The sequence below is a fragment of the Amblyomma maculatum genome, chromosome 3 (assembly GCF_055883805.1).
Source record: "Amblyomma maculatum isolate TAMU_Amacu chromosome 3, ASM5588380v1, whole genome shotgun sequence".
In the NCBI taxonomy this organism is placed as follows: domain Eukaryota; kingdom Metazoa; phylum Arthropoda; class Arachnida; order Ixodida; family Ixodidae; genus Amblyomma; species Amblyomma maculatum.
In genome coordinates this window covers 221220512-221342407 of record NC_139346.1, presented here as the reverse complement: position 1 = coordinate 221342407, position 121896 = coordinate 221220512, and the positions used below count along the sequence as shown (strand labels likewise).

Genomic DNA, 121896 nt, shown 5'->3' with positions numbered 1-121896 from the left:
CCAGGAGGTGTGGAAAGGCGCCAGCAAGTGTCGGACAGTAAAAAGGAGCTGGGAGGCTGCGGACAAGGGAAAGCCTAGGTGACGGAAGTTGACCTCGAGGGCCAGGCGTGTTTGGGCCAAGGATGGGCAGGAGCAGATATGATGATCAATGCTCTTATCTGCGCCGCAGGAGGAGCACGCCGGGAACGAGCACGTCCGTGGCGGTGGAGACGGAAGGCCCCCGTCCAAGAGCAACCGGTCAGCGGAGAAGGAGACGTTGGTCAGCACGAGCCAGCTTCTGTGAGACGGTGGACCCTGGCGCCCGTAGTGATCCTGGGGTCCAGGTGAAGGGCAGCAAGGCCGTTCCGAATAGTGTGGTCAGCGAAATCTGTGGCAGTGTCGGTCTCTGATGTGGGGAGGCTGGGGTCCTAATGGGCAGCCTTGGACAGTCTGTGAGCCTTCTTGTTCGCCGGAATGTTTAGGGGTCCAAATATTCACTGTAGATGTTAGACAGCACGTTTGCCCGAATGTATAGACCCTATTCACTATCAGGTTTAGAAGGCGGCAGTTGTGGCAACCTTGTATTGTGCAGACGCCATAACGTTGGGCTGTTCGAAACTAAAAGCGCATAAAAAATGTTTCCGACGCGTCGGCGCTGGTCTACCGGCTTCCTCTTTGCTGCGCACCGTTCAGTTGTAGGACACTTCAGACGCCGTTTGCAACGCCATCTAACCAAAGCTCGGATGACACCGACGCCATGTCATGATTCGCTGTAGGCCCTCTCTTTCCCCCTCTCCGATGTTGCGTTGTGCGTGCCATGGTTGCCAGTAATGCTGCAATGACGTCACGTGAATAAGAGGAGACGGGCCCACAGGAGCGAGGTGGACAGTCTGTTGTCGTCTAGGCATTGGAGGAGTTGGAGGGCAGCCTTCGAGTCCGTGAGGATGAGAGCTGCCTGGTTGGCTGGGATGAGGGACAGACAGGAGGTCGGCGGCCAAGTGTAGTCCTGTCAGCTCAACAGAAGATGGCTGGGAAACACGGTCGGCAGGTCCTTGTTAGCCCCAAGGCAGGGATGGTGCATGCTGCTGTCGCTTGTCCTGTGTGGTAGGACAGAACCATCAGTGAAGATCTGGACCGTGTCTTCCAGGTATTCTACGATGATGGATGAGACTGCCTGGTAGAGGGCTGCCATAGGGGTGCGAAACGTGCTGCAACCTGTGATGATAGCATTCACATATAGGGGAGGGAGGATGGGTGATGGTGGGACGATGGCATACGGTGGGCAGTCGCCAACAAGTACAGAATGGCGGCAGTGGACGTGGCCCATCCTGGAAGCAGGTACTCGCTGGGGATGGGATAGAAGGTCAGCCTCATCAGGGGCATTGTGTAGCCGGTCAATGTGGTGAAGGCCAGAGTGGAGTAGGAGCAAAGACAAGGGGCCATGTGCCGGACTCTGCATGAGTGGCCGCAATGGATAACATCCGAGGAAGACCTAGGCAATTCCTGAAGAAGATGCGGTAGGCGATGTGCAGAAGCTTTAGCCGTGCCGTGCGCGGGTTGACCAGCGTAAGGGCATACAAGAGAAGGGATGTGACCATCGCTTGTTATCCGCAGGGTCAAAGTGCTGCAGCCATTTCCTCCTGCGAGGGGATGCAGAATAGAGTGGCTGGTGGGCTTGAGCCTGGCCAAGAGGGTTTTCACGGTGGGAGCCCACGTGAGATTGCGGACGATGATGAGACCAAGGTGTTAAACCTAGTTCATCCATGGTAATCGGTAGCCACATATAGACCGTTTTCGCGGCGAGGAGGAAAATAGCCTCAAACTGGAACGCGCTGCGCGGCTCCTCCTGTCTGGTCTGTGGGGACGCGGGGATAGCAGCGGGGGCGGGAGGGCATTCTACAGAGAAAGGGCACACGTTGCAGTCTTTTGCACACAGAGTGTCTTGAATAGCCGCAAAGTATCTAAGCCGATTAGCTGATGTGAGCGATGTGCTTTCTTTCCCTGTTCTTTATTCTTTCGCCTCTTTCTTTCCTTCATTTCCCTGATCGTTTCATTTCCGCCGGCCGCAGTTTAGCTGCTAAGAGCTGCCGCGGTTAACGCAATCTTTTTTTTTTACTCAGTTGTTTGCGTTAACAAAAAAAAAATAACAACCAAAAGGAGATGAAAAACAGAAGATAAAAGATTAACAGCGGTGTTATGCGCGTGTGTTGCTCTACACTAATCCACTTGCAACTCACTCAATTGGGCGAAGACGAGCAGCTTCTGAATTTCAAGCCCGCTTTGGCAGCCTTTCGTGCGAGTTCCAAACACTGTGTTTGTAGAGTAGGGACCGGAAAAACTGAATACCCGTGCAACAGCGGCATACTTTGGGCAACAAGCGGATGATATTCCTTGCGGCAAGTATTTACGAGATGCCGCCAGGTAAAGAACTATTTCGATTCAGTCACCTGAGGTTAATGCAAGTATGAAAGAACCTGTCCCACTTGAAGATAACGATATACTAATAAATTGGTTGTCACTTATTTAGTGAAACAGCGCTAAACGATTTTTATATTTTTGAACACGCATCTCGTAAGATTTTGCTACCGATAATAAATGGGAATATGATCATAGGAATAGTAGCGATTGCTTGCAGTAAGCAAACCTTGCGACGAAAGATGGACTATATAATTGTTGACAAAAGCAACTTTCGATGAGGTCATTATGGGACATAATTTAATATCCCTATTCCATGAGTATCATTTGTTCATTTCATCTTGTATTTTAATGTAAGCATGACGGCAGCGTCAGACAAACGCAACTAACGCCCAGTCAGAGATATTGCAGGATAGCAGCTTCCGCTGTTGACAAGCCATCGCCACTCCCCGCACATACCGGCAAACATGTGGTCGAGTCATGTAGGCAATGCTGAAATCCGATTGCCTAGTAGTGGACACTTGAACGAGTGAAGCCTGATTGTCACCCACAAAAGTAGCCAGGGTAGAGTAAATGGATCCGAAATGGATAATGGATACTTAAGAATAGAACCCCAGGAGAGGTGTGGGAACTTCCGCAGTAGCGCTCAAGCAGTAAAGAGTATATGAAGGATCGGTTGACCCAACAAATCTAGCGCGATTAGCATTGCTCCTAAACTTGTCATGAAACGGCTACATTCGCTTTCTTTCTTTCCTCAAATTGTTACGGTAAGCCGTCTCTAGAAATCATTTAAGAATAAAAAGTAGATCGAAAGCTGCCAGCACTGCCAGTGGTACGCCACCGCCTCTCTGTGCAACATAAAAGTACACACTAATTGTAATCAGGCTTGTAGCCTTCAGCCGACCTGATCAGGAGCATAATTTTTTTGTCATTTCTGACCGAATAGCTTCGCTGCTACTGAAAACGTTTTTTTCTTTCAGCTAGGTACTTTCAGAAAGCAAAAATTCGCACGTGAAAGCTCCAAAATGCCGATTTCCGCTACTTGTCGCCTGTTCCGCGGATGGGACCCCACATACCAGCATGGCGGTTGTTCACAACTCGGCCGCTAGATGGCGCCACATACACAAAATGGCAGCGCCCATGATAAAACGGTCTATAGTTAGGGGGAAGATTGTGTGTGGATTCGCTTTAGATGAGAGATGGCATTCGTTATAGATGGGGAAATCACGAGTTCGATGGATGTCAGGTACGCCTGAATGGCCTGGAGGGCTTGGAGAGTGTGTACCCTTGCGCGAAATTAGCTTCACCCTCTCCTCATTGCTCGGAGATGGCAGTTCCAGACGTTTCCGTCACACCTGATCAATGACAGACGCGGCGTGCCCTATAAATTGAGATCACATCGCCTCGGGAAGCTAGCTAGTGTGCAGTGAGCCATCAAGCGCTGCGACTACATTCGAGTACGCCTTAATGAGGGGGGGGGGGGGAGCGAATAAAAAAAAGAGAGGTGGCTAACTGGCTTTTCATCAGGATCGACGACGGGACATTTTTTGTGGGGCGCGCGGTATGCTCGCAATAACGGCGAGTTTCAGGAAACAGAAGTGCGCGCATGCTGTAACTTTTGGCAAGCGGGAAACAAATTTTAGACCCTGCCATTTACCCTCGAATGTCCTGGCCCGATTTCTACCTCAGTGTTTAAAGAGTCATTCATTGCATGCGATTACAAACTCCACTACGTATGCACACAGTGACAAACGCGCTACGAGTGACCGAGAACCCTAGGGTACCTTGGTGCTAGCGGAGCGGCGGCCAGGAATCTAGGCACCCTAAAGAACCTTGCTGCCACGCTCCATGCGACGGCGCCTTGTACTATCGCTAACGGTGGCGTTTTAATTTTGTTCTTTTGCTGGGCACTGAAAGAATATAGGACGTATCGGCCCTATACACGTTTCATCGACGGCCAATCCATGTGTTATAAATGCAAACACAACGCTATCGCATTGCCGCCTTAAGGTACGTTAAGCGGCTTTGAAATTATATAATGCGCTACTGCTAAGGTGCCCAGTCACCGATTTTGCTGATCTTTGTCTGAAGCCTTATCTTCAAACCTATCTTCAAACCGAAAGCGAAATTAAACGTTATGTGCTTTCTCGCGTGCTTCTCATTTGCCTGACGTGGTTAAATCTAGGTCAGCCCCGGGATTGCGTGAGCTAAGTACTAGTTTTCCAGTGTTGCAATGTCTTTTGGGTTTTATTATAGCGAAGGTCACTCTGGGCTAGCAAATTCAGATATAGCACCGGATATATGCGTTATCATTTTATTTGAAATAATAAACCTTTTGCATTTTTCTTGCAGTTTTTTACGCAGTCGCAATTTGTATAGTTCTAAGAGAAATTCAAAAAAAAATCTTTATTTATTGTATTGAAAAATTATTATTTAATAAAAAATTTAAGACAGCTGCGTGGTATGCCTTGGTTCAGTTTACTTTGCTCATATCAGTATACGTTTAGTTTGTCTCACACAACTTAAGCACAACACTGCATTTCTTTAAGCGACTGCCCACACGTGAACTAAAGAAATGTCGAAAGCAACCTTTCTGATATTTTTCTTTGACGTTTCTGTCGCGTTGTTTTACAGGCGCCAGAGCAATATTACCGGTTTCCTTCATGCGAGAAACATTTGTCATACTGCTAGTTATACATATTATATATACGTCCGCAGTTTTCGCTATCTGAGACGAGGTGCTGTTGCTCCAGACACCTGCCTAGTGCAGGGCTTGCTGTACAGCGCCCAGCAGGTATGGCCAGTTGTCCTCGGTGCAGTCGCTGCGGTCGTCCTGCTCAATGTTGAGCACGGCGATTCCCAGCAGCTTCTTCTTCTTAACTAGCTCGGTCTGCACGAGAATAAGGAGGATGAAATGAATGACACAACTTGAGCCAGTCGATATTGGTTGCTCATCGAGGATCGAAAATAGCTGACAAAAATCGCACAAAGGACACAGGCAGGGGAGACCAGACACTAGAGTTGGGCTGAATATACGGGGACTGTTAACAAGAATCACTGGTAAGGACTGGCAGATATCGATAACAGCGAGAATCACCCAGATCGCATCAGTTAATAATTAGTTACAAGCAATTATTAATAATAATTCATAATATTTACAAGCAATAATGTCGCGCCCTCGGCTGTCATTTGAGCGGAAGAAATATGCTGCAGCAGGACTTTTTGACGGGTTAGTTTTGTCGGGAGTGCTCTTTTTGTTTTAATACTGATGACCTTTCTTTTGTTCCAACTTGGCCATAATGTAGTATAGGCGGGATGATCCCTCTCGCTGTTCACGCAGTGTGTATGGCGCTGGGACATCGTCACTTTCAGATTGGCGGTCTCTGGAAGCACATTTTGCACATGTTTTGTGGTCTTGGTAACTTTGGGATCTGCGGCCGTATCGTAGGCAGTTAAAACACCTTCAGTGGTTCGGTGTATAACACCGGACTTCAACGTTCATGTTTTCAACGTCTATCTTTTTTGTAGTATGCTTGAGATCAATGTGAAAATGAGGCGTTTAGTGGGTATCTCTTTGACGTCTCTTCGGAATGTTAATTTATGGACATTTAAAACGTTTTGCTCAGCAAGGCCTTCTAGAATTTCTTTCTCTTTTATGTGAATAAACCACTGTCGGAGAATATACCACGTGCGGTATTCAAATATCCATGGGCGGTGATGGTCATAGCACAGTCCCCAATAGAGTGGAGGTTTGTAAGCTTTGTGTACTGTGTTTCGTTGTTTAGTTCAAGCATTAGGTCTCCATTTAGCTTTTTGTGCTTAAGCACCTTGGACTAAGGACGTCTGGGAAGCATTTAGATAATAGGAATGGGGGCAATGTTCGAGTCGGTGTTTATTCTACTTCGGAGCGCACGACGTTGTATTTGTGGAAGCTTTACTTGGTTTTTGCAGGAGTTTTGTCATGTTCATGTCTTCGGTGCACCGCTTTTGTTTAGGCGATCAGTTTTGTTTTCGGAAAAGGAAGCCATGTATTGCGTATGCTATTCGGCCAAGGTACCAGTCACCCCACCGTGCAGCCAAACGAGGGGACAGGACAGGAACTTGAGAACAAGTCCTGCCCACGCCGGTCGTACACCCCAGCTATAACCAAATATGGCAGAACTAAGGGCGGTTCGCCACAAAAGGTTAACTATAGGCGCCTGAAAGAAGGCCGATTTCCCCTGATTGGGTCAGGCCGGAGATGCCGGGAAGCATGAGCCAAAGTGGTGTGCTGCCTCCGCCGAGTGGTCCTAAAGGTTCAAACACTCGGCATCGGCTCAACCACCAGGATCCCCTTTTTCTCAGACACGCCGATACCCCGCACGGCTACGCGTGAATACTCTGGGTCCGTGGCGCTGCACAGGACACGCAAACATCTGCTTCAACAGATGCCCCGTGCGGGAACAATTAAGAATGAAATGATGAATTTTGGGCAGGTATACAGAAGGCGTATCACATGGCGGCCTGTTAGGTTGACGGCTTTCACTGCTTCAGTTATCTTATGAGTGATGTATCCGCTGCTGCTTAGCACGCTTGTGTTTCGTAACTCAGGTTCATTTCCCCAGTCGCGGCTATAAAACATGGATTCCCTGAAATCTACCTTGCCGCATTGTAATTGAGCTCTTCTAATTGTATTTATAAAATACGTGCTGTATGCATGATCGCATGCAATTAAAATGAATTGAATAAACGTCACTATCACGGGTATACGAAGACCTGTCAAAGGAGCCACCGCGGTTTCACGTACTACCTTACTTTATTCATGCTCTTGCACTGACGTGAAAATCGATACAGGTAACCTGCACACCATGGTGTTGCAATTGTCCTTCTGGGCTTCAGAACTGCTGCTATAAGCCGCATGAGCCATTAAGACACGAAACTGCGATTAAACCATTGGAGATTCTCTTTTGGCTGATAACATAGGCCTTGTTGTTGACATGCGTGCGCGCGCGCGTGCACGCACGCACGCACGCACGCACACACACACACACACACACCAGTTGGTTGAGTCGCAGACGGACGCCACACGTGGCTTCTACAGAGCTGGGATACTCATCGCGCCGATAGCACAGGCAGGTGGCGCGGAAAAGCAGCGAAGGTTGTATTACTTTATACCGGAACACTAGTGCAGGTGCCCCCATAACTGCATGCTTGCTCTTCTGGTTATAGGCTTTGGGCTACGACGCTGTGAGCGATAGGCCATGCTTCAGTCAAGGCCTTATTTCCGACCCTTCTTTCTTCTTTTTTAAGTTATGCGAAATCCTGTGTGCGCATCAGGAATGGCTGCAATCTTTTTATCCTGCCTATTTACACTATCAGATGGCACATGTCATGTCTCTCTTTGGATGAGCTTTGGTACTCACATGTAGAAAAAGGAAGAGTAGGGGGTGCACTCCAGCTCCTCCTCGAACGGTATGACACGAAGGAGACAGCGGCCCCCTTGAGCATGCACTTCGCGTGAATACACTTTGCAACTCGATTAATCACAAATTCATCAACTATTGCCTCTGCTGGCTCACCGTATACCCTTTGCCATACAGTCGTGAGCGGTCACGAAGACCCACTTAACCAAGCCGATATATTCCTGCGTAAATAGCATGTCTATACTCCGATTGCAAGGGTCCTGGAAGGTTCGATTCCTACCACCCACCCTTATGAAACAACAAGCCCCAGTTTGCCAAGGTATTTATTAGCCGTGTTGTGTGCACTCTCTGTGAATTGTTTGTCTACGTTTTCAGTTATATGGCCAGTTTCGCCTAATCCTTTCCGTTTGACCCTGTTGCGCAGTAATGCATTAATACTGATATCGCTGTTTTATTGTTGCATTTTTATTTTTTTTTTGTCACAGAGCTGTTCTGCCACTGTTGCGTGAGGCCACTATGGGAGCGCGGGGCTTCGTCAAGGTGTCCTTGAGACATCTTTTTCCCAGCGCTTCCAGTGTCACGTGCACATTGTATGTTATATGATGCAAATAAACTTCAATTCAATTCAATTCAATTGCCACGTAGCATGTGCCTTCCAGAGCCACGCCTGCAAGTTTCGCTCAACATCGACGTCGAGAGCGGTGAAGCTGGATTTTCTGCAGAACGGCCCTTGTTCTTTAAGATGGTCCATCGGCGTCGAATGCTCCAAGCCTCGGAGCCGCGAGCAGATCGCAGGCGGTATTGCGAGGTACGGGCTGCGGATTCCGTGAAAGTTCTAAACATTTAGATAAAAGCGACCCAAAGAAAGGAAGAGGGCCCCAGGCCCTTAAAGCGTAGCGGGCTCCCCGAGCAGCCGTTCTCGTCTGCTGCTGGAGGAAGACTCTTCTTCACCGCTGCTGGCCGCACTCCAAACATCGTGGTCACGTGACCCAGCCGCGGTTCCAAAAAGCGATGGTCCGTGGGTGGCCGAGCCGGGGCCACCCCAGAGTTCCAATTCGGGGAGAAGGGAAGGTCACGGTTGCTCCTCGTGACCCTCATAAACATGTCAAGTCCGAGCAGGACGCTTTCCTTCCTAATGAGAGCACCGCGCCCTCGCTGGCACCCCGTGGCGCGGAGGGTCTGCTGACGCGCTCGCAGCACATTGTTCAAGAATTAGAGTGTTCACAGCCACCAGCTACTCGGAACGTAACAGACTCCTCCCCCGGATGAAGTCCTTCGCCGAGGCTGCGTCCCCAGATACAGGGTCGGGAGAAGGCGAACACAGCACAACACTCGTGCTCGCTTTGCACGCACACATTCGCGGAAACCTCTGGTCGCTGGTGCCCAAGCGACGAACGACCGCCAGACGTTGTTTACTGAAATTTTGCACCATGCTGGTCCTCACCGACCAAGTATTGGGCCCTCGGCATCAGATGAAAAAATACAACACAAAACTGAACGAGAGTTCTGAGAGGCTTTTTTAACGTCTCGCAGCTTAGAACCTCTGCGCAAACCATCTGCATTTCCGTTCTCGCTTTCCTTTTGTATTTTATGTCGAAGTTATGCTCCTGCAGTATGAAGCTCCATCTCAGGAATCGGCCATTCTTGCCCGACATCTGCTTCATCCAAAACAAAGGGCAACGATCGGTCTCAACTGTGAATTTTGTACCTTGGATATAGCAAGAGAGCTTCTGAATGGCCCACTTTAGTGTCTCTTTAACGGGCAGTACAGGAATTTCCTGATATAGCCCACAATCTTGTATCCTGAGTTCTGTACATTAAACCTGTATACGATTTCCTGTATGAATATTAAACACAATATTTCACTAGGGTGGTCACGACTGTGTTGTCATGTACGTTAACAAAACTGCCATAAAAGTTAATGCTTGATTCCGAATCATCTATTCCCAGGTGGCATGTCACCAGCCAGCAATTTTCGGGGTAGTGAGCCTTCAAACGAGGCATTCAATTTGCATCCCGTTGCTCGATTTGTATCCCCCCTTTCCACATAAATTGATTCAGCCAATGTGCCAGCTCCAACTTATTTGACCGTGCCACCTTGTCTGGTCACCTCTGAAAACCTGGCCACCAGTCAGTGCGTGGTCATGTCACCTGCAACTGCCACCTGCCAGAGGCATCTATGTTTCAGGCAGCGAGGCATGCAACTGTCAACCTGAACGCCGATGACGCCGAAGGTTTTTATTTTCTTCATGGGCTTGCTGACTGTCACGCGGGAAAAATATGACAACTAGAAATGATCTTCGCATTTTTATTGCACTCTAACCTTCCTTTCCCATCTGCATGTTGAGTTCCATTTTATTTGTTTGTCACTTCAGACCATGTTATGTATCTACGGATTTGCTCAGCTTTGTGCCCGTGTGCTGTGCGATTTCAGTGCACGTTAAAGAACCCCAGGTGGTAGAAATTTCCGGAGTCCTCCAATACGGCGTCTCTCATAGCCTGAGTCGCTTTAGGACGTTAAACCCCACAAGCCAAACCAAACCAATCAGCTTTGTGCCCGGAGGTTTTATGCGGAATACCAAAGTTAAGCATAGAACAGTTCCACGTTCACAGTGACATAACATGTACTAATCAAGCTATATTTCAAAGTCATACCGATCATCGAAAATAGATAACAGTATACCATGCATAGACATTCCTTTTCAGAGGTGCTGTACCCTTCCTCTCGCGGTGTCAATTTCCGACTGAGGTACAGCACGGGATGCTCCTTGTTGTTTTTGTCAGTCTGGGAAAATACACCTTGGCCGCGGTTGCTGGCATCGCACTGGAGAATAAAGGGTCGAGAAAATTCTGTCGAGACCAACACTGGCCGCGAAGTCAAAGCTTCCTTCAACTTTTGAAATGATTCCTCTCTGGCTCGCGTCCAGTTGACAACGTCAGCCTCCTGCTTCCGCAGACTATCTGTAAGTGGACTGGCCACTTCTGAATAATTATAGATGTAACGCTGGTAGTAACCTGTCATACCGAGGAAAGATCTCAAGCCCTTATTGGTTGTCAACATGGGAACGTCACTGATAGCCGCCACTTTAGTTTTCAGGGGCTCACGCTTTCCTCGTCCTATTTCGTGTCCCAAGTAAGTGAAAACCGCTCGGCCTAACTGGCACTTTTCTGCTTTAAGCGTCAATCCTGCGGCCCTAAATCTCTCAAACACTTGTCTGACGTGTTCCAAGTGTGACTCCCAGTCTCTCAAAAATACCGCCACATCATCTAGATAAGGCAACGCGAAGTCACTGAGACCTTCGAGTAACAGATCCATCAGTCTAGAAAAAGATGGGGCATTTAAACCAAAACACATTGTAACGGGCTGAAAAATCCCGAAAAGTCTGATGAATGCTGCATAGTGGTTGGCTCTTTCAGTTAAAAGCACCTGCCAATAGCATCTCACCAATTCAAACATGGAGATGTACATAGCCCCGCTTAGAAGCTCCACACCTTCCTCGATTTTGAGCAACGGGTAGATTTTGTCCCTTCGATAATCCACGCAAGGTCGTGGCTCCTTCCCGATAAGTTCAACGAGCAGACATGGAGAGCAGCAATCGCTGCTTCCCTCAATCACCCCGAGTTACAGCATTCTGTCGACCTCTTTCGTCACAACTTCTAGTTTCCTAGGAGACGACAGGTATGGCTTAAACGTGAAAGGAATTTCGGATATCAATTCGATATCAAGGGGTATACCAAGTTGGCTCTTCTTGGTTTTGTTCTCGGGAACGGTCCAACAACACCCACAACAACTCTGTGGAAAGGCTCGGAACTAAACGATACGCTCATCATTGGAGCCTTCCACTTAACTGTGGATTTTCCCACTTTCTGACAAGTCTCGCCCGTTCGGACCAAACCCTTAACTTCTCTGAAACATCCCGGCCAGTAGAACTCCTGAAGCAACCTTGCCTTTGTTTTGTTGATGCCAAGGTGTCCAGCCCAAGAATTGTAGTGGCAAAGATGCAGCAATTCCCTGCATAACAACTGACCAAATTTCCTTCCTCGTTTGTCTTCATAATGCCTGTACAAAAGACCGTTCTTCTCTCGGAAAGAAATGTTCTGTGACGAGACTCTTTCAGTCAAATCGCCACTAAATACCTTTAGAGTCGGGTTGCTCTGACCTCAGCTTTTCTTTGTTTGCCTCAAGTAGCTGATCAGGGCAGTAGGAGCGACAAAAGAAGTGTGTAACTCACTTTCCATCTCATTAGAACGCTGACTGCGCAGTAACGTGTGCGCTTGGTCAGCCTCACTTTGTTCCGACCTCTCAGGTCCCTTTTTATCCTGTTCCACTACTACCTCACGATTAACTGATTTGCTGGCATCAGTTGAACTCTCCCGATCTTGGTAGATCAACTTCTGAGAAAGTTGTCGTGCTTTAGCCAGAGTTAAAGCCATCATTTGGGCTTCGGTGTCAGCGAAGCCACAACCCTTTACATTTAACAATGATTCCGAGCTGTTTGAAAAAAGGTAAGGGTAGCCTTCGGGCAGACCCTTCGACACAGCCGCTACTGTGCTTAGTATGCCAAATGGCCCCTCAATTTTAACATTAGCCATTGGCAGACAAACGGAATCTTCACTTACTGCCTGACGTATCCACGCACACCTCCGACACATAGTCTTCTTTTGCAACAAATTTAGGGTGGACTACGTCCATGGTTGCGGCCGAATCCCTGACAGCTCTGCACAGCTGACCATTTACTGTGCACTCCTTAGTGTACGCTTTCAGGAGTTCGTTGTTACTCAGGTGGTTTCTCACTGAGGCGAACACCTGCCTCTCCTTCGTGCAGATTCGCGCGAAAAGCCCTGGCTCTTTACAGTTGTAGCATGCCAAGGGCCTTCTTTTTTCAAATTCTGTCGAATGATCACTACTCTCCTTACTATCTGTGTAGTAATCCCGATCGCCATCAGCTCGCGCGCCAACCCGAAGAGGTAGACGAAGTGGAGCCGGAGCCTTGTTGGCACTGCACTGTTGGCAAGCTGTTGGTTCGAACGCTACCCCCGTCGCTTTGGTTTGCGGACGTTGCATACGGTCTTGGTGCCCCGCACCTCCACCAAGTGTAAGGTGTTTATTGGGGCACCAAGACCGTATGCAACGTCTGCAAACCAAAGCGACGGGGGTAGCGTTCGAACCAACAGCTTGCCAACAGTGCAGTGCCAACAAGGCTCCGGCTCCACTTCGTCTACCTCTTCGGGTTGGCGCGCGAGCTGATGGCGATCGGGATTACTACATCTGATTCACCGGCTCTGCGTAAAGTATCGTGGTGCAGTGAACCACGTTCTCTGACGCGGGGTTCTACACGAGGCGTCTGCTGCTCTCGATGGTAGAGTTTGTGCCCCTGATTCTCATTTTTCAACTCTTGCCCAGCCTTTGCCGGCCTAAAGCTGCGGCTTGCCAAGTATTCATTTGCAAGCTGCGCCGCTTTCTCTACGGACAGTCCCTCTTGCCTGTCCCTGACCCACAAACGAATGTTTTCAGGTAAGGTCTCATAAAATTGTTCAAGGCAGAACAAATCTTTCAGCTTTTTGAATTCATCTGCCTTTGAACCTTTCCCCCACTGCGTTAAATTGTCATTTATTGTACAGGCGAAATCCAAGAAGCTTTCATGTTGTTTTTATCGAGACGTGCGAAGTCTCCTCCGGAACTCTTCCGTTGAAATCCTGTACTTCGCGAGCAGGCTCGACCTCACCAGATCATAGTCGCCGGCTTCGCTAGCACTCAAGCGTGCTACGACCTGCGAAGGTTCTCCGGGAAGCAATGCCATTAACTTTTCCGGCCACATGTCACGGCTTATGTGGTGTCTCTCGCACATCCTCTTAAAATTGATGAGATAGAGAGCGTTGTCATCGCCAACTTTGAACGGCTGATGCAAGTTCGTCATCTTTACGTTACCTCCCTGAGGTGTGACGAGACTTCCCCCGCGTTCTATCCTTGCCCACTCGAGTCTTGTCTTTTCAATCTCGAGTTCCATCCTTTTACTCTCTCTCTCTCTCTCTCAGCTTCCAACTCAGCCTCCCTATTTTCTTTCTGTTTCTGCTTCTCTCGTTCATCAGCTTTCTCTTTTTCAATTCGGCATATCTTTTCTCAAGCGTCAGTTAGCTCGTCTTCTTCAAAGCCCACCTCCTCAATAGCAAGGTGAATTTCTGGCTTTCTCCTCCTTTGGCTTATCTCTAAACCAAGTACAGCTGCCAACAGCTGATGTTCATCCTTACTTAACTTCTTAATGTCCATGGTTGATGAGAGCCGACTGCACAGTCTTCAACTAATCGCACACCCAGTGGTGATTAATAAAATTTTGCCCGAACAGAACCCAGTTCTAGCTCGTCTGGCAATACGTAGTCCCTCTAGCACTCACCCAACCAAGAGTCTGCGATGGCCGCTGTGCCTCCCGGAGTCACGAGCCGGAAGCAAGTCCGGCGATCCCAGATCGTCGAGGTTGCTCCTTGAGCGGTTGTTTCCACGCCTGGCCTTCAAGTTGCGCTGTGACGAAGGTGACTCCCTGAGCCACGTAACGGAGCTCCGTCAATCCCGGATCATCGAAGCCTCTCTCCCGTCAGCAGTTGTCCCACAGCCTTTGTCTTGATACCGCCGCTGCCAAACCGATTATTGCGAGGTACGGGCTGCGGATTCCGTGAAGGTTTTAAACGTGTCTTTATTTAGATAAAAGCGACTCAAAGAAAAGAAGAGGGCCCCAGGCCCTTAAAGCGTAGCGGGCTCCCCGAGCAGCCGTTCTCGTCTGCTGCTGGAGGAAGACTCTTCTTCACCGCTGCTGGCCGCACTCCGCACATCGTGGTCACGTGACCCAGCCGCGGTTCCAAAAAGCGATGGTCCGTGGGTGGCCGAGCCGGGGCCACGCCAGAGTTCCAATGCGGGGAGAGGGGAAGGTAACGGTTGCTCTTCGTGACCCTCTTAAACATGTCAAGTCCGAGCAGGACGCTTTCCTTCCTAATGAGAGCACCGCGCCCTCACTGGCACCCCGTGGCGCGAAGGATCTGCTGACGCGCTCGCAGCACATTGTTCAAGAATTCGAGTGTTCACAGTCACCAGCTACTCGGAACGTAACAGTGGCATGAGCGGACATTGATTTGTCGACAGGTTTTGTGATGTCCAGAGACCGCATGGTGTAGTCGGGTTGGCAAGAGATCCCAACTCGAGTAGATGGGAAGAGAACCCTTCTGGATTGCACGGACTCGGAAACGGGCAGTAATGTCGCAGTCATTTCTGTGCACAGGCCATATCATAACCATTAAGCTCTAGAAAAGTAGCGCGGACTCTTATATGCCTTGTCAACCTTACTGATCGTGTGATGCTTTCTTTGACGGTTTTGGTGACAAAAACATTTATTTATTGTTGCTCCGCCATCAATGTTAAAAGTTGTCGACAGGAATGTAAGTCTTACTAATGGGTTGGTTAATAAGCCCGCGTCGAGCATTTGGTTGTACGGTTTACTGTTACCTAATTGTTAAAGCATGAACAAATGCTGGATTGGTCAATTTGGAGTAAGCTGAACAAAAAAGGAAGAAGAGGCTTGTTGGCCAGAGAATCAAAGGCCTATAGTAAGCGTGATAGGAATTAAAATATAGTCCCAATTTAGAAACTGAAAGAAACCATTAGTTGTCAGTGCTAGCGTTTGGTCCTCTTTTCCTCGGTCCTCTATGTGATTTTTGCGATTGCTTTCGATTTTTGAAGCAGAGGAGAATAATTTTATTAACGTCTGTGAACAGGTAATCACGGCCAAAATAAATATATCGTAGGACACCCTAAGAAGTGCAACAAACGACTACATACATTTCGCACCGTCGCAGCTTTCTTGCAATCGTCGAGAAGTTTTAACGCGACAGTGTAAGGCCCCGTTCTGCACAAAATGTGGCGTCCAAGTTGCCGGCGTTGTGAGTGAAACATCATGTCTGGCATTTTGACACGGCCGGACACTAATAGGTCAGCGGGTTGTGTAGTGTCACTAGATTACGGTCAAGTTTCTAGGAGTTGCCAACACGAGCAGGTTCGTTGAGACAGGAGGGTGTAATGGGAACGGACCCTTGCATCCGTAGTGGCTATACATCCAGGCACGTTTCATAAAGCGTGGATTTATGTCGCATTATAATATAATATTGTTACGCCGCGTAGCGGCTTACTTAGAAGCAACAGAAGCAGAGGAAGCGAGGTGCGTGCAGACTGATCCGGGTTTCTGAGCCGCGTGCGTTCGTCCTTCATTCGACGTTCACCTGTATTAAAACCATTTCATCCATTACATTTGGTGGAGGTGATGGGTAAAAACGTTCTGGATCCGCCAGTACCTCGTCGCAGCCGTCGTGTAGTAGTTTTGCCACCTTTATCTCCTCAACAGTACCTTTTAATGGCTACTACCCGCACGACGCAGACTCATGAACAGCGACCTGAAGAGAGACTGTATCTTGAGACTGTAGAGATGAGCTTGTGCGGCTTGAAACGAGGGTACGCGAATGAGGATCCACAAGAGTAGCCAGCAAACGGGAGTCATGACTGCTGTCGCGTCATAGGCGGCGCCCAAGTTGCCCTCAATTTTTTTCTTCACTTAAAATGTATTGTAACAGGCATGCGTATCTCCCTCTTAGCCGAATGTCTGTTCCCAAGTAAACGCTAATGATTGACTATTTTCTTAACTACTACTATCACCACTGTGTATCGACTCTGTCATTTCGAGTACGACGTCGCCAATAGAGCACTCCAATGCCATGTGCCTTGTGTACTGATGAGCCTATGGGCACGTGCCATCGGTGCGCTGCTAGGAGGCTATTCTATTTATATACGTGCAGCTCTGCGGTAGCTGAACACGGCCAAGTACTCACCTGTCCGCCAATGACACATACGAAATTCCGAACTAAGACATGCTCTCGGTATAAAAATTTAGAGAGCACTGTGGACTCTACACTGCAGAAATGTGAAAGTGTGAGGGGGGGGGGGGGGCGTTACTGCACGTGGTGCATCACGTTTACCCTCGTTAGTCTTATCAACTAAATGCACTGTAATTATCATCGCTACTGTCATCATTGTCATTATCACTAATTGCAGCGTCATTGCCATCGTTACTATCATCTTCACGGTAGACAAGGAGAATTATAATGAGTGCTTCCCAATCCCGGGCGTGACGCAGTTTGTAAAAGCGCTCAGCCTGGGATCCGAGGGATGGGGGTTCGGTTGCCGGTGGAGACCAGATTTTAATTTTTCTGGTGACGTCATTAAGACAATTGACAAGTAACCGGCCGACGAGGTACTTTTTCGCAATGAATGGCGCCTCGTGTCCCTCTCTTGCAGCGCTATCTGTTACCCTTCCGCTGACGTGTACGCCTTGGGCGTATATTTCCGGTTGGAATGGACTTCCATTGGGCGCATAGAAATTGGTTTGCTGCTACGTTACACAGCTTAAGAGCCATAATACTTATATAAAACGACACATGCACAACATGACAAATATTTCTGACATTTTCTGTCATTTGAATAATCGTCTTCAAACTTTATGTGCGTGAAAAAAAAAAGAAAAAGGAGAACCGTTCCGAAGGGATTCAATGATAGTTTACCTTGAGCACGACTGATGTCGGGCTCTCGAAACCAATCCATTCTTTCTTGTTGTTGAAGGCCGAGTCACACTTGGTCTTATTTTCCAACTGAAAGGTCCACGTCGCCTTGTTTTCACAGATCTATGCGTTTGAAAAAAAAACAGAGAGAAAAAGGTCACGCGCAGTTAAACGGGAGAACGCACTCCGTAAGCTGCTGAAGGTGTCTCGGTCTTATACAATATTTTTGCAAGGCGCCAACTGTCGTTGATAAGAATGGTATCGGCTCTACTAAGCCGTCTCTGATAATGGGTGGATCGGTGCTTATATGTAGTAATGCGTAGAATTCAGGCAATGACTGTACCAAGACGCGTCCGTTACCATATTGTTTAAATTCACATACTTTACCCTCCGAAGCTGGCGTGGCATTTCGGCAGCAGGGGGCCAATTCTTCGAATAGCGCACAAAAGAAACTCCGGAAGAGGATGAGGCGGGGAGGAGCCGGTGATCGTCTCAGCATTCCATTGGTGCGAACAGCCCCTTCCTTCCCCATGCACTCCAATTCGCACTTCAATTCTAAGACGTAAGCACAGCGGCGCAGAGCTAGTTAGATTTGTAGACAGTTTAGAGCATTTTGTGGAGTAACTCGAATCATGCTTCAGCAGAAGCCGCTGAATGACTCACCTCTATTCATGAGCGTGATTAACAGAATATGCAAAAGCTTTTAGGGCATTTCCTTCCAAATTTTAATACCTCTATAAACATGGCCATATAAACCATGTTTTATATGCATGAAAAAGAACCTATGATAAAAACGTTAAAACAATAAGCAAGTTAAAATCTATGCTTATAATAGTACTTTGTATTAAGGGAACAATTACTAATTGACATCCACCCAAGTGCAGCCGCACGACTACAATAGCGTTCTCAGGAACTACGTAGTTAATGAAAAACTCGTCCTGGTCCGCGAATCGAACCCGGGATCACCGCCTTTACGGGGCAGTCACTCTACCAATTGAGCTAACCAGCATGGTCAGCAGAACAGATGGTAGGGCGAGAGCGAATTTTTCAATAACCCGAAGGGGAAGTAGTGTTGGTCGAATGTTTATGGGAATCCACTAAGGTGGAGTAGATTTGAAATAAGGGAGTAATCACTCATTCACATCCACACAAGCGCAGCCGTACGGCTACAAAGGAAAGTTATACATCTTTCTCAGAAACATTGCAGGGAAAGAAAAATTCGTACTGGTCCGGGCAGCGAACTCGGGACCACCGCCTTTGCGAGGCCAACACCATTCGCACCAACATCATTTCCACTTTGAGTTACTGATAAATTCACCCTCCCTCTACCACCTGTTTTACTGACCATCCTGGCTAGCTCAGTTGGTAGAGCAATCGTCCCGGAAAGGCGGTAGTCTTTTCTTTAACTACGAAGTTTCTGAGAAAGCTGTATCCTTTTCCATTGTAGGCGTACGGCTCCGCTTGGGTGGATGTCAATGTGCAATAACACCCTTTTTACAAATCTACTTCACCTTAGGGGATTTATACTTTATAAGCATATAATATGATTATGCAATGAGCATATAAACATTTTATATGCTCATAATGTCAAAATGCAGTCCTGTCATAATTTCAACCTGCCAGCTAGAGATGCAAGAACATACCATGGCTGCGCTGAATTAGGTTTAATTCAACCTCAACTGCCTGATTTATTATTATTGTGTTAGTCTGAGAATGAGTGTGAGGCACTGAAGAGTGTTGCGCGTTCGAGAGTATAGGTTTCACGCAAACTCTCGATGTTTTCCTCCCTGATGTATTCCTCTTGTTCGGACCTGGCAAACGCTTTAACAGTATGTGAGACAGGTGCTCTCTGGTGCGACTCTCACCTTGGCCGCATGCTAAAAGTACTTCATATCAGCTGGTCATGTTAAGAAAATGTAGCGACACTTAAAACAGTCTCATAAATTGTACGCTACGATGCTACAGACCGTTTTAACCAAACACAACGAAAGTGTCTGCGTGAACAGAGGCTCTTACTCGAGGTCCAAGCGCCCTCGAGGCTGAATTTAGATGTCACCCTCTCATTTCAATAGGTAAAAACCTTCCATAGCGGGTCGGGCCCGGCCCGTGCAGACCTCTATCACCGAGTGTGAAGTGATGTTTTGTAGCTTTCCTCTAATCTAAACCCTGCTTTGTGTTAATAATTCCAGTTCAACGGTTGCGCAATTTCGGCAGCAATGAATCACCATCATTTATTCGTTTTATATCGTGACGCACAACGGACAGGAAACCATGCTTTCGATAAGGAGCCGTTGAAGGCTGACATACGTGGTCCACCTCTACAAGCGAAGCTGAGTTTGGCAAAGTAATGGCAAAGTAAGAACACTGGCGCGTTGGCCTATCTGGGAAAGCTTTCTATCAAGATAGTTAGACTCTTTACGTTGTCGGATAGATGGGAACCGAGGTTTCACTTAGTAACACAAGAGGCAAACTCCATCTTAAAGCAATATGCTTCGTGTACTTTTCTGCTGAGTTTGGACGCGAACCTCTTACAGATTGTCGTTTCACGTAACCGACGCGCACGCCTCGGTTCTTTCAATCAGAACCATGGCAGTGGAAACAATAGACGGCTAGTTGCCCCGCCAGTGATTCTACTCCTGCGTGGGGCTTCTGAAATTTGACGTTTCTGAAATATCCAATCTTTCATATGTAGCTTTTGACACGGGACAGCGGTATATGGTAAACGATGGTACTCTCCCACGGGGCCAACCTATCTACCTGCTTGATGCTGCATTCCTGCTTGTGCTTTCCCTGCCCCACCCATACTGCAGACGCCAGCCAGTTTCTTTTTTTTTTTTTATCTGTACAGTAAAGACTACTAGGACGTCACCTTTCTGAGCCGCGTTTTTTAAACGGTGGGAGACTGGATGGTAATATGGAATGGCAACGGGTCTTGTACCTTGCGCTCCTTCACTCCGGCAGTGCTTTTCTGCACCCCTAGCATCTCGGGCAAGGGCCTCTTAAACAGACGTTACCACCTCACAGGAAAATCTTGCGTTGATCAGTGTTTGCCGCCAGATACCGACGCTGTGTGTCATTTCATGTAGGCAAGATTTGTCAAGACGGGCATGCAGGTAGTTTTTAGCAATACCCTTCTTAGGAACCTTGGAATAAGCTGACTGGTGGGTTAAAATATCTGCTTTCTTAGCGAGGCAGATACCTCCAGCAAGCTTCGATTTTGCGGACAGCAATATATATATATATATATATATATATATATATATATATATATATATATATATATATATATATATATATATATATATATATATATATATATATATATATATATATATATATATATAAGCAGATCAATGAAGGGGAAATGAGGGTGCTCGTTATAATGCATGAAGGAAAGAAGCCAACAGTCGGCGAGGCCAAGGAAAGCGTTGGGGATGGTACTTTTATGTCCTTTTTTTTTTTTAATGTTTGCTTAGATAATCACAGAAATTGGTAGTGTAATCTATATAGGGGAAAGATAATTAAACACAAAGTAGAAGAAAAAACAACGTGCCACGTTCTACGTGACGCTGGCGGTAACAAAGGGCGTTCTACGTCCGCCGCTATGGCTGAGGGTGGCGCTGGTGAACACTCTCAAGGTTCGTATACAGACAACATAAATGCCCAAGCAAGTAGCAGGGGGGACAGCGGCCGATGTAGCTCAGTTGGAAGAGCACCGGACGCGATATTCGGAGGTCGTGGGTTCGGTTCCCACCATCGGCACGTTGTTTTTTCTTCTACTTTGTGTTTAATTATCTTTCCCCTATATAGATTACATTACTAATTTCTGTGATTATCTAAGCAAACATTAAAAAAAAAAAGGACATAAAAGTACCATCCCCAACGCTTTCCTTGGCCTCGCCGACTGTTGGCTTCTTTCCTTCATGCATTATAACGAGCACCCTCATTTCCCCTTCATTGATCTGCTTGTAGCTTACGGGGGTCTCGGTTCTGGCAGTCTTGAAGCCATAGGTAGCGTAAGAGGGTTCTAGCACAGCGTTCGCCCTCGCTCTTGATCACGTTCTACGTGACGCTGGCGGTAACAAAGGGCGTTCTACGTCCGCCGCTATGGCTGAGGGTGGCGCTGGTGAACACTCTCAAGGTTCGTATACAGACAACATAAATGCCCAAGCAAGTAGCAGGGGGGACAGCGGCCGATGTAGCTCAGTTGGAAGAGCACCGGACGCGATATTCGGAGGTCGTGGGTTCGGTTCCCACCATCGGCACGTTGTTTTTTCTTCTACTTTGTGTTTAATTATCTTTCCCCTATATAGATTACATTACTAATTTCTGTGATTATCTAAGCAAACATTAAAAAAAAAAAAAAAAAAGGACATAAAAGTACCATCCCCAACGCTTTCCTTGGCCTCGCCGACTGTTGGCTTCTTTCCTTCATGCATTATAACGAGCACCCTCATTTCCCCTTCATTGATCTGCTTGTAGCTTACGGGGGTCTCGGTTCTGGCAGTCTTGAAGCCATAGGTAGCGTAAGAGGGTTCTAGCACAGCGTTCGCCCTCGCTCGTGATCACGTTCTACGTGACGCTGGCGGTAACAAAGGGCGTTCTACGTCCGCCGCTATGGCTGAGGGTGGCGCTGGTGAACACTCTCAAGGTCCGTATACAGACAACATAAATGCCCAAGCAAGTAGCAGGGGGGACAGCGGCCGATGTAGCTCAGTTGGAAGAGCACCGGACGCGATATTCGGAGGTCGTGGGTTCGGTTCCCACCATCGGCACGTTGTTTTTTCTTCTACTTTGTGTTTAATTATCTTTCCCCTATATAGATTACATTACTAATTTCTGTGATTATCTAAGCAAACATTAAAAAAAAAAAAAGGACACAAAAGTACCATCCCCAACGCTTTCCTTGGCCTCGCCGACTGTTGGCTTCTTTCCTTCATGCATTATAACGAGCACCCTCATTTCCCCTTCATTGATCTGCTTGTAGCTTACGGGGGTCTCGGTTCTGGCAGTCTTGAAGCCATAGGTAGCGTAAGAGGGTTCTAGCACAGCGTTCGCCCTCGCTCTTGATCACGTTCTACGTGACGCTGGCGGTAACAAAGGGCGTTCTACGTCCGCCGCTATGGCTGAGGGTGGCGCTGGTGAACACTCTCAAGGTTCGTATACAGACAACATAAATGCCCAAGCAAGTAGCAGGGGGGACAGCGGCCGATGTAGCTCAGTTGGAAGAGCACCGGACGTGATATTCGGAGGTCGTGGGTTCGGTTCCCACCATCGGCACGTTGTTTTTTCTTCTACTTTGTGTTTAATTACCTTTCCCCTATATAGATTACATTACTAATTTCTGTGATTATCTAAGCAAACATTAAAAAAAAAAAAAAAGGACATAAAAGTACCATCCCCAACGCTTTCCTTGGCCTCGCCGACTGTTGGCTTCTTTCCTTCATGCATTATAACGAGCACCCTCATTTCCCCTTCATTGATCTGCTTGTAGCTTACGGGGGTCTCGGTTCTGGCAGTCTTGAAGCCATAGGTAGCGTAAGAGGGTTCTAGCACAGCGTTCGCCCTCGCTCTTGATCACGTTCTACGTGACGCTGGCGGTAACAAAGGGCGTTCTACGTCCGCCGCTATGGCTGAGGGTGGCGCTGGTGAACACTCTCAAGGTTCGTATACAGACAACATAAATGCCCAAGCAAGTAGCAGGGGGGACAGCGGCCGATGTAGCTCAGTTGGAAGAGCACCGGACGCGATATTCGGAGGTCGTGGGTTCGGTTCCCACCATCGGCACGTTGTTTTTTCTTCTACTTTGTGTTTAATTATCTTTCCCCTATATAGATTACATTACTAATTTCTGTGATTATCTAAGCAAACATTAAAAAAAAAAAGGACATAAAAGTACCATTCCCAACGCTTTCCTTGGCCTCGCCGACTGTTGGCTTCTTTCCTTCATGCATTATAACGAGCACCCTCATTTCCCCTTCATTGATCTGCTTGTAGCTTACGGGGGTCTCGGTTCTGGCAGTCTTGAAGCCATAGGTAGCGTAAGAGGGTTCTAGCACAGCGTTCGCCCTCGCTCTTGATCACGTTCTACGTGACGCTGGCGGTAACAAAGGGCGTTCTACGTCCGCCGCTATGGCTGAGGGTGGCGCTGGTGAACACTCTCAAGGTTCGTATACAGACAACATAAATGCCCAAGCAAGTAGCAGGGGGGACAGCGGCCGATGTAGCTCAGTTGGAAGAGCACCGGACGCGATATTCGGAGGTCGTGGGTTCGGTTCCCACCATCGGCACGTTGTTTTTTCTTCTACTTTGTGTTTAATTATCTTTCCCCTATATAGATTACATTACTAATTTCTGTGATTATCTAAGCAAACATTAAAAAAAAAAGGACATAAAAGTACCATCCCCAACGCTTTCCTTGGCCTCGCCGACTGTTGGCTTCTTTCCTTCATGCATTATAACGAGCACCCTCATTTCCCCTTCATTGATCTGCTTGTAGCTTACGGGGGTCTCGGTTCTGGCAGTCTTGAAGCCATAGGTAGCGTAAGAGGGTTCTAGCACAGCGTTCGCCCTCGCTCTTGATCACGTTCTACGTGACGCTGGCGGTAACAAAGGGCGTTCTACGTCCGCCGCTATGGCTGAGGGTGGCGCTGGTGAACACTCTCAAGGTTCGTATACAGACAACATAAATGCCCAAGCAAGTAGCAGGGGGGACAGCGGCCGATGAGCTCAGTTGGAAGAGCACCGGACGCGATATTCGGAGGTCGTGGGTTCGGTTCCCACCATCGGCACGTTGTTTTTTCTTCTACTTTGTGTTTAATTATCTTTCCCCTATATAGATTACATTACTAATTTCTGTGATTATCTAAGCAAACATTAAAAAAAAAAAAAAGGACATAAAAGTACCATCCCCAACGCTTTCCTTGGCCTCGCCGACTGTTGGCTTCTTTCCTTCATGCATTATAACGAGCACCCTCATTTCCCCTTCATTGATCTGCTTGTAGCTTACGGGGGTCTCGGTTCTGGCAGTCTTGAAGCCATAGGTAGCGTAAGAGGGTTCTAGCACAGCGTTCGCCCTCGCTCTTGATCACGTTCTACGTGACGCTGGCGGTAACAAAGGGCGTTCTACGTCCGCCGCTATGGCTGAGGGTGGCGCTGGTGAACACTCTCAAGGTTCGTATACAGACAACATAAATGCCCAAGCAAGTAGCAGGGGGGACAGCGGCCGATGTAGCTCAGTTGGAAGAGCACCGGACGCGATATTCGGAGGTCGTGGGTTCGGTTCCCACCATCGGCACGTTGTTTTTTCTTCTACTTTGTGTTTAATTATCTTTCCCCTATATAGATTACATTACTAATTTCTGTGATTATCTAAGCAAACATTAAAAAAAAAAAAAAAGGACATAAAAGTACCATCCCCAACGCTTTCCTTGGCCTCGCCGACTGTTGGCTTCTTTCCTTCATGCATTATAACGAGCACCCTCATTTCCCCTTCATTGATCTGCTTGTAGCTTACGGGGGTCTCGGTTCTGGCAGCCTTGAAGCCATAGGTAGCGTAAGAGGGTTCTAGCACAGCGTTCGCCCTCGCTCTTGATCACGTTCTACGTGACGCTGGCGGTAACAAAGGGCGTTCTACGTCCGCCGCTATGGCTGAGGGTGGCGCTGGTGAACACTCTCAAGGTTCGTATACAGACAACATAAATGCCCAAGCAAGTAGCAGGGGGGACAGCGGCCGATGTAGCTCAGTTGGAAGAGCACCGGACGCGATATTCGGAGGTCGTGGGTTCGGTTCCCACCATCGGCACGTTGTTTTTTCTTCTACTTTGTGTTTAATTATCTTTCCCCTATATAGATTACATTACTAATTTCTGTGATTATCTAAGCAAACATTAAAAAAAAAAAAGGACATAAAAGTACCATCCCCAACGCTTTCCTTGGCCTCGCCGACTGTTGGCTTCTTTCCTTCATGCATTATAACGAGCACCCTCATTTCCCCTTCATTGATCTGCTTGTAGCTTACGGGGGTCTCGGTTCTGGCAGTCTTGAAGCCATAGGTAGCGTAAGAGGGTTCTAGCACAGCGTTCGCCCTCGCTCTTGATCACGTTCTACGTGACGCTGGCGGTAACAAAGGGCGTTCTACGTCCGCCGCTATGGCTGAGGGTGGCGCTGGTGAACACTCTCAAGGTTCGTATACAGACAACATAAATGCCCAAGCAAGTAGCAGGGGGGACAGCGGCCGATGTAGCTCAGTTGGAAGAGCACCGGACGCGATATTCGGAGGTCGTGGGTTCGGTTCCCACCATCGGCACGTTGTTTTTTCTTCTACTTTGTGTTTAATTATCTTTCCCCTATATAGATTACATTACTAATTTCTGTGATTATCTAAGCAAACATTAAAAAAAAAAAAAAAGGACATAAAAGTACCATCCCCAACGCTTTCCTTGGCCTCGCCGACTGTTGGCTTCTTTCCTTCATGCATTATAACGAGCACCCTCATTTCCCCTTCATTGATCTGCTTGTACCTTACGGGGGTCTCGGTTCTGGCAGTCTTGAAGCCATAGGTAGCGTAAGAGGGTTCTAGCACAGCGTTCGCCCTCGCTCTTGATCACGTTCTACGTGACGCTGGCGGTAACAAAGGGCGTTCTACGTCCGCCGCTATGGCTGAGGGTGGCGCTGGTGAACACTCTCAAGGTTCGTATACAGACAACATAAATGCCCAAGCAAGTAGCAGGGGGGACAGCGGCCGATGTAGCTCAGTTGGAAGAGCACCGGACGCGATATTCGGAGGTCGTGGGTTCGGTTCCCACCATCGGCACGTTGTTTTTTCTTCTACTTTGTGTTTAATTATCTTTCCCCTATATAGATTACATTACTAATTTCTGTGATTATCTAAGCAAACATTAAAAAAAAAAAAGGACATAAAAGTACCATCCCCAACGCTTTCCTTGGCCTCGCCGACTGTTGGCTTCTTTCCTTCATGCATTATAACGAGCACCCTCATTTCCCCTTCATTGATCTGCTTGTAGCTTACGGGGGTCTCGGTTCTGGCAGTCTTGAAGCCATAGGTAGCGTAAGAGGGTTCTAGCACAGCGTTCGCCCTCGCTCTTGATCACGTTCTACGTGACGCTGGCGGTAACAAAGGGCGTTCTACGTCCGCCGCTATGGCTGAGGGTGGCGCTGGTGAACACTCTCAAGGTTCGTATACAGACAACATAAATGCCCAAGCAAGTAGCAGGGGGGACAGCGGCCGATGTAGCTCAGTTGGAAGAGCACCGGACGCGATATTCGGAGGTCGTGGGTTCGGTTCCCACCATCGGCACGTTGTTTTTTCTTCTACTTTGTGTTTAATTATCTTTCCCCTATATAGATTACATTACTAATTTCTGTGATTATCTAAGCAAACATTAAAAAAAAAAAAGGACATAAAAGTACCATCCCCAACGCTTTCCTTGGCCTCGCCGACTGTTGGCTTCTTTCCTTCATGCATTATAACGAGCACCCTCATTTCCCCTTCATTGATCTGCTTGTAGCTTACGGGGGTCTCGGTTCTGGCAGTCTTGAAGCCATAGGTAGCGTAAGAGGGTTCTAGCACAGCGTTCGCCCTCGCTCTTGATCACGTTCTACGTGACGCTGGCGGTAACAAAGGGCGTTCTACGTCCGCCGCTATGGCTGAGGGTGGCGCTGGTGAACACTCTCAAGGTTCGTATACAGACAACATAAATGCCCAAGCAAGTAGCAGGGGGGACAGCGGCCGATGTAGCTCAGTTGGAAGAGCACCGGACGCGATATTCGGAGGTCGTGGGTTCGGTTCCCACCATCGGCACGTTGTTTTTTCTTCTACTTTGTGTTTAATTATCTTTCCCCTATATAGATTACATTACTAATTTCTGTGATTATCTAAGCAAACATTAAAAAAAAAAAAAGGACATAAAAGTACCATCCCCAACGCTTTCCTTGGCCTCGCCGACTGTTGGCTTCTTTCCTTCATGCATTATAACGAGCACCCTCATTTCCCCTTCATTGATCTGCTTGTAGCTTACGGGGGTCTCGGTTCTGGCAGTCTTGAAGCCATAGGTAGCGTAAGAGGGTTCTAGCACAGCGTTCGCCCTCGCTCTTGATCACGTTCTACGTGACGCTGGCGGTAACAAAGGGCGTTCTACGTCCGCCGCTATGGCTGAGGGTGGCGCTGGTGAACACTCTCAAGGTTCGTATACAGACAACATAAATGCCCAAGCAAGTAGCAGGGGGGACAGCGGCCGATGTAGCTCAGTTGGAAGAGCACCGGACGCGATATTCGGAGGTCGTGGGTTCGGTTCCCACCATCGGCACGTTGTTTTTTCTTCTACTTTGTGTTTAATTATCTTTCCCCTATATAGATTACATTACTAATTTCTGTGATTATCTAAGCAAACATTAAAAAAAAAAAAGGACATAAAAGTACCATCCCCAACGCTTTCCTTGGCCTCGCCGACTGTTGGCTTCTTTCCTTCATGCATTATAACGAGCACCCTCATTTCCCCTTCATTGATCTGCTTGTAGCTTACGGGGGTCTCGGTTCTGGCAGTCTTGAAGCCATAGGTAGCGTAAGAGGGTTCTAGCACAGCGTTCGCCCTCGCTCTTGATCACGTTCTACGTGACGCTGGCGGTAACAAAGGGCGTTCTACGTCCGCCGCTATGGCTGAGGGTGGCGCTGGTGAACACTCTCAAGGTTCGTATACAGACAACATAAATGCCCAAGCAAGTAGCAGGGGGGACAGCGGCCGATGTAGCTCAGTTGGAAGAGCACCGGACGCGATATTCGGAGGTCGTGGGTTCGGTTCCCACCATCGGCACGTTGTTTTTTCTTCTACTTTGTGTTTAATTATCTTTCCCCTATATAGATTACATTACTAATTTCTGTGATTATCTAAGCAAACATTAAAAAAAAAAAAAGGACATAAAAGTACCATCCCCAACGCTTTCCTTGGCCTCGCCGACTGTTGGCTTCTTTCCTTCATGCATTATAACGAGCACCCTCATTTCCCCTTCATTGATCTGCTTGTAGCTTACGGGGGTCTCGGTTCTGGCAGTCTTGAAGCCATAGGTAGCGTAAGAGGGTTCTAGCACAGCGTTCGCCCTCGCTCTTGATCACGTTCTACGTGACGCTGGCGGTAACAAAGGGCGTTCTACGTCCGCCGCTATGGCTGAGGGTGGCGCTGGTGAACACTCTCAAGGTTCGTATACAGACAACATAAATGCCCAAGCAAGTAGCAGGGGGGACAGCGGCCGATGTAGCTCAGTTGGAAGAGCACCGGACGCGATATTCGGAGGTCGTGGGTTCGGTTCCCACCATCGGCACGTTGTTTTTTCTTCTACTTTGTGTTTAATTATCTTTCCCCTATATAGATTACATTACTAATTTCTGTGATTATCTAAGCAAACATTAAAAAAAAAAAAAGGACATAAAAGTACCATCCCCAACGCTTTCCTTGGCCTCGCCGACTGTTGGCTTCTTTCCTTCATATATATATATATATATATATATATATATATATATATATATATATATATATATATATATATATATATATATATATATATATATTAGAACTGCAAGCATCTTTGCACTGGTATCTCATAGGTGTGAAGCCAAACCCGAAAGCGCATTCGGCAAAGATTTATAGAACCTGATTGAGTACTGTCATACCTCATCATGCATGATGCTATCATATCCTACGGCATTACGATCGTCGGTCATTACGATACATGAAACTTATTCGGACTACTGAACGGATGATATAAATCGAATAAAGAAAATTAAAGAACCTTACTCCGGTGCAGGACTTCAACAGGTTAACACGAAATGCGAACACTCTTGACTTTGGATACTGGAAATTTAACAGCTCTTTCGCGACATTGTGCTTAATGCTTACACGCTATTACTTCCCAAAGATATTAAAACGCCTCTGAAGAAGACTGTCTTAATAAGACCGAACAAGTAAAACTTAATACTATAGAAATTACGAAAAAAGGAGAATGTGTTGTAATTGCTGCCGCATATATTTAATCACGATGTGACGTTTTTTCCTAATCAACAACTAAAACAAAAAATGGTAAACGAAATAAGAAAATTCTGCTTGTTTTGCAAACACATGACAAAGATTACGTCAGATGTTGAACTGCGGTTCATTTTATTGAGGCTTTTATCAGCACAAATTCACTAGCTGTTTGTTTATTTTCCGTTGGTTTTATTGCGAACTGGGATTTACACCAGCTTACGAATGCTCTAAGTAAAGCCTTGTTACCCAGACAGTCAAGAAACACCTGATGCATCGACCTCATGCAAGCTACTTCAGCCGGGGGAAAAAAAATACGCGTAGCAGGGTCGCAGCAGATAGGATCAACCTACCTCGATCTTTTGTGTTTAACGTTTCTTCTGCGCGTCCCCTGTCTTTTGGACGCGCTTTTTTTTCTGGAGCTGCGTTGCCCTGAATGGCAAAGAAACGTTAGCAGTTACACACGGCGGTATTGAGTACTTCACCGGTCCCATCGTGTTCCGTGAGGCTGGAAACAGCGAGATCGCTCTCGATGACTACCACCAGCTGGGGTCGGTTTTAGATTTATGTTCACCATGAGCACCGCGGCAACTTTGTGGCCTTCGTTCCTGCTTCTTGACCGTTTCTGGTGTTTTTCCTTTCCCTTCGAAGCCTAGCTGTAGCGCCTGTGCCCTGTTCCATTAGACCTGTTTTTGTAGAAAACGGGCCCAGTGGAGCAGAAAGTGTGTGGCCATCCGTGCCTTTAGTAATAAGACTTGCCGGGCTAGTTGGTTCATAGTGAAATTGGGTTAACTGTGCGAAAAAGTAGGACAACAGGAAGAAAGTGCCGTATGTGTTTCTTTCTGTTGTCCTACTCTTTCGCACAGTTAACCCAATTTCAATTTGCCTTAGTGTTGTCGCGTACATTTTTTTATACAGAAACTACGCTTTTTATTGCGAAAGCAATACTACTCGCAATTTCAAGCTTGCGCGTGACCCGGCCGCCGTTACGTCTTACCCACGTGATGCTGTGACGTCACACCCCACGTGACACACTGGCTGGCAGGAGCTGCCAACTTCGGTCTCTCTTTTCACATGGGACGGTTATGTCAGAATCGGCCTGCTAGGACCCTGGCATTCACATTACCCCTATAGGCCACTAAGGCACGTCCATATGGGTTGGTTAAAGCGGGGTTTTATATGTAGGCTGAGGAAGAAGAAAAAGAGAAGAAGAGCGCTCGGTCACCCGCGGCTAATGCTTTCGTTCAATATTTGGTTCAGCAGCGTTGAACCCTTGTAATTTTTTGTGGAACATTTGCCCTCGCCCTTCTAACTCTGTACGTTTCCCTCGCTCATCCTCACCTCACCGCCTCTGCCCTCCCTCACCCTCGTCCTCGCGAATTTCGCAGCGGTGATCCTCGCTCACCATCCCTTCATCGCGTCAAATCATCACGAGGGTAAGGAGGCCCTAATAAGGGTTCACCCACGTGAAGATGCCCATGTCTGGTCATCACTTTCACCTTCGGGGATTTATATCGATGTCGGGTGGTGTCATATTGTCACGTAGCAAAAAGGCGTGTGAAGGCCGCAGAGCCGATAACTCAGAGAGCCGGTGTTGGCGCAGTCCAGGGACGAACGGTGCGAGCGCGAAACGGGAACTTCGTCGTCTTCCGCCTTTCTTCCTTCTCTTCATCACACTGGCAGCATTAGCTCCTCGGTGAGGAAGCATCGACCCGATGCTCGAGGTAAGTCACAGACTCACAGGGAGGGCGTCCTTGCGTGATAAGGTTTGAGGCGAACGACGTGGACCATCTCTGGGCGTGCGGAACGACTTGATCGTGGGGCCTCGCGAGGAGCAACTTAGTAGTTGAGAGCTCCAACGCGGCGCAGGATTCGGTAAGGACCGAAGTAGCGACGCAAGAGCTTTTCGCTAAGTCCGCGTCGTTGAATTGGAGACCAAACCCAGACAAGATCACCCGCCTGATATTCAACCTCGCGCTGCCGCAGGTTGTAGCGTCGCGCATCCTGCACCTGCTGCTCACGGAAGCGCAGCTTAGCGAGCTGACGGGCTTCTTCGGCACGTTGCAAAAAGTACGCAACGTCATCATCGGGGTGGTCGTCGACAAGGGGCAGCATGGCGACAAGTGTTGTGGTGACTTGGCGGCCATAAACAAGGCTAAACAGCGTCATATTGGTCGTTTCTTGGATGGCTGTATTGTACGCGAACGTTACGTAAGGTAGGACTGCATCCCATGTTTTGTGCTGAACGTCACATACATTGAAAGCATGTCGGCAAGCGTTATGTATAAACGTTCGGTTAATCCGTTGGTTTGGGATGGTAGGAGGTAGTCCTGCGGTGACTTGTGTTACTTAAGCCAAGAATATGCTGCATAAGCTCAGCAGAAAAAACAGCACCTCAGTCGTGATCACAGCTCGGGAAGCACCGTGGCGCAGGACGATTTGCAGTACAAAGAATTTTGCAACTTCTATAGCGGTTCCACTCGGAAGAGCCGCTGTCTCCGCGTAACGTGTCAGGTAGTTGGTGGCGACTATTATCCACTTTTGTCCGGATCTTGAGGTGGGGAATGGTCCTATCAAATCCATCCCGATTTGTTGGAACGGCTGTGAAGGAGGCTCTATGGGGTTTAGGAAGCCGGCTGGCTTGACAGGAGGAATCTTTCGGCGCTGACAGTCAGGGCAAATGCGAACATAATTCGTAACGTCATGTCACAAACGCGGCCAGTAGTATTTTTCTGTTATTCTGGCTTGCGTTCTAGTGATTCCAAGGTGGCCGGAAGCTGGTTCGTCGTGACAGGCGTGCAAAATTTCGTTGCGTAGATTCGCAGGAACGACAAGCAAGTAATGTCGACTATTGGGGGCAAAATTCTTTTTGAACAGCACGTCGTCGCGTAGGCAGAGAGACGGTAAAGCACGCCGGTAAGCTACAGGAACTCTGCCGCTAGCACTTTGCAGATAATCAATTATTGCCTGAAGATCAGGATCGGTGCGTTGTTGCACGCCGAAGTCTGCAGAGCTTACTGCGTTGACGAAGGGGTCGTCTTCGCCGGTGTCAGTTGGGGCAGGCTCGGCGGGAGCCCGGGAAAGACAATCTGCGTCCAAATATTTACGGCCAGATGTGTAGGTCACTGTGATGTCATATTCTTGTAGGCGGAGACTCCATCGTGCAAGGCGCCCTGACGGATCCTTGATACTTGCTAACTAGCAAAGTGCTTGATGATCCGTCACTACTTTGAAAGGTGTCCCGTACAGGTATGGTCTGAACTTCATAATTGCCCACACAATGGCGAGGTACTCTTTTTCAGTGGAAGAATAATTGCCCTCAGTCTTCGACGACGAACGACTTGCGTACGCCAGTACACGTTGTTGATTCTTTTGGGCCTGAACAAAAATAGCGCCCAAACCAAAATTACTCGCATCGGTGTGTACCTCCGTATCAGCGTGTTCATCAAAGTGCGCCAGAACGGGTGGTGACTGAAGGCGGTGTTGAAGGTCCTGAAATGCCTGCTGCTGCGGTGTTTCCCAATGGAACTGTACATCTGCCTTTGTGAGATACGTAAGGGGCGCGGCGATTTTGGAGAAATTTGGCACAAAGCGACGGTAGTACGCACATAACCCCCCAAGTAGCACACATTACGTGGCCCACCTGGGGCCCGTATGGGCAAGTTGGGCTTGGGCAACCACGATAACACCCATGAGGGCCCCCTTTAGGGATCAAGTGGGCAAGCCCAATTTGGGTTTGCCCCTGCTTTTTCCATCTGGGCATGATATAGGCGTGGAAAGGGCTAACTGAGTACATATTCCCACATCTGGCCCTCAAGGGTCCCGCTCAGGGAATTTTAGGGCCGATGCAAAGAAAATTTTGGTTTTGTGCAGAAAAAGCCTGGGCTAAACTAATTGGGCCTGCCCACTCAAAAGAGCAATAGGTCCCGCATGGGCCGCGGCGGGTATAAATACGGATATGCCCGCGCATTTCCTACATGGGTACCCTTGAGGGGTTCTCGAGGGAAGGTCAAACGGAAATGTAGGCTTCATGCAGAAACTTCCTGGGCTGCCCCAATTGGGGCTGCCCACAAAAAACCTAGGTAATTTCCGCATGGCCTATAGCTGGGCAGGAAAGTGCTCCTTCCCGCTTCTGCTTGCAACGGTCTCTTGCGGGGCACTTTAGCGCACATCCGATGCAAATGTGGGCCAAAAGCCAATAGTAGACGGGCTAGCCCAAATGGGGCTACCCTCTCAAAAACTGAATAGGTCCCATGTTGTTTGCATTAGGGCTGAAAAGCGGGCATGCATCCGCGCCGCCCACATGGGTATTTCTTGGGTTAACTGCGGGCCAATGCAACATATATTCGTACTCTATGCGGTAAAAATAAGATCCCAATTGAGGCTGCCCATGAAAGACCGCAGTGGGCCCCGAATTGGCCGTAGGCGGGCTTACCGCTCTGAAACGTCTTCACCCTATATTTCAGGCACCATCTGTTTTGTGTAATTCATCTTACACCGGCCGCTAATTGCACCTTCTGGATTTTTCACATAACCATTTTATGCATATCCATGCCATGAATAAAGACTAATTTTAATCTAACAACTACGTTAATTATGCAATATTGGCAGAAAATATGCAGCAGTAACTATTCCGCTTTACGAGTATGTACTGAACTACCTCAAAATGTTTCTTGCGCCATTATTATTCTACATACATCACCGAAATAAATATTCAGACAAACATTTGGGGGGTGATGTGGGCCAGCGCACATAATTGTAGAAAATTGGGGATAAATTTCTATTATGTTACTGAGTGTCGAATACAAGATAAATAAATAGTGCTCGATGTTTCACACTTGATGAATAATGGAACTTGGGCAGCTCCGAAAATACCAGATTCAACCCATGAGGGCAGCACGTGGGCGAGCCCGAAACGGAATGGCCTCCGCAAAGCCCGCGCCGGAACAATTCAGGTATTAGAGGGATTACTCGACATAAAAATTAAAACCTTGATCTATGGGGCGGCGCTACCTTCATAAACGTAGGACCCATTATTGATTCTGGTATGCTGTCCATATTCAGCTATCTGGGCTGAATGCGGGCAGCCCTATTTGGGCTGCCCACACGGATACAGATTGGGACCAATCGCGGCAAAATTGGGCAGCCCAAGCGGGCCCCCTCTGGGTACGTATTGAAAATCCCGCATGGGGCCCGTATGGGCTACCCCCACGGGCCCAACGCGGGCTCCGATGTCATAGCCCATTTTGTGCTACCTGGCCGAGGAAGCGCCGAAGTTCCTTCTGGTCTCGTGGCAGTGGGAAATTTGCGATGGCAGCAGTTTTCTCGGGGTCAGGACGGACCCCTTCCTTGTTGACAACGTGGCCTAAAAATTTAAATTCTTCGTAGGCAAAGTGACATTTTTCTGCCTTTAATGTAAGGTCGGAGGACTTTATAGATTGCAGTACCGCCTCGAGGCGACGAATGTGCTCTGAAAAACTTGGGGCGAAAACGACCACATCGTCCAGGTATACGAGACAAGTCTGCCATTTCAGGTCCGCGAGGACGGTGTCCATAAGCCTTACGTCGCTGGCGCGGAGCAAAGGCCGAACGGCATAACCTGAAACTCGTACAGCCCATCTGGAGTAATAAATGCAGTCTTCTCGCGGTCCCTCTCGTCTACCTCGATTTGCCAGTACCCGGATTTGAGGTCCATGGAAGAGAAATACTTGGTGTTGCATAGGCGATCTAAAGCGTCATCGATTCTGGGCAGGGGGTAAACATCCTTTTTAGTTACCTTGTTCAATCTTCGATAGTCAACACAGATCCGTAATGTGCCGTCTTTCTTCTTGACAAGGTCGACAGGTGCCGCCCAGGGGCTCTGAGATGGTTGAATGACGTCGTGGTCAAGCATTTCCTTAACTTGAGTGGTAATTGCGGCACGTTCTTTAAACGAGACACGATAGGGTGACTGTCGGAGTGGCTGTACTGTATCGTCCGTAATAATACGATGTTTTACAAGGTGTGCTCGACCGACGCGCGGCAGCGACGCGAACACAGTTCTGTAGCAATTGGGAAGGTTCCGCAGGATATTATGTTTTGTCTGCAGTAGTGCCGGGTTGATGTCGTACTTTAGGTCGGCGACTTCCTCTTGTTCCGGTCGAGAATCACAAGTTAAACTGTGCACGCACCTAGTTTCAGCGATGGCATCAATATAAGCGACTGTTGTTCCCTTATTGAGATACAAGTGTTCGTTAGTGAAATTGGTGAGAAGTCGACTTTGCCATCTTAGAGGATGACAACAGCCCGAGCAACAGCAACGCCGCGGTCGAGAAGCAAAGGCGGTTTACTCTCGACGACACCTTCCACTCCCCGGAGGGTGTGCGCACCGACGGTCACCATTACACTGGAGCGGGGAGGAACAGCCACGTGCTCGTCGAGAATGTGGAGCGACGCCGGCAGAACACAGTTAACTTCGAGGGAATTCTCTGTCGAAAACTGAAGCGACTGAGATTGCAGGTCGATGATGGCGCCGTTTTCCGTCAGGAAGTCCATACCGAGTATAACGTCTCTGGAGCAATCCGCTAGCACAACAAACGTTGCCGGTAACGTTCGCCCTTAAACTGTGACTTGTGCTGTGCACGTTCCTCTAGGTGTAATCAAATGTCCTCCAGCGGTACGTATCTGAGGGCCGTCCTGTCGTAACCTTCTTGAGTGCGCGGCTAATGATCCACTGAGTATGGAATAATCGGCCCCAGTATCCACCAAAGCGGTTACGGTGCTGCCGACAACTGAAAGGTCTAAATCGGCTGGCGGTGACGTCTCGCTGCGGTAACGTCGAGGTGTCCGGTCTCGGCTCCGGTGCGTCGAAGAGGTGCGGTGTCGTAGAGGAGCCGGGCTATGCAGTTGGTCGGGTTGTCGGCTTGCCGTTAACTTGGGCGGCTCGGTAATCATCGTCGTCGTCTCTGAGTTGTTCGGCGTCGGCGAAGCGGTTTGAGTCGTTGGAGGGTCTTGTACATTTTATTTATTTATTTTGAAAGGGGGTTTTTACTGTGCTTTAACAGAGATAATAGCCCTGTCGAAGTTTCACGGCGAACCACACAAGAACACAGCCAGTCTCAGTCTCCACAAGCGAGCACGAGCAGCGCAGCGGCACTTCGTCGTCCTTATCTTCGTCTTCGTGATGTTCCCGCCTACTTAATCCTCGTCTTCGTATATCCTCGTGTAGTTCACTACAATTTATTTAAAATACCCTCAGGGTACAGATGTACGTTACAGAGGGGAGGGGGGCGCATACAGGATATATATATAAAAGAGAAGGTTAATACAATAAGCTTAAAAATATCTGAAAAACAAAGCACATAAAAAAGAACAACGAGGTACATGGGTAATTTATGAAGACGGCATAGGTGCAAAAAAATAACAATATAAAAATAAAATAAACAAAGCAGTATACAATGAAGATAAGCAAATAACCATACAATTAGTTTTAATAAGTTTTAATACTACGCAAGAAAGAAAGTTTGTAGCGCGGATTTAAATTTTTCTTCTGTATTTATACTTGTTAGGGATGCAGACAGGTTATTCCAATCATTACAGGTGGGGGGAAGAAACGAGCTAGAATAGGCAACTGTGTTTGAGTGTGGAATGTTTACCTTTTGACTGTGGTTACGGCGAAATGAAATGTAGGATGGTGGTTGAACCCATAAGGGGTGCAATGTTGAGTAATGGTAGTAAATTGTATGAAAAAGTGAGAGGCGGGATAGTGTTCTTCGAGTCGATAACAGCGGGAGATGTACGTATGCTTTGATATTAGTAACGCTGGCTGTGCTTTGATAGTTATTTAAGATGAACCGGCTGAGTGATTTTGTACTGCCCCAACGGAGTGTATGAGTGTTGCTTGGCCGGGGTCCCAAACAGATGAGGCGTATTCGAGTTGTGGGCGAATATATGTTGTATACATTATTAATTTTAATGATGACGGTGCAAGGGATGCAAGGGAGAAATTACGGCAAATGTATCCGAGAGTACGATTGGCTTTAGCGATGATTGAGTTGGCATGCGATTTCCAGGTTAGATCACTAGTAACGATTACACCAAGGTAACGGTATGACTTTACAGATTCTAATAGGACGTTATTATGCATATACATAGGACTTGTTACATTAGTTCGAGATAGCCTCATTGATTTGCATTTGATTGCATGCACCATTTACGGCACCATTCGCTAATATTGTCACGGACAACAGGGCTAGACTTGACTAAAACGACGGGACGAAGCAGTACCAGCAGGCAAAGTTCGGCGCACAGCACGCGAGTCAACTTCAGTGTCCTCTTCTTCCAGGCGCAGTAAGAACATGGGGACACCAGGTGGCATTACTCCCCCTCTTAAAAAAAGAAATAAGGGACGGAGTGCGAGCGATGGCCAATGTAAGCGAAAAGAAAGATCAGCACATGGAGAGCATAGATAACGGAGGCGGGGTAAGGTGTCCTACGCGACAACGAAACAAGCGCATAGCGCACTACCGCGTGAAATAGGGCTCCATGCGGACAACGTGCACGACCTCGGAGCGTGGTTGCCGACGCGAGGGCTGCACAGTACCCACTGGAAGAACTTCGTAAGTCACTTTCGTGACTCGGCGCAGAACTTCGTAAGGTCCGAAGTAACGGGAAATCAGTTTATCACACAAGCCGGGCCGACGCACCGAGGTCCACACCCAAACTTTCTCTCCAGGATGGTATGCGACGTGTCGATGACGGAGCGGCATGCATCCGTGCCCTGCTGTTGTTGAATGTGAATGCGGGCAAGTTGACGTGCTTCCTCAGCGCGCTGAGCAAACTGCTCGCATTCACATATTATTAAGGTAATTCTGGATTAATAGGACATCAGAACTATCAGCAAGTTTACGGTACAAGACACAGTCATCAGCAAAAAGGCAAATTTTCGAAGAAACACAGGAAGGCAAGTCATTTATGTAAATCAAAAATAAGAGCGGTCCCAGAACCGACCCTTGCGGACCGCCGGACCGGACTGGGACAGAAGGTGAGTTGATTTTATTAGCATTTACAAATTGTACACGGGACGTGAGAAAAGCGCGGATCCAGTTAATTACAGCAAGGTCGATGTTTAGAAAGCTTAGTTTGTGAAGGAGTAGTGCGTGGCTTACCTTGTCAAAAGCTTTAGAGAAATCAAGAAATAAACAGTCAGTTGAAAAGCCAGAATCTAAATAGGCATGCAAATCATTAGTGAAGGAGACAAGCTGAGTTTCACAAGAGAATAGTTTGCGGAATCCATGCTGTGCACTTGAAAAAAAGTTATTTTCGAGAAAGTTAACAAGATGTGTGTATATAATGTGCTGCATAATTTTACATGGTACGGATGTTAGGGAAATAGGCCTTTAATTGAGGGGATCATGTGCTGGACCTCACTTGTGGATGGGGATTACTTTAGCACATTTCCAGTCATAAGGTAAAATGCCAAGATTATATGATTGCGAAAAAATGCACTCTATTATTATTGAACAGTATTCTACCATGTTTTGCAAACATTTAATATTTATCTCATCAGTTCCACAAGATAATTTGGGTTTTAATTTATTTATTAAAGCTTTGATACCTATTGATTAAAACATTATGGGGTCCATGAGCTGATAATTGGTAACATTCACAACTGGAATCTGACTGGTGGGTACAGGGGATGAAAATGACTGAATGAATGTGTCGTTAAGTACGTTTGAACAGAGGTGAGACGGCACTGAGTCCCCTGAATTAGTGAGTAATGATAAGGTGTTGTTATTAGTGTTCCCTCGTATGACATCCCAAAATCATTTTGGATTAACCTTTAGTAACTGTGGAAGAGTAGTGTTTAAAAAAGAAACCTTAGCTGACCTGAAAGCCGTGACGTAACATTTTGCCGCCTTTTTGTACGATTGCCAATGAGTTAGTTTTAAAGAGTGTCTGGCTGCTCGGAACAAACGCTTTTTTTTTGTTTGATAATCTGTTCAGATGTGTATTATACCAAGGCGCTTTGCTGTTGGCGTAGGCGGTTCTAAGGGGGACGTATCGGATGGTTAATTCAGAAATTTTATTTTTGAACATGTCCCAGTTAGTTTCTATGGACCGGTTGCAAAGTGATGACAAAAACAGATCTAGAAATAAGCAGGGTTCGCTGTTGATGGCGATGTAGTTAGCTTTGTTAAAATCACGAAATTTTCTTTTTTGTCTGCTTTTTTTTCTTTGAGTCACCGTTAGCATAAATTGTAAGATATCATGATCGTTCAGACCGGGCCGGTGTGAAACCATCGATAAGTTGTCTGTTGATGTTGAAAGAATAAGGTCGAGAACTGATGATGTACTTGGTGCTACACGTGTAGGACGACTAACAATCTGTGATAAGTGGAAGTCTGAGCAAACGGAAAGAAATAGATTAGCTTCGGCGGACGGGGGATTTGACAATGAGTTATCAAAGGACCAGACGATATTTGGAAAATTGAAGTCACCTAGAAGTAAAAGATCAGCACCAGGGAAAAGAGTTACAATATGATTTAGAGAATCGTGTAGGTTATCGCAGAATGATAAGTCAGCCCAGGGGGATCGATAACATACGCCTAATATTACCTTTTTAAAGTTCAGATTCAGACAGCACCATATTAGTTCTAAATTAGTAATAATAGGCACAACAAACCAATCTATGCATTCACTAATAGCAATTAGGACCCCACCACCAACTCTGCCCGTTCGGTCACTCCGGAAGACAACATATTTCTTTTCACAATTAAGCAGTTCACAATTCCTTATTTTGTTATTTAGCCACGTTTCTGTTAACACGATAATATCAGCATTACAGTCTTCTATCATCGCGCATAATTCATCTTTTTTTGGGTAAAGGCTACGGATGTTTGCATATAACACTGAATATTCGAGGCTATTCGAAGCGCCTCCCCTCATATGATCCTAGCTAGTAGATATCATGCGACCAGACCGGAAAATTCTGCTGTGAGTTTCACTCGCGTTTTCTGCTGAATTTTATAGGAATTGCTGATTTCATAAATGGCGTCTTCACTTTCGTTGTAGCCGTAGCACTTTCCTCCAATGAAAATTTTCTTGTAACCAAGTTTGAAGGATGCGCCACCTTTGGATTTGCCAAATTCGAATAATTTTTTTCTGATATTGCACGTTGCTGGGCAGAAGTCTCCAGTAACTCTTTTACCGCTACTTTTCAAAGACTCCCGTCTAGAGAAGACTAGTTCCTTTGTTTTATAGTCTTCGAATCTAGCTATAAGTGGTCTTGTTTTTCTATTGACAAAACGCCCAAGTCTGTGTGCCCGGGAGATCACATATATCAATTTTCATAGGGGTCTTTATTATTTCGAGAATTTTTTGCTCTGATTCGGATGATGTTTCATCTGCATTGTCAGTTATGCCATAAAAGCCAAATTGTTCCGTCTAGACCGATCCTCCGTGTCATCAAGACGGGATAAAAGCGCAACATTGTCTTTTTCGAGGCGCTCTACTGTAGCATGCAGCTCTTTCATGTCCTGCTGCCAGTGCTCGAATACCGAAGTATGGTTCTCTAGTTTTTGCAATCTTTCATTTCTTTCTATCATTGCCTGTGAAACCGACTGCGGCTATTGTTTCAGTTCTGACATGCATTCCAGCATAGTGTTTTGTGCTAATTCCATTCTTTTGGAGCGTTCATTCATATCTTTCATGGTTTGCAGTAACTGTGCAAGATCTGGGCCCGGATTGCTTTCGACGTCACCGCATCTGATCAGTAACAATGAACAGAAAGGCGCAATCACTGCTTCTAGGCACGGAAGCACGATGATGAAGCGATCATCTGATTTCAAGCAGGAAGACGGTAATTTGGAGAAGTAAATAACCTGCAGAACGAAGAAACGAGGGCGGAAGTCTTTCATCGTGCCTCCGTGCCCACTGACAGGTGAAAGCTCGATGCCTAGCTTTATCCATTCCAGATGTGATGACGTTGATGTTGCGGCTGCGCAGAGGTGGACCTCCAGTGGGCGTGTGGCCACGAAGCCAGTCGGCAGGAATGGTGGTTCCTGGGCAGACGAAACCGCGCAGAATTCAGCCACAGCTGAAGCATCCTCCTGCCGGTGGCCATCTGCCGCCATCCCAGCCGCAAGAACAGAGATTAACTGCAGAACGAAGAAACGAGTGCGTAAGTATTTCATGCTTTCCTTCATCGTGCCTCCGTGCCCGCTTCGTCGAGCAGCCACACCTCCAGAAGCTGCTGCGTCTAGTTTCCCCTACGGGGATTTCTAGACTGTTCCCGCGGCTCGGAGAAATTGTAGCGGCGGGGCGAAGGTGATCGATGGCGCTGAACTGAGTCTGGGTTAGAAAGGTACTCGGCAATCTTCCGTGGGCGCTTTCCCGACTGCGGACAGCGAGTACCGAAGGCGAACCCGCGAAGAACCATCTCTTAGTACGGGCAGCGACGCCAGACATGCCCAACTTCGCCACAATGGTAGCACAGCAGCCGGTAGTCCGCGGTTCGCCAGATGTCAGTTCGGCGGCGCCTGGGTCGCTGAAGGAAAGTCGGCTGGGAAGGTGGCAGTGTCATTTGGGGAGCGACCGGCGCAGGCGCTTCGTAATGGGGTGTCGCAGGCGACAGCAAACAGCTTGCGACGGCGGAACTCATCGTAGGTGGTTGTGGAGGGCTTGAAAGAAGCGGCGCAGCACCCAAAGCTTGTTGCACTTATTCGCGAACAACATCGGTGACCGATGCAACTTCGCCAATTCTTCGCGCACAATGGCTCGAATGGTCTCACGCAGTGAGTCACCTGATGACACGGTGGACCTCTCAGTACATGTGGACAGCATCGATACGGTCGTGCGCTCGTACTGCCGTGCCCGCATGTCAAGCGCTCTCTCGATGGAAGTAGCTTCCGTAACAAAAGCATCTACGGTCACTGGCGGACTGCGAACGAGGCCGGCGAAGAGCTGCTCTTTCATATCTCTCAGTAATAATCGCAATTTCGCTCTTCCGACATGTTGGAATCTGCGCGGCGGAACAAGAGCTTCATCTCCTCCTCGTACGCCATCACGCTTTCGTTCGGATGCTGGATGCGACTCTGAAGTAGAATCTCGTCCTTTTCTTTACGGAATGTGCTAATAAATGCCTGACGAAATTCTGCTCTGAATGTATCCCACGTTTGCAGGCGAGATTCATGGTTGACGTACCAGGTCCTCGCCGAGTCCTCCAGGGCAAAGTAGACATGTCGCATCTTTGCGTTCGCGTCCCAGGCATTAAAGGTGGCCACCCGGTCGAACTGGTCCAGCCAGTCCTCGGCGTCTTCATGGGGGAGACCATGCGAGGGGCTCTCGTTGGTGAATCAGGACATTGACAGGAATCTCTTGTGTGCTCATAGTCTGTGTACTTGTGGACCATTGGTCAGGAAGCGGACCGAATTCGGGAGGTAGGCAACGGAGTCTCTGGCTACCCTGGTGAACAGGCGTTTCTACCCTGGGAATGCGTCCTTGGCTGCAGTCGCTGCTTGAAAGGGGCGTCGGGTACATGAAAGATCCGCCTCGCACCTCCACCAGATGTCACGTAGCAAAAAGGCGTGTGAAGGCCGCAGTGCCGGTAACACAGAGAGCCCGGTGTTGGCGAAGTCCAGGGACGAACGATGCGAGCGCGAAAGAGGAACTTCGTCGTCTTCTGCCTTCCTTCTCTTCTTCACACTGGCAGCAATATAACACGGTATTTTAAGACTATGATAATAAGCTACATGTGGTAACATAGTAAGATTACTGATTAAGCGAGAAGTAATGTATGCGATCGAGGAGCCATTAACGCTGTTGCATCCTCCATATTTTTTTGTCATGCGTGGCGGAGAACTGTGACAACAACGAAACATATGAATGCAGAATGGCCGCCGCTTACAACCTGGGTTCACATGCACTGAAAAGCTGCGAATCTCATAACTGAGCTGCGGTTGATTTTGTCGGCCGTCAAGGTAGCTGTGGCACGGCCGCTGCTGTGGTATTGCGCGCAGCGTCAGGTTGCTCGCAACTTTGGTACGAGCTTCGCGTGTGTTTCTTGCTTACGGGCTCTGAGAAAGAGCTCCCGCGGTGCGAGAAGAACAAATAAGTTGGCTTACGGTGGCGAGTGGGATGTTCTGGGGAGGAATCGACAGATCAACGAGGTCTCCGACCTGCACCTTGGTGGCATCGGCGAAAACGTACTTCTTTCCCACCGTGGACACTGTCGGTACCAGCTTACTGTGAAGGTGTGGCATGGGATCCAGGATTTCGTTAAGGACGTCAACCTGCCGATTAACAAATTCGACTCCAATTAACGGGCATGTTGCGACTGTGCACGGGCTAACCGCATAGAAAACTCGTTTCCCCTTCCGCCTAGGTCCCACATAGCATAAAAATGTGGTGACTACAAATGTGATCCTTTTCAACCATGTCAAAAAAAAAAAAAGGATCAGTACCTGGCTCTCCTATCTCATCACCCACCTTGCACGTCTGCCACTACGTCCATCTAAAAATATGCCCGTTGTGAAATAAATCTACCCACTTCTAAAGCACCATTAAGAACGCCACTGAAAAGCAAGTCGCCGCAGCATGCATGAACTGTTGCATGTGTGGCATCAATGCGAAATAGGTTCTTATTTGGCTTGGAAGAAATAGAATGACCGTCTTTTGCTTTTTCGCTTGAGGGCTTATTACGTCATATCTTATCGGCGAGCTTGCAGATTTCATGTTTGTCGATCAAGATTCGCTGCACAGTAAGAGAAATCGAATCCATGGCCTCATTCCTGACGAGCGGCGCGTTTGAAAACCTTTACAGTGAGACGTCAACTCGGTCTGCATATCAGCAATAATTCACTGGATCAGTCAAGGTGAAAATGCGGTACGCACCAAGTTCTTGCCCGAAACGTCCACGAAACCACCCGCCTCGTACATGCACGGTGGGTAGGCCCTGCCGTGGACGGCGAAATTGTGCGTCTCAACCACGATGACGTCCACGTATCTGAATGATAGGGACGCAAGTGAGATCACAGAACGGAAGGGCCGCAATGAGACGAGGAAAAAAAATGCCTAAGGCGTTGTACCTATTATCCGGCGCAGCGTTAGCGTTAGCGGAACCATTAAAGTTTTTATCGCTTTCAACAATTATTTCTATTACGCAGTTTATCTAGTTGTGTGTAAAATTTATATAATCATATGTCTTGTTTCACTCATACAACCGTTTTCCTTTGCACTAACCCAGCAGGCTTAGTGCAAAGGAAAACGGTTAAGGTCTAGCGACGGTTAAGTCACAGTAGTCAGCGTAGGCGGAGGGTGATTTCCATGAGAATCACCTGGAATGTGGCTATTGGGTTAAGATGAGGGGCGTTACCTTCTACGGAGGAACATACGGGAAAACTGTGCGGAGGTGCAGTCGGAGGGCAGGAGTAGAAATCTGCCTCATTTTACAGCGACAGTTTTTAATTACCCATTCCAGAGTTTCGTGTCCTTTTTTGTGGAAAACAAAATGAGTGGACTATACTGTATATATATTGTTACGAAGACGACGAAGCGAGCAGTGGCGCGGCGCGGAGCGCACGCGCTAGGCCTGCTGGTCATTAAAGTATATTTTATTGTCATGTCATCACGTCGTTCTGTTTCTGTTGTGTCGCCGTGTTCAATCGCTTGCCATATGCCACCACGCAACATTTGGTTGGAGGTGCGGTTCATCCCCACCCTCGCCTTGCCCCGTCGACGCCAACCGTACGCCGGGTCCATCAGCCGAAACCCAGTGGAGATCGCCGCCCAGCTCTACCCAGCCCTTTCTGCTCAGACCCGACCACACGCTCTCCCCAGCCCCGCCCCCAGCCCTGACAACAACACACGGCGCCCAGGAAGAGCCCAAAGCCGACCCAACCGACCCCACGATGAAGCAACCTCACGACTACTCGAGCGCAGACAGCACCCCCGCCCAAGCCGTTCGGCGTGTCCATGGGAATTGGCCTTCGGCAAACGGTGAATATTGAACCTGATGATCCGGGGCAATCAATCATCCCATTTTGGCGTTCAGTGTGGTACCAAGCATTTCATCTCAGAGTCCTCCACCTGTGTTCATTTGTCGCATCATGCAATGGATTACAAATAATCGAGACGATTACTCGGTGGCCCCGGGTCATGTTACGAAGACGACGAAGCGTGTAGTGGCGCGTGGCGGAGCGCTCGCGATAGGCCCGCTGGCCATTAAAGCCTATTTCATCGTCATGTCATCACGTCGTTCTGTTTCTATTGTGTCGCCGTGTTCTATCGCTTGTCATATGCCACTACGCAACAATATGCATGTCGCTGTTTTAGATTTTTACCTCATCATCATCATCATCATCAGCCTGACTATACCCACTGCAGGGCAAAGGCCTCTCCCATATTTCTCCACTTAACCCGGTTCTGTGCTAGCTGCCTCCACTTGACCCCTGCGAACTTCTTAATCTCATCCGCCCACCTAATTTTCTGCCACCCCCTGCTACGCTTTCCTTCCCTTGGAATCCAGTTTGTTACCCTAAGCGACCATCGGTTATCCTCTCTTCGCACTACATGTCCTGCCCATGTCCATTTCTTCTTCTTAATTTCCACTAGGATGTCGGTAACTTGAGTTATTTCTCTGACCCACTCTGCACGCTTCCTATCTCTTAATGTTACCACTACCATTATTCGTTCCATAGCCCTCTGGCTGGCCCTCAGCTTAAGCAGAACTCTCTTGGTTAGCCTCCACGTTTCAGCCCCATAGGTGAGTACAGGTAAGATGCAACTGTTGTATACTTTCCTCTTGAGCGATACCGGTAAGCTGCTAGTCATAATCTGCGAGTGCTTGCCAAATGCGCTCCATCCCAATCTTGTTCTTCTTGTTATTTACTTTTCATGGTCCGGATCTGCGGTTACTACCTGTCCTAAGTAGACATATTCGCCTACTACTTCCAGTACTTCGCTACCTAATGTAAACTGCTGTTCCTTCCCGAGGCTGTCGAACATTACCTTAGTCTTCTGCATATTGATTTTCAAGCCTACCTTTCTACATTTCCTGTCTAGGTCATCAATCATTATTTGGTCATCAATCATTATTTGCAGTTCATCCCCGGAGTTGCTTAGCAAGGCAATGTCATCAGCAAATCGCAGATTACCGAGGTATTCTCAATCTACCCTTATCCCTAACTGCTCCCATTCCAAGTCTCTGAATACTTCCTCTAAGCAAGCTGTGAATAGTACTGGGGAGATTGTGTCTCCTTGCCTAACACCTTTCTTTATGGGAATTTATTACTTTATGCAGAACTATGGTTGCTGTGCAGCCACTATATATATCTTCCAGCACTTTCACGCACGGCTCATCTACCCCCTGATTTCGCAATGCCTGCATCACCGCCGAGGCTTCAACTGAGTCAAATGCTTTTTCGTAATCAATGACTGCTATGTATAAGGGCTGGTTATATTCCGATCATTTTTCTATCCCCTGAATGATGGTATGAATATGATTGATAGTAGAGTACCGTTTCCGAAACCCTGCTTGATCCTTTGCTTGATTGCAGTCTAAGGTTGTCCCGATTCAATTAGCGATTACCTTAGTAAATACCTTATACGTAGCAGACAGTAAGCTGATTGGTCTGTAATTTTAAGGTCCTTAGAGTCCCCTTTCTTATGAATGAGGATAATGTTTGCATTCTTTTATGGTTCCGGTACCGTCGACGACACCAGGCACTGCGTATACAGGGTGGCCAGTTTTTCTAGCACGATATCGCACCCGTCCTTCAGCGAATCTGTAGTTATCTGATCCTGTCCAGCTGATTTTCCCCTTTTCATAGTTTCTTGTGCTTTCCTGACCTCGTCCTTCGTCACTGGTGGAACGTCTGACTGTTTTTCCCTACCGCCGATCTCATTACGGTCCTGACTACTTTGGCTACTGTAGAGATCTGTATAGAACTCCTCGGCTACTTTGACTATCTTGTCGATATTCGTGATGGCGTTGCCCGCCTTGTCCCTTATCGCATACATCTCGTTTTTGCCTATGCCCAATTTCTTCTTTACCGCTTTAAGGCTTCCCCCGTTCTTTACAGCATGCTCGATTTTCTCCATGTTATACTTCCTTATATCGGCCACCTTGCGCTTATTGATTAGCTTTGATATCTCGGCCAAATCGATCTGGTTTGTTGAATTGGAAGCTTTCATACACTGGCGTTTCTTAATCAAATCTTTCGTCTCCTCAGACAGCTTACCGGTATCCTATCTAACTATCCTACCGCCTACTTCTACCGCGCACTCAGTAATGATATCTGAAATTATTGTTCCTTGCTTCTTGCGTAATGTCGCCATCCTCGGTTAGAGCTGAATACCTATTCTGTAGCGAGATCCTGAACTCTTCTGTCCTCCCCCTCACCGCTAATTCGTTGATGGGTTTCTTTCTTACTAATATGTTGCGTTCCTTCTTCAGATTTAGGCTAATTCGGAAGCTCAACATCCTGTGGTCACTCCATCGCGCTTTCCCGATTATCTCTACATCTTCCATAATGGTGGGGTTCAACACATTACGAAGTCGATTTCAATTTTAGTCTCCCCGTTAGAAATTTTCCATGTCCATTGCCGGTTTTTCCGTTTGCTGAAGAAGGTATTAATGATTCGTAAGTTATTGCGCTCTGCAAACTCAACTAGTAACTCCCCCCTGCCATTCCTAGAACCAATGCCATAGTCACCTACTGCCTTGTCTCCTGCCTGCTTTTTCCCTACCTTGGCATTGAAGTCGCCCATTAGTACAGTATACTGCGTCTTTACTTTTCGCATTGACGATTCTACATCTTCGTAGAAGCTTTCAACTGCCTGGTCATCATGACTACATGTAGGTGCATAGGCCTGTACAACCTTCAGTTTATACCGCCTATTAAGCCTAATTACGATGCCTGCTACCCTCTCATTAATACTATAGAATTCATCTATATTACCCGCTATATACATATTGACAAGGAAACCTACTCCTAGTTGTCGCCTCTCTGGTAAACCTCGATAACACAGTACATGCCCATCCTTCAGTGCAGTATATGCCTCATTCGGCCTCCTATAGCCTCACTAAGCCCTATGACATCCCATTTCATACCCTCTAGTTCCTCTAACAGCACTGCTAAACTAGCTTCACTAGCTAGGGTTCTAGCATTAAATGTTGCCAAGGTCAGTTTCCAATGGCGGCCTGCCAGCGGAGCCAGGAATTCTTAGCACCCCCTGCTGCGTCACAGGTCTGACCGCCGCCGTGGTCAGTTGTTCCGCAGCCGCTGGTGACTGAGGGCCGGGGTTTTGTGGAGCTTATCGTGAGAGGTTGCGGCCAATTACTGCACCAGGGTGGCCAACTCCTGTTCTGGTGAGGGAGTGCGTTGCCGGAGGTGTTCACCGGCATTAGGTCGCACCCCAAACCTGTTTATGCAATTCCATCGACACGCGGATTTTTTTTTTAATCCGGTGGAGAATTGTGCGGCACCGGGATTTGAACCCCGGTCCTCTTGCATGCGAGGCGGATGTTCTACCGCTACGTGAAATGTGAAATAATGAAAACCCTGTAGCAGTCTCAGTATTTCACTTTGTACACCGGTAGCCGTCCTGTGACCTTTTTCGCATGCCAGTAGACACTCAACAGCGCTAAAAAAAGGGTCGAACTGTTCAGAGTAACGTGTCGCGAAAATGGCAGCTATTGAAGGGGCGATGACAAGGTCGTTCGATGTATTGCCGTTTTATACTTTTATGAATAATATACTAGTCTGTGATTCTACTCGCAAAGTTTTAGGGCCTAGCGCGTGGAGCATATTATAGGAAGTTCAACGCTGCTGAACCAAATATTGAGCGAAAGTATTAGGCGGGTACCCCGCCGGGGTGGCGCAGTGGTTACGGCGTTCGACTGTTCCCAATGATGCGGGATCGGATCCCGGCCTCGGCGGCCGCTTTTCGATGGAGGCGAAAAGCTAGGCGCTCGTGTACTGTGCGATGTCAGTGCACGTTAAAGAACCCCAGGCGGTCGAAATTTCCGGAGTCCTTCACTACGGCGTCTCTCATAGCCTGAGTCGCTTTGGGATGTTAAACCCACAAACCAACCAACCAACCATTAGCTGCGGGTGACTAAGCATTCTTCTTCTCTTTTTTTTCTTCCTCAGGCCACATATAAAGCCCCGATTTACCAACCCATATGACCGTCCCTTAGTGGCCTATAGGGGTAACGTGAATGCCAGGGCCCTAGCAGGCTGATTCTGACATAACCGTCCCACGTGAAACGAGAGAACCAAGTTGGCAGTTCCTGCCAGCCCGTGTGTCACATGGAGTGTGACGTTACAGCTTCACGTGGGTAAGACGTAACTGCGGCCGGTTCACGCGAAGGCTTGAAAGTGCGAGTAGTATTGCTTTCGAAATAAAAACGCGATAAAAATCGGAATCGAGAAACTCCTTCTACCGAGAGCGACCGCCGCTTTTAAATGCACGTGACGTCACAGAGAAAACTCTGCGGAGCGTCGCCTGAAATGCAGGCTGCAGTATCAAAGGACACGTCTTTTTCTTTTGTGGACGATAGACATAGTGGTCGGCCGTCATGTAGAAGTGCTTGATGAAAATGTTACCTCAAGAAAGCGGTATATATAAGGGATGTTTTCTTCAGCATAAGGCACGGTCACAGTCAGTGGATTAGCTGCACGGTTAGGTTCTTTAGGTTATCGACACACTGATCTGTCGTATTTCACCGGCAGCGACACCAGCATGACCAACGGTCGCCTATCACCGTAGTGAGAGGGTTTCGGCCCCGCGCGATGCCGAAGGAACTGATCAGCGGATGGTCAACCGATTTGTTTCGGTAGGATCGGAGGCCGATCCGACAACTTGACACCCCATGGGTTAACGGCTTGTACAGCTGCGCTTGTAAGTAGCCTTAACGTGTTAGAAAAAGTAAAATAAGCAGCTACAATTTATGTGTTCCCCTTCCTCATCAGCAATCACCTTGGCCAGAAATGTTAGTCGGCGTTGCCGGCCCGTTCCGCGACGGGTAGGCATAGTGCGAGTGCGCGGGGTTCGGGTATAGAGTTTCGGCGATTACGAAGCGCGCATTCAGAAGCTTTAGCTATGACTGCTCAGTCACAAAGCGCGAGCAGATTGAGCGGGGAGCGTCGATGTCTGGCGAGCGCAGTGGTCGGCGCCCCACGGCGCTTAACTTGCAGCGCAACTGTAATTTGTGAACAGATAAACAGGTGCGAAAACAATTTGATAGTTTTTGTACTGCTAGCTTAGCTTGCATTTTATGAAATGTGAAACATCGTCATTACAAAAGCTATGTCCTGCGGGGATTTGCGACTCACACACTAAATACAAAATGGTGTATGTTTGCTGTGTTTGCATTCAAGCATACACGAGTCATTTGGCTCGAAAGTTGGTCGCAATCGCGAGTGAGGCTTCGGGGGAGGCGAGGCATAGACGGCGGCGGATCTTGTTCGGTGCGGACGGAGAAGCGCATTCGATTCGCGTCGGGTTTTGCGTAGACGAGAGTGAAGCGGCGGCGGCGCATGCTTTCCTGCGCTGTTCGTGGCCAGACTGAACATATTTTTGCAAAATTGCAAAAATACTTTACAAGCCGAAAATTATTAAATTTGACTAACACGCGCATATAACAGCATGTCAAGAGGTGCCGCTTAGTTCAAACTTTTTGTCTGCGCCTCTAATGTCACAAGGTATGCTCTCGTATCAACGTATGCTTGTTTGGTATTTCCTCTTAGTTTTTGGACCGAAAGAGCGACAACGCTAACCCCTCCTCCCTTTTGCCGCGCACACGGTGGAAGGAAACGTTGGACATGGGCCTTTCTATATGAGGGAGCGCTTGTTGCTAAACAAGCTAACTCTCATAACGTAAGAAACATATGCTTCGGATTGTATGCTTAAACAATACAGCATGATGCCATCGATTTTGGCCTCCTCGACGATCCCTATATGAAGCCCAGAACATGTACGAGGATCACTAAGGCGCATGTTATAGTGAAGGCTTGCCAAAGAAAAACGAATACGTGATTAAAATATATTGCTGAAAAAACAAAAATGCTCTCAGTGATCACCGTCGACGGCGTGCATGCAATAGTGCAGCCGACACCGCGAATAGCAGACGACACGGGGACGAGATCTCGTTGTGACGTCAGCGGCCAATGGTTGCTAGACCAGAAAGCTGCTTTGATGTTAATAATGAAAATTCATTTTAAAACTATCTACTGCACCGAATGAGCTCAAATTTTGGGGAATTATAATTTAACGTGTGTGGAGTGAAATGCAATAATCAGTTTATGCTCAAATGTTGGCTGTCATGACGCCTTTAACAAATAACAGGAAAATGTTTACCGAGAATTGACGGCGTGCTTTACTGCTTGCGTGGTGCCAGCTATTTTTCTTCCATCGACATGCGTTCCGGCTACGAGCGAACTGCTGTCGACGAACGTGATCGCGAGAAAACCGCACTTGTTACCCCTGACGGACTATATCAATTAAATGTGATGCCATTTGGCCTCTGTGACGCTCCTGCGACATTCTAGCGCATGATGGACTCGCTCCTCCGTGGCTTCAATTGGACGACATGTTTATGGTACTTTCATGACGTCGTCGTTTTCTCTCACGTTTGCAACCCGCCTTGTTCTACAATACTGGCCGTTTTTCGTCACGACGGTCTTCCATTGACCGGCAAAAAATGCATCTTCGGCAGGCGCCTAATCAAAGTAATGGGTCATTTGGTCGATGCGACTGGTGCGCACCCCAACCCTGACAAAGTTCGAGCCATGCGGGAGTTCCCTACCCCACGTAGATTAGGTGACTTGAGAATTTTCGCGGGCTTTGCTCCTACTTCCGCCGCTTCATTCGGAACTTCGCAGACATCGCTCGTCCCCAATCCTCTGCAGAGAAACGTACCTTTCACGTGGTGCCGTGATGGCCCCGAGCTTATTTCCGCCCTCACTTGTCCTCGCGCACTTCGATCATTCGGCCCCTACAGAACTGCGCACCGACGCTAGCGGCCATGGTATTGGCGCTATCCTTGTCCAGCACCAGCATGGTTATTCTCGCGTAATTACTTATGCCAGCCGCCTGCCATCTCCCTCTGATCGCAATTATTCAGTTACCAAGCGGGAACTTCCTTGCACTTGTTTGGGCGTTGAATAATTCAATTCGCCCTTATTTGTTTGGGAAGCCCTTCTGCGTAGTGGCAGACCATCATGCTTTTAGTTGGGTGTCCAAACTTAAGGAACACACCGGCCGCTTAGGCCACTCGGCCTTGCGCATGCAAGAGCACACATTTACTATAGTTTACAAGTCAGGTCAATTGCACCAAGATGCTGACTGCCTGTTCCGCCATCGCGTAGATCCTCCCAATTTGTCCAACCATACGCGGACGACTGCGTTTTGTCTATCTCGGACTTTATCAACATCGGCTCCGAACAGCGTCGTAATCCTGCACTGCGACCCATTACTGACCAGCTGAGCAACATCTCCGATCTTTGCGCCAGCATGTTTGTGCTTCATAACGATACATTATTCAACGCAATATGCGTCCAGATGGCACGGACCTTTAACTGGTCGTTCTAACTCATCTGCGCTCTACGGTTCTCGCCCAACTTCATGACGCCCCTATAGAGCAGAGCACCTGGGAGTGTCACGCACGTAGTACGACAGCATGCGTTGATAATTTTTCTGGCATGGTCTCTATCGCTCTGTCCGTCGCTACTTCGCCGCTTGTGAGCTGTGTCAGTGAAGTAAGACACCCTCGCCTCAGACCCCTGCAACCAATCGCAGTGCCGACTGAGCCGTTTTGTCGTGTGGGCCTTGATCTTCTTGGGCCATTTCACACGTCCACTTCAGGGAACAAATGGATTTCTGTGGTGACTAATTATACTACCCGGTATGCTATAAAACCGCCAAGGGCGCAAATTTTTCTTTTAGTCGACTTTAATTTCCCTGCCATATCATGGATGGAAGCAGTCCCTACGGTTATTTCCCCTTCATCAGAATCACTAGCTTTCATCGACTTATGCTTAACGTTCAACTTTTCGCAGCTTGTAAAAGAGCCAACTCGCGTTACAGCATCAACTGCCAACATTTTAGACCTTGTTTTAACAACCTGCCCTGATTCTGTTTCATCTCTCACACTTCTACCAGGACTAAGTGATCATTCAGTTATCACTTTCACCATACCGTTTCGCTCACCTCACCTAGTCAAACATCATAAAATAATTCGGGATTACAAAAAAGAAAATTACTCTGCAATTAACAATGCACTAGAACAATTTGCTGACGTGTTTTCCCCCGGATTTAGGGAACGTTCACTGCATGATAACTGGCCTCTCTTTAAAGATGATCTAAAAGCCCTTAGTGAAAAGTACATCCCTCTTCGCAGAATAACGTGCACTAAACGTTCACCATGGTTCAACTTTTCATTGAAACGACTCCTAAATAAGGAAAAATGCATTTTTTTATTCGCTATTTATTGCCTCAGGGCATCAGTAGGGTATGAGATGAAGGATGAATAAATGATTAAATGAATGGAAAAAGGTTGGCTGATTTTTCGGCGCTGCATCGTATCCAACTCTAGTGGTAGATGGAATGCTTATCGTGCTGTATTATTGCAATATTAGAATGCTTTATCTAATGCGAAACGCAACTTTCAAGATACCTTGCCTAGATTACTGATTACTAACCCGCGTAATTTCTCGGCTGTTCTTGACATGAATCCGAAAAAACTATTGTACTGAAAAATACCCGAGGTGATCTCGTCCCATCGAACCAATGTTGCACGTTATTTAATCATAAGTTTTCATCATGTTACGCCGGTTACCCTTCCTAACATATCTTCCTTACGCTTGCGATGATGGATGCTATCACCATCGAGTGGGAGGGCATTTCTGAACTTATTGATAATGCTGAAGTGTCATCATCTGCAGGCGTTGACGGTATCAGCAACAAGTTATTGAAAAACACCGTCACTTATTCTTCACTTATGTTGTCAGAACGTTTTACTGAATCATTGCAGTCCGGCACACTTCCTGACGACTGGGAGGTGGGCAAAGTGTTTGCGGTGCACAAGTCTGGTGATGTTCACTGCCCTTTAAATTACAGACCAATACCAATAACATCTATACCATGCAAATTACTTGAACATGCTATCTATTCTGCCCTTGTAAAACATCTTGAGTCCAATTCCTTTTTAACAGCCAATCAACATGGTTTTGACGTAATCATTCCTGTGAAACTCAATTAATAGCTTTTACTAATGATCTTTTGCAGCTTTGGATTATTCATCGGTCGTTGATTTCATTTTCATATATTTCGCTAAGGCCTTTGACACCGTGTCTCATCCTCTTCTACTCCTAAAACTTAGTAAACTTAACATAGATAATGACGTGTTACACTGGATTGAATGTTTTTTGGAGGGCCGCACACAATACGTGACAGCTAATGACCATAACTACAATCTTTCATCGGTAACATCAGGCGTTCCTCAAGGATCAGTAATAGGACTTCTCCTCTTTCTAATCTATATTAATGAGCTTCCTGATCTTGTAGCATCATCTATCCGGCTGTTCGCTGATGAGTGTGTGTGATATGTAGGGAAATTTCTAACCCATCTGATGCTGTTGTTTTGCAGCGTGATATTAACATTTCTGCACGGTGTGAAACTTGGCTAATGAAACTTAACGTATCCAAATGTAAAGCAATGAAAGTAACACGACTTCCTAACAAGGCTAACCCACATCCGTGCGTTCTTAATGGCTCTTCTTTAGACTTTCTTTCAGTATATAAGTATCTTTGCGTACACATCAGCAGTGACCTCTCATGGAAAACGCATATCGAACATGTAAGCAACAACGCTAATCGCATACTTGGCTTCTTTCGTCGTAACTTTTCACTTACTCCGCTTTCTTTAAAGCTACTTCTCTACAAAACGGTCGTTCGTAGTAAGATGGAATACGCGTCTTCTGTGTGGGATCCTAACATCAAGACTCTTATTAATATCTTAGAATCTGTCCAGAATAGTTCAGCTCATTTTATTTTGAATAACTACTCCCGTTCATCTAGTGTCACACTCATGAAGAGATCTCTAGATCTCCCAGATCTTTCGGTGCGGCGTCATTTTTCTCGACTTTCCACATTCCACAAAATATATTAGGGAAATGAATCCCTGAAACAGTCTTTTCACTGCTCCGAGTTACATATCATCCCGCATTGACCATCGTATCGTTTTAAAGTTAATGTTCCAAACTGCAGGACTAACCAGTATTTCTACATTTTCCTCCCCTAGACCAGCTATGACTGGAACCACCTGCCCGGCTGCATTGTCTCCATTTCCGAACCCAAAGCGTTCAAATCTGCGCTTCTTCATCACCTATGTTAAAATATTCTCCTTAGTTCTAATGTTTGTATAAGCAATTAAACCTTTCCTATCTGTAACGCCTCAAAGGCCCTGATAGTAACCAAATAAATAAATAAACCAGTGTTGTAACTGATTCACTTCGTTTAGGAGATCACTGCCTTGTCGTGGCGGAGGGGCTTGCGAAACTCGATGAAGTCGTGAGCTCTGCTGTGTAGGGCCACCCAAGATAGACAGGTCACGGCAGAGAGTTCTCACAAAATGTGATTCACTGGAGAAGGTAATGGCAACCCACTCCAGTATTTCCTGCCAAGAAAACCCTATGGCCAGTCACAATACCATTAATGATATGGCGCCGGAAGATGAGCCCCCCAGGTTGGAAGGCGTCCCACATGCTACTGGGGATGAACAAAGGGCGATTCCTAGTAGCTCCAGGACGAATGAAGCGGCTGGGCTAAAGCCAAAAGGACGCTCAGTTGTGGATGTGTCGGGAAGCGACCGGAAAGTCCGATGTTGCAAGGAGATATATCACATAGCAACATGGAATGTAAGATCTATGACGCAAGGCAAACTGGATGTCGTCAAGCGAGAAATGGACAGATTGAACATTGATAACTTAGGTATCAGCGAGCTCAAGTGGACCGGAATGGGAGAATTTAATTCCGGCGACCATTATGTCTTTTATTGTGGGCACGAATCCAAGAGAAGGAATGGGGTCGCTCTCATAGTAAACAGAAGAATGGGCAAAGCAGGGCTAAGGTATAACCCCAAAAACGACCGAATGATTTCACTTCGGATCCAAGGTCGCCCTCTCAACATAACAGTTATCCAAGTCTATGCACCGACCACTACTGCTGAAGAAGCTGACGTTGAGAGATTTTATGCGGACCTACAATGCCTTTTAGACCGCACCCTATCATCAGACGTCGTTTTTCTCGTAGGAGACTGGAATGCTAAGGTCGGGAGTGAAGAAATATCCGGAATTGTAGGCAAGTTCGGTCTTGGCGAGTCAAATGAAGCTGGACAGAGGCTAGTAGAGTTTTGTCAAGAAAACAACCTGACCATAGCGAATACTCGTTTTCAACAGCACAAGAGGCGCCTGTACACATGGACTTCACCGGACGGTCTGTACAGGAATCAGATCGATTATATTCTTTGCCGGCAGAGATGGAGAAGCGCTATACAAGCAGAAAAAACAAGGCCTGGAGCCGATTGTGGCACCGATCATCAGCTTCTTGTTGCCAAAATTAAGCTTCGATTGAGGAAAACTCAGAAAACTAGAAGGCCTTTATGGTATGATCTGGATCAAATTCCATTAGAATATGCTGTGGAAGTGAGCAATCGATTTCAAGAATTAGATCTAGAAGACAGAGAGCCCGAAGAGATGTGGACTGATGTTCGTGATATAATTCACGAAGTTGCTACTAAGGTAGTTCCAAAGCAAAAGAAATGCAAGAAAGCAAACTGGTTATCTGAAGAGGCTTTGCAAATAGCTGAGGAAAGGAGGATGGCAAAAGTTATGGGGGAAAGAGAAAGATACAAGGTTCTCAATGCGGATTTTCAGAAAATAGCAAGGAGAGATAAGAATGCCTTCCTGAACATACAGTGCCAAGCAGTTGAGGACAACAGCCAATTAAGGAACACAAGAGCTCTGTACAAGACAATCAAAGATATCAAAGGAAGCTTCTGTGCTAAGCTGGGCGTGATAAAGGACAAACGAGGCAAGGACCTCACTGAAGCCTCAGAGATAAAGAAGAGGTGGCAGGAATACACAGAAGAACTGTACAAGAAGGACCCGAATGTGCAAACCCAACATAAGACGGTTGTGATTACTGATCTCGAGCCGGGCATCCTGAAGAGTGAAGTTGAATGGGCCTTAGCCAGTCTTGCTAAGAACAAAGCTAGCGGGATTGATGGCATTCCAGCTGAGTTGCTTCAAAACCTCGACCATGACGACTCTGTTAACGTTCTGTATACTGTTATGTCAGCACATTTGGACAACCCTGCAGTGGTCACAGGATTGGAGGAGGTCAGTTTACATCCCAATACCAAAGAAAGGCAGTGCCAAAGATTGTTCCAACTACCGCACGATCGCGCTTATTTCGCATGCTAGCAAGGTGATGTTGAAAATCCTCCAAGGTAGGCTGCAGCAGTATGTGGATCGGGAGCTTCCGGACGTGCAAGCTGGGTTTCGCAAGGGCAGAGGAACTAGAGACCAAATTGCCAACCTCCGCTGGATCATGGAAAAAGCAAGAGAGTTCCAGAAACCCATCTACTTCTGCTTTATTGATTATGCGAAAGCGTTTGACTGCGTAGATCACAGCAGATTGTGGCAAGCTCTCCAAGAGATGGGAGTTCCAATTCACCTCATCTGTCTCCTCAGGAACCTGTATGAAGGACAAGAGGCCACAGTCAGAACTGGGCATGGTCTTACCGATTGGTTTCCGATTGAGAAAGGAGTGAGGCAAGGCTGCATACTGTCGCCCTGCCTATTTAACCTATATGCAGAGTGCATCATGAGGAAGGCCGGTCTGGACGAGTCTTCATATGGAGTGAAGATTGCTGGAAAACGTATCAACAACCTTAGATATGCGGATGATACCACTTTAATGGCAGAAAGTGAAGTGGAACTCAAAAGACTTCTGATGCGCGTACAAGAAGAGAGTGAGAAGTTTGGGCTTAAACTGAACATCAAAAAGACAAAGATCATGGCGTCTTGCCCTATCAAGTCCTGGAGCATCAATGGACAAGAAGTGGAAGCTGTGACAGATTTTCTCTTCTTGGGCTCCAAGATTACCTCGGAAGGAGACTGCAGCCATGAAATTAGGAGACGCCTGCTTCTGGGAAAGAGAGCAATGTTTAGCCTTGACCGCCTAGTAAAGAGCAGAGACATTAGTCTGCCAACCAAGATCCGTATAACTTGTGCTATGGTCTTTCCAGTTGTGATGTATGGATGCGAGAGTTGGACTGTGAAAAAGGCTGACCGCCGAAGAATTGACGCGTTTGAATTGTGGTGCTGGCGAAGACTCTTGAGAGTTCCTTGGACTGCCAGAAGATCAAATCAGTCGATATTGTCGACCATAAACCCTGACTGCTCATTGGAGGGTCAAATTCTGAAGTTAAAACTCGGCAACTTTGGTCATCTGATGAGAAGAGAGGAGTCGCTGGAGAAAGGTTTGATGTTGGGAAAGGTTGACGGTCGCCGGAGAAGGGGTAGGCAGCGAACGCGATGGTTAGATGGCATCCTCGAGGCACTGCAGATGAAGTTATGTGATGTTAGGAAGATAGTGAGAGACCGGAAAGCGTGGCGTGAAATGGTCCATAGGGTCACGAAGAGTCGGACACGACTGAACGACTGAACTGAACTGAACTGAGTTTTAAGTAACTTCGTTTATTTACAACAAACAATTAATGAACCAAATACAACTTCTTTAGGAGGGGAGCAAGAGCTCAGAAAGAGGCACGCTCATCGATGGGGCTCCCCGTTCCTTCTGCCCGCATTCCTTTTCCCTCCGGTCGGAGGGGGTCCGCGGTCCGCTTGTCCCGGCGTTGACCCTTCTCCCACGGAATCCCACAGAGGGTGGCCCGGGGAAGAGCTGTCGCCATCCATAAATTACTGAAATGCGCCTGTTTAGTGTCAGGCGAACTTTTACACAAAGGGAGAGTACACATTTCGAGGAAGCAAAAAAAGCAAAAAACGCAAGTTTCAACACTGTCCCGCCGAATGAGCTTGCTCATTCTATGTTTTCGAACAACTCTAATGGGTACAGTAGCTGAACGGGGCGTCGTATCGGTTTCCCCTTCGTCGTCCTGACTTCACAAGAGCGAACTTTTCCGTCGCGCCCAGAATTTATAGCAGCGATGATCCCGCGCTCTTCCAGAGCAGTCGCGGCCGGTTCTCTCGGACCAAAACTACCTCTCCTACTCGAGAATTCGCGGAATTGGTCCGCTAAGAGGCGTACGCAGAGCGCAGCTGCCCCAAATATTCTCTCTGCCATGCCTGATAAAATAAGTTCAACGTCTGCCCTCTTTTCTTCCAGAGCGCACGCAGCGAAGCCGCGGACGTCTCGATGGCTCGTGTTTCGGGCGAAGGCAAAGTAGTTAAGCGTCTTCCGGTTAAGAAGCTAGCCGGTGTCAGTGGGGCGTCATCCTTAGGGTCCTCGTAAGTGTACGTGAGAGGTCTGGAATTTATCCCTGCCTCTACTTCAGCCAAAACGGTTGGCAGCTCAATAGCGCCTAGGCAGTCGGGTCCGATCGTTTTCCTCAGCGCGATTTTCACGCTACGGACTAGCCTCTCGTAAAACCCGCCCCACCACGGAGCGCGCTCAGCGATAAATTTCCATTCTATGCCTGAATTGGCGAAATGGTCCTGTGTGTCAGGGTGTCGCAGGAGCTTCCACAAACTGCCGATATCTTTCGAGGCTCGTTTAAACGAAAGGGCATTGTCGGAATAAATGATTCGGCACAAGCCCCTTCGCGACACAAATCGTCGGAACGCCTGGATTAGACGCCCAGTACTCGTGTCCACACCAAGTTCAAGATGCACGGCCCGCGTCACAGCGCATGTAAACAGCACAATATATGACTTCAGCGTCCGACTGTTCTCCCTCACCATGAGGGGTCCGGCGAAATCCCACGACCTGGAACGGGTCTTCTTGGGACGTTCGATCAGGTAGAAGGAGCCCGGTCGGTGCTTCGAAATTGGAAGCACTATGCCGCCTACACACCACACACGACCACAGTTTTCCCCAGCTGACGGCCGCACACAATCCAGTACTTTTCTCGAAGCTGCACGAATGGGCATGGTGCACTAACAGAGATGAGTATCGATGCTGCCTGGGAAGCACAATCGGGTGCCGCTCATCGAGCGTTGTGTTCGCTGATCTGCCTTTGAATTCTCAGTAGCCCGTTTTGATCTGTCCAGAGCGTGAAATCTTTCAAGGGTGAGTCGGTCGGGATGCGGTGGCCTTTCCTTGTGCTCTCAAGTTCCTCAGAGAATTCAGACTTCTGAGCCCTTTTCAGCCAAAATATTCTTGCACGTTCACTTTCTTCCGTGTTTAAAGGGCCTGATGTTTTGTCAGCAGTCCGCGAATTTCGCACAAATCGGAAAATCCAACCTGTTACTCTGTTTACTGTCGACGCGGAGCTGAACTTTTTCAGATCCAACAACTCCTCTTGATCGCAGGTGGAACCTTCTCCTTCTGCTCAAGCTCTTCAACCGTGAAGTCGGCCGGTTTGGGTTCGGCCGGCCATTTCTCAGCTGGGCTGGTAATCCACGGTGGCCCGCTCCACCAGAGCTCGCTGGATTTCAGTTCCGCGCTTGTCAATCCCCTGGTCATGAGGTCAGCAGTTTTCGTTTTTCCTAAGCAGTGCTTCCATGTATGTCATGCCTTCCGTGTTCTGCTGAATCTCAGTGACCCGGTTTCTGACAAATTCCTTCCACTTTGCCGCATCTTCACGGATCCAGCTCAGAGTGATAATGGAGTCCGTCCACAGATACACGTTTTCGATCTCGACTTCGAGATTGGCTTTGAAAACTTGGCTAAGTCGTGACGCCAGAAATGCAGCCATCAGCTCCAGCCTTGCGAGTGTGACAGGTTTTACTGGAGCGACACGGCATTTCGACATTACCAAGGTGGATGTGCACTGCCCAGTGCTGCTTTCGGTGCAAAGGTAGGCTACGGCGCCGTAAGCCTTTGTGCTTGCGTCTGCAAATATATGCAGCGTCCTGCGCACCGGGCCACCTGCGTTGTTTGCATCGTAGGTACGGGGAATCTTGAGATCGTTAAGCGACGAAAGGTTCTCACGCCACTTGATCCACTTCTCCAATAAGTGACCTGGCAGCAGTTGGTCCCACGAAAGGTTCTCTTTCCAAATCTTTTGAAATAGCGCCTTCGCCCTCATTGTCTATGGGGATAAAAATCCGAGAGGGTCGTAGAATCGTGCCGTTGTTTGCAGTACGAAGCGCTTTGTGTTTATTTTCTCCTTGGAGAATTCAATGATCGGATCCAGGGAAAACGTGAGAACGTCTTCGTTTGTCTGCCAGGTGAGACCAAGCACCTTTAAGAAGTCCGCTGGCTGACCTAGCGGCCTTTCGTTCGGGCAACTTTCCGAGAAAATTGAGTTCATCTTCTCGCTGTTCGATCTCCATTTATGCAAACGCATTGATGCTGCTTCAAAAATGCACTGGTCTGCTCGTAGATTTCTGCGGCTTCTTCATCGCTGGCAGCGCCACACAGCAAGTCGTCGGCGTAAATGCTTCCCTTGAGAAGCTCAGCAGTATCGGGGTATTGGTCTTTGACACTGTCAAAGTGGTGTCGCAGCGTCGCCGCCGGCAGGAAGGGACTGGACTAACTCCAAATGGCACGCGTGCCATTCTTAACACTGCGGTTTTGGTGAGCGGTTTGTCCATCTTGGGGCTGCTTTCATACCACAAAAGCCTCAATGAATTCCTGTCTTCAGGAGCCACACTAACTTGTAGAAATGCCTTCTCCCCCTCGGCCACCAGCGCGATTCGATGGCGTCGGAAATTCAGCAGCAGCCGAAGAAGTACTGGATTTAAATTTGGTCCGCATTCTAAATTTTCATTAAGAGATTTTGCTCCCAATCTATGAGCCGACGCGTCGAAGACAATTCTCAACTTTGTCGTGCTGCTCTCTCACGAAGTACGGGCTGGTGGGGCATATATTAAATATGTTGACCGTCGTTACAAGGCTCATCGGGCATGATCTCCGCTATGCCTTCCATCACCAAGCGTCGCACTTCGGCGTCGTACTGACTCATTAGAGCAGGCGTCCTATTCAATCTTTTCCCCAGCAGGCGGAATCGTTTTTCTGTTACTGCTCGATTATCTTGAAGATCGACTTGCTCCTTCCAAGGAAGCTTCACCTCATACCGCTGATCAACAACTTTTACGGTCTTGGTAAAGCCTTCCCAGAGATACTTGTCGGAGGTATCTTCCTGTGTGTCGGAGACTCCAATGCTTTCCAACTCCCAGAAACGTCTCAAAACAGGCTCAACGTGTTGGTCTGCAACCGTAGTTCTTAGCACGACTGCATGGGCGCAAGCGACATCTTTGCAGGGGAATGACGTTTGCCCCTGCACTGCCCAGCCAAGCACTGTTTCGAGTGCTGTTAGCCTGTCACCCAGTTTCGCAACCTTGCCAGTTAGAAACTCCCAAAAGTGATCTGAGCCCACCAGTACGTCGATCCCTGCCGTATTGGGATAACAGCATTCGTCACCCGGTGGCAAAGAAAGCTCGTGGAGAGTCTGCATAACTCGTTCATCTGGACAAGGAATGGCCTGTTCGCACATAGTAGGAGTTTTCAAGGCTTCAAATTTTAATTGAGTTTTGGGATCGTCTTTTGCCAATAGACACACCTCAACGCGCCGGAATGTGCGCTGCTTTTGCTGTCCTCCGAAAACACCAATCGATAGTATCTCTATTCCGAGCAATTTGCACCCAAGTTTTTTAGAGCAGTCTTCTGTGATGAATGTTCTCTGACTGCCGATGTCAAAGAGAACTCGGGAATGTTTTCTTGCTTTACTTCCCTTGTTCAGGGCTATCACGGTAGGAATTAAGACTGTGCGGTGAGTTGGGTCTTCTGATCCTGAAGCGTGCATGCAGGTGTACTGGTTGCACCCCTTCGTTGACCGACCGTGCGTTATCGGCTTCGTTGATAGCAGGGTCGCATAACGCGGTCGCATGTCTGCGCTTGCACTTTTTGCAGCGGATGCGAACTCTGAATTGCCTCGAACGATGTCCATGCTTCGTGCACCGAAAGCATCCGCCTTTCGCTGTTAAGAGTGCTTTTCTTTCTTTGATTGACATCTTCGACTGACACTCTTGACTGCCATGCCCTTTCGATTTGCAAAATACGCATTTCATGCAGGATGCTGCCCCATGTAGGGCTGAGGCGGAAGAAGGGTGAAAGTTCCCTCGTTACTTTTGTGTCTTGTGCCCATAGAATGAGAATGAGGCTTACCATGCGTGTGGTCGGGCCTGTCCTCCATCGTCCTCTCGCGGCTCTGCAGCTCTGAGCGGAAAAACCTCAGCAGAGATTGCAGAGGCGTCACCTGTGCGGTGTCTGATAGTGAGCTCGTTGACTCAGAATCATCGCCCATCGTTGACGCCGTTTCCTTGTGGGCCTCAGCATATGTGCGATGAAAGCCCAGGATCAACTCCTTCGGCAGAGCACGGAGAAGGACAGGATACAACATCGCCTGGTAGCCAGCTTCATCGATGCCCAGTGCCTTGAGTCGCCGCATGTGAACTTGTACGTCATCATAGAGCCGCCGCAAGGCTGCAACGTTCTTCGCAGATAACACAGGTTCCACATCAATCAGGCCTTACATGTGATCCTGAATCAACGCTTCCTTATCATCAAAGCGCTGCTGCAAGATGTCGACCGCGTCACTGTAGCAATCACCCGACGCTTGCAGTCCGGCGATAGCTGTCTTGGCCTCCCCTGTCAACAGCGTGTTTAGGTAATTAAGGCGATCTATGTTGGAAAGATCTGTGTTCTTGTGGAGTGCTACCTCGAACTGTTCCCAGAATGGTTGCCAGTTTTTTCGCTTGCCGTCGAATTTTGCCAGCTCCAGCTTAGGAAGTTTAATTTTCTGAGCCGCGGGACTGGTACCAATTTAAGCTTGATTCCGGATATCTTGAGTCCTGGTTGCGTGTTCAGCTTCGTCTTTTCTCAGTTTTACACGGCAAATGCAGGTAATCACTCTGTCGCTATATTCGATGACTTGTTCAAATTCAGCATCTGCTTCATGTTCTTTAATGGTAGGTTCTATTGCCGCATCCACATCAATAAGCTGTTGTTTCACCAATTGCAAACGTTCGATGAGAACGCTCACCTTTTCGATCTTGGGTAATGGTTCGGCGCCCAAGATGTCGTCCGTTTCTTTGGTCAGCCACGCCGCTTGGCTTCTGATGGTCTTTCTCTTTTTTCTCAGAACATCCATGTCGCTGCTGTCGTTGGTCGTTTTAGTCGCTGGGTCCTGTCGATAGTTCTGAATTCTGTTCCCGGGTTCCGACACCAAAACATTTTACTGTTGTAACTGATTCACTTCGTTTAGGCTGTTGTAGTTTTAAGTAACTTCGTTTATTTACAACAAACAATTAATGAACCGAATACAACTTCTTTAAAAGGGAAGCAAGAGCTCAGAAACAGGCATGCTCATCGATGGTGCTCCCCGTTCGTTCTGCCCGCTTTCCTTTTCCCTCCGGTCGGAGGAGGATCCGCGGTCGGATTTTCCCGGCGTTGGCCGCTCTCCCACGGAATCCCGCAGAGGGTGGCCCGGGGAGGAGCTGTCGCCGGCCATAAATTACTGAAAGGCGCCTGTTTAGTGTCAAGCGAACACTTTTACACAAAGGGAGAGTACACATTTCGAGGGAGCAAAAAAAGAAAAAAAAACGCAAGTTTCAACAACCAGAGCTATCCCCACCACCTGCGCTTCCGACGTTGGAGACCTTTCTGCATGGCGTCATTTTGATTCATGGCTGCTCAGAGACCGCGTCCGCTGCTTCTTTTTCAAATGGTTCATGACCTTCTCCCCTCATGTGCTACTCGTAACCAGTTCACAACGGCTATACCATCCACAAACGAATGCTGTTACTGAGTGCCTTAATCGCACAGTGATCGACGTGTTATCAAATTATGTGTCCGACCACCATCGTGACTGGGACTTACCTTTACCTTTCGTAACTTTCGCCTATAACTACTCAAGACATGACACTTCCGCATACTCTTCCTTATATCTACTTTTCGGCCGCGACCCTTTACTCCCCCTCGACACCCTGCTGCCTCTTGACGACTTTTCCTGCAGTTACGCTTCGGATGCCATCGCCCCAGCTGATGTCACCCGTCACAATGCTCGAGACCGGCTTGACGCGTCTCAGCGCTCTCAAAAGCGTCGTTATGACCTCCATCACCGTGGCGTCCACTGTTCTCCCGGCTCCCTCGCATTCTTTTGGCTCTCGGCCCGCCGTGTGGGCATGGGCTTCGCTACGTGAGCCCTTACCGCGTCTCGTGGCAACTCACCGATGTGACCTATGAGATCACCCCTCTAACGCCCAAGCATCCTTCCACAACCCCCCACCCAGAAGTCGTGAATGTCGGCCCTCTGAAACCGTATTGTTCGAGTTCCCCTCTCTAGTACGCACCCGTACTATGGCTCTCCCGCGCGGGGGATACTGGTACGATGTACTGTATCAAGACGACGTGCTGGTGTGGTGTGGTGAACAAGACACTGAAGCTAGGCTGGGTTAGTTCTGGTGGTGTGTACGTCACTGGCAGTGAACTGTTGCGGTTACCTGAGTGTGGTTTCCCCTAACAATATTTTATTTCCATGATGGTTGTGCATTTATCAACAAACTGATAGTTGCAGTTAAGACACAGTTTTTTTGTAATGGCCTTGGGCGCACCCGCTATTCATAGACAGCCGAATTCTGACAAATCAAACCCGCCGTTTTTTTATAAATGGGCTCTATGGGAGCTTCGCAACCATGTGATATATATGGTGGCCGCTTTCTTGGGTGGCATCCCGTGACCGAGGGTGGACGCCATATTGGCTGGTATCAACATGACCTAGGGTGGCCGTCATCTTGAGTGGCTAGTGTGGCAACCCACCATGGTGAACACTGCTTCGGGCTGGAGAAATTCTAACTCAAGTCCTTGGTGGTCACGTGAATGAAGCGAAAAAACCGACGCGAAATCGCCAAACGTGAGTAGAAGACATAGTCTAGATAAGCACTCAACTCATATAAAAAGACGCATAACGGGTTACATGTCACTGCTAGACCTACTGCAGGCAAGTGTCATGTGTGCGCTCGAAGGATTGACGCTAATTAGAAAACGCAGGCTTGCTAACATCGTTCGCTGTCGTGGCTGGTCATCACATCGGATTGGACAAATATTGAAAAAAAAAACGCACTTCTGTTCGAACAGTTGCGTCAACCTTGACCAAAAGCACCAATGTCTGCTTCCCCATCCAATGACACACGCCAGTACGCCGTGCGTTCCCTCTTGCACTTCCTGTCCTTTTTCCTAGTGCGCACTTGGGTGTGCCCCGACTGCGCACGTCCCGCCGTTGCGTGGTATCTGATGGATAGCGGTGGCGAAGCTGATAAGCGCCGAGCAAGCAGCTAGCGAATCATTCTTTATGGCTAGCGGAGGAATCTTCTGCAGGAACGCGGCTGCAACTATAAACATGCTACCGGCTGGCACTGTTGTGACGGCCCGTCGCAGCCCGTCGTGACGTTGCCGGACAACGTCGGGAGAGTGTCATCCATCCTCGTCCTGCAGCGGTGGTGCACCAATACTATAAGCCTCGAGACGGAGCCTGTTGCAGTATCGGGCATGAGTGGCTGCTTCCTCCGCCTCCCGTCTTTGTGCCACACTATGTTATGTATTGTTAGCGGGAGCCTACTTTTCCCGACAATCGGACCCACCCTGTAGGAGCAGCTGAGCGCATTGTTTTGCGAATTCATTCGCTACAATACATGTGTACCACATCTAGTGGTTTTTGTAGTCAAGGAATAAGCCGGTTTTCTATCCTTAACGTTCGTGGTGTTTTACTCGTCCGGTAATACCATGATTCATGAACTCAATTCCAGATTGCTTTGCCTTTAATATCTTATGGAACATACGTCAAAAGGGCTAAACTGCGATTTTGTGGCGGAAAATCACCGCGCATACATGCTTTACCGGAACGCTCATGCCAGCGAGTATACGATGTAACTGCTAACTAAAAAAATACGAACGTATCCGTTATGCGTGTACTAACTTTTTTATCTCCGTGAAATTGTAGGCATAGATGACGGCCGGCAATATGTGTGCCAGTATCTCGAAGGCAGCGCCGCCAAACTCCTTGCGCACCGCCTGTAAAAGAACGAACTGGCTTTTGTATCATCATAACCTTATGCTTTCCTTCAATATGTAGCGTTTGTGTTCGCTCACAGAACTTCCTTCGCCGGTTCGCTTTTTGCAGGTGAAGTTTAACTTTCTTACTTTTTAGACTTCTTTACTTTTTTCACTATTGTTGACATTTGACCTGGCATCCGAGTACCAACAAAGTATCACAAGCATGAACTCACCATGCATCACCAATGCCATGTTTTCTAAGTGCTAAAATGAATTTGGTCGTAGTCATGCCCCGTTCCTCCAGTTGCAGAGATTGCTGACAAAGTGAGTGCACAACATTATGTGTAGGCAAAAGTTACAATTCTGCTGGCTGATCTGTCCACCTTTCCTATAGTGCACTTTACTCACTTTCTCGTGGGCAATGGACAAAACTAGGCAACAGGCATTGCCACATAATCTGTGTTCTTCTTCTGTCTTGCAAAGAGCTGGTAAAAATGTTCACGATAAGGGTGGTAGTGTGCAAAGCTACCCACTATTTTCAGAAGTGTGATGCTGTCTCATTAGGTGTTGAGCTCTAATTGCACATAATTTTCTTATTAAAATGGGTCTTTTCTTAGGCCAGTGGTTCCTTTAGTTAGGTACAGCTGTGTATCATAGTTCTGCTTTATTTTTACTTACATGCACTTTCTTATTGATCTGCTTCTGTATTTCTGTCTCTTTTCATTGTAGCCTGCATACATTGCTTACTGTTCTGTAGTGTTGGTCTTTCTTTATGCCAGCTTTTCATATTGTGGTTTTTTAAAAGGGCTTCCAAAGTTTGGCTGTAAATCAGGTGCATAGGCCTAGCCAATGTGTAGTATTTGCCCGCATAGCCATTCAAGAATTGTGTGTTATTTCAAAATCAAACCAACAACTAAACTGAATTGAATATACTCCTAGAATATCTTGTACCTAGTGCCTGGAAAATGAATATTGTAACCAGTACAAGGCAGCCGACACTGAATGAAACAATTTATGCTACTGGCTTGGATAAGGCACAGTGGGGTTTGTTCTTGGAAAATCATACCCTTTATTCTGCTTAAAGCACAGACGCGTACGTCGGCACACTTGGTGGCAGTAGCTGCACATCAGGCACTGCCAGTTCCGGGATGACTTGCCTAACGTCTTCACAAATGAGCTCCGCAAGCGATGGAAGTCTCGACGGCGACGTCAGACCCTGTAGCTGAATGTGTGTCAGCTCTTCTCTGACTACATATCGAATAAGCTCCTTTAAGGCATCAGCAGAACCATTGAAGCCGGAAGCAAAGACGGCAGGTGACATGGCGGACACGTCATCTCTATAGCACTGAGTCGGGCGTTGAAGCGTCTGTTCTATTGTGATGGCGTCTGGTTGAGAATCTGATGTGATGCTACGTGAATTGCGCACAAACCCAGCGGATAGTTCCTGTTTCACTCCGCGCATTACGTGGTGCACTTTCTTCTCCTAGGTCATATTTGGATCAGCTCAACTAAAAAGGCTGATCATGTCAACGTAATATATTACCACGCTCTCGTTCGGGCTTCGGGGCTTGGAAGCGAGATTGCAGTGACGACTCCGCACGCTTTCTTCAGTCGCTGGCCAACATCTGGCGACGAAAGAGGTCCCATGATGGTAGCACTGTTTCGTACCACGTCTGCGCCGAAGAGTAAAGTAGACATTATGCAGCTTTCTTTGCACATCCCAGCCGTTGTAGTTGGCGACATGTTCGAATTGATCAAGACAGTCTTCAGCGTCCCCATAAAGCTCGCCATGGAAGGACGTTGGTGTTCGGAACTGGAGGACAACGAATTGATGGGGTGAGCTCTCTCCGTTAGCTGCAGTGGTCGAATTGGATCTGTGAATGTTGGCCACAGGCGTTGAGGAAAAAGGCGCGCGAACTCGCGTGACCTACCTCGGATGCGGTGGATCGAACTGCGGTGCACCAGGGTTAAATCTGTGTTGACGTTCGGCTGCCATTGAGGGGTGAAGCTCAGCAAAAGGGGAATCGTACCTGCGGCTCCACCAGAAATGAAGCAATTACAAGGCAACCGGCACTGAATGGAATAGCCTGACTCCGCACACTACATTCAGCTTCGTTCTCGTTTTCCTCGGTCGCAGAGAGGCCCGCGGCAATATGAATGGGTGTATTTTCGCTATGTTTAGAGACAGCAATGGAAAGTAAAGCAGGTATTGTTTTAGGTAACTGAAAACGGAGTGGTAAGAAGGCTTTTTGCAGTCGGTCAAATGATTGGCCAACGTGGACCTCAGCAGATAACCTGCTCCTAGCAACCAGATATGAATGAAGTTTCGAATAGTAGGGGTCTCGCGAACGCTTGTGTCCAATCTTATACCTCAATCAGTCAAACTCTGGAGGGTGTGTAGACACATTGTGTCCACCCTTACGCCTCATCTAACGAACACCTGAAAATAAAGCCAATCGTATAGACTATAGGGGTGGAATCACACAAAAATAAGCCTGACCACTTATCAAAATATTAGTATAGTTACAAGCTGGAAGAACCAGTTTTACTTTTGTAAGAGGTGTATGAAACATCAGAATGGGGCCAGTTTTTCAGAACACCTCAAAGTGCAAGCAGACGCTGGAAACAAATGTTCTGGCTTTGTAGATAGAAATGCTGCAGAATTTCTGCTAGTTTGTTTAGGACAACATTGTTACTATTGTATGCAATTCTAATGCGCAATGTGACCAAATCGGACATGTGTTCTTGGCATAGAAAACCTAAATCTACAACTCAAGTAACTACGGCCTGGCAATGCGGGACAGAGTCCATGTCATGCATGGCATGGTAATATAATATGTGCCGAGTAACCAATTTTTTGCATGTCACGGCTATGGTAGCCCATATGTTTGGTTCTAAGGGGAGGTAAAGGACTTCCTTTAAATAAAACACAAAATAATAGAAAAAAATATTTTGTGTACTTTTTATTTGTCATACAATACTGTCACGTAGTGGTCACAAGGCCGTTGACACCAAAAGAAGACACAGGCTTGATGGCACTGAAAAATAACTCTTTATTGGGCTGACTTGCGCCCGCAAAAGAACTAAGCAACTCGGCGGGGGCGATAGCAAAAAACGCGCTCGTCGATCGTCGAATAAAGAATGCCCGTCGTCCTCGTCAACGCTCAATTTAAAGGCTGCTCAGAACAATCTAGATAACGTTGCAACTGCTACAAGCAGAAGCTGGAACACTGCAGAAAGACACACGAGTGGACGGAATCTTCGAGACAGATCTCGGTGCATCTTGCGCCACAACAAAACCGATAAAGGTGCGATTCGCGACATCAAGCATTAACAAACAAAGAATACAGAACTGATACGCGATCCAGAATCAGAGTGATAAGGCCGCATGCCGGCGGCTGTAAAAAAAACAAATACAGTTTTAAAGGTTTCGCGGCATTACTCCCCCCCTTAAAAATACATCGCCTCGATGTTCCAAAACAAAACAACTTAAACATACACACTACAAAATTTAAACACCACAGATTCATTAACGCGCGTAATATTGCTTCAGTCGTACAACATGTACAATTTCGGGGCGTGCGCGTCGCCGTTGTGATGCTGAAGTTCCGTCGGGAATGACTTCATAGTCCAGTGGTCCGACGCGGCGAATGACTTTGTACGGCCCAAAGTATCGACGCAACAACTTTTCACTTAGTCCGCGACGGCGAATTGGTGTCCAAATCCACACTTGGTCTCCTGGGCTGTACTGTGCGTGGCGTCGACGTAAGTTGTATCGTTGGCTGTCGGTGCGCTGTTGGTCTTTAATACGCACCAGTGCGAGTCGTCGGGCTTCCTCTGCACGCTACGGGTAGGCGGCAACGTCAAGGTTGTCCTCGTTGGTTACGTGCGGCAGCATTGCATCGAGCGTCGTCTTGGGCTCCCTGCCGTACACAAGCTTGAACGGGGTCGCTCTGGTCGTCTCCTGGACTGCCGTGTTATACGCGAAGATCAAGTACGGCAAGATGGCATCCCAGGTCTTGTGTTCAGCATCGACGTACATGGCGATCATGTCCGCGATTGTTTTGTTCAGGCGCTCCGTAAGGCCATTGGTCTGGGTATGATACGCAGTTGTTCGTCGATGGCTTGTATGACTGCATTCCAGGATGGCTTGCGTCAACCCTGCCGTAAACGCCGTTCCCCCTGTCCGTGATGAGCACTTCAGGGGCACCGTGTCGCAAGAGAATTTGTTCGACAATAAATTTGGTGACTTCTGCCGCGGTACCACTGGGTAGTGCTTTTGCTTCGGCGTAACGGGTACGGTAGTCAGTGGCCACGATGATCCACTTGTTACCCATAGACGAAAATGGAAAGGGGCCGAGGAGATCCATCCCAATTTGTTGAAAGGGCAGGATTAGGGGCGGAATCGGGTTTAGTAGTCCTGCTGGTCTGATCGGCGGCTTCTTGCGTCGTCGGCACTCACGACACGTCTTCATGTAGTGGGCAACTTCGGCAGGCAGTCGCGGCCAGTAGTACTTCTCCTGGATTCGACGCAACGTGCGCGCAAATCCGAGATGGCCTGCTGTGGGCTCATCGTGCAACGCTTGCAGAATTTCCTGCCGGAGGTATTTAGGCACTACAAGAAGCTGCGCGGTCTTGTTGGGTGTGAAGTTCTTCTTCACGAGGAGGCCATTGCTTAACGCGAACGATGATAAATGCCGCCTGAACACACCAGGAGAGGAAGCAGTCTTTCCGTCTAAGTAATCGGCTAGTGCTTTCAGCTCAGGGTCTGATCGCTGTTGTTCTGCGAAACTGCTCGCGCTTACCGGTCCCAAAAAGGAGTCGTCATCTTCCTTCGGGGGAGCGCCGACGGGAGCGCGGGATAAGCAGTCTGCGTCGGAATGCTTCCGGCCCGACTTATAGAATACATTCAAGTCAAATTCTTGAAGTCTTAGGCTCCATCTGGCAAGGCGGCCGGAGAGATCTTTCAAATTAGCCAGCCAGCAGAGCGCGTGATGGTCGCTTTCCACTTTGAATGGACGGCCGTATAGGTATGCACGAAACTTAGAAGTAGCCCAGACGATCGCAGGGCACTCCGTCTCAATCGTCGAGTAATTGACTTCGGCTTTTGTGAGGGACCTGCTAGCGTAGGCGATTACTTTCTCCTGTCCAGCACTCTTCTGGACGAGAACGGCTCCTAGGCCCACACTGCTCTCGTCGGTGTGAATTTCGGTCTCGGCCTTTTCATCAAAATGGCCAAGTACAGGAGGGCACTCTAGGCGGCGCTTAAGTTCGTCGAAGACTTCTCCTTGCAGCGCTTCTCATTTAAAAGGTACGTTAGCGTTTGTAAGCTCCGTCAATGGTTCGGCGATGCACGAAAAGTTTCTGACAAATCGTCGATAGTAAGCGCACAACCTAAGGAATCGGCGCATAACTTTCTTGTCGGCAGGCGGTTGGAATTGTGCGTTTGGAGCTGTTTTCTCCGGGTCTCGGCGAACACCATCCTTACTAACGATGTGACCTAGGAGCCGCAGTTTTCGTAGGCGAAGTGGCACTTCTCTGCTTTTAGCGTTAGTCCCGATGACTTGAGGGTTTCCAGCACTGTCTGCAGTCATTTTAGGTGGTCTTCAAAGTTTGAGGAGAAGACAACAACGTCGTCCAAATATACCAAACAAATTTGCCGCTTCAAGCCTGCCAGGACTGTGTCCATTACTCGCTGAAACGTGGCTGGTGCGGAGCAGAGGCCAAATGGCAGCACCTTGAACTCAGAAAGGCCGTCCGGTGTGATGAATGCGGTCTTCTCGCGAACTCTTTTGTCGACCTCAACTTGCCAATATCCGTCTTCAGGTCCATCGATTAGAAGTACCTTGCATTGCCGAGCCGGTCGAGAGTGTCGTCGATGCGGGGAAGCGGGTAGACATCCTTCTTGGTTATGCTATTCAAGCGGCGGTAATCAACGCAGAAGCGAAGTGTGCCGCCTTTCTTCTCCACCAAAAGGACTGGTGCCGCCCAGGGGCTGTTCGATGGCTGGATTACGTCATCACGCAGAATTTCCTCAACTTGATCGCGAATGGCCTGGCGTTCTCGCGGCGATACACGGTAAGGGCTTTGGCGCAGATGTCGGGCGTGTTCGTCCGTTATAATGCGGTGCTTGGCCAGTGGGGTTCATCGTACCTTCGATGATGACGAGAAGCACTCCCTGTAGCTTCGAAGAAGACTGCGAATCTGGTCTTTCCTGCTGTGGGTCAATGCCGGGTTGATGTCAAATGTGGGCTGACGGAATTGGTCCGGTGCGTCTTCCAGTGGTTGGTCGTGGAGGGCGAATACGTCTTTGAGATCCGCTAATTCTTCGAGAAAAGCGATCGTTGTGCCCTTGTTGAGATGCCGGTATTCTTCTGTGAAGTTTGTTGCCAGCACCTGAGCTTGTCCTCTCCGGAATTTCGCGATGCCTCTTGCGATGCCGACACCTCGTTCCAGGAGCAATTGGATATTTCATTCGACGATCCCTTGAGCGGTTGCGATGTCTGCGCTACCTACGCAGACTGCGACGCTTGATTGGGGCGGCACGGTCAATTCTCCGTCGAGGACGTTTAGAGCGACGTGTTGCGTCGAAGTCATCGTAGCAGGTATGGCTTTGTCTGCAGAGAGTTTGATGAGCTTGGATCGGAGGTTGATGATAGCCCTATGTTCATTTAGGAAGTCCATGCCTAAAATCACGTCTCGAGAGCACTGCTGCAAGACCACAAAGCTGGTGGGATAAGTACGCCCATCTACGGTTATTATTGCAGTGCATCGTCCCGATGGAGTAATCAGGTTGCCACCTGCGCTGCGAATCAGCGGGCCATCCCAAGCGGTGGTAACTTTCCTGAACTGAGACGCTAACGGTCCACTGATGACTGAATAGTCAGCTCCGGTGTCTACTAGGGCAGTGACTCTATGACCGTCCACATCAACTTCAAGGTCGGTTGTTCTCGTCCTCGCATTGCACGTGGGCCTTGGTGTCCGATCTCGGCTCCGTCGTTTCATCACGTCATGGCCGGGGCATACCGTTGTTACTTCGCTGGGCGGCGGTGTCGGCTTGCACTCTGGTCGTGTTGCCGTCGATGTCGTCGTGTGGAGCGGCGGTGAAATGGTTGTGTCGTCGTTAGTGGTCGTCGGCGGCGGAGAATGTTCGTCTTTTCGCCGTTGAGCAACCTCACCTCCAAAGGGTGCTCTATTTAGTTTCCCCTGCGCGGGCTTGGAGACCTTCCGCGCACACTCTCATCGTAGTTACGGCCTGGCGACGCAAAGCGGGCCTTGTACGGCGATGGAGACCTGAACCGACGGCTTGGTGGCGCAATCTCACCGATACGCAGATAGTTGTCGATTTCTTGCGGTCGTTCACCTGGGCGTGGTCGTGGAGTGTCGACTGCAAATCCGCGGAGACCGATTTGTCGGTACGGGCAGTGGCGCAGAATGTGGCCGGCCTCACCGCAGTGGAAGCACAATGGCCGGTTGCTTGCTGTCCTCCAGGCGTCGCACTTCCTGGGGATTGGGGGTCGTTGGTAGGCTTGGCGGGCGGGGGCCAAGGGGCGGCTTTCAGAAACAGGACGGTAGCGGCGAGGGCTTTGACAGTCATCACGTCGGGGCGCAGGGCGACGTAACGCAGCAGCGTAGTTCATCGCTCTTGCCTCTTGTACTGGAACAGTCGCAGCCGTCGCTTGAGGAACGCCCAAGGCCTGCTGGACTTCTTCACGGACGACGTCCGCGAGCGTTGCCACCTGAGGTTGTTGCGATGATGGCAGCAATTGGCGGAGCTCCTCTCGCACAATCTCCTGAAGGAGGTCCCGAAGGTTCTCTCCGCTTGCAGATGCGCTGGGGTAGTGGCTTGAGTAGTCCGGCTGAAGTGGTCGCTCGTAGTTTCGCATCCGGGTGTCCAACGTCTTCTCGATGGTCAATGCTTCCCTTTCAAATTCGGCCACAGTTTTCGGCGGGTTCCAAACAAGTCCTGCAAAAAGGAGCTCTTTAACGCCTCGCATTAACAATTTCACTCTCTCACCTTCGGTAATGTTAGGGTCGGCGCGGCGAAACAGGCGCCTCATCTCCTCTACGTATACCAGGATGGGCTCGTTTTGGAGTTGAAGCCTTGATTGGAGGAGGGCCTGAGCTATTTCCTTTCGGACAAAACTTGCAAAGGCCATCAAAAACTCTGCTTTGAATATCTCCCAATCCTTTAAAGAATTATCGTGATTTTCGAACCAAACTCGAGCATGTCCTTGAAGAACAAAGTAGACTTGCCTGAGTTTCGCAGCATCTTTCCAGCCATTGAATTCTGCCACACAGTCAAAAAGGCCCATCCAGTCTTCTGCATCTTCGTCCGGTCGTCCATGGAAGCAGGTGGGCTCACGGGGTTGGACGAAAACAACCGGTGCTGTAGGCTGGGCCATTGTCAGTGTCGATGCCTTCCGAAATCGAATGGGATCCGGCAGCAGACCGTGTTCAGGTTGGAGCCCTTCAAGCCGGCGACTGGTTCGGTGGCCTGTTGGCTGGTCCTCCAGAGTAACATGAACAAGGCTGGGGTCTTTGCTTGAAGGATCAAAGGCAGCACCTCCACCAGATGCCACGTAGTGGGGACAAAGTCGTTGACACCAAAAGAAGACACAGGCTTGATGGTACTGAAATTAACTCTTTAGTGGGCTGACTTGCGCCCGGAAAAGAACTATTAACTCGGCGAGGTGATAGCAACAAACGTGCTCGTCGATCGTCGAACAAAGAATGCCCGTCGCACTCGTCAACGCTCAATTTAAAGGCTGCTCAGAACAATCTAGATAACGTCGCAACTGCTACAAGCACAAGCTGGAATATAGCAGAAAGACTCGAGTGGCCGGAATCTTCGAGACAGATCTCGGTGCAGCTTGCGCTACAACTAAACTGATAAAGGTGCGATTCGCGACATCGAGCATTAACGAACAAAGAATACAGAACTGATACGCGATCCAGATTCAGAGTGATAAGGCCGCATGTCGGCGGCTGTTAAAAAAATAACAAATACAGTTTTGAAGGTTTCGCGGCAATATTATACCATGAATAATAGTGTGCTGCTTTCAAAGTCTTTTTCTTGATTTGAGAAGTGATCAGCGGAAAAGTTTACTTGCTGAAAGGCTTCTGAGGTGAAAGGGACGTCGATGGACAGTCGTGAGCAAAAGTGGAAAGACCGCGCTAACTGCTACGATTGCTTTTTTGATGTATAAAAAGATGCGCCAGAGAAAATTGCTTGGGCAAGAAGGCAAGTATATTATACATGGTACCTAATGCATTTCTCGGAATGAACGTTTTCACTGTCAGAAAAAGCTGGCGAGTAGTTTTCTCAAAGCGCATGGTCTCTCCACTTTTGCTCACAACTGTACATCCTACCACTTACGACGACCACTTTGTCACAACCTTTTCACTTCAAGTTGAGGCCAAGAGGAAAGCCTACCCCCATAAATGCCAGCAACTCATGGATACCAGGTATCCTGGGTTAATGTAATCGGATATTTAAATGACGTGGAGTGGCCTAGGAACTAAAACCAACCAAGAACTGCTCAGAGGTGTCTGGCCTAGTATTCAGTGGCTTTCCATTTGCAATAATTATTTAGTTAGTAAAGCCTAATTAGCTAACATTTATTTATTAGCCTCAAGAGCAAAGCATCAATTCTGAAGTTGTAGATAGTATTAAAAAGCAGCTACCTGCAATGTTTGCGTCAAGTTATGATTTACATAACTTTATTCACTGGCCTTCAAACAGCGCTACCGTGTGACTAGTTGTTCACACATATCTCTCACCTAGGGTACATGCAAAGCCACATCATCGGAGCACTTCAGACAAAAGCAGGTTTTGTTCTCTTAGCCACATTTTGGGACATTGAAGTGGCATTGCTGTAATGAAGAGGCTTTTTTTATTGTACTTTTTGCCATTTGAGATCATGAAAAAAATATAGATGGCACCTCGGTGCAAATATTTCTGTCAAGTGTTTATGAAGACGGTTTACTACGTCTTTATTGATACCCCCCCCCCCCCACACACACACACACACCTTGGCTAGAGACCCAAGAACTTTTAATCGCTCTACGCTCGCATTTGGACAGAAAACGTGGGCCCCGCACGCTTGCGGAACCGGTTGAAAGCGGCGGCGAAAGAGGGAAATGTGGAAACAAAAGATGACTAGTGGATGAGGAGTGGGCGTCGCTTGGTTAGAGCTGACTGATGCGTAGTGTGCCGAGTTGAATACGAATGCGCATAAGAGAAACGCGTCCAAGCCGCCCACGCGCCGCCCAAGACGAGGTCGACGATGGACTGCAACTCCTCACGCTGCTCTAATGACCTCGCGTAAATAATGTACAGCAAATCATAGAGCCTGTCTTTGAGAACCAGGAATCTGTCTGGTACCTAAAAAAAAACGTCTACCACTGATCATGCATATATCAACACCTCTATTAACCCGACACCACAAAACAAGGGAAGGAGTGTCAACGTGTCAGCTGAAGGATGATTATATGTGGGGAACTGAGAATTAGGTGAGCGATTAAGGCATCTCTGACGCGAATGAACCAGATGCAAATGTTGGCATTAGGCGAAAGTTACGCATACAATTTTTAAAACGACAGTGTTCACCAGAAAAATCCGCGTGATAGGCATTGTGAGCGAATGGCGCGCCTCCGCCAGATGCCGTGCGTTGACTGGTCTGTCACGGGACCACATAAGCTGGCTGCCAATTACTAATATGGGATCCCGAGTCGGGACGCTACACCTATAGGCCATGCAAGCCTGCTCGCTCAGCTTGGTTGAAGATTCCGATGTGGATTTGCACAAAATGAGATATCTGACGAATGTACCCTAATCAGAAGTGAACCAATAAAGAAATTACGCATTAAGTGAGTGGCAAAGAGTTCTTACGAGGAGGCGCCGCAGTCTGGAGGCTATAATGCCTCCGCCCAGTTAACGGCGGTGTTCTTCCCCTTCTCTCAATGGAAAACCTGAGGCCTTTTCAGAGCTACTTACAAACTTTTACAAACGGCAGCAGGACATGTTAATGCTACAACGCAAGCGCGTGCACACACACGCAACCGCACTCACACACGCACAGAGACGCGCGCGGTTACGCACGCACACGCACGCATGCATAGCCCACACTGTTTTGTGCATGAGTAAGAAGTTTTCATGGCACACCTCGTACAAGATGGTCTCCTTGGATGCGTCCACGATCGCCCACATGAATGCGGCGCCGTCCCAGTCACCGTAGCTGGTATGCAACGTCTGCGTGATGTGCGCCACTCGCAGGTCCGCCGCGTTCACGTATGGTGGCGCAGTGCGAAAGCGCAGGCCGCACAGCACCTTCAGATTCGATGAATGCTTGAGCTCCAGCCAGTCGGGGATGGTGTCCACTGGGAGGGAGAGCGGCGATGCACGCGGAGTTTGGTTGGGGTTGACCGGAACGAACAAAGCGCCGGCCCATTACATCTGCTTGTATAGAGCGCCCATGGTCTTCAAGAGCAGAATTTGCGCGGCATTGAGGAGTATTCAGAAGTTTCAAATGTCCGGGAACTGACCGAAAGATAATCACGTGCCGACCAAATCTTGGCACCGGTGAAATGCCGGTCTTATCATCTGGCAGGCAATGAGGTCAAGGTACTTCCATGGTAGTTCGAATTAGGTAACGATCCATAAACTCACTAAGGAGTTTCACTCGTAAACACTTCTTCTCGTCTGTCGGTCTCGCAACAAACGTATGATTGCAACTTCCTTTGTCTATGCCTGTCGTCTTACTCGATGACATGCAGCCGCTACCTGCGCCTGAGTAGAGTTTTTGATCTCAGCACTGTGAAAGTTCGCGTAATGCATACTTATTTGAGTGGTAAATCACTCGCGGCATTCCGCCGAACGGCCTAGCTGAATAATTATTATGGATAAGACGTAATAAAGCACAACTGACCTTCTAGACTACAACCGATGCTCTTGCATGCTAAGCTTTAGAGTCGCTTATTGTCCAATGACTCATCACCAGCCTGACTGCACCTACTACAGGGTAAAGTCCCCTTACATCTTCCCTCCAATGAACCCGTTCTGTGCCGGCAGCGTCCATTCGATCTCCGCAAACTTTCTGACCTCATTCGCCCATATAGCTTTCTGCTGTCACCTGCTAAGGTTGCTTTCCCTTAGAATCTTCGCTGTGACCCTTAGGGAGCATCGGTTATCGTATACATTCGCATTACATGATCTGCCCATGCTGATTTCTTCTTCACTTCCAATAGACTGGGATTAACTCGCGTTCGCTGAAACAGCAGTGCAAGGCAAAAAGAAGAAGGCGTCGGACAAGGTAAGCTGATCCGCACATTTGCAATCTGCCGCTCAATCGTCAGAAGTTAGGGAACTACTAGAGCTTCACAAGCGAATAATGGAAATAAATAAATAAATACAACAGGAAGTGTCAGAATAATAAGAATCTAATAGAATAGCAAGTGGGGGAAAGAACCAGGCACAGAATGTGATTGGAAAATGAAGGAACAGAAAGGCGCCCCACAAATGCTTTGCAAAAATAGATACAGCAGCAGATGCAACAATGGCAGCAACAGTTCCAACAAACAATGCAGCAACAGTAGTGGAACATACAACTGATGCAACAAGAGGTAAGCACACTCAGAATAAAGGTCGAAAGGAACGGATCACATCACGCCAGTGAAGTGCGAAACAGGCTGCAAAAAGGACTGGATGGCAAATCGGCAAGTTGAATTAGAAGGTAAGGAAAGAGAAATTTTTCACCATGGATAGGGAAGAAAACACATAATGGTGAAGAAAATAACAATATGGCACTGGAACTGCAGAGGCTTCAAACAAAAACAAGCAATACTACAGCATTACATCTACTGAAAAGCTAGACATAATAGCGCTGCAAGAGAAAAACCCTCCAGTTAAGATTTGTTGTGCCCATATAAGCCGCCCGGATTCCGCTCAGCCGAACATCAAGCTTCGCCTGCTAACGCCCCCGGTGCGGCTCCGCAAGACAGCAGCGCATAGCAAAGAAGCATCGGTGACCGTCATGTTGAAACACGCCCGAAAACTCCCAGACAACCTGATGCCTGTACCCCTAGCGATGATCAACTTCGCGTCGCAGCAGATTTAAAATGAGCGATCAGTGCGCTTGCTGATTGGACCTCTCGGGCTGCCGTCACGCGCTGCCTCTGGATTCGACAATTTGAGCGGCAACAGTTTTCTAGGCTTTATAAGTGGGCGCACTGCCTCTTCACGAGCATTCGGCGAGTGCAGTGCCGCTCGCAAGAAGGGGACGCGTCGTAGTATACCCGGCCGTCGCTGTGTGAATACAGTTGTGTATGGCTAGCAGCCTTCGGTCCCTGTTCCGATATTTTGCTATAAATATTGCCCTTTAATAGTGCATAAAGACGCCTTTGTTCATTTCTTCGACGCTGACTCGGTTTCATCGCTACCGCCAAGGGGAGCAGGCAGCTCTCGATCACGAAACGAGTGACGAGAGCTACGGGCCCATACCCTATGGAGTGACACACGACGTACAAGAAGAGGAAGGGAATCTACATACCTGTTTACAACAATGCGCAGCGTCTGAGCACGATCTTGAAGAGGGCGATATTGATTACTGCTTCGTGGAAATCCTGCCCGTAAACAGAGTAGAAGCAGATTTATTCTTAGTATATATAGGAGACCAAAGAGCAAAGATGCCAGATTTTACCACACTTTAGGAAGGCACTAAACGAAGCAGAGAAGGCTCCATTGATCATATTAGGAGATTTCAATGCGGCCACCAGGATGTGCGGCTACAGCTACGAAACCCCTAAAGGAAGATGACTGGAAAACTTATTGACCAGAGAAGCCATCACCATACTCACGGACAAGGATAAGCCAAGAAGACAAGAAAATAGCGTCAGTAGAGACATGTCCAGACCTCTGGCTGGTAAAGCATGCAAGGCGGGTGGAATGAAAGAACAGTGGTGAAAACTTAGGCAGTGATTATTACATATTACCGATTAGGACAGAATGCAGCAAGATCAAGCGAGAAAAAGGAGAAACCAGGCTAACGGATTGTAACAAACTATGAGAAAGCAGCGTGGAAAGAGGTGGAACAAGCTACAAACTATACGAACAACTCCTAAGCGAAATCAACCAGTATACGAAAGTAATAAACACAACAGACGAAACCCCAGCAATTTATCCTCAACACCTATGGGAGGCAAGAAGGAGTCTTACGAAGAGGTGGAAAAGGGAGCGCCTCAAAAAGAGCCTCAAAATTTGTATAGCTGAAGTCATGAAAAAAACATAAAAATATGTAGGCGGCTAACTGGTACCGATTGCGCAACTCACTGCAAGGCAGATTAAATTTGACTGAAACTGAAGCCTCCTAAGATGCCTCATTGACCACAACAAGGGAGATCAGGGGGCGAACCTGGTTACAGCCCTGCATAGCTTCGATAGAAGTGAAAAAGAACAATGAGAAGAGCTAATGCGAAGGTACCTTCAGATCGGGGAAAGAAACACTTCACAGGAAGAGTATGAAGGAGAGCCGAATGACAAAATGGATCGAGAAATAACCATCTGGCAGGTACAAATGGCCGTTGTGGAAATGAGAAGGAACGGATGCCCGGGAGGAGCTGGAGCTATAGTCAAGATGCTGACAAACTTTGACGCAGCTTCACTGACAAGCCTAACAGATTTCTTCAATAAGTACTGGTCCGAAGGGGAAAGACCTCATGTTTGGAAGACAGCAGAGATGCAGTTAATACCAAACCTTGGGAAAGAAATCAGCATAGAGAAGGGAACTGAGTAAATTTTTCAAGAAAGGCTATACGACCCCACAGAAAAAGAATGCCTAATCTTCCCAGATCAAATCTATCAACTTGCGAGACACTCTTACAGCTAAAAGAGGAAACAATACATATGTTTAGAAGAAACGAAACTAAAGCTATACTAGCGTTAGATCTCAATGGCGCATTTGATAATGTCAAACGTTCATAATGAAAAACAGCCTACAAACCGTGAACTTTTTGGAAGGACATACAAATATATTAAATACTTCCTGGCCGAACACTTACTATCAACGTGGGAAAAAAAAACCAAAGCAGCACTCCTCAAATTTCTCGATAGGGGGCGCAATGCTCTTTAACATGGACATGCTAGGGCTCCCAGAGAAACTTCCCGCCATAGATGGCATCACGCATGCCCTTTATACGGATGTCATTACAATGTGGACCAACGCCGGGCACGAAGGAGAAATACAACACCGACTATAGGAAGCAGCAACTACAGTCCAAGCATATGCAGAAGAATGCCGTCTGACATGTGCCCCGAGCAAATCAAATATTATGTCCTGAAGCTACACTACTCTACCCTTGAACATTTCAACGACATTTCGCAGGTGCCTGAAAGAGGGCCAACTCGGGCCTCTACTTTCATGTGGGAGGGTGACATTAAATTAGCCTGCCATGAAATTTAAGTTCACGTTGCCCCAATGCCCCACAGGTACGTTGATACGGCTTAGTTACAGCGAGACTGTCTATATGGGCAGGTCGCCTATATCGCGTCGTACCCTTACAGCCAGAGCTTAAGTGTGAACTATAATTTTGTAGCGAAAAGTACGCTACGCTACCCTTGATTATTACTCTGGTGCCTGAAAGAGCATCCCGTTGCCTAGCAACCGGTTTCGCCGCTGTTGAAGAGGAACAACGACGAGAAGAAGACAAACAAACCGCTGGTGGTAACAACTCGGTAGTTGCCACCCTGGTAGAGACAAGTTGCTAGGACAGAAGGAAGAAGGTAGGTGACAGAAGGACGGCGGTGTGCCCCGGAGTTCGACATAGCGACGATGTGGTACCACTGGCAGGCACCCTAATGAGAATGGTGAACGAGAGGCAAGGGGTGCCCATACGGGAAGTGATTCACTGTTCGACGGACCGAGAAGCGAAGCCATTGCAGATTTCGCAGTGCCTCAAAAAGAGCGGCATGCGCCAAGACCGGTTTTCGCCAAAGGCCCCGTGTTCCGCCGCTGGATACGCTCGCTACAGAGACGGATGAATTAGGTAGCGGCATTTCAGAATATCCGCGCGCCGCTGCGGAGCTGACCGAGGGGAGCAGGAAAGCGTCTACCGGCATCGCATGCTCGCGGCATAAAAGTGGATTTTGGTAAGAACGCCAGTGAATTTAGGTGCGTTAAACGGAACGATGGTTATGTTCGATGCAACGCCCGTCGCCCGCTGCCAAAGCTTTCGCTCTCCATACGGTTCAGCACCGTTGGACCCCTCTAATTTGTATTATTCAGAAAATATAAAAAGTGGTCACCTCATCGAGGTGAGGCTTCACGGAACCAGAATTCAAGAAGTCCCAAAGGTGAAAATCCCGGGGCTTACTGCCGCAAGCAATAACAATAATCAAGCAATAGCAAGCCACCTCTTAGAAACTACCGAGCAAGTAGCAAAAATGATAGGCAGGACCACAAAAACGAGAGGATGCATGAAAGAGAAAGACACCCCGCAGCAAGTTAAAGCATTCGCAATCATCAAAATTTGCGTATGTTGAGCCGTAATTGCGATTGAAGAAAGCCGAAGAGGAGTAAATTGATGTCCTGATATGGAAGACACATAGAGAAATCTCGGCGTTCCCATCAGCACGTCAATAGACAGACTAACGAAGCTGGGCGTGTATAACAGGCTGGACGAAATTTTCTGAAGCCCAATTAACATAGCAGAAATGCCGCCTGGCCAAGAGCAGGGCGGGAGAGCAGTGTTAGTCCGACTCAAACTGCCCTACATTAGCAGGACGAACGACTGACATTATGTGCCTGAAGAGCTAGACAACATCTTAGAAGTGAAGGCAAGAAACATGCATCCACTATGAAGGAAGACGAGAGCTCGAGTCAACAGAATAGCAATATAAGAATGACAGCAAAATAATTTTTACTGATGCGGCAGGACCAGCTAAAGCATCATGTCGATAGCGGTTAAAGATTCGGATCGTAACCTCCAAAATAGCGAGTCAATCAGATGCATTCAGAAACCACGACTATAATAACAGACTCGCAAGAAGAGTGCAGAAACTACACCAGAGGGAGGATAGGGCAGGAAGCCATAAGGATCTTCCAGAAAATCAAGGAAGACGGAAGGAAAGCGAAACTGATATGGACACCAGCGCAGCAACCAGTAGAGGGGAACAAAGGAGCACGCCGCAGGCCGACCACTTTCATCCCAGGCACCTCAGCACTACTCAAAAATGCTAACAATCTACTCGGAGATCCTACAACACTATGGGCCGAGGGAATACGAGCCAAAACAGCTAGAGAACGAAGAATAAATAACACTGAGAAGAATTCAAACAAACACGGACTCAAGCCCAAAAAGATCTTACGCACTCTACGCACACGCCTATGAGCCAATGCGCACACCATGACATGGAGGCGGACTTATGCAATACATAGGTACGGGCCTGTCAGTACAACACCGCAGTAGAAAGGATATAGGGCCCGGCGATTGAGTTATGGGTGGAAATGCTTTCCAGCTCGGACGCGAATGTTCCGCACCAGCTGACTTTAAGGGGAAGAACGGTGGCAAAATCCAACGTCATTAAAACTTCCTGTTGGGCGAGTTGGTAATTCATCTTGATGTAGGGTTTTTTTTAGCGCAGACAAGGACAAGAAAGGCGAGACGTACACACACAAGCGCTATCAATTAACTTTATTCGTGGAAGGCAACACATATATAGGCCGAAGGGGGGGAGATAGTGAAACGAAAGCTAATAACAAAGAAAAAAATCAAGGCAAAAGCCAGGAAATCAAGGCGCATGCGCGGGTGGGCGTGTGTTACACTTGAAAATCCAACGGAATCCCGGAATAAGGCTGCCGACCACTTAGGTTTATTTCAATTAAGAACGTTTGCATCACCATCATCATCCTCGCTTTTGTTCTCTGAGCCATCCGGCAGGCTTTCTGTCTCTGAACGTTACACTTAACCATATTTCGCTCCATAGCTCTCTGAGTGGTCCCCGTTTATATTGAACTCTTCGTCAGCAACCACGTTTGTGTCCAATATATGTGATACAGAGGTACACTTTCCTCTTGAAGGGTAACTCGCCATTGATGATCTAGTAGTTTACTTCCCGAATGGTCTCCAACTCAATCTGATTCTTCCAGTTATTTCCCTTTGGTGATCCAGATCTTCGGCCACTGCCTTTCCTAAGCAGACATATTCTCTTACTACTTCCAGCGGCTCGTTACTTATTGCAATCCGTTGTTCCTTTTCGACGCTGTTGAGCATTACTTCTGACTTATGCATAATGTCATTTAGGCCTAACTGTCAGCGGATCTCAGATTACCGAAGTAGCCTCCATTAACCCATGTCTCTTACTGCTCCCAGCCCAGATTTCTGAATACTTGCTGCAAGCAAGCGGTGAATAGCACTGCACAGTTGTCTCCTTGCATAACACCTCGTCGTATTCGAATTTCATCACCTTCTTCATGGAGCACTGTAATTACTGTACAGCCACTAAACATGTCTTCCAGTACTTTCACGCATAGCTCATCAACACCCTGATCTCGCAATGCTTGCGTGACAGGCTGGGGTTGCTAGTGAGTCCAATAGTTTTTCATAATAACTGAATGCTATGTATGCTTTGCCTGACCCATCATTGTTCTACCAGCTGGTTCATGAAATGGATATTATAAGGACTTGGAAAATTACAGACCGATAAGGTCACTCAGCGTCGTACGTACAATATATTCAATCAACCAAATAATCAAGCTGGTGTTTGGAAAGGGTACTCAACCATCGACGCTTCTGTCAACCAAGTAAGACGTGATGTTGGGCTAGTCGGTGCATTGTTATAACAAAACAGAACTGCGCGAAGGCAACGGGACAAGAAGGCACGAATACGCACACACAAAGCGCAGACTTCCAACTGACTTTATTTAGTGAAAGCAGAATGCTTATAAAGGCTATCACAAAAAAAAAACGAAGAGACAAGAAAAAGCAACGAGCGCACGACAATGACAGTGTCAACAAGACCACGTGTGGTTACGACCAATGGAAAGCTCGGATGTGACCATCTAAGAAGTTAATCTTTTGCCTTGAAAGAGATAAAGAAGGCGCACTAAGGCACTTATCGCCCAATCTTTAGGTGAAAAAAGCCTCGATAACTTCTCTTTCGGTTTTTGTTTTAGCCTTAGAAAAGAACTTTGTTTTTTCCAGGAAAGGAGAACAAGTTTTGGTGTCTGCGCTTTGTGTGTGTGTATTTGTGCTTTCTTGTCCCGTTGCCTTCGCGCAGTTCGGTTTTGTTATAATCTGTCAACCAGTAACTCTACTAAGCTCCGGAAAGTGGCCTCACCCAAGTGTCAAATGTAAACTGGCGTCCATTGCATACCAGCTGCGGCCAATCCCCAGACAAACCATCCGGTTTCGACGTAATTCCTACCGGGTCCCGGTCCGGTGCCAGTTCTCTCCTTGATGTTCCCCTGAGCGTCGACCTCGAAGCCGTCGTAGACGAGGTAGGAGCAGCACTCGACGCACAAATCGGACCGCGTAAAGGATGGCGAAAACGCCGTGCTCGTGGTAGGATCGAAGTAGCACAGCACTATGGGTCTGTGCTTCGGAGTTGGCACTGCGTTTCGTCATGCATGCGTCATCACGTTAAAATCAGGTTACCGCAAAGTGCAGTACCGTAGCAGTCTGGGCGTGTTGGTTATTCATGATCATCATCATCAGCAGCAGCAGCAGCAGCAGCAGCAAAGTGCAGCTTGTTTCTATTCGACGGAACATTGCGCCAAATCTTCGGAAACAACTGTCGACCAAATGTAGACATGATTAGCGAAAAGTTTACTAATAGAAAAATTGTAATGTTTTTTTAGAAAGGAAGACATGCAATGCGCAAATAGTGGTGAAGCGATGTAGTTGTAGAAGGATACTTATATTAACATATTATGAGAAGCTTTCGATGCGTGTAAAATGGTTATGAAGCTTATACTGCGCTCAATAAGAGCAAAGAGCCATTAAAAGTCACGTTTTTGAAAACAAATATCATACATTCTCTAGGTACAATCTGCAGATATATTGATTATTATGGTGCAGGTGTACAAGATATGAAAATATTAGATAAAAAGCTCTTTCCCAACATCTGTCTCCATGGTATATGCGCATGCTTCCCTTGGTGGTAACATTCCATGAATATAATTTTACAGTGGATCTTTATAGCAGATTATCAGCTTCACGGCTTCTGCGTTAATCACATGGCTACTGAAAGCGTTATGTATCGGAAACGCAAATGGGGACCTTCAACGATCATGCTACCTATGTGAGAGTTGTGGGTCAGAGGGAGATTGTTCCGGGGAACTCAGGAGCCTTTCTCAACGGTTACCTGTAGGTGAGCTCCTTATATATAATTTGTGATGGGAGGGATGCGAGTTGCAGATCGCTGTCACATTTTTGCTTGGGAGGAAGGCTAGTGAATATTTTATACAAGAAGTGAGATTGAGAGCGCAGTTTGAAGAGCAAACACTTACGCGTTGTACGATCGTCTGAAAAAAATGAAAGTATGAGGACGGGCAATCTACATATACTTATAGAAGCACACAAAACAGGCGTATATATGACCACAGGGAAAGTCGTCGTGGGTAAACTGTTTACTACCTCACAAACAGGTTACAGTCATTGTCGATCTATCCGATACAATGCGGTCACCAATTTAGGAGTGGTGCTCTGAGTCTACTCCTCCCTTTGCGTTCAGCCTCTTCTGGTAGCGATAGCAGTGCATTTGCCGCAGCCATTCGAAACAGCTAAACTAATGCATTGGCGTCACTTACCGCGCCTGTAGGTAGACACTTTTTGGTTAGCATACTGTAGCTAACGGGCGAGAGAGAGAGAAATAACATTTATTTGCAACCGTCAAAAGGCTGGCGAGGGTAAATGTTAGAAGCCAGTCCCGTGCTCTGTTTACTTTTGCCCGCAAAAGTGTACATGCTGCTTACGTACCAAAATACTGATAAATATTGCGGAAGCTGCGGATGGCGTCAAAAAACAAGACTCCGACTGTACTGGTACGCTGATACCGGAGAGAGCTTCGCGACTGGCCCCTCAGAGTAACCGGCAATGCGCCACAACAAAATGGCCCGCGAATCACAACTTTTGGGACAAATGCAAACAGACGCTTACATCCGACAGCTGATTAAATTAAATATTTTTTAACTTGTACCCGCAGCTGTGCTTGGCCTTCTGATACAAGGTTTAAAAGATGTCCCTCATGGCACGAATACGCGCTGTCAAGAGGGTGATTAGGATTTCGTTAGTAACTAAGCCAGCGATAATATGCTACGTGCGTATATAAATGTCATGAAAAGTAGACGCTACTTTTAGGTAGCGCAGGACCTCTTGGGATGAGGCAAGCTTGCAATAACGGAACTATATGGGGAAATAAACTTCACTTCATCATAAAACAAACACGATTAATGAAAATCACTTACTTGTCGTGATAGAGATAACGTATGCGAGAACAGCAATGAGGACGAGCAGCAGGAGGAAGCCGCTGAAGATGGCGTAGACCATGTACGTGATTGTCGGCACCGACAGTTCTTCTCTGCAACAGAGAAGGGGGGGCTGTCGACTCAGTTATGGTTAAACCTTAACAGTCAACTCTAACTGTTCATACCGCTAGAATAGCTAAAGCTCGCTTGTAACGTTGGCGCCTGTAAAATACTAAAAACCTCCGTCATGGTTACTCCGCGGGTAGGGTACCTGACTACTGAGCCAGGGGACCCAGGTTCAGTGGCTACGGCTGCCGCGTTTTCACAGAGGCGAAACACAAAGGAACTGTGTACTGTAGATGCCAGCGCAAGTTACAAAAAACTATATTTTCGTCGACGCCCTCCACTATGCACCCCTACTAACTATAGTCGCTTTAGAACGTTACACCTTGAAGATGTCGCCTCGAAAGGCAATGAATGTGTCGAGCGCAACATACAAAATCTGGCATGTAACTGTTACAATTAAAGAACATTATAAAACAAATGTAAGCAGCACTTAAGAACGCATAGAAAAGGCAGGAAACATTCAAACTAGTTTTACTCACGCATCGATGTATGAATTCGGTGTCGCTCCTTCGAATTCTTCGGGCATACTTATGGTGCGCTGGTACCATGGCTCCTCTTCGTCCGGAAATAGGACTTCACTGGAATCAACAACGGAACAGGGGAGATATAGGGGCCCCTGAGGGCTGCCTCAAATGATGGTTACAATAAGATAGTGCTTGGCTCGCCGAAGGTCAAGTTTTTGGCTGTTAAATAGGCTCACATTTCGATACGTTGCCTCACGTATTGTTCCTTTTGGATCACCAGAGCAATAGCCGCAGCCGGAGCTAGCGCGCCTCACGTAACAAGCACAAATGTAAAATGGTATTGTCGAAATAGTTAACTACAGCGTGCCACACAGTACGTTGCCGGTGAATGGGCTCTAACCCTTGCATGCTTTTTCGACAGTTCTGCGTCTTAGAGCATACGCTGCTGATGTAGAACCACAACTAACGTTTCCTCTCTTTTTAGAAAAAGCCTAATGAAAGGCTTAAATGCTAAAAAAAAAAAAAAAAAAACAAGTGATGGAGGGGAAAAAATGAGGTTATGGAAAGAAAAGTGATCGGGGAAAAATTGGGAGGCAGACACACACAAAGAAAGGAAGACAGAGAGAGAGAAGCATGCACTAAAGGGCAATGTGCCGTTGTGAAAGACCGCATAAAGCGGTGAGCTTAACTGAGCTGAGTATGTAATGCAAACAACCGATTCTTGGCAGTCGGAGTAACTGAAAAGGATCCAGAAAAAGAAAAGCTGCAGTGTCTGTAGCGAGGTAGGGGACATGAGAATAAGAATTTTGTTGTAGATAGAGGGGCTGCGCGGATGGCGCAGAACAGCTCTAACTGAACACCGATTCGCTATCCTTTTACTGTAGCGGATATTAGCTTGGCATGCACAGGATGGGGGGGAGGGGAGTTGTTGACCACGATGACTTCCTACTGTGCTCTACCTGGTGTATACAGCCGCGGTGTGAAACGATGAGGAGCTTTTGTGACATCGCGATATAGCTTTATCTTGCTCGACTTGAAAAGTCTTGCTTCTATACCATGGCTATATATACCTATAAAGCTATACCCACAGGCAAAAGTTGTACGTTTCAGCGTTTTATATTATGCACCAAATGGCGGTATCGCATAGAAAAATAACGCTGTAACTGAGTTGGTGTGACCAAGCAAGAAAGAAATCGCGTACCCGGCTAGAACGGCCTCTGCTGGCGTTAGTTTTTGTGGTGGTTGTTCCGGTGGTTTGCCGTCCTTTGAGACTGCTACCTGCAGGGACCTGCGTACACAAAAGCGAATGTCCGTCGAAGAAAATGTTTCTTAATACACTCAATAACGTTAATGCCCGATGTTCACCTGCTTGTTTACCAATGAGGACACGACCAGCTAGGTCGAGGTAGGCATGGACAGGTGAGAGCCATGCGGGACGAGGTACTTAAAACCAGAGACGGGTCTCTCGCATGCACGTCTTGGCGCTCCACAAGTAGTGACAAAGATGTGACTTCTACCACGCTCCCCCCACTACCGCCACGTGCTATAATGACTCTATGAATTCAAAACAAGAAATAATTTTTATTCTTATTACTGCCAGTGGTGGTCGTAACATTTGTTCTCTATCATTTCCGAAATTTGGACCGCGATTTTCAGCGAGTATTCAGTTTCAGTTCAGTCGTTCAGTCGTGTCCGACTCTTCGTGACCCTATGGACCATATCACGCCACACTTTCCGGTCTCTCACTATCTTCCTAACATCACGTAAATTCACCTGCAGCGCCTCGAGGATGCCATCTAACCATCGCGTTCGCTACATTCCCCTTCTCCGGTGACCCTCAACCTTTCCCATCATCAAGTCTTTCTCCAGCGACTCCTCTCTTCACATCAGATGACCAAAGTAGCTGAGCTTTAAATTTAGAGTTTGACCCTCCAATGAACAGTCAGGGTTTATGGTCGACAATATCGACTGATTTGATCTTCTGGCAGTCCAAGGAATTCTCAAGAGTCTGCGCCAGCACCACAATTCAAACGAGGCAATTCTTCGGCGGTCAGCCTTCTTCACAGTTCAACTCTCGCATCGATACATCACAACTGAAAAGACCATAGCACGAGTTATACGAATCTTGGTTGGCAGTCTAATGTCTCTGCTCTTTACCAGGTGGTCAAGGCTAGCCATGACTCTCTTTCCCAGAAGCAGGCGCCTCCTAATTTCATGGCTGCAGTCTCCTTCCGGGGCAATCTTGGAGCCCAAGAAGAGAAAATCTGTCACAGCTTCCACTTCTTGTCCCTTGATGCTCCAGGACTTGATAGGGCAAGACGCCATGATCTTTGTCTATTTATTGTTCAGTTTAAGCCCAAACTTCTCACTCTCTTCTTGCACACGCATCAGAAGTCTCTTGAGCTCCACTTCACTTTCTGCCATTAAAATGGTATCATCCGCATATCTAAGGTTGTTGATACGTTTTACAGCAATCTTCACTCCAGCTGAAGACTCGTCCAGACCGGCCTTCCTCATGATGCACTCTGCATATAGGTTAAATAGGCAGGGCGACAGTATGCAGCCTTGCCTCACTCCTTTCTCAATCGGAAGCCAATCAGTCAATCGGAAGCCAATCAGTAAGACCATGCCCAGTTCTGGCTGTGGCCTCTTGTCCTTCATACGTATACAGGTTCCTGAGGAGACAGATGAGGTGTATTGGAACTCCCATCTCTTGGAGAGCTTGCCACAATCTGCTGTGATCTACGCAGTCAAACGCTTTCGCATAATCAATAAAGCAGAAGTAAATGGGTTTCTGGAACTCTCTTGCCTTTTCCATGATCCAGCAAAGGTGACAGATGGCAGCGAAAGATGACAGATGCGCAGATGTCCGGGCAGGCGGAGGGTAAACGGTCTTTTTATGGTGCGTGCGGCTGGATGTATGGTGGGCGGGGCTGATGACAGACTTGAGCAGGGATGATCGTAAAACTTGTGAAAAAGACAAAGTCTAGCAATTTTGTGCCTGTGTGCTAAGTTAGTGAGGTGAGCATTTTCTTTTAGTTCGGTGACACTCACATGATGGGAATAAGTCGAGTATATGAATCTTGCCACGCCATTTTGTGTTGCTTCTAGTAAGCTGGAAAGGTTATTTTGGTAAGGATCCCAGACAGCGCATGCATACTCTAGTTAAGGATGAATAAATGTTAGATAAGCTAGTAACTTAACTGATGGGGGAGTTGCGCGCAGTGTTCGCTGAAAAAAGCCGAGCACGCCATTAGCTTCGTTTGTTACCAGCGTTATATGATGGGGCCAATTTAGATCGTGGGTTAAATAAATACCTAGGTATTTATACGTTAGTACAGCGACGATTTCGGTGGTGGAGATAAAGTATTTTGATGATGACATGGAGCGACGATGATGGAAAGATAGTAATGATGTTTTCTTTGTGTTTAATGACATTAACGATTTATTGCGCCAGGTTGCTACGCTTTCGATGTCCAGTTGAAGAGTTTGGGGGTCAGTGCTGTTAATTATAGGATGGTAAATAGCGCAGTCATCTGCAAACATCCGGATGTTAGGACGTATGTTATATGGGAAATCATCTATATACATAAGAAAAAGCAGAAGCGGACATAACAGATGTACGGGAAGATGAATATTTATTAGCTAGAACAAATTGCTGCCGGTTAGTGAGGAAGTTGCGAATCGAATCTAAAACAAAGGAATTAATGTTAAGGCGGGAAAGTTTAAAAAAAGCCGTTTATGAGGAACTGAGGATACTCTTTATTTTCTTTTGCCATGTACAGGTCAGACAAAATCGGCGCCAAGCAGGAGCCGATGCAGATCCCAGTGCGCTGCTCGAAAAGGTTTCCTGCGAGTTCGACAAACAGTGATCCCAGGTACAACTGAAGCAAGTCTAAAAAAGCACGAACACTAGTACCGCATTGATTCTGGAATTTTGTGGGTCCAAAGTACTCCACAGCCTCCTCGACGGTCACGGCATCATGTTTTGGGATGTTGTAGTACATGTCCTGAACATCGATGGAGAGGCAACTAACGTTGCGGCCTTCTTTTAGGAAGTCCACGACTTTTTCAGATCCCTGTATTCTGTACGGGTCATCTACTTCCAAAGTACAGAGATGCTGTTGCAGGTATCGTGCCACGCTCCTTTGCCAGGTTTCTTTGTCTTCCACAATCATCCGCAAGGGGTTGCCATCTTTATGGGTCTTTACTGTGTAGAATGGTCGAAGACAAAGGTTTCCTTTTGACTTCAGTTCCCTTGCTAAGCTCTCCAGGCCAGATTTTTCGCAAAGGCTAACCGCTTCTTTTTTCCTGCTTTTCACCTTTTTTGTCCCGGATCAGATCCTTTCAAAGTTCTTTAAAATTGCCTCCTGTGCCTTGTGCACGAACTGTTGTTTTGTTAAAATGACGAACTGTCCCGTCTTGTCCGAAAGGTGAAGCGTGAGGTGAACACAGTAAAGACCCATAAAGATGGCAACCCCTTGCGGATGATTGTGGAAGACAAAGAAACCTGGCAAAGGAGCGTGGCACGATACCTGCAACAGCATCTCTGTACTTTGGAAGTAGATGACCCGTACAGAATACAGGGATCTGAAAAAGTCGTGGACTTCCTAAAAGAAGGCCGCAACGTTAGTTGCCTCTCCATCGATGTTCAGGACATGTACAACAACATCCCAAAACATGATGCCTTGACCGCCGTCGAGGAGGCTGTGGAGTACTTTGGACCCACAAAATTCCAGAATCAATGCGGTACTAGTGTTCGTGCTTTTTTAGACTTGCTTGAGTTATACTTGGGATCTCTGTTTGTCGAATTCGAAGGGAACCTTTTCGAGCAGCGCACTGGGATCTGCATCGGCTCCTGCTTGGCGCCGATTTTGTCTGACCTGTAAATGGCAAAAGGAAATAGAGCATTGAAGCACCAGCTCGAATCCCTCGGAGTGCTTGCATGTTTCCGTTATGTTGACGATTTTTTGGTGTGTTTTCCTGGTGATGCAAGCAGTACTGGAAACCCCAACTTGGTTATTAATTTGTTTGAAACGGCGTTCAAGGGACTAAAATTCTCGTTTGAACTGCCGGAACAATCGGTGATTCGGTTTCTGGACCTCGAAATTCATAAGGGCCTAGAGCACACGTGTTGGCTTTACAAGACAAAAGGAGAGAAGGCGATTTTAAGGTATGATTCCGGACACTCAAAATTAATCAAACGGTCCATCGCTAATATCTGTATAATTCAGAGCATCAGGAAGCCATGCGTGCATAAGGTAGAGCAAGGAATTATCCAACAGGTTGCAAGGTTAAAAGATAGCGGGTACCCTGATATTCTCCTGGCCTCGATTTCAGAAAAAATCCTAAAAACATTGACCGCAAAAAATAAAGAAAAAAATGACCCTGAAGGTTCCAAGAAGATCACGCGTCCGATTGTCATCCCGTATGTACACGGAGTATCGCACGGTCTAAAAAAGATTGCAGGCAGGCACGAAGTTCCTGTGGTGTTCACGGCACCCAAAAAGCTATCGGGGTTGTGCGCAAAAACAAACAGACTCGATGAAACACCCAAACTACGTTGCACCACCCACCATGAGAGGAAACACGTCGAATGCGATACAGGCGTGGTTTATTCCATCCCCTCTCATGCGGATTGAAGTATGTCGGCCAAACGGGTCGGTGCATAAACAAAAGGCTAAATGAGCATGCTAACAATTGCAAATCAATCGCGCATCCAGGGAAGCTGGCTACGCATTGCCAGCACTGCAAATGTAAGCCTGAATTTGAAAAAACCGCTGTTATTTCGCATTCTGATAATAAAACCGAAAGAGAGATCACAGAAGCGTTTGAAATAAAATCCGTCGGGGCTGATATGTGTATCAGCAACGTATCACTGTCGTTGTCTGCGAAAGAAGTTGATTTGCTTAGATTATCGCGATGAGTGTTTCTAGCTGTATGCCTTTGTTACCTGCGATGATTGTTTCCTCATGTTTCCTCGTTGCTTATGTTTGTTTGATAACGACCACGTTTTGTGTATAAAATGACTTCCGTTTCATCCATTAAAACCAGTTGTTAGTTCGCGCTCCGTGGTGTTTGTCTTTTCTGTCGTTCAATGTGTTAGCGCGGTGAAACCAATATGAATAACCAACTAGGCCCAATTCTCGCCATTTTAGCAGTCCTGACCATCATCAGATCATCGTCTTCTGCTTCTGTACCTGTAGAAGACAGCATAAACATCACTGGCGCAGCACGACAGGGTTCGTCATCCAGCGACCACGAGCATCACCCAGAGCACCCAGGCCCTGGGAACCCACTAGGCAACAAGCGTCCGCACGTCCAGCCAGAAGCAGCAAGGTGATCCAGACCCCGAACCAGAGGCAGCGTTCTGGGGAAGGACTCCGACGAGGCTGCGGCACCAAGGGACGGAGGCCCCAACTGGCGACACCAGCACGGGTAAGCGGGATTTTTTGCGCTTTGTTGAAGTGGCTATGGCTCAAGTGTAAAGTGGCGTATGGTTTTAACACGGAGCATGATGGCGAGCGTAGGCGAGAGAGAGACAGGAGGAGATATAACAGATGACAGCGAACAGTCGCAGCAAGCGACAACTAAGCTTGTACCAGGAGCGCTACGTGAAGTAGCGGAGATGTCGGTATCCGATGCGGTTGCAATTCGCCGCATGGAACTAGATTTTTAGCTGGAAAACTTGAAAATTCTTTCACAGGAACGCCTAGAGTTTCAGAAACTTGGGATAGATCCAGAGGTTGCAATGGCGATAGCGGGAAGCGGGCAGACGTCTGTAAGGTCAGACATTGACGATCAGCGTCGAATGGGGCCCGATCCAGTCTCCCAATGCGCTAAAGTCCTTAAGGGACTGAAGCTGCCGTGTGACGCGGAAGTGCCGTTATGGTTCGAGGAAGTCGAGAGAATTTTCACGATGTATAAGGTGCCAAACGAAAGCCGCGTTCACTTAATCATGCCAGCACTAGCTGAGCGTGTCAGGTACCTTCTCGGTAACCTCGGGGACGATGAGTGTGGCAGCTACGAGTCGGTAAAAACAGCCGTTTTAAAGGAGCTGAAGCTTAACCCCTCAGAATACCTCGAACACTTTGAGCGCGCGACGAAACACCGCGGTGTTAACTTGGGCGCAGTTCACCTCACGCACTAAGACGTACTTTCAGTACTACCTCCGGTCACGGGAAGTAGAAACCAAAGACGACCTGGTATCATTGATCATCGCAGATCGCATAAAGGGTAGCTTGAGCCTTGAGGGCTTAGAGTATGTGCGTCTTCGTGAGGAGGAGAGGTGGCTAAAACCGGATGAGATATCCGACGTTCTCCGAACGTTCGAACAGGCTAAGGGCAAGGAGCGCGCAGCGAAACAAATTGTTGTGTATGCGGAAAAACCGAAGGACCCCCGCAAGTGGCGAACAATGATAGCAAACGGCCAATTCAGTGTTATGAGTGCCGCGCATCTGGCCACCGAGCCAAGGAATGCCCTCGCGCTTCACAAAACGTGCAGAAGAAGGAGAAACGCGCTCGAGCTCAAAAAGTAGCTGTAGCCAACGTAGAGGCATGCGAAACACCGGCGTCAGTAACCTCCCAGACAACCCTAGTAGCAGAGATGAAAACGCCCCAGTCATTCGACGAGGTACGCAAATCGAAGCTACAGCAGGCGGAGATTGAGTGCGCAGGGATACCGGCGACAGCTATAATTGATACCGGTAGCGAGATAACCGTGGTTAGGGAAGGCCTCGTGCCAAATGTCGGGAGCCATCCGGCTCGATAAAGCTAGTTTCGGCTTTTGGGGAGACGGTTAACGCAAAACTGGTCACTCTTGCGGTAAGCATCAGGCGGCCCACCGCACACATAGCAGGGCCCGAGGCAGTAGACATTGTATGCGCGCTTTCTGATAAGCTGGCGGAGGGAGTGGATTGTTTGCTCTCCAGGAAGGATTGGGAACTGCTTTCGGAGATAGACAGTCGTTACGAGGCACTTGTTATGAATAAGGCCTACCCTCTGTCACCATGGCGGAGCAGAGCGCAAATCTGAGCTCTACATCACACGAGGAGCAAGCGGCGGGGCCTGAGGCAAACAAACTAATGAGTGGTGAGCAGGGTGTGGCGACGGAACAGCCCTGTGAAGTAGATCTGGAAGAAAGCGAGAAGGAAGATGTAATCTCGATCCAGGGTGACACGGACGCAGCCCTAAAACAGCGCCAGGTATTCAGATCCGAACAAGTATCAGACGAAACCTTAAAGAAAGCGTGGGCTGACGCAAAGGCAGGGAAGGCAGGCATGTTTGTTTCAGACGGCTTATTGTATCACTGGGACTCGATCTCCGGTAGCAAAGTGAAGCAGCTTGTGCTCTCCATTGGCAGGCGTGAAGAGGTACTCTGCCTAGCGCATGAGTCCCTTTGTGGAGGCCATTTGGGGCCACGGAAGACAAAGACCAGAATTAAGTACAGCTTTTTCTGGCCAGGCTTAGAAGGGGACGTAACGCGACACTGCAGTACATGTCACGGCTGTCAAGTCCGCTCAGAAAGGCGAATTAAAGATAGGGTTCCCATCACACTCTCACCAGACCCGATCATCCGTTTCAGGTCGTAAATGTCGATATAATCGAGCCGCTCGATGTTCCGTCGAGCAGGGGTCATAGGTACGCTCTCTGCCTCGTTTACTTGTGCACGCGGTGGCCGGAGGTAGTCTGTTTGCGATCCCTAACCGCTAGGGCAACATGCGAAGCGTTGCTTACGATTTTCAGCCGCACAGGCATACCTGAGGTAGTCTGTTCAGATCAGGGAACGAACTTCACGGCGCAGCTGACTCGTGAGATGTTAGCAAGACTGGGATGCGCGCCGCGTTTTTCGACTCCTGAGCATCCGGAGAGCAACGAGACTGTGGAAAGGTGGAACAGCGTTTTGAAGAACATGTTGTTCCATGTTATTGAGAAAGATCAAAAGAACTGGGATAGACTGGTTCCGTTCGTTCTCTGGGCGTACAGGGAAGTCCCCCATGACACTACAGGCGTGGCGCCGTTCCGGCTCTTATTCGGTAGAAACCCTATCGGACCGCTAGCAATCCTGCAGCGAACATGGACAGGCCAGCGACCCCTTTCGAACACACTCAGGGAAGAACCCGCGAAGTATTTGCGACAGCTACGCGAGCAGCTAGAAATAGCAGCAGAAGTAGCGGGTTTGACGGCGAGCGCACGTCAGGGAAGTTACGCGCAGGCGTATAACAGGCGCGCACGGAGCAAGGCGTTTGTCGTCGGAGACCAGGTATTGCTCTTTGACACAGACCCTGGCAGTAAAATGGCCCCCAAATGGCTCGGTCCATTCGTCGTAACCGCGCAAGAGAGGCAGAACTCGTACAGAATCGACAAGGGAAAAAAGACTACAGCGATAGTGCATGCGAACAGGCTGCGACCCTACTACGCACGTGTCAGCCATGTTGGAGTAGTTTTCGAGGAATACGAGGAGTTTGGTGAAATCGAGTACACCCCTCGGTCTGTGCCTGAGAGATGTGGTGGTTGTCTGATAGATGCGGAGAAACTCGCACACCTACCTGCTCAGGACCGCCTCGAGATCTCGGAGGTGCTTGCCGCTTACGCTGATTTGTTCAGCGAAACGCCGCGAGTCGCACGAGTTGGGGCACATAAGATAGAGCTGCACGAAGGCCACCAGCTCAAACGCACTTTCCCATATCGCGTGCCGGAGTTATTAAGGAGTGAGGTGAGCCGCCAGGTAAACGAGTTGCTAGACCTCGGGCTGGTGTATCCGGTCGAAAGCGAGTGCGCCCATCCCGTTGTATGCGTGGGTAAGAAGGATGGATCGGTGCGCATGTGTGTTGACTATCGCGCTTTAAACGCAGCGACGCGCACGGATGCCTTTCCAATGTCACCCCCTAAAGAGCTCATCATGAGGGTGGGCCGCGCTAGGTATATCACTCTTATCGACTTGCGACGCGGATACTGGCAGGTGCTGGCAGCTCCGGAGAGCCAACATCTGACCACCTTCGTAACTCACGAGGGACAATATGCTTGGCGCGTCATGCCGTTCGGGCTAAAGAACGCCGCGGCCACCTTTCAGCGGATAATGAACACCCTCATCTCGAAACATCAGCCTTATGCGGCCGCATACCTCGATGACATCGCCATTTTCTCTTCCTCGTGGACTGAACACTTGCGGCACTTAGAAATAATTTTTGATTTGTTGCGCGACGCCAAGCTTAAAGTGAGCCGGGAAAAGTGTCAGGTCGCACAGGCCCACATTAAGTACCTAGGACACATAGTGGGAGGCGGAACCCATGGGCCCGACCCAGAAAAGATATCGGCCATTCGTGCGCTCGTGCCCCCCCGCAACAAAGAGACAGCTACGGAGTCTGCTAGGCTTATGTAGTTACTACCGCGATTACGTTGAAGGATACGCCGAGGTGGCCGCACCACTCACGTTTTTGACGAAGCGAGGTGTACCTAACACGATTCCGTGGAGCCAGGAAGCGCAAAACGCGCTCGACAGGCTCAAGTCAGCTGTGTGCGAAGCTGCATCGCTGAACAGCCCCGACATTAAAAGGCCATATTGGCTGTTCACCGACGCGTCCGACGTTGCAGCGGGGGCTTGTTTGGCGCAGATGGGAGACGAGGGACGGGAAAGGCCGATAGCGTTTGCCAGCCACCGATTCACGCCAACGCAGACCCGCTGTTCTACGATCGAGCGGGAAGCATTCGCCATTATCTGGGAACTAAAGGAATTTGATCATTGGGTGTACGGGGCAGAAATTAACGTGGTGTTTGACCACAACCCCCTCTCCTCTCTCACTACTAGTACGCCTCATGGGGCAAAACTCGCGCGATGGGCGCTGGCCCTACAGCGCTACAGTGTGACGGTGACCCACAGGAAAGGGTCAAGCAATGGTAACGCCTACGCGTTAACCCGTGTCCCCAATGTGACTTGGGGCTTAGAGCAAGCACACGCTTGAGCCATGGCCTTTCGGCGACGCGTGAATGTTCCCGCGTACCCGGTGCAATGTGTAATTTGAACGCTGGAGTGCGCGTGAACTTGGCGTGAGGACATCCAATTGCTCGCGCGCGGGACTTTCACGAACACTGTCCGGTCCGCCGATGCGAATGTGTGATTTGTTTTGTGTTATACCCGTCTTGTGTCGCGAGATTCATTTGGTGTTCCATTCACGTGCGAAGTGTCTTACATGTTTTGTTTTCTTCGCAGGTTGTTGCGGCCTTTGTTGCATTAGGCTGAAATGACCGGATTTCAAGCTCATTTACCCTCTTAGGAATTGAAAAGCGACTCGCACGTGGAGTCGAGCTGGCGGTCGAACCCCCCACGCGCCGAGGCCAAGGAGCGTGCGCTGTTTTTTTTCTCCTTTTCTCCCCTTTTCTTGGGCGCGGGCGCGCGCGAGGCTTGGTTTGTTCCGTCCCTTCGCCCCGAGGCGTCGCCAAGAAGCGAATGGCGGACGCATCCAATTATCAGCCGGGAACAACAGCAGCACGCTTCTGCGAACCACTTTACAGCCAGCTAGTCCAGCGATGTCCCGCCGTGGCGCCAAGCATGGGTGCAGGGAGAGGCCGTTAATGAAGCTTTTTGCACTGCCACAAGCGCTCACTAAATGTCCTGCAGAAGGCGACAATAGGCGCGACCCTCGGCCCTCCCAAGTAGGCAATCAACCCAGCGGCCTCCCGCTGTGTCGCGAGACATTGGGTCCTAGCAACGGCGACTGTACACTGCTCTGGGACAGTGCCGCCCCCCCGCCCCCTTTTTCCTCGAACGGGACGGCTGGATGGCCTGGCCTCCAGATCCCCCGCGGCGTTTTTTTCACAGAGGCGTCAGCTGCAAGGTCGCGTCGCAAACACGCCGGGGAGAGGAAGGAAAGACAGGCGCCGTGTGAGTGGGTTCGGGGACCAGCGAGTGGAAAGAGTATGTGTTTTGAATGTTGTATTTTTATTTGGCGTAATTAGGGACCTGCGTCCAAGATTATTCCCAACCCACGGGGGTTGTGGCATGTTTTTAAATAATTTTATTGGCTGCTTCATTTTCGGGGCGGATCACCTAAGGTGACCGCCCTTGGGTCTTTGTTGATGTCCGGTATCAAAAAAGCGGTCCTCGGACCATGTTCGACAGTCAAGATTGAGGCTCCGTGCTTAGCACGTATTTACACCCCCTAGGCTTTAACCGAAACGCTCGGTAGGAAAGTAAGGGCCTGTAAAGTGACTTCTCTATGTGAGAGTCTTCATTTCCTTTTAAGTTACAGTTGTCTGTGTGACTTGTTGCTGTAACTTTGCCTATGCATACTACTTTGCTTCTGTAAATATATATCTCCTCCTGACCATCATCAGATCATCGTTTTCTGCTTCTCTACCTGCCGAACACGAACTTAACATCACTGGCGCAGCACGACAGGGTTCGGCAACCAGCGACCACGAGCATCACCCAGAGCACCCAGGCCCTGGGAACCCACTAGGCAACAAGCGTCCGCACGTCCAGCCAGAAGCAGCAAGGTGATCCAGGCCCCGAACCAGAGGCAGCGTTCTTGGGGAGGACTCCGACGAGGCTGCGGCACCAAGGGACGGAGGCCCCAACTGGCGACACCAGCACGGGTAAGCCGGATTTCTTGCCCTTTTTTGAAGTGGCTATGGCTCAAGTGCAAAGTGGCGTATGGTTTTAACACGGAGCATGATGGCGAGCGTAGGCGAGAGAGAGACAGGGGGAGATATAACAGATGACAGCGAGCAGTCGCAGCAAGCGACAACTCAGCCTGTAGCAGGAGCGCTACGTGCAGTAGCGGAGATGTCGGTATCCGATGCGGTTGCAATTCGCCGCATGGAACTAGATTTTGAGCTGGAAAAATTGAAAATTCTTTCACAGGAACGCCTAGAGTTACAGAAACTTGGGCTAGATCCAGCGGTTGCAATGGCGATAGCGGGAAGCGGGCAGACGTCTGTAAGGTCGGACATTGACCTCGGCGCATATCTGCTAGTGCTGCTATGATTTCTTCTAAAGTGAAGTCTTTATCTATAAATCTTCGTTCGATTACCCCCGCTATTCTGGATTTGAGGGTTCTGCGTCTCTCGAAGTGCAGATATAGCGGCGTGTGAATTCATCCACGAGTTCGCCATCCGTGTCTTAGAGATGTGTAAGGCTCGATGCAAAGTTCTACGTTGTTCACTCTTCGATTTCGGTGGATCAATTATGCACAGAAGATTCCACTGTGATGGCAAAATTGCCTGTGTCAGAACTTGGGATCGGGTTTCGCGTGTGTTCCGGGAACCACCGACCTCTCCACAATTTTGCCTGCTCGTGTCGCCGTTTGTCAGAAAACCGGATACGAGAAGGGTCGCTGAACGAGATGCTGGAATGCGAAGACGCTAACGACGGCTACATGTGCGCTGTTGCGGGGATTACGAGGGTTCCGGGAACGGAACAAAGGATCCGAGGTGACAAGGAATGCAACAGAAGGACGGTGGGGCAGAGAGGAACGAGAGACGCTCTAGAGCCGGTCAAACGAGACTCGTCTGCCGAGGGACGACTGCCTGAAGATACGAAGACGGCTCGCTAGCCCTGGCGGCGCGCCTATTGAGCTCGCCGTGTACACCGTCACCATCAGCGCTGCCAGCAGCTATGGCCATCATCTCCCACCTCAAGCACCGGATCATCGCAGTGGCGTCCAGACGTCACCTCAAGACCGCCGGGTGAGCGGGGGGCATCCAGCTCTGAATAAATCTGTTACTGGCCCTATTTCGTGTATGATTCCTGCTCTCCACCCCGAAAAGAGCCCCAAAACTGGGATATCACAAAACTGGCCCCAAAACTGGGAAATACCGCTGCCACTATGGCAGCGGTATTTTCGGGTCTGGCATTGCTCCTAAACGGTTCCCTTTGCCACGGAGTGTAGGAGGGATACACGGAATCTGGCCGACTGGCTAGACTGGCATTGAAATGAACGAGAAAGCTGAAGATTCGGTCATGGCGCATGGGTCGAGTGTACTATCGTTTAGCCCTTTGATCCATATGTTTGATGGGACTGGACCTGTTCGCGAATTTCTGAATACTGTAGAGCAAGTTGTCAGAATCGCTTCTTGCGCCTATAGTCATGTGCTGTGTCTCTGTAAGTGTAAGATGGCAGGCGCTGCCAAAGAGTTTGTGTGGCATGATGCAGCAGCCAGGGAGGCGACAACATTTTCCAAGCTCAAAGAGGTTATGATCGCTAGGTTTGAAACGTTGAGATTGCGCATGCAGCGGTTTATGGGTGCCCGACAGGTGCCTAGCGAAGACGTCCGATCCTTCGCAACTCGAGTACAGAAGCTAGCGCAGGCAACAATGGCCGATGAACTTGAAGTAAATAAAAGCAAAATCAAGAAAGAATTGCTGCAGGATCAAATGAGATCATAGTTTGTGAATGGGCTGAGGGAGAGTGTGCGGCGATTTGTCATGTCCCGTGATCCGTCGACGTTTGACGATGCGGTCGCCTGCGCTGTCAACGAGGAAGCGAACGAAGTCTTCAGCGGCGGCATGCCAGAGATACGAGTCGTCGACAGAGAAGAAAGCTTCTAGTCTCGCAAAGAGATAGAAGAAATGAAAGAACGATTGCAGAACACTGAGAGGTTGTTCACTGCACCACAGTGGTCGAGTGCTCCATACGGGCGGCGTTATTCACGTAGGGCATGCTTCGTGTGCGGCCGAACTGGTCACTTTGCTCGTAACTGCGCTGAGCGTGTACACTCCGAGAAACAGTCGCTTCCGAAAAACGAGTAGTAGCGCCTCTGACCGCGGGTTGGAAGGGGCTAAAGAAAAGCAACGAACAATTTCGCTGAGTAGATTCGCTGTAGACGGGAAGATAAAGATTGTACAAAACAAGAGTACAGCGATCTCTGCAGATCCTCTAGTAGTACGATGCTTGAAGGATACTAGTCCGGTAGTACAGTGCCGCATAAACGGGAGTGAAGCTGAAATGTTAGTTGACGCGGGCTCTCGCATTTCGCTCATTTCTGAACGGGCTTTCAAGAGGTTGCAAGAGCGATGTCCTGACATATTAACTAGCGCGGTAAGCTCGCATGGGCGCTTTGTGGGCATCACTGGGAGTAAGATCGACATCCACGACTTTTTCTCTTTGCAAATTTCCTTAGGAAACAGAACTTCCTTTCATTGTGATTGCGGCAAATTGAGACGGATCCTTCTGATAAGGAAAACACGGCGTTTAACACTACCAGTAGTCCTTATCAATGGACGAGAATGCCCATGGGATTAGTAAACAGTCCTTCTGTCTGGCAGCGAACCGCCGACGGTGTGCTCAAGGGGTTGACTGGCCACACATGTCACGTGTACATGGATGACATAACCATCTATAGCTCTATGATCGAGCAGCACATCATAGATATTGAGGCAGTGCTGAGGAGACTGAAAGGCGCCGGGCTGAAGTTGAAGCCGAGAAAGTGCCAATTTTTGAAGGCGAAATTAAAGTACCTTGAGCATGTAGTGTCTGCTAACGGCGTGCAACCAGACGAGAAAGTTGAGGCAGTTCTTCTCTTTTCCAACCCAAGCGGTGTCAGACAGGTGCGAGAGTTTCTGGGCTTAGTAGGAGGTATCGACGTCACATCGCAAACTTTGCGCAAATGGCTAAGCCACTGACATTGCTAACAGCAAAGCACACACATTTCGAATGGACGGCCGAGGCACAAGCTGCTTTCGAGAATCTGAAAAGAAAGCTCGTTGAAGCGCCAATACTCAAGTACCCTGACTTTAGGAAGGAGTTAATCCTTCAAACCGATGCGTCACAGAGCACGGTTGGAGCAGTCCTGTCGCAAAGGTTAGAAAAAAATAAACATCCGGGGGTTTTCGCAAGTCGTCAGCTAAATAAGGCGGAACAAAATTATAGCGCAACAGAAAAAGAATGCTTGCCTTTGTATGGGCGGTCCGCTACTTTCGCTGTTACTTGTATGGTCGCAAGTTTAAAATAGTGACAGACTGACAACCGCTTAAGTGGCTTATGAACGTCAGGGATCCTAGCTCGCGACTGGCACGCTGGAACCTTCAGCTTCAAGGCTATGACTTTGAAATAGAGCACAGAGCGGGAAAAGTGCACGCAAACGCGGATACCTTGAGTCGGGTGCGCTCGGAACCAGTCTTTGAAGTAAGGACCACAGCTTTTATTCCAGTTATTGATGAGGAAAAGCTGAAACAGGAGCAGTAGAAGGATGCGAAACTTCAAGAATTGAGAGATAAACTAGTTGACGACTCGGAGTATTCAAGGGGATACGCATTGAGCGCATCTGGCTTGCTCGTAAAGGTGGGCCCGTACCCAACGCAAAGGCCAGGCGCAGTTACCAGAGAAAGATGCATTGTACCAAGCAGCCTGGTTAGAGATGTGTTTCGTGCATACCATGGCGCGCCATACTCCGGTCATTTCGGGGCCAAGAAAATGAGACAGAAAATTGAATTGAAGTATTTCTGGCCAGAAATGAGAAAGTCGATTGCCGATCAAGTACTGCGTTTAGTGCGAATCCTGCCAGTTACGAAAAACACCGAAAAACAGAAAACGCGCTCCGCTTCAGGAGTTTGGAGAATTGAGTGCACCTTTTGAGAGAACGGCCATGGATGTTATCGGACCCTTACCGACAACCAGTAATGAGAACAAGTACGTGCTATTATTCTCAAATAATCTATCAAAATTCGCGGAAGCCATTAAAATGATTGACCAGAAGGCGCCAACAGTGGCGAGGAGCTTTGTTGAGAGAGTCGTATTGCGCCACGGTGTTCCCAAACAGCTGCTGACTGACCATGGGAGCAATTTCACTTCCAAGGTTATGGCAGAAGTGTGCAAGCTTCAAAAGGTTAAAAAGCTGAAAACAACAATATACCACTCAGAATTTAATGGGGCAGTAGAACGGCTGAACCAGACTCTTAAGCAGCCGCTCTCCCATGTTGTGGCATGCGACCAGAGAGACAGGGATTTGTGAATCTCGTATGTAATTTTCGCATACAACACCGCCGTCCACGAGAGTACTCATGAGACGCCGTTTTTTTCTAATGTATGGCCGAGAACCAGACATGCCGCAAGAGGCATTTTAGGAGTGTGGGGGTTCCAAGTACTCAGTCATGGACGATTATCAGGCAGAGCTGCCGTTGCGACTGCAGCTATCTCACGAGATGGCAAAGAAAGTTTTGGCTTCCGCCTCCACGGTCCGGAAAGCGAGATATGACATTAAAGTCGCGGAAGCAGAGTTCATGGCAGAAGATCGGGTCTTGCTCAAAGTTGAGCAGAGTGAAAGGGGGCTGTCACATAAATTGGCGCGAAGATGGAAAGGCTCCTTCCAGATCGTGGAAAAACTAGGCCCCGTAACATTTCGTGTTCGGAGCTGTGAAGGGAGAGTGTTGTGCCGGTGGGGTTATCACACAGTAGCCCACCGTCAACATGGTGCCAAGGAGTTGGTTGCGTAGCGCTCGTCACCCGTTTCGTGAACGAGGGCTGTCAGCTCCCTGGCCGGTAGCGATGAATCCGAGTCGGCGCTGGTGAGATGAAGAAAAGGCTGTATACACTATTTACAGGCATTTACACAACGAGTTCGGCTCTGGGGCCGAAAGCTAACATAGCCATACGCGACTGTTCTCGCGCAGCGACGGCCGGGGAGATTCCGCCGCGTCCGCTCTCTCAAGGGGCGAACTGCTCCCGATGGACGCTAGTGACGAACTCACACTCGGAGTATCGAACGGAAGCACTTGAGTCTCCGTAACCGAGAACCGTTGACGCTCAAATGGTCCAATCCGACGGCAGCACTTTCGCACGGCCAATGGGAGAGCTTGCTGCGCTCTCGCTTCAAATATGCCGCGGGGCGAGAAGGGGTTCACCGTCAGGGCCACGGCGCCGTGCTGTCTGGACGCTCAGCTCATGTTGAAACACATCGCTTCTCTCCCTTTGGCACGGCTCGCCTCCAGGGCACTGATGCTTTGCAGAGAAGTATCCGGATTTTGTGAAGGAGGCGTTCGCCGAAGAAGTTTGGCTTCCGGCTGAATTTCTGGGCGGCTTTGGCCGGGCACAACAGCACCCCCGCCATTAGACAATGCGCCGGGAAGACGAGCTGCTCGCATGTGGCTCGGATGCCGGGCGCGCTCGATCGCCAGGTTCCTCCAAGCTCACGTCCAGTGTCCGGGCGCCAGGTAGCCTCACGTGCCTCGGGTTCCACTCGCCAGGTCAGGATCTCTGCCGACAGCCTTGATGCCGGGGCACGCCGATCAACGTCACTAGGGTCGCTCCGATGCCCTTGTCACTCGCCACTGGTAACGGTAGACTGTTCTGCGGCTTGCGAAACCGAACGACAACAGGCAACACCCAACACAAGCAAGTACCCTCGGTCACCCGTCAACCACCAGACAAAGGCAAAATTTCAAATTCAGTTAGCTAAATTTTTATCCCCTTTTTCCTCCCACTACAACAAGAGACAAGTTTATAGGATACAGTACACAAGGTTCAAACAACAATTTTGCACATTAATGATACATTAAATAGCAAGGAAGATTAATAATCAGTAATAGAAAAGAGTCTCCTTGAAATCACTTGGGCCGTAAACCACAACTGAGGAAGCAATGAGGTCATTCAATTTTACCCCGATATGCCTACAAAGTTACCGTTAGCGACGAAACGCTCGTCGAAGGTAGCTACGTCTCGAATGCATGGCTCAAAGCATCCGACTTCGCATTGTGCTGCTCTTTTCCGCAAGCGGCAGAACGCGTAGCAGTATTCGGGCGGTTCGGCTCTCCTCCCTCCGCTATAGCTTCGGCTGTCCACTTCTCTACGAGACCTTTCTTTCCACTGTGTGTGTGAAAGAACAGACGAGCACAGTTTACTCGCTTTCTGGAACGATCTGTCTCGTTCCTTACGCTTTGCGCACCAATCGCGCATTTTCTCAGCACGTGTACATTTGTGCCGCTGGGATCGCCGCTTTTCCTTTCGCGATCGTTTGCGTTTTCTCACTTTTCGATGACAACACTCTTTCATGCACCTGCCTTTCCGCTCTTTTCGGCGGCAGTACTTGAATGCTTGCTTTCTTTCGTTTGTTGCTACCACGATATAACGAAGTAGTACGTTTGGGGGAAAAACTTCGTTATATCGCGCACTTCGTTGCATCGAGGTTTTTGTCTTTCAGTGCCGCTAATGAAATTGTGCATTCAAACAACATTCGCTATTCTATTTATTCCGCTCACGTGCGTTCGTGACGATATTACAACCGATTTTAGAAGTAACGACAAGCAAATAGAGCGGCAATAGTAGGTCAGTCAAGCTTCGTTGCCTCGAAATCGCAAATCTCAAAATATTGATTCAGCTGAAATTTTCTGTAGAGCCGAGCTGCTCCCCGCGGTGCCGTGCACTTTGTTACCCATTACCTTACAGTGTTTTCTCAGCGAATTGCGGGCATCTTTAAATCTTGACTGAGAGATGGAGACAAATGCCGCCATTGAAAAATTAAAGCGAGCTTCGCGTGTTGCTGCGAAGACGTCACGAAGCGTACGGTATCACCGAAAACGAAACCGAGCGGCGCGGAAATCCATTAATGGCGTCAAGCAACACTGCGATCCATCACGTGCTCTCGCGGGGGCTGATGGGAATGAGACGTGCAAGTAGGAGGCCCCGCAAAATATCGCAGGTGGTTTGGCTGGCGTTGTGCAGCGCATGCGGTGCGGGGCGTGATTTACTGACTGTCAACTAACTGTAACTTCACAGGACAGGGCGTAGCGGAGGGCTCCGAAAATTACGACCACATGGGGTTTAACCTGCGTTACGTCACGCAATACACGGGCGCCTTGCATTTCGCCTCCATCGAAACGCGGCCGCCGCGTCTGGATCAGCTGTACAGCGCCGTAGAGCCACCGCGACCGGGCGAGATTGACGCGAGTTCAAAAACCAAGAATCTTTATTGTCAAATCTTTGCAAAAGGCAACTGACTTCATGACTGCATCAAATCACTTCATGAAGTCAGTTATTTTTGCCTGACGTTTGCTCATGAGCGTTGGCGAATGAGGCGTTCATAGGTGGCTACCGCTACCAATGCTTGTTCGTGCTCTTGCGCGCCGGCATGCCTCCGCAAAATGTCTATGGCATTGAGCACTTCTGTTAATGTAGGCGCCTGCGTTGCCTCCTCAGTGCCTTGGTCGATGTCATCACCGTCCTCTACAACGTTTTTTTCTTGAACGCTTTCGATTATTGGTGTGTCGTCCAGTTCTTCTGTTGTGACAGCATTTTCATCACTGGTGATGAAGTCTGTAAGGCTTGCGTCCTCGGGAACGCCGCCTTCGTCGCTAAGCTGCTGCCACGCATCAGCGAAATCTGACTGTGCAGGCGTCTCTCCTTCGCTCGCTTCATCGTTGTCTGCCGCATCCAAAGAGTTGCACACAGCTTTTATGCCAGCCTTTCTAAAGCAGTTTACTATAGTTTCCTTGATCGTAGACTGCCAGGACGCAGATAGCATTTCAATGCCCATAAACACGTCAATCTTGGTGTCCCGTTTAAAGCGCATGTTGAGCAAAATTATCTCGATCATGCGCTTCTTGTAAGCACACTTTACGCTGTTCATTACACCTTGATCCAATGGCTGGATTAGAGATGTGCAACTTGCGGGAAAAAATTCCAAGTCGACGTTTGACAGCTCCACGTCAACATGATGCGCTGAACAGTTGTCCAGGAGAAGGCAGATTTTTCTCTTCTGCTGGCCCATTTCCTCATCCAGCTCTTTAAGCCAGTCGCTGAACAGGGCTCGTGTCATCCACGCCTTTGTGTTGCTGACGTACTTGACGGGCATCACCCTTCCAGCGAAACAACGTGGTCTTCCACTAACTCCGATAACTAGCGGCTTGCGTTTATCCGTTCCGTCCATGTTCGCACATAGCAACACAGTCAGACGTTGCTTGCTCTGTTTGCCGCCATGGCGACGTTCATTTTTCAGAGCCAGGGTCCTCTTCGGCAAAAGGCGATAGAATAAAGCCGTTTCATCGGCGTTATAAATGTCCGCGATGTCATAGCGGGCGAGAATGTCTGGAACGCGGTCACGAAGCCAATCAGCAGCTCCAATGGCATTCGCCTCCGCACTTTCACCGCTGATTGCTTTGCCAACGATATTGTGGCGCTCTTTGAAACGTTGTAGCCACCCGCTGCTAGCCTTAAATTCGTCGCACCCAAGCACACTTGCAAAGTCCAGGGCTTTCTGCCGAAGTATGGCGCCACTCAGAGGCATGTCCTTAGCACGCATTTCCATGAACCACGTGAATGGGACTTTCTCCACGTCGCCATACGTAGCCGCTTTCAGCCTCTTCCTTTTCACACTCAGGCCGCTGTCGCTGACAGCGCACATTACGCTGTCCTTCGCCTTTAAAATGGTTGAAAGGGTACTCAGCGATATATCATACCTGTCCGCCACTTTCTTTTTCTTCTTGCCGGCGGCTACTTCCTTGATCATTTTAACTTTAAGATCAAGAGAAAGCACTTTCCTCTTCCGGGGCGCACCACTCATTGTTGCACAAAAGAGCACCACGATCAGAGAAGGAAATGACTGCCGCAGCGTGCCTTCCCGTGCCAACGACAACGAGACGCTCTAGGCTTGGATTGGATTGACAAGGTTGCTCAAGACGTGGAAACGTCAGAGGGGGCACTGTTTACACATCTGTGCGCCCGGGGCGCCGCAGTGGGGAAACATTCTCCTCTACAAACACGTTTTTACAAAATAAAATTTGAATTTACTTTACAAAGTGGCGGAGTTTTTCCAAAATAGTTTTTCTTTGCTCGCGAAAACTTCGTTGCATCGAAACTCCGGTGCGAAACCACTTCGTTAAATCGAGGGGAAAAAAACAAAGCATTTCAATGGAAGAAATTGAAACAAAAAAAGTTTGTTGCATCGCGAACTTCGTTCTATCGAGGTTCGTTATTTTGAGCTTCAACTTAGCTCTTTCAAGCTGCCGGTAACCGGAGCTAGTCGGAGTGCGGCGCTGCGCCTACATCGCGGCCAGCAGCGCATGACTCACTGCCAGACGCGTCCGAGCAAGGCTTGCTCACGCCAACCTCCGAGCTAGGCATATCCTCTGCAGGCTCGCCTCTCAAGTTACCCTGATCTGCCGGTGTGCCGCATCGCTCAACGCTAACTGGCGCACGATCAAGGTCGTCTGATAGCTGGAGCGTTTCGGATCGCGTGAAGTCCATGTTCGCACTACGGTTATTGTTTTCGCCAATACAATTGAGCGCGTCAGGACAGGACGATTCATGGCTCCTGTCTAGTCGCTCGCGGTCGACTTTACAAGTGTGGCTCTCGACAGCGTCCGCGTCATGGGTTTGCCTTCGCTCTTCTTTCCGCGAGTGATCATCTAAGACAACTCTGATCTTGGACATTGCCAATTTGTCGTCTACTGGCCTGACTACATCTCCGCCACGCCTTACAACTTCTGCTTCTGAGGAAATCACCAGTTTGTCGTCTACTAGCCTGACTACATCTCCGCCATGTTTTACAACTTCTGCTTCTGAGTTGTCAGGCGGTTGATTTACTGCCAGTTCCCCATTCCGATTGGTGGAATCGGAGTGCTTACAGCCACATGGGGCGGCGTGCAGGACGGTGTCACTGCGGATTTCTCGCCTATGGAGTCGGCTCCAACCGTCTCAGCTGCCAGTGGCTCGACCAAGGTAACCCCAGATACTTCTGTTCGAGGCTCGATCGACTCGCTGCTGCTATCGCGTTGCTCGGCCGTTTCCCCTAGCTGTGTCTCATTCTCTGGTGCAAGCACAATTTGCTCCGAGACTTCCTGACTGTCTAGCCATTCGGTTACATCGGCTTTCAACTGATACGCCAAATCGAAGAACGTTTTGGTACAGTTTTTCTCCCGCTGATACCTGTACCTAAGTTCCATTGGTGACAGCCGATGTCTTTTCAGTAAAGACTCTTTCAGGTAATCGTAGTTTTTCAAGTCACATTCCAACACGCGCTTGATTTCTTCCGACGCCTCAGCGGAGAGAAGAGCGACCAATTTTTGTGCCCAAGTATCTCGCTCGAAGCGCTTACTTTTGCAGACACGCTCGAAATCTGCCAAGTACTCTGCCATATCCTCGGCAATGAGGAACGGTTGCAGACTCTCTCGCGGCTTCGAACTGTTACCTTGAATGGCAATTAAAGCTTCATGCCTTTCAACATCTATTTCATGTGCCGAAAGCTCAAGCTGGATCAGCTTCTTTAAGCGGGAAAACCGCCTTTTGCGTTCTAACCTTTCACGCTCATAGCGCTCTTGGTGTTCAAGCTTTTTAGTTTCCTCCTTCCTTTTTCTCTCTTGAATATCATCCCAGGCCTCTGCGGCTTCCTCAACCGTCACTTCCTCTGCCTGCATGATCTCAAGAATTTCCTTCTTTCTTTTTTGTCGAACCCAAATCGATACTCAACTCATCAGAAATTTGGAGTTCTCTGACCTTGCAACTCTCCATCTTTTACACCGGCCTCTTGTTGTTTGCCTTTTTAGAATAGGGCACTATACGTTCGCTGTCTCGCTCCCAGCAAGAGACGCGCAAGCTTTTCTCACACTGATTCCCCTCTCAGCATCCCTTGGTTTTCAAAATACTTCCTGTAGGCTTGAAACACGCAAGGTTAACACAATGCTACGCTCAGCCTTTCTCTAAGCTACCCTGTGTGTTAGAGAAGTCTGGCGTTTGAGGGAAACTTCAGGTACTCACCGCGCCGAGGTGCCTGACGCCGGTCAATCCCGCAGCTGCCATCCAATGTTGTGCCAGTGGAGTTATCACACAGTAGCCCACCGTTAACAGGGTTGCGCCAAGGAGTTGGCTGCGTAGCGCTCGTCACCCATTTCGTGAACGAGGGCTGTCAGCTCCCTGGCCGGTAGCGATGAATCCGAGTCGGCGCTGGTGAGATGAAGAAAAGGCTTTATACACTATTTACAGGGATTTACACAACGAGTTCGGCTCTGGGGCCGAAAGCTAACATAGCCATACGCGACTGTTCTCGCGCAGCGACGGCCGGGGAGATTCCGCCGCGTCCGCTTTCTCAGGGGGCGAACTGCTCCCGATGGACGCTGGTGACGAACTCACACTCGGAGTCTCGAACGGAAGCACTTGAGTCTCCGTAACCGAGAACCGTTGACGCTCAAATGGTCCAATCCGACGGCAGCACTTTCGCAGGGCCAATGGGAGAGCTTGTTGCGCTCTCGCTTCAAATATGCCGCAGGGCGAGAAGGGGTTCACCGTGAGGGCCACGGCGCCGTGATGTCTGGCACAACAGGAGGTACCCAAGTTTCACTGTGCATGCGAACAGACTGAAACGCTACCAAGAAAGGGCCCCTCAAAGTGATTCAGAATAGGAAAGAATCGAAGCTTACACGCAGAGCGCAAGAATCTCTATAGGTCCCGAAATCGTTCACGTCATTCTGACACATGCTCAACATTTACCGCCGAAAAATGCTGAAGACGGTGATATTCAACCCAGCAGCACTGCCGAGGGTGATGTGGATAATTCACAGGCCGCAGGGTCGCAGGCACTGGAAGAGAACAGGGATGAAAATTCCGAACTGCCGACAGAGCCAGACCATGAGCAGATTTTTCATCCCAATGTGTGGGATATGTACTATCCTGTGTCTTGATTGATAACCCTGTGAGCCTGCTCGTAAGTTTCATCCATGTACAAAACATAGTATGATACCCTTTTCTGAACACTGTTCAGTTGTCTAAGCTTTATTCTTGTACTCTTGTGTTTCGTTTTACTTGTATGAATATTATGAACTCAGTTTAATGATGTGTATACCAACCTGTATGATACTATTTTCAGACCCCCTTTAGAATGTATATCCGCTGCAATGTTTTGCTAAAGGGAAGAAACCGTACACGTATTTTTGTTCATTGTAAATAGTCGCCAGTCGAGCCAGTTGATTCTCAACAGATGTTAGGGAGCTGGATGACCTCACTGTTGCGTGTGAAATGCGGACTTCTGTATGGACGGTGATGCGGTGGAACTCATCTGGGATGTGCTTTCTGGATCATCTTGCTATTGTGTGTGAAATGAGGACTTATTGTATATTGCATAGACGGTGATGCGGTTGAACTCATCTGTGATGTGCCTTCGTGGTAGTGCGCATACAGCTCAGAGTCAACAACGTATGGACACAACAATTGACGTTACAGTGCACAGACTTCGAAAAAAAAATTTTTTTTTCGAAAAAAAAACGATGGTGAGCGAATGTGATGGCTAAATTTGCCTGCTCCGGAACTTGGGATCGGGTTTCACGTGTTTTCCGGGAACCACCGACCTCTCCACACTTTTGCCTGCACGTGTCGCCTTTTGTCAGAAAACCGGATACGAGAAGGGTCGCTGACGCTGGAATACGGGGAAGACGCGCTAATGACGGCTACACGTGCGCTGTTGCTAGGATGGCGAGGGTTCCGGGAACGGGAGCGAAGGACTCGAGGTGACAAGGAAAGCAACAGAAGGAGGGTGGGGCAGAGAGGAACGAGGGACGCTCTAGAGTTGTCAACCCAGCCTCGTCTCCCGAGGGACGACTGCATGAAGATACGAAGACGGCTCGCTAGTCCTGGCGGCGCGCCTATTGAGCTCGCCGTGTAAAACGTCACCATCAGCGCTGCCTGCAGCTATGGCGATCATCTCCCACCTCAAGCACCGGATCATCGCAGTGGCGTCTAGACGCAATCTCAAGACCGTCGGGTGAGTGGGGGGCGTCCAGCTCTGATTAAATCTGTTACTGGCCTTATTTCGTGTGTGATTCCTACTCTCCACCCCGAAAAGTGCCCTATAACCGGGACATGAGACCACGTAGTCTTGATGTCTAGGCGACCTTTGAGGGATTCGCACTTTTTAGCCAATTGGTGCGAGCGAGGTCCCATGTGTATTGGTCTGCTTGCGTAGTTAGCTTCGCTATTCGAATTCTGAGTTTTCATTGTGCCTTTGTTTCTTCCACCGTTTTTTTGAGACTACGTCCAGCTTTCCAAAGGTGTAGGAGATGGTTGTCAACAGCTGGGTGGTCCTCCGTGGTGGCTAGGGTTTTTGTGAGGTTTTCTTTAAGGTCGAGAACGAATGCCGCCCACTCTTCGTAGCTAGTCATTTGTTCCGATGTAACTACTTTAGTGTCCTTCCTGAATTTCTTCCAGTCTCACTCTGGCTTGCCCTCGTGGTTTGCTGTGCTTGTTGCTTTCAAAGGTGGTCTGCAGCACGTATAGTGACCGCTGCCTAAGGTCTCTCCCGTATTAAGCCACTCGTAGTTGCGGGTGTTGCGGACGAGCGTGAGGTCGGGGGAGGCATCCCGCGTTATGCTGGTACCGACTCGTGTCGCGTGCTACGGGTCAGTAAGGTAACTGCCATGTCAGCGATGGCGGAAGCTAGTTTCCTGGCTTTAGTGTCTTCCTTTGGATATCCCCATAAGGGGCTAGAAGCGTTCAAGTCGCCGACTATAGCTAGGGGAGCTGTTTAAGCTTCTTTTAGTGCTTTGAGAAAGATAGCGTCAACGGCTACGCGGTGCTGTTTGGGGAGACTATGAATATTTAGTATATAGGTGCCCTTGTTGTTTCGGTGTTGTGGTAGCAACTTTATGAAGGTATATTCAATTTCGCTGCGTAGATCAAGGTCTACAGGGGTTGCTGTGCATAATTTGCGAACCAAAATGCATGTCGAGGGGTTTGTTTGATGTGTTAAGTATCCTCTGATCTTAGCCTCCATATTCACTTCTTGCAGGGCTATTATTTGCGGCCCATGAGAATAAGAGTCTATGTTGTTGTAATGCTTCCCTCTTACGCTTTAGACCCCTGCAGTTCCATTGTAGGATGGTGAGTTTAGGTCTTAGTAGTGGCACCATGTTGAGGATTAGAAAGGTGTGTCTTATACTGTGGTGCATTTTCAGGTTCTTTATCAAGTTCAGGGATGACTAGGCGACTATTTCCCATTTTGCCGTGTAGTTTTGTGCCCTTGTTGCGTGAAACATCCAAACATTCCTGAATGTTTCGAGCAATTCTAATCTCCTGCGCATGCGTCCTGATTAGAACTGGTTCAAGTTTTTCCATCATGGGCTTGATGACTAATTCAACATGCTTTTGATTGACGTCTCGATCGTAATTTGTAATTTATTCTCCATAAGATCTTGGACTGTGTTTTACAAGCGGATAATGCGGTCATGTGTTTGGGTGTTCTCGGTATATTGCGGCATGGGTGCCTGCGGTGCTACTGCCTACTGTTGTGGTACCTGCGGCATTGGCAGCTACTGTGGCGTCTGTAGTGTAGTTTGCCTCTCGAGTGTGCTAGCATTTAGCTGCTGTGGGTACGGAGGGTGTACCTCTTCCTTCTCCTCCTCCATCGGACATGCCTGTTGCGTCAATGGAGGTAATGTGTTGTTCGGGTTGGCTGCGATGTCTAATTGCTCTTTTAGTTTCTTATTTTTTAACTTTAGCTTTAGTTTCTCAATCTCTGCTTTAAGTTGTTTGTAACTTTGTAAGCCAACGCTTCGAGGGAGGAGGCAGCTACATCTGCCCTGCTCACCTTGCCGTCGTTGCGCTGCTGCTTGTAACGGGGTCCTGTTGTCTTCGCAGCTGAACGACTGCCGGTGGGGTGCGACGCCTTGTCGGTAGTGCCAAGTTCTTTGCTTGATGACCGTGAGTCGTGTGATTCTGAGTTGCTGCTGTAGGACTGGGCCTGTTGGGCCAGTCGGTCCCCGCTGCTCGATGTGCCTCTGCGGCTGAACCGGTCTCGAAACTTGGCCCTGGACTGGTGACTGTCTTCGCCTGTCATGGATTTGTTGGTTGTGGTGTTCGCTACTTGCACTTGCATTTATTCATCCTAAAGAAATGTGGGCCTTCGCACCCCGTGCACTTGGGTTGGCAGTTATGGGCTTCTTGAATATCGTCCTGACCGCACTGCGGACATCGTGACTGCGCAGGGCAAGAGCAGACATCCGCCCGGTGTTCAAGTTTCCAGCACAGTAAACAGCCTGGAGTTGTTTTCTTGTACAGGCGCAAGGGAAGCGCCTCACCGTAGTAAAAGAGGTGAAACCGGACCTTTCCTCCCTCGAAAGTGACGGCCGCTATGTTGGAGGAACCTAATTTTCTCATGCTCACCACTGGCGCGTCCGGGGAGCAAAGCGTTTCCGTGATGTCTTCGTTCGAAACTCTAGGGTGTCGTCAGAGGGCCGGAGGTAGGTGTACACTGCGTGGGCTGTGTCCCATAGTTTCAGTTCTTGAATTGAGAGGATCTTTCTGATTATTTCGGCGTCTCGCACGCCGACAATGATGATGTTTTGCTCCCAAATGGGCCAAATTCTGAGCGCTGCTGATGTGTTGTTAATGCCTGCTGCAATATGTAAGAAACTTCCGAGAGTGTTGCTTTCCCGGAATTTGCTGAGATCCAGCGTTCCTTTAGGCTTGATTATGATGACTGCATCTTGCTTGTCGAGACGCGGCTGCGGAGGAGGCTTCCAACGCTTGACTTGCGTGCGTGGCGTCTGCTGCAGCGGCGTATCACCTGCGGCGGTGAAGTGGGCATTTGGCGTACATCCTTTCTGCCGTGCCGAGCGGTTGTTACCGGCTGATGCGCGTTCCCACTCTTCTATCTTGCGTTGGATATTGGCTTCCGTAAACTTTTCGAAACCTGGCGTTTTCGCCTGCGGAATAGAGACGATACGCATTCCATCCGGGTCGTATCCCGTCAAGGTCGTCATGATTTGCGGCAGACTTTGCCCGCGGAGCCGCGGCGGGCAGCTGAGTCGAGGCCTATCGGTTAGTCTTAGCTACGAGTACTAAGAACCTGTTTGGCGAGTTCCCCCCAGGATAACCTCATGGCAAGCATTGCAAAATACCTTGTGTATATCAACAGCCAGGAGGCTTTCCTTTCTTGTAAACCAATTTAAAATATATTGTTACTGAGCGGTATTCGCTGGCCGTGTTGACGAAAAAGAAGTGCGACAGACTCGCAGAAGAAGACGACGCAGACGAGTGCTTTGCTGGGCAAGTGCTGTGCTGTGATTATCCTCACTGGTGTGGACAACTGCCGTACTGTGAAATATTTCCCGTAACATCTCTTGGTGGAGGTGAATCTATTCGACCCCTGTCACAAGCTGGATCTCCGGAGCGGCCACCACATCGGAACCACCACGATGACTACCGACGCCTCTACCTCTACAGCCGCCGCACCTGCTGTTGTAATGGCCCACCCCCGTGACCCCGGAACCTTCTGCGGGACCGATGACGTCGACGTAGACGACTGGCTAGCCCTATACGAGCGCGTGAGCAAGCACAACAGGTGGGATGCCACACTCATGCTCGCGGATGTAATATTTTACTTGGCTGGGACCGCGCGGGTGTGGTTTGAAACCCACGAAGACGAACTAACATCTTGGGATATTTGCAAACAGAAGCTGCACGACCTATTCGGAAAACCTATTGGGCGCCACATTGCCGCAAAAAAAGCGCTCGCCTCTCGCGCCCAAACGTCTACGGAGTCTTATCTCACTTACATCCAAGACGTCCTGTCTCTATGCCGCAAAGTCGACCATGGCATGCCTGAGGAGGATAAAGTCGGCCACATAGTAAAAGGCATTGCCGACGATGCTTTCAACCTCCTTTTATGCAGGGATTGTTCCACCGTGGACTCTGTACTGCAAGTGTGCCGACGTTTCGAACAAGCGAAACAGAGGCGCATATCTCATCGTTTCGACCGTCTACCGAACACGGCTGCAAGCTCTTCTTGTGTCGATCTTCCGCCTCCTCGACCGCCAACTAATGGCACTACTTTGACCCGCATCGTCCGCCAAGAGCTCGAGGCAATGACTCCTGCAGCTTCACTCTCGCATACCCCCGACAATACCTTGGCTACAATATCACTCATTCAGGCTGTTGTTCGCCAAGAGGTTGCCAATATGGGTCTTCCTTCTACCTGCCGCACCGACCCCGTGGATTCAGGACCTGCCCCTCCAGTAATTGCAGCTACCTCACCCACCGCCGGCTTCTCGCCCCGATATCGGTACCGCAATCCGAATGAGTGGCGTACCCATGACAATCGTCCCATATGCTTTACTTGTTCCCGCTCTGGCCACATTTCCCGTCACTGCCGTAGCCGTTGGTACACGCCATCTCGTCAATTCACCTACGTCGACCGCCGCGGAGACTATGCCCCTCGCTATACCTCACCTCGCCCCGACCAGACCAATGTTGACTCCGATGTCCCTGCTCATGCTGCCAACCGTTCACCATCCCCGCAGACCCGACGCTCGCGTTCTCCTCTTCCTCGCCGCCGCCGTCGTGATCGGCATGTGCACAGCGCGAGTTACCATTGGTGGTCGTCATGCTCCAGTGTTGTTCACCATCCTCCAAGAATGCCCCCACGACGTTATCCTTGGCATTGACTTTTTAACAGCCCACTCTGCCCTCATTGACTGCTCTACCGGCCTACTTCGCTTGGACCTTCCGCTCTGCTCTGAAGACCCCTCCTGCTCACCCCGCCTTCGATCAGCACAGTTCTGCCGCCTTCCTCCTGAAGCTGCCGTCTACATCCCTATGTCACCATTCCCACCCGTCTCAGACGGCGACTATCTCGCGTGTCCCATTACTGATGTCATCTTGCAGCGGCACGTCACCCTTCCTCATCTGATTGTGCATATCTCCCAGAACCGTGCCACTCTCCCGGTCCTTAACTTCAGCTTACCAACTCAAGTTCTGCCCGAGTGAATATCACTAGCAGAGCTGTCGCCGATGACCGATTGTGCCATTTCAGCTCTGACTACCGATAATCCAAATGCCGTCCCTGCAACACCTCCCTCGTCCTCTACATCGCGCCCTGATCCTGTTAAAAGCATGATTGCAACTGATCTCCAGCCTGAATTCGCCGCAGAGTTACAACAGCTTTTGCTCACCTACAGTGACCTTTTTGACTTCGGTACCCGCCCATTGGGTCAAACCACAGTTGTCAGTCACCGCATTAACACCGGTGACGCCAGTCCTATTCACAGGCGGCCCTATCGTGTTTCGCTTGCTGAGCGACGCGTCATCCAAACAGAGGTCGACAAAATGTTGGCGAACAACATAATTGAGCCTTCCAGTAGCCCCTGGGCATCCCCTGTTTTGTTGGTCAAAAAAAAAGATAACAGCTGGAGATTCTGCGTTGACTATCGTCATTTAAATAAGATAACCAGAAAATATGTGTATCCCTTTCCGCGTATAGACGACGCGCTTGATACTTTGCACGGAGCCAGCTACTTTTCGTCCATCGACCTTCGTTCCGGCTACTGGCAGATCTCTGTCGACGAGAGAGACCGTGAAAAAACAGCGTTCATCACCCCTGGCGGCCTTTATCAATTCAAAGTCATGCCTTTTGGCCTTTGCAATGCCCCAGCAACCTTCGAACGTATGATGGACTCTTTGCTCCGAGGCTTCAAGTGGACCACTTGCTTGTGTTATCTTGACGATGTAATAGTTTTCTCGTCTACATTTGAAAGCCATCTCCGTCGCCTTTCTACAATCCTACCGCTTTTTCGCCGTGCGCGACTGCAACTAAACTCCAAAAAGTGCAGCTTTGGTCACCGACAAATTAAAGTCCTTGGCCACTTGGTTAATGCTGCCGGCGTTCAGCCTGACCCAGACAAGATTCGTGCCGTCAGCGATTTTCCCACTCCACGTTCATCCAGCGATGTTCGAAGCTTTATTGGCCTATTTTCTTATTTCCGACGATTCGTCCCGAATTTCGCAGCGCTAGCTCGTCCTCTCACCAAACTCCTAAAGAAAGACGTTTCATTCTCCTGGGGGCCTGAACAAGTTGCAGCTTTCTCGGAACTTATTGCTGCTCTCACAACTCCACCCGTCTTGGCCCATTTCAACCCATCTGCCAATACTGAACTCCGCACCGACGCAAGTGGCCATGGCATTGGAGCTATACTTGCCCAGCGACAACACGGCCACACAAGGGTGATTGCGTATGCCAGCCGCCTCTTATCTACGTCCGAACAAAATTACTCTATCACAGAGCGAGAGTGCCTGGTATTCATTTGGGCTATTACAAAATTCCGCCCTTATTTGTTTGGCCGGCATTTTCCTGTTATAACAGACCATCATGCCTTGTGTTGGCTTTCCTCCCTCAAAGATCCTACAAGCCGTTTGGGGCGCTGGGCGCTTCGGTACAAGAGTATACATTTTCCGTCGTGTACAAGTCCGGCCGGCTTCACCAAGATGCAGACTACTTGTCCCGTCATCCC

General features: G+C 48.5%; 1 protein-coding gene and 1 non-coding gene across 2 annotated transcripts; one reads left to right on the top strand and one right to left on the bottom strand.

Moving 5' to 3' along the window:
• Positions 1 to 5137: 5137 nt before the first annotated feature.
• On the bottom strand, positions 5138 to 93874 carry LOC146197762 (uncharacterized). Its single transcript, XM_084597235.1, has 11 exons — positions 93651 to 93874; positions 90898 to 90984; positions 89712 to 89810; positions 89107 to 89219; positions 87066 to 87251; positions 78813 to 79027; positions 67569 to 67663; positions 44294 to 44405; positions 43525 to 43692; positions 17391 to 17510; positions 5138 to 5284 (listed from the first exon to the last, which is right to left on the bottom strand). The coding sequence occupies exons 1-11, from the start codon at positions 93872 to 93874 to the stop codon at positions 5156 to 5158; spliced, it is 1548 nt and encodes a 515-aa protein (XP_084453361.1). The 3' UTR covers positions 5138 to 5155.
• TRNAS-UGA (transfer RNA serine (anticodon UGA)) lies at positions 22595 to 22667 on the top strand. Its single transcript has one exon. It is a non-coding gene; the product is annotated as a tRNA-Ser (tRNA).
• Positions 93875 to 121896: the final 28022 nt, after the last annotated feature.

Coding starts and splice junctions, on each gene's coding strand:
- LOC146197762 (XM_084597235.1), bottom strand. CDS start 93,874: ATGATTGTGGAAGACAAAGAAACCTGGCAAAGGAGCGTGGCACGATAC. Junction 67,664..78,812: donor AGGAGACCATCTTGTACGAG/GTGTGCCATGAA, acceptor GTTCTTTTACAG/GCGGTGCGCAAGGAGTTTGG. Junction 5,285..17,390: donor CGACATCAGTCGTGCTCAAG/GTAAACTATCAT, acceptor ATTCTCGTGCAG/ACCGAGCTAGTTAAGAAGAA.